The 132,911-nt window shown below is 36.0% G+C and overlaps 11 protein-coding genes, 1 long non-coding RNA gene and 1 other non-coding gene across 19 annotated transcripts; 7 read left to right on the plus strand and 6 right to left on the minus strand.

Annotated features, from left to right (window-relative positions):
• Positions 1 to 1,248: 1,248 nt before the first annotated feature.
• LOC125495008 (uncharacterized) lies at positions 1,249 to 16,686 on the plus strand. The gene is made up of 4 exons (XM_057393024.1): positions 1,249 to 4,026; positions 4,146 to 4,970; positions 13,102 to 16,529; positions 16,677 to 16,686. Exons 1-4 carry the CDS (start codon positions 1,561 to 1,563, stop codon positions 16,684 to 16,686), a joined length of 6,729 nt encoding a protein of 2,242 aa, XP_057249007.1. The 5' UTR covers positions 1,249 to 1,560.
• Positions 16,687 to 17,561: 875 nt separating this feature from the next.
• LOC104884690 (uncharacterized) lies at positions 17,562 to 20,190 on the plus strand. 2 transcript variants are annotated; one of them, XR_008968209.1, is made up of 6 exons: positions 17,562 to 17,770; positions 17,940 to 18,017; positions 18,102 to 18,173; positions 18,586 to 18,671; positions 19,272 to 19,449; positions 19,569 to 20,190. It is a non-coding gene; the product is annotated as an uncharacterized LOC104884690 (transcript). The 2 variants fall into 2 exon arrangements; XR_008968208.1 differs by having other exon boundaries at positions 17,948 to 18,017.
• A 2,975-nt stretch (positions 20,191 to 23,165) lies between these two features.
• On the plus strand, positions 23,166 to 34,142 carry LOC109134392 (putative disease resistance protein RGA3). The gene is made up of 7 exons (XM_019248116.2): positions 23,166 to 27,353; positions 30,200 to 30,277; positions 30,367 to 30,598; positions 31,104 to 31,333; positions 31,435 to 32,023; positions 32,280 to 32,383; positions 32,663 to 34,142. Exons 1-7 carry the CDS (start codon positions 24,226 to 24,228, stop codon positions 33,831 to 33,833), a joined length of 5,532 nt encoding a protein of 1,843 aa, XP_019103661.2. The 5' UTR covers positions 23,166 to 24,225; the 3' UTR covers positions 33,834 to 34,142.
• Positions 34,143 to 41,957: 7,815 nt separating this feature from the next.
• Positions 41,958 to 42,740, plus strand: LOC130590535 (uncharacterized). Its single transcript, XM_057393025.1, has one exon. The coding sequence runs from the start codon at positions 41,958 to 41,960 to the stop codon at positions 42,738 to 42,740; it is 783 nt and encodes a 260-aa protein (XP_057249008.1).
• A 50-nt stretch (positions 42,741 to 42,790) lies between these two features.
• LOC125495011 (disease resistance protein TAO1-like) lies at positions 42,791 to 43,784 on the plus strand. The gene is made up of 2 exons (XM_057392700.1): positions 42,791 to 43,221; positions 43,734 to 43,784. Exons 1-2 carry the CDS (start codon positions 42,848 to 42,850, stop codon positions 43,759 to 43,761), a joined length of 402 nt encoding a protein of 133 aa, XP_057248683.1. The 5' UTR covers positions 42,791 to 42,847; the 3' UTR covers positions 43,762 to 43,784.
• A 3,101-nt stretch (positions 43,785 to 46,885) lies between these two features.
• LOC125495010 (uncharacterized) lies at positions 46,886 to 51,824 on the minus strand. Its single transcript, XR_007271457.2, has 2 exons — positions 48,950 to 51,824; positions 46,886 to 48,838 (listed from the first exon to the last, which is right to left on the minus strand). It is a non-coding gene; the product is annotated as an uncharacterized LOC125495010 (long non-coding RNA).
• A 4,880-nt stretch (positions 51,825 to 56,704) lies between these two features.
• LOC104884622 (putative disease resistance protein RGA3) lies at positions 56,705 to 66,207 on the plus strand. 2 transcript variants are annotated; one of them, XM_048639168.2, is made up of 6 exons: positions 56,705 to 57,366; positions 57,496 to 60,917; positions 61,431 to 62,031; positions 62,174 to 62,267; positions 62,596 to 65,393; positions 65,460 to 66,207. In XM_048639168.2, the coding sequence occupies exons 1-3, from the start codon at positions 57,067 to 57,069 to the stop codon at positions 61,474 to 61,476; spliced, it is 3,768 nt and encodes a 1,255-aa protein (XP_048495125.1). In that variant the 5' UTR covers positions 56,705 to 57,066; the 3' UTR covers positions 61,477 to 62,031; positions 62,174 to 62,267; positions 62,596 to 65,393; positions 65,460 to 66,207. The 2 variants fall into 2 exon arrangements, with proteins under 2 accessions (XP_048495125.1, XP_019102626.1); XM_019247081.3 differs by having other exon boundaries at positions 56,705 to 60,917.
• A 6,358-nt stretch (positions 66,208 to 72,565) lies between these two features.
• Positions 72,566 to 80,423, plus strand: LOC104884600 (3-hydroxyisobutyryl-CoA hydrolase-like protein 2, mitochondrial). Its single transcript, XM_010669288.4, has 14 exons — positions 72,566 to 72,881; positions 72,994 to 73,074; positions 73,165 to 73,233; positions 73,330 to 73,393; positions 73,503 to 73,582; positions 73,909 to 73,992; positions 75,180 to 75,264; positions 75,735 to 75,820; positions 75,901 to 76,022; positions 77,613 to 77,673; positions 79,482 to 79,580; positions 79,671 to 79,772; positions 80,009 to 80,050; positions 80,140 to 80,423. Exons 1-14 carry the CDS (start codon positions 72,756 to 72,758, stop codon positions 80,257 to 80,259), a joined length of 1,221 nt encoding a protein of 406 aa, XP_010667590.1. The 5' UTR covers positions 72,566 to 72,755; the 3' UTR covers positions 80,260 to 80,423.
• A 1,613-nt stretch (positions 80,424 to 82,036) lies between these two features.
• On the minus strand, positions 82,037 to 85,862 carry LOC104884992 (cytokinin dehydrogenase 1). Its single transcript, XM_010669706.1, has 5 exons — positions 85,220 to 85,862; positions 83,987 to 84,114; positions 83,643 to 83,894; positions 82,724 to 82,992; positions 82,037 to 82,358 (listed from the first exon to the last, which is right to left on the minus strand). Exons 1-5 carry the CDS (start codon positions 85,860 to 85,862, stop codon positions 82,037 to 82,039), a joined length of 1,614 nt encoding a protein of 537 aa, XP_010668008.1.
• A 5,711-nt stretch (positions 85,863 to 91,573) lies between these two features.
• LOC104884581 (probable WRKY transcription factor 32) lies at positions 91,574 to 96,526 on the minus strand. 4 transcript variants are annotated; one of them, XM_010669270.4, is made up of 6 exons: positions 96,309 to 96,526; positions 96,001 to 96,075; positions 93,910 to 94,535; positions 93,218 to 93,346; positions 92,956 to 93,114; positions 91,574 to 92,162 (listed from the first exon to the last, which is right to left on the minus strand). In XM_010669270.4, exons 2-6 carry the CDS (start codon positions 96,055 to 96,057, stop codon positions 91,844 to 91,846), a joined length of 1,290 nt encoding a protein of 429 aa, XP_010667572.1. In that variant the 5' UTR covers positions 96,058 to 96,075; positions 96,309 to 96,526; the 3' UTR covers positions 91,574 to 91,843. The 4 variants fall into 4 exon arrangements, with proteins under 4 accessions (XP_010667572.1, XP_010667565.1, XP_010667576.1 ...); XM_010669263.4 differs by having other exon boundaries at positions 96,001 to 96,526; XM_010669274.3 differs by lacking the exon at positions 96,001 to 96,075 and having other exon boundaries at positions 96,309 to 96,525.
• Positions 96,527 to 101,231: 4,705 nt separating this feature from the next.
• Positions 101,232 to 106,744, minus strand: LOC104884572 (uridylate kinase PUMPKIN, chloroplastic). The gene is made up of 7 exons (XM_010669252.4): positions 106,338 to 106,744; positions 104,467 to 104,602; positions 104,331 to 104,384; positions 103,850 to 103,941; positions 103,059 to 103,285; positions 102,043 to 102,219; positions 101,232 to 101,648 (listed from the first exon to the last, which is right to left on the minus strand). Exons 1-7 carry the CDS (start codon positions 106,544 to 106,546, stop codon positions 101,536 to 101,538), a joined length of 1,008 nt encoding a protein of 335 aa, XP_010667554.1. The 5' UTR covers positions 106,547 to 106,744; the 3' UTR covers positions 101,232 to 101,535.
• A 1,146-nt stretch (positions 106,745 to 107,890) lies between these two features.
• LOC104884561 (DNA-directed RNA polymerases IV and V subunit 2) lies at positions 107,891 to 116,782 on the minus strand. Of its 2 annotated transcripts, none has more exons than XM_010669238.4 (9): positions 116,373 to 116,782; positions 115,865 to 115,953; positions 114,911 to 115,420; positions 113,855 to 114,067; positions 111,595 to 112,475; positions 110,732 to 111,035; positions 109,282 to 110,229; positions 108,833 to 109,104; positions 107,891 to 108,584 (listed from the first exon to the last, which is right to left on the minus strand). In XM_010669238.4, exons 3-9 carry the CDS (start codon positions 115,418 to 115,420, stop codon positions 108,083 to 108,085), a joined length of 3,630 nt encoding a protein of 1,209 aa, XP_010667540.1. In that variant the 5' UTR covers positions 115,865 to 115,953; positions 116,373 to 116,782; the 3' UTR covers positions 107,891 to 108,082. The 2 variants fall into 2 exon arrangements, with proteins under 2 accessions (XP_010667540.1, XP_010667543.1); XM_010669241.4 differs by having other exon boundaries at positions 116,284 to 116,782.
• An 845-nt stretch (positions 116,783 to 117,627) lies between these two features.
• On the minus strand, positions 117,628 to 127,649 carry LOC104884551 (chorismate mutase 2). The gene is made up of 6 exons (XM_019247076.2): positions 127,431 to 127,649; positions 122,829 to 123,024; positions 119,405 to 119,494; positions 119,170 to 119,313; positions 118,952 to 119,044; positions 117,628 to 118,204 (listed from the first exon to the last, which is right to left on the minus strand). The coding sequence occupies exons 1-6, from the start codon at positions 127,583 to 127,585 to the stop codon at positions 117,968 to 117,970; spliced, it is 915 nt and encodes a 304-aa protein (XP_019102621.2). The 5' UTR covers positions 127,586 to 127,649; the 3' UTR covers positions 117,628 to 117,967.
• Between the last annotated feature and the right edge of the window lie 5,262 nt (positions 127,650 to 132,911).

Below are 132,911 nucleotides of genomic sequence, written 5' to 3' on the forward strand. Positions count from 1 at the left end.
GTAAAGTTGTAAACTACTTTTGGTATTTTAGGTTTTGAAGGTGAGAATCTTGATGTCTGTTCTTTTCGACATAAAACAACTGAAGTGAATTGAACTGATTGCGAATTGAAGTTAATTGAACTGAACTAATTGCAACTGAACTGAATTAAATTATAACTAATAGAAATGATAATTGGAGCTGAACTAAAATGAACTGAACTAAACTAATTACAACTAAATCGAATTGAGCTGAAAATAAGTTGGAGAGAACTTGGGTATATAAACTTGATGTATAACAATATGATGGTAAAAGAACCAGAGTACAAAACACAATTAGTGAAGTGGAAAGACATATAAATTACTCTGTAGTAGGCCTGTTTATTGGGGCGGGTCAGGGGCGGGGCGGGTCAATGTGCTAACGGGCCGGGCTGGGGCGGGTCAATGGTGTTGATCCACGGGCTGGACCGGGTCAGACCCATTATAACCCGGTCCGATCCGGCCCGTATAATACTTGTTTAGGTCCATAGAGTAGACCATGCAATATAATTATACTATAGCATGCTAATAATATTGGGTGCTGTTGATGATGATGCTGCTGTTGTTGTTCATGATGAAGTTTTCCATAACTAATTTTAGCATTTGTTGCGAATTTGTCTCTCTCTGGAGTTACACTAATTGCACTGAATTCTGACCTCCCATTTGTTGATGATCTTCCAACTTTTCTAACCTTTGGCAGATGCTTGAGTACGAATACATATTAATGAAGAATATTGATAACCTTTTATTTTAGATGTGTAGAGGAGAGAGAAAAAAAACATTAGGAGAGAGAAAAAGATTTGGGGGAAAAATGATCCAATGGTAGGAAAGAGACAAAGAGTGGAGGCTTTATTTCAAAAAAGAAAAATCTTTTGAACCCTCTAAAGGCCCGCCCCGCCCCGTTTCAGCCCTTTTATTCACTGACCCTTTAAGGACCCGCCCCATTTATAATAAGGGTCGGGTCATATATGTTTTAAAAGGGCTTTTTGAAGGGTTTTATTGGGCCCCCGCCCCAATAAACAGGCCTACTCTGTAGCAATAAGGTGGCAGAAATTTACAAATCTCAATGACTATTTTTTAATTATCAAAATCTCACATAAGTTATTTGGATTTAGTGATTTTTGTTCTTCTCTTACATACAAAAATTTTATACCCAATTTGAGAACCATTCAAACTAGACAAGCATCATCCAAAACTTTTAAAAATAGAACCAAAACCAATTACGATCCGAATCCCAAAAGCCGTAATTTTGCTGACCTCTAATCGGCTAAATCGACACTCAATGATGGATTTTCTATACTTATACATTTCTTCTACTCATAGTGGGTTTATTTTGTATAAAGTCGTCGTTGCGAATATGCCATAGAATACGTGTTGCCCTGTTCATCACCACGCAATAAGGGAGGGATTAGAAATCATAAAAACATAATTGGGTTGACCTGTGAGCTATAACATTTCAAGAAATTATCATTGGCAACTCACAAAGAAAGAGCATTGCTTGCACCAAACAAAATAAAAACAGAGAGAGAGCACTGGTAAATTGTAATGGCAGAAGGAGTTATTTTCACGTTAGTAGCAAAGGCTCTCGAAGTCTTGGCAACATCAGCGTTTAAAGAGGCTTCATCCTGGTGGGGCGCAAGAGATGATCTGAAGAAGCTTGGGAAGAGCATGGAGATGATCCAAGCTCGAGTTCGTGATGCCGAAAAGTATCAAGAAGAGGACGGTAGTGATGCTGTCAAACTGTGGCTTCGGAGGCTGAAGCTGGTGCTTTACCAAGCTGATGACTTGTTTGATCGTATACTCACTGTTGATAGACAGAAACAGCGCAGAAAACAAAATCACGAGGTACACTTTTCCATAAGGTCAAGCTCTCCTGTTTTAAACTGGAAAATAGCTGGAGAAATCAAGTCTATCAGAGAAAAACTTGATGCCATCAACTCTGATATGGTTGGCTTAAACTTGAGGTTTTATGACCATTGGGAAGAACCCCAACCTCTGATGTCCCGTTTCATGAAGAACAGAGAAACAACCTCTTTTGTGGAAGCAGAAGATGTCATTGGTAGAGAACATGATAAAGATGTGATCATTCAGATGCTTCTTGATCCCAAATTTGACGGGGAAAAGGTTACTATTATCCCAATCATGGGGTTTGGGGGTCTAGGGAAAACTACTCTAGCTCAATTTGTTTTCAATGATCAGAGGGTGCAAAATCATTTCGATCTTATTAGATGGGCTTATGTACCCGACAAGAATGATCGCACTGCTGTAATGGGAAAAATATTCAACTGCTTCACTGGTGAAAACTATCGTGATCTCCCACTGGAAGAGCTTCAATGCGGCATTAGACAGTCAATAGAAAGCAAGAAGTATCTTCTTGTGCTGGATGACATCTGGGATGAGACTGTTCATAGATTACATGATCTTGTGAACTTGCTGAAATGTGGTAAACCTGGAAGTAAAGTAATTGTAACTACGCGCTCTGATGTTGTTGCAAGAGATCTTGGCACCATTGAAGAACCCTACAGATTGGGAACTCTAAGTGTTGATAAGTCGTGGAATCTTTTCGAAAGATTGGCACTTAAACCACGACAAGATGCGAGCAATCTCAGTTCTTTGAGTGAGATCGGGAAAGATATTGTGGAAATGTGTGGAAACGTGCCACTTGCTATCAAAGTTGCTGCAGGTTTCCTCTGTTCCAAAGACACTCCGGAAGAGTGGTTGTATGTCAGAGATGCTCAACGCGCAAAGGCACAACATACAATAGGTAGCGACATCATGCCTATTCTGAAGTTAAGCTATGATGACCTACCACCACCATTGAAACAATGCTTTGCTTATTGTTCGTTATTCCCGAAAGGCTATAAGTTTAGGCAAACTAAATTGGTTCGTCTATGGATGGCTCAAGGATATTTTGAAGCATCAAGCAGAGATATCGGAGACTGCTACTTTCTGGAATTGCTACAGAGGAATCTATTTCAAGATCCTGAAGAAGGTCTTGAAGCGAACACTAAAAGGTGCAAAATGCACGACTTAGTGCATGACTTGGCACAACATGTAGCTGGTCATGAGACCATGGTGTTGGCTGAGTCGTCTTCTTCCCAAATCACTGATGGACTTATACATGTAAATCTTGGTGGAACTGAAGCTCCATCATTGTTATTTGAGGCTAATATGTTACGCACATTGCTATATGCTACAAGAAGTGATGAATGTGACAGATTGATATCCAGATTCCAATCCTTACGGGTCTTGAGCTTGCAGAATATTAGGATTGTCCCAGGTTCTATTGGGAGGTTGGTACATTTGAGATACCTTAATCTTCATGGCACTCGCGTTACATGTCTTCCCCAAGCAATAACAAGATTAGAGAACCTGCAAACACTTAATCTTCATGGTTGTATAGAACTGAAGGAGTTGCCAATAGATTTTACTAACTTGCCCAACCTGAGGCACTTGGCAATTGCTGGCAGCGGTTTAACTACATTTCCACCAGAAATTGGTAGAATGACATGTATACAAGAGTTAGATGAATTTGTAGTTGGAGACAACAATGGAATAGACTCGGTGCCAGCCTTGAATCTTACGGGGAACCTCCACATTAAATTCTGCAAGTGGCGCAATGATGCTGTTTTGGAAGCGCAGAGGGCAAAGTTGAAGGACAGTCAGCGATTAAATAATCTAACTTTAGATTGGAGGTTAGAAAGAGCTTCTAGTGGCTGTGGAACGAATGAAATGTTAATGTACTTGCAGCTACCTCCAAATCTTATATATCTTCGAGTTGACCACTACACTGGAGATGAGATGCAATGCAGGTGGTTAGATGTGTTGTCTAAGCTGGTTTCCATTACAATTTCACTGTGTCATAATTGCAGAGTTCTCCCTCATTTGAGTCAGCTACGTCATCTCAAAAATCTTTATCTAGAAAGTCTTCATGCCTTGGAGTATATAGAAGATGAGGATGACATCCAGGTTGGTGGAGATGGTGTTTATGCAAGCCATTACTCCCAACCTTAGAGGTCTTACAGTTGGATGGATTACCACGGTTACAGGAATGGACAAGGCCGTCAAAAAATTGTGGTGAGCAACGACAAGAGTTGTTGTTTCCTCATCTTTTGCGTATAAAAATAAAGGATTGCAAAGAGTTGGAGTCAATGCCTCTAGCACCAAAGCTGGAGTCACTGGAGGTTTTTGAGGGCAATGGTAAGTTGTTTAAATCCAATCTGGCGTCACCAAACAATGAAGCATCATCATCTCTTTTCACATCATTAAAGCACCTGCGTATTAGAGGAACTATCATTGGACTAGTTTCTTTGTCAATTAGTAGTAGATTGTGCAATCTAGAATACGTAGAAATAGAATATTGCAAGAAATTAAGGAGTTTGATGATTGAATCTCCAAGTTCCATACGAGATCTTAAACTAATTGGGCTTAATAGTGGCTGGAGTAACATACTAAAAGTAGATTTTCCTTTCATTGAGAAACTGGATATCAGCGAATGTGGTGAAGAATTAGAAGAGGGGAACACTAGGATGTATTGGCAAGGCTTAAGGAGCCTCCATGTGTTGGAGTTATGGGGATTCAACAACCTGAAGAGTCTCCCTCCAGGCATTGCTTGTCTAACCAACCTTCAGCGTCTTCATATTGATCATATGAAAAACTTGAAAGCTCTTCCAAAAGAGATCGGTAACCTCTCCCTGCTTCAGAAACTTTGTATTGTGTATATGGAGAAGTTGGTAGCACTCCCAGAAGAGATTGGCAACCTCTCTCTACTTTCACACCTTGAGATTAGTTCTTGTCAAGAATTGCGGGTACTTCCAGTATCATTACAAGGCCTCACCTCTTTACAGAAACTTCGTATCTATGACTGTCCACATCTGGAAGAAAGATATAGCGTCAAATTCAATGGCCGAGATCGTCACCTCCTTCAACATATTCCCGATCTTACGATTCAGGAAGTACCTTAATTCTTATGTACCCTTATAATTAAACTTTTTTTTTTTTTTTGATTGGGAAATTAAAGCATGCAAAGCATACTAAGGAAATACCCCAACATAATGCTAGGGGTAAGGATCGAACCCTTGACCTCAAAGATCAGAGGGGAGTGCTCTACCACATGAGCTAGCTCCTCATCCTTTTATAATTAACCTTTGTTTCTCTCTACCGCACTACTACAAGTATTATCTATTTTGTACAAGTATCTTAAAAATGAACTATTAATACTATAATCTACCACCTTCATTTTTTTTAATTGTTACACTTTGACATTTTTATACTATTCATAAATTTCATTTTAACCATCGTTTGTAATTAATACATGAATAAAAACATAGTCATATAATATCTTGTGAGATTGTCTTAATATGTATTTTATTAATATATACTTTTTTCTATCAAAGAATATATGTACTATTTATAATTTCTACAAATATAAAACTTGAGATATTAATCCTTAAAATTTTGCTTTGACATGCATGAAAAATATAAATGTAACAATTATTTGTAAATTGATGGAATATTTATTTTATTTTAAAATGTATTCTGGGGGATTGGGGGAAGAAAGTTCTCTTTAGCAAATAAAAGATGCAAATTCTCTCCTCTTCCGCTGCATATTAGAGAATAATTACGATTTATCTTTTTACGAGATTTTTTTTGTCAGTACTAACTCCTTTATTTTTGTACTTCTTTAAAGAAAAAGGTAAGGAAAATTCCTTGTAAGGGAAGGAAAAAATTAGGGATCATTTTGCAAGGGGTAAGAATCGGACATCCGTCACAGGGGTGGAAGAAGGATCTAATTGCAACCAATAAGCCAATCTCGATTCTGAGCTTCATTTTTTACTTGCTCATAGCTTTTAGCTATTGAATATATCAACCTTGACTACCTGAGTGAAGGGAGCACGTTAGCACACTGTAATCAGACCTACAAGGCTACAACTGAAAGGAAGAAGGAGGTCCTTTCTAAATAAGCATGACAAACAACTTCAATGGTAAGCTATAACATCTTGTAGCTTGACTTATCACATCAATTTTTTCAATAACATTATTTCCTAAGTACAAAGTCTCTCAATGATAGGCTACAATATATTGTTGCTAGTATAGTCCCACATGTCAATTATTATTTTCAACTTTAATATTTTTATTCAACCATAAGTAGGAAAGAAGCAAAAAAAAAAAGTGTGTCTTTATTGTTGATGGAGATGCATTCACAATTATATGCAATGTCAACATCACCTTCCCCTTTTCCAATTTCAGGTTATATTGTCTTTTTGAAGTCAAACAACTAGCTTGGTAAAACAAGTCTTATTCTCAAACAAGTATCAATTATCTTGCTCCAACGGTTGAATATTACATTCAAATATTACAAGGAGGTCCAAATAACCATTGGAGTTGCTTGGAGCGGAGCCAAGTTCGATGGATGCTATTTTATGATTTTATCTATTCTTCCATTTCTTTCTATTAAGTTATATGGTCTTACCTTTAAATTTTGGACTCACATAGTTCATTAATTAATTTTTTAGGTTCTACAAGTTTTAAGGGTTAATTTTTGGGCTAATATAGTTTGTAATTATTTCTGTAGGATTTAGTAAGAATCCTTTTCTTTTCATTTTTTGGATATTTTCATTAATAACTTTGTGTTTATATTATTTATGTATGGTAACAACTAACAACACTAACTTATTCTCTCTCTCTACCATCACCTCATCCTCTTTTATTATCTTTAGTCACACTATTCCTTAGTTTGACATTCATTATTATTTAATACATTATCCTCAATCCAATCATGGTTTTTAGATTGGATTTTGTTAAAACGTAATCCCATTTTAGTTTGTATCGTTGCCATGTATACGACCAAAAATTCTTGGTTCAGTGGATTCTTTCACCCTTAATACTCAAAAGAAATTCAGCATACTTAATTGTAGCATGATTAAGTGCCAAAATTAGAAAAAAAGTGAAAGTGACATTTAATGGTACATATGATCTCAACCCTATAATACTAGCTCCGCGAGCTGATGTTACATACTCCCTCTGTTTCCTAAAGATCTTCCCTCTTTCCGTTTAAGGGTGTTTCCAAAAGATCTACCCTCTTTTGCTTTATTCCTTATTTGGCAAAACAAATTTCCTTATTTACACTCTCATGTCACTATCATATGGTCCACCATTACATTATTAATTCAATTTTACTCCCTTTCTCTCACCTACTTTAACCCCTTTTTATTTGTTTATTTATCTTAACCCCTTTCTCTCTCCTACTTTACTCACACCATGCCCCACACAACTTGATTTTCCTTGGTATATGTAGCAACAGTAAGTGGGAAGATCTTTAGGAAACGGAGGGAGTAGTTATTAACTTGTAAGCACTTACGTTTAGGTTTTAGCTTTGTACACTCCTTGAATTCTGTCGATTATCTTTTTTTATATCAGTTTGATAAAAATACAGAATAATGGTAATGATCCCCATATTATGTTATTTACACAACCAGATAGAAAATATTGACTGAATTACTTGTTTTGTGGCACAAGTAGAAAAAAAAGAAGATATCAAAGTCTCTTTATGGTTCCAGAATTGACCAATTCCTCTTCTGCAACTTCGTTGCTAGCTTTCAACAGAACAACAATGAACTCAACAATCTAAAGAAATCATAATCAAGAAAAATAAACCGAATGAGATCATGAAACCAATGAATTTCACATAGCAATATTTTTGGAAAACAAAAATGACTACAAAAAGAAATCAATTCTACCAGAAATTTACTATAGAGGCTAGGCAACAGCTCAATTCCCATTTCTCAAAAGAAAGATTAAGGCTCAATCAATTGAATGTGCATCTGGAGTCTGGACACGGCAGTCCAACTGGTTTTTATTTTGAAGACAAATAAACTGGGGTGGGAGGGGAGAAAACTAATGGTAGTTGCTGTCAACAATTGCAATAAAGAGACCAGGCAGCAAAGTCAGGAAGGTTTACATCATTTACATTATTATAGAAGTATTACACAATACAGGATTGCAGACTAGTGCTTGTGCATTTTATCTCATGGGAAACATTAAGGAAAAGAGAAGAGCGTCGAGAAATTACGTGAATCAGTAGTGATTAAAATTAAACAAACATTTATATGTTTATAAGGCAGATCAGAGTAAGGCAGATCAGAGTAAGGCAGATCAAATCACTCTGCAATTATCGGGCACTATATCAAATAGTTTGGCTCCCTTAAGATCTAGCTAATATATAGATTTACCATAGCAGTCATGAAAAGAAATGAAGAAGGTGAACTAATCAACTACTACCCAGATTGATATTCATTAATGTAAGGTCTGTCATAAAATTGTGAACTTACAAGTTACAAGCTGAATGGTGCAAATAGCATGTAACAATGTAAGTATCATAGAAGTATAGTGAAAGGTGCAAGAGCAGCAACATGATACAAAAACAAGAGCAGACAACCAGCAAGCAAGTCGCTTGTCATGTTTAACCAAGAATCAAAAAGTTGGTGCATCAAATTTCAAATTTCTTAATATCCTATGAGAGATTGGTAACTCGAAATTAGAATAATGAAATAAAAGATTGGGAGATAATAGGAGATGAATGTATTCGACAGGCAATGCAAGCAGTTAAAAAGGTACCAAAAGTTCAATGAACCAAAATATGAAAATTGTTTCACTATACTACCAATAACATTGTTGTTATTTATAACAAAGAGATTATTCTTGCGTAAAGTATATCGTATCAACACTCATATAATCAAGAAACAAATAGTAATGAAATCACAATTCAGAACCAAATTTCAAGCATTTCCACTAGTGCCACCCTCTGCATAAACCTAAATTCTAAAATTTAACCTTATTGCCAACTGAAACACGTGTATTGGGACAATATTATAGTGCTGTAACTAAATTAGAAACTTCAAAGTTTGAAATTACTCCTTCCCGTGAGATGATACTTGTGTATAACAATTAGTTTGGGTATTCATAACAATATTATTTAAGAAAACTCCACGAAGCTATACAAAACTGCCCACTTTCCAGTTGCAAATATAAAAAGAATATGACACCAAATACATCAATATAGAAAGAACATCCAATCTAAGCAAACAACATAATGAGTTCCTCATAACTCCTTTCTAATCGTGTCCTTTCTAATCCACGAGAGGTAACACATAATACCATTGACCTCTTAGGTCACTCCATAACTGCAACGTGATTTTATCTATGCCTTATGATACTACAAGTCAAGGTAAGAGTTATGTACCTTGTTATTCTCTCCAGCAAATCTGGTAAGAGCTCCTCGTTATGCATCTCCTGGTCCAGCAGCACGAAGAGGCCAGCCACAACGGCAGCAAACATGCAACAGTCAGCAGTGGCAGCAGCACACAGCAGCAAAGGCAGCACGCAGCACACAACAGTCAACTGGCATATTATTGCAATTAAAAGAAATTGAGAGGTGTGAATCAGATGGTGATATATAACATATAGCATGTAAAAGGCACAAACATCCCAAAATAAGTGCAGTGAACATATTACCTTATGTAATTCATTTCCTAATTGAACACTCTACGCTCATCGCTTAGCTAATAACCAAGCATTTAAATATTGTGGTCAAGTCTCAAGTTGGCAATACATCATGGTTATCAAAGCGAAGGAGCAAAACAGAAATGAGATATATAATCTAGATTACACTACTTGATAAGCATTGAGCACCCTATTTCACAAATGAGCATCCTATACTCATTTAAATGAGCATCCTTAACATGATAGCAGCTGCATATGCATAATTTAGTCAAACAAATTATCCTAACAACTGATAGCAGCTTTCTGTCATGAACTAGAGACAATATTAGGTCTCTTGCAAAATTTCGAACTTTCTGATCTTCTACCAAGAAAATGAAAGGGTTTTGTCCGACAGGTAACAGATACTGATCAGAAGAGATCAACCTGACATCTTCTAGTGGGCGTATCAGCTTGTAATATTCCAATGAAAGCTCCACAAGTTAAACACACTGCCTGAGTTCCACTGCTTCCGAAGTCCCAAAAATTAGGATAATGAGTAAGTAATAGAGAAAACCAAACTATCTAATAGCTCTAGCACTCTTTAGCTGTTAGACAGATCATTCCAATTAACAAATATTATTTTACATAACATATATAAGTCTTGCCTGGAGCAAAAACTAATGCGTTACGATCAACTCTAAGAACATTCAGGTCTTTGAGTAGACCAACTTCAAGAGGCAAAACTGATATAAGGTAAAACTTCTCAAGAAATGAAAGTTTTGTCACTTCCAAAGCCAATACCTGTTAGTTGTCCTACATATCTCAAAGTTAGGGCAAGTTTTAAAGTTAAAACAACGCATAACTGATCACACCTTAGCTACCACATGGCACAACAGCACAAATATCCTACCAAGTTAAAGGTTCAGAGAACACTGCAGACCCCAATGCTTCAAAGACTAAACCATTAGCATGAAATGAAAGAATTTATGCATGAACCATACAAAAAACTTCAACAACATCCTACATGTGACCCTGGATTCTTATGGGCACATGATAATATGAATTATTATTGCCTTACAAATTCAATGCACAAAATTTTACAACAACACTAATGTAAAACCAAAAGGACGATTTGCTATTATAAAAGTAAAAGTGAAGGTCAGGAAAGGTACCAAAAGTTCATACTTAACTCCAACCAAACCACCACCAACCCCCCCCCCCCCCCACAACCACCCCAAAAAAAAATCAAAAGGTTACCAAAAATCCTTAGTTACTAGCCTTGAATTCATATACCCTAAACATACTGCAACAAACTTAACACGGTACACTCATGTCGCTCTACAATTAAAAGGCTTCAAATATTCAATCCTCTTGCTCAAAATTTAAATGATTTCACCACACCCACACAGGGGTGGCGGGGGAGGGTGAAAGAGAATGATGGTATGGGAGGAATGGGGTGAATGGAATGGGTTTCAGGGGTTGAGGAGGTAGGTGGGTGGTTTTCAAGGCTAGGGTGATTTTCAGGGGGATAAGGTGGTTTTCAGGGGAGGTAAGATGGTTGGGTGATGGTGGGTGGAGGTTTAAAGTAATTAGAGATAATTAAGGTTTAGTTAGAGTTAATTAGGATCAATTAGAGTTTAATTAAGGTTAATTAGAGTTAATTTCGGTTAATATGAATGATTTGGACGGAAATCCAACGAAGTTGACGGAAACTTAATGGCAGGGGGCATTTCAGGAATTTTTACCAAACCTCAGGGGTACCTGGTGAATATTGGAAGATGTGAGGGTACCAGGTGAATATTAAGAAACCTCAAGGGGTATCTGGTGAAAAAACCGAGAATAAGAAAAGGGTTACGAGAGTATATAAGTTGGAATTTTTTCCTTGAATAATGCAAAAGTGGGTTTTAATTCCCAAAATGTGCCCAAAAATATTAAAATTCCCTGCGTACCGTCCACGTAGGACGGCACGCGAGAAAATTGTTTTTTTTTGTTTTAACCCATGGAAACCGCTACTCAAAGTAGCGGTTTAATTTTAAAATAAACCGCTACTCGGAGTAGCGGTTTATAAATATAAACCGCTACTCGGAATAGCGGTTTATAAATATAAACCGCTACTCGGAGTAGCGGTTTATAAATATAAACCGCTACTCGGAGTAGCGGTTTATCTGCGCAAAATATGGTGAGCAGAAATCAGTTTTCATAATAAACCGCTACTCGGAGTAGCGGTTTACAAAAAAAAAAAAAAAAAAAAAAAAAATTTTTTTTTTTTTTTTTTTTTTTTTTTGTAAACCGCTACTCCGAGTAGCGGTTTTGCCTAAGTTAAAAAAAAAAAAATTTCTCGGCGCTTGTAAACCGCTACTGCAAGTAGCGGTTTTACTAAAAAAAAAATTCTCGCGTGCCGTCCTACGTGGACGGTACGCAGGGAATTTTAATATTTTTGGGCATATTTTGGGAATTAAAACCCATTTTTGCATTATCCAAGGAAAAAATTCATATAAGTTGATTTGTTCAGTTATATATATATATATATATATATATATATATATATATATATATATATATGGAAGTGAGTTCATATGAGAATGCATACTTATATGAGAAATGAGAATGAATTTTACACGCTATAACTCTTGTGAATAAGTGATAAACTCTAATGAAAAAGTGATGTAGCTCCAAAAACAAAATATTTGAAAAAAAAAATAAAATTATTTTGAATTCAAAATTTTTTAGAGGGATATAACTCTAATGAATAAGTGTTGTAACTCTTATCTAATCGTGTGGTTGAGATTCATTCTCATTTCTCATGTAAGGAGCATTCTCATGTGATCTTGCCTATATATATATATATATATATATATATATATACAATCACTATGATTTTTTGTTCATTTTAGTATGACTATTTTAAATTATGCTGTACCAAAATTTTTAACCATTTCTCTCATATATATATATATATATGACCGTAATGCCACAAACTATTCTTTATTTGTTTGAAATTGCTATCTAAATTAAGGTTGGTTAGAGATCACTTTCAAGTTTTATTTTTAAACATCATAATATAGTACTTCTTCCATCTCAAAAATATAGTTTATGTTTCTTTTTACATAGTCTCCAAGACGTAAATTTGACATTTGATATTTTTTATTTCGTATTAGTAAAAAATACAAAAAGTTGATATTATGAAAGTACACATTGAGACGAATCTAAAAAGACCTCACATGAGTATGTTTTAGTCTATACATTAACGAGAAAATTTTGTCAAAGTTTGTAAATTTTGACTCCCAAAATAAAAATAGAAACTATATTTTGTAACGGAGAAAATAATTTATGTAATAATCTAATATCAATTACACTGAAATGTTCTTTCAGATTTTGAAAAGTGACAATGAAACTATTTTTTGTTTTACCAATTTCCATATCCATTTTTAATTTTTAGAACAAGTACAAGAAAAAACTCATAGTCTCCTTTACAAAAAAAAAAGTCTCCTAAGAAAAAAGAAAAGGAAAGTCTTCGTCAACGGTCAACGTTCAACGTAATAATCCTACAAATCTAAGGGGCGTTTGGCAATTGAGAAATAAATCACAATTCACAATTATTGAAAGTCAAAGAAACCAAAAAAAAAAAAGAATCAAAGGAGAGAGAGTGTAAAAAAGCAATCCCCAAACATGGCACAAGCACTGATGGCAGCTTTAGTTGCAAAAGTCCTGATATCCATGGGAGAATTCGCCTATGAAGAAACCGCATCTTGGATTGGGGCAAACGATGATCTAAAAAAGCTCAAAAAAACAATGAAAATGATCGAATATCGAGTTCGCGACGCAGAAAAGCGCCAAGAAGACGACAACAGTGAAAGCGTCAAACTCTGGCTTTACAGGCTAAGGCAGCTTCTCTACCGAGCCGATGACTTATTCGACAATATTCTCACTCTTAAACGCCAGAAAAAACGCGACGAAAAAACCACCTTCAAAAAAGTGGGCATTTTGTTGTCAATACCTAATCCAATTAATACTGTAAAATTGGCTCTTAAAATTAGGTCAATTAGAAAAGAATTGGATGCAATTATATCCGATATGAATGGTTTGAATTTGAAGATTCTTGTTTCTGAAGAGCTAGAATTGCCGATCAATCGTTTTATGAAGAAAAGAGAAACTGCTTCTTTTGTGTTGAAAGAAGATGTTATTGGTAGGAAAAATGATATTAATATGATAATTGATATGCTTTTTGATCCTGAATATGATTCTAAAAGAGTTACTGTGATTCCAATTGTTGGTTTTGGGGGTATTGGAAAGACTACTCTTGCTCAATTTGTGTTTAGTGATGAGAGTGTTCAGAATCATTTTGATGTTGTTCAATGGGCTTGTGTACCATATGTTGATAATCAGCGTATGGTAATGGAGAAGGTTTTCAAGTCATTTACCGGTGAGAAATCGAGTGAGTTGTCGTTGGATGATGTTAAGTTAGGCATTCGTGAATCGATAATCGATAAGAAGTATCTTCTTGTGTTGGATGACATGTGGGATGAAGATAGGGATAGGTGGTTGGATATGTTGAGCTTGTTGAAAAGTGGTGGTTTTGGGAGTAAGGTTATTGTAACTACACGCTCTGATGAGGTTGCCAACATTCTTGGCACGAATTCGAAGCCTTATAGATTAGGACTTTTAACGAAAGAGGAGTCCTGGATTCTTTTCAAAAGGGTAGCATTTAGGTCCGGAGTAGAGGAGAGGAATCCTAGTTTGGTTCAGATTGGGAAGGAGATTGTTGGTAGATGTGGAAATGTTCCTTTGGCTATTAGAGTTATTGGGAGTTTACTTTACTCGAAAGGAAGTGAGGAAGAGTGGCGACTTTTTAAAGATGATCAACTCTTGAAGGCGAAGTTGATTGAAGAGGGTAATATTATGCCTGTGTTGAAGTTGAGTTATGATTACTTATCATCAGCTTTAAAGCAGTGTTTTACCTATTGTTCATTGTTCCCGAAAGACTATGAATTTGTTAAGGCGGATTTGGTTCATTTATGGATGGCGCAAGGATATTTTGAGCCATCAAACACAGACATTGGGGCTCAGTATTTTTCTGTATTGTTAGGGAGAAACTTCTTTCAGGATTCTCAGGAAGATGCTAGAGGGAACGTCAGTACGTGCAAAATGCACGACTTAGTGCATGACTTGGCACAACATGTAGCTGGTGATGAGTACATGTTGTTAGGCCATCAGCCTTCAATCCAGATTACTGATGGACTTATACATGTAAATCTTGACGGAAGGGAAGATCCAGCATCGTTGCTTGCTGCTAAGAAGATGCGGTCGTTACTAGGATTTTTTGACAGAACGCTTGCTAATTCGTATGAGTTGATCTCACGGTTCAAGTCCTTGCGTGTCTTGAGCTTGGAGAACAGGGGAATTGAGACGCTGCCAAGTTCTATAGAGAAGTTGATACTTCTAAGGTATCTTAATCTTTCAGGGAATCATTTCAAATGCCTTCCTGATTTCATAGTAAGGTTAGACAATCTGCAAACACTAAACCTTGATGATTGCAAAAGCCTAAAGAAGTTGCCAAGAGATTTTACTAAATTACCAAACCTTAGACACTTGGTAATCGATTGGGATAGTTTGACAGATTTGCCACCAGGATTTGGAGAGATGACATCTCTTCATGAGCTGCATAGATTTGAAGTAAGGAAAGCAGAGAACAGTAGTATATGCTCACTGCCAGCCTTGAATCTTAGGGGAGATTTGACAATCAAGTTTCGCGAGTGGCGCGTAAATGCTGTGGTTGAAGCTCAGAGGGTAAATCTGACAGCAAATGGACATTTAACTTCTCTTTCATTAAAGTTTCAACTAGAAGGAGAACAAGTTACGCTTGCTTCTTGTGAAATAGATGACATGTTAGCGTGCTTGCATCTACCTCCATATCTCAAATATATGGAGTTTGATGGCTATATAGGACATAAGATGCCACATAGATGGTTAGATGGGTTAACTAACCTTATTTCTGTCAGTATTTCAAGGTGCAATAGTTGCAGAGTTGTTCCCCACTTGGGTATGTTGCCCCATCTCAAATTTCTTTATATTAAAGATCTTGAGGCCTTGGAGTACATAGAAGATGAGGCTGGCATCTTGGCTGATAATGACTACTTACCGTTCTTAGAAGTCTTGGAATTGGAGGACTTGCCACAACTCAAAGGGTGGACTAGACCATCAAATGATACTGGTGAACAGAAGAAGTTGTTGTTTCCTCGTCTTTTCCAAATGAAATTAAATGGCTGCCGTGAGTTGATATCAATGCCTCAAGCGCCAAAGCTCGAGTCATTGGATGTAAGGCGTATTAATGGAAATATGTTAAAATCTATACTCACATTACTCCATGATCACGAAGCACCATCATCATCATCACCACCATCATCTGCATTGAAGAGACTAAGTATTTATATGATTCATGATGAACTAGAGTCGTTGTCAATTAGTAGTAGTTTGTGTAACCTGAATACATTAGAAATATCCTATTGTTATCAACTGCAGAGTTTGATGTTCGAATCTCCAAATTCCATTCGGCATCTTGATATGAAGTTCTGCAAGAGCTTGAGAAACATATCTGAGGGATTGCAGCATCTCTCTGTCCTTGAGAAATTAGAGATACGTTGTTGTGAACAGTTGGAAGAGGAGCAAGAAGCACAAGACGAGGGGGACACCACTCAGAGTTGGGAAGCCTTAACGCGCCTCCGTTGGTTGCAATTATTAGAAATTCCTAAGATGACAAAACTCCCTCGAGGCATTACTTGTTTAATAACGCTTCAACGCCTATCAGTTTCGACTCTTGAGAACTTAACAGCACTCCCAGAAGAGATTGGCAACCTTTCCCAGCTTCGCGAGCTTTTTATTACTAGGTGTCCAAAATTGAAGTCACTTCCACCATCACTATGGGGCCTTACCTCTTTGGAGAAAATTCATATTTTAGGGTGTTCAGATCTGGCAAATAGATATAAGCTGGATGGCGAAGATTACCACCTTATTCAACATGTCCCCCATGTTAATATGTAAGTATGTTATTTCTCTTATGAAGTACTTAAACCCCTCTTATCTTTATGTTTACCACATCATACTATTACCACTTATTTCTGAAATTTTGGTCCTACTAACTTTCAACATACTCTTATTCCTCTTCTTCTTTGATAAATGAGCAGAGAAGGCTAAGAAGACTGACGAAGAAGACGAATTATATCAAATTTCTCAAGTAAGTAACCCAGAATGCTTTATTACTGTATCTGAGTTGTGTGTTCTACTATATATCAGTTTATATTTCTATTAAGTGAAACATCTTGGATCATGGAACTTGGAAAATCATTCTTGTTTAGGGATTCGATGCTTATTTGATAAAATTAGCATAAGAACATTAATAAGAGATGTGCTTATTGATCAAATTTTTCTTAGCTTAGGTACATAAATGTTTTCATTATTGAGTTTTCAAGCTACCTAGTAAATAACACAGGGGTGCCATAGTCCACATTGCTTTCACACTGATGATAAGTATTTATTTTACAAACTAAAATACAGAATTTGAGTGTAAGAACGAGTACATTTGGATTAATGATTGTAATTACCTGATGTTTTCAGGGGAAGGTTATTTTTAGATGTTTCACAATTCCGTCGTTAAATTGGAAGAACGCAAGCAGTCGAGAAAGGAGGAAATACTTTTAATTGGTCTCTTCCTATTACCTCATATCGTTGAAACCCTGATATGAGTAGGAATAATTCAGCACTTCATTTTGGACCAAAACCATGGAAAATGCACATTAAATAAGCGAGTTGAGCACTTGGACACGCACGTTTGTCTGACATGAGTACTCAAGTCCTAGTAACATAAGAGGAAATCAGTATTAGAGTTCGGAATAAGGAGGTTTTTTCTTTGAGGAGTACAAGAATTAGGCAGTGCGTAATACTGATATGTAGTATTGGGATTTCCTATAATTTCCTACCAATAACTATTAATAATCTTTGAAAAATTTATCGGCTTGGCCTGAGCTGAGCATATGATAAATGGAGATTTCCAAGAAGGGGGGGGGGGGGGGACAGCTTACACAGTGATGCTAGCTTATGTTGTGTTCTGTATATATCAATCTTCTGTGCCTATAAACAAAGTTTTTCTTGATAAGCTGAAGAGAGATAGCTAGACTCAGTTTACTTGAAACTTGGCACTGCAGAGTTTTGATGGCATTATGCTCGTTGATTCTCCTTTGCTTTGAAATATGCCCAAGCCAAAAAGTTTTATGATCTCCTGGTAATGATAATTCTTTGTGTTCAAGTTTAGACTTTAAATTTGCAGTTTATTGTTTTAACTGCAATATCAAAATATTACCTTACAACTTCTTATATTTAAGGATATAACATGATTTTACGTTATATTTATATTATAAGTTGAATATTTTCTAAATCATGTCTTTGTTAAGATATGCAGTGCTTTTAGATTGTTCCGAATGAGCTGCAACAAAGTTCGCCAGAAGAATCTTCTTTGGAAGTTTGTTGAGGTATAATATATATACTATATAGTTAGTGTAAATTATTGTGATCCTATGATCATTCTCTCATTTTCCTATTGACTTTTGTATTAGTGTCTGGCTTCTATGTCATGCGTAACATTTTCAACATGCTCTACAATTTGCGGTTCAGAGGATCTTAATCAAGTAAGTTGTGGTCACTTGTAGCCTTTCCCGTTCATTCTTATTTGTAACCTGGAGTCAGGATAAATAGTCTTTATTTTGTTTTCAAATTCATATCACATATATAATGGTTGGTTTTAGTCATTTTTTGGGGGTTCTGGAACTAAGCGGAACAGATAGGGTCATGTAATGCCATTTTAGATTGGATATGGTTATATTAGAACATTTTGGTAGTGTTTATTTTCTCTATTTTTGTATCCAAATGCATTTGGCTTAGGCCTATTCCTAATCTTAGATGGAAGATACCTTAATCTTGAAGGGAATAATATCGAATATCGAATGCCTTCCAAATGACATAACAAGCTTAGAGAAGTATCATTTTTCAAGTTGGATTATAAATTTCCCAAAATTGACAGCACTTCCACCATCATTACAGGGTCTTACTGCAGAAACTTGATATTGGAATATGTTCAAATCTGGCAACAAGATATGAGAAGCCAAATATCCTCCATCTTCATATATGTGAGTTTCTTATGTACCCCTCAAACTTATTTGTCTCCGTATTATTTACAGTTTTGGGGGGTTTACTATTGGCAAAACAAGGTTAGGGGTTTTCTCTCCTTCCAGTCATCCAGTGCATCATAGTGATTCAGTGAAGGCAAAAAAGGAGATCATAACCACTATCTATAATGAGGTGTTATAGCCTTATAGGCGTCTCACAGTGAGATGCCAAAATGACATCTCACAAAAATTTGGTACCAAACCATGATACTGAAATAGAATTTGATACTCCTATATACCTTTCAAAATACTATCTACTTATTAGAGTTTCTTCTCCTTTTACTTTTTGGTTTAATATTCTACCATATAACACCAAAATTAGATAAATGCGATTTTTTTTACAATTTCTTAAAAATAGACTCATCTAAACAAGTCTTTTATCAAAGTTGTCAACTTTAAAAACAATTTACAAGCTAGGGTTATATTGAGTTGTTCCAGAACACAATATATAAAACAATGGATTATGACGCCATGACGAATTGATGAGCAATTCTAATGACATAAATTGATGAACACCGGATCTACATGAAGATATAATCAACTATATGATTATATGTGTAGAACAATAGAAGGAGCTCTTCTACTACAATGGTGACACCAAGTCAACAAAAGAAACACAAAGCACAGCTAAGATAATGCAGGGCTGAAGAGACATCTGAAGTACCTGAGCTTTGATCTCTGACAACTTCTTCTGCCTCGGCTCCAAACAGCATATATAGCCCAGATATATGGCCCTCTGGTAACATTTCTCATGTATAACTGGTAGTCAAGATCTGCTAACATTCCCTTCTCACTCATTCACAAAATCTCTTTAATACTGCTGTCTAACTCCCAAAACTGTTGTCTCCATTTTGCCAGGCCTCTATAAATGAGTAGAGAAGGCTAAGAAGATTGACGAAGAAGACGAATTATATCAGATTTCTCAAGCAAGTAACCCAGAATGCTTTTCTACTGTCTTTTGAGTTGTGTGTTCTACTATATTATCAATTCATTTTCTATTAAGGCTCTGTTTGGTAGAGCGTAAAACATTTTCCATGAAAAGTGTTTTCCTCCCTCTTCTAATTTTACATTGTTTGGTATACAAAGGAATGTAAAATCATTTTCCATGGGAGTAAAATTTCTTTACAAAGATGGAAAAACCATTTTCCTTTCAAAAGGAAAGGAAAACTATTTTCCCTCCATGTCTTGTACACTATTCCCTTACTACCTCCTTCCACCCCCCTCCATTTTCCCATTTTCCATCCCTTTTTTTACATGCAACCAAACAATGGAAAATTGTTTCTATGAAAATAGTTTTCCATGGAAAACTATTTTCCATGAAAATCATTTTACATTGAAAATATTTTACGCCCAACCAAACGGACCCTAAGTGAAGCAGCTTGGATCATGGAACTTGGATAATCATTCTTGTTTAGGGATTCTATGCTTATTTGATAAAATTAGCATAACAACATTAGTAAAAGATGTGCTTATTGATCAATTTTTTCTTAGCTTTCGTACATACATGTTTCCATTATTGAGTTTTCAAGCTACCTAGTAAATGACACAGTTGTGCCATAGTCCATGTTGCTTTCACACTGCCCACCTACAAATCTACAATAGGTGGGTAGCTTTAAAAATTTGAGAAGTCATCCCTATCAATGTTTATCATGTTGCTTTCACACTGATGATAAGTATTTATTTTACATACTAAAATACAGAATTTGAGGGTAAGAATGAGCACATTTGGATTAATGATTGTAATTACCTGATGTTTTCAGGGGATGGTTATTATTAGATGTTTCACAATTCTGTTGTTAAATTTGAAGAACACAAGCAGTCAAGAAATGAGGCATATTACCTCAAACGTTGGAACCCTGATATGGGTAGGGTCGTAGACTCGTAGGGACAATTTTCTCATTTCTCCAATCCCAAACTTTATTGTCCTTCAGTTGTCTTTCAACAGTTTTCACATTTCTTTGCAATCTTTTGTCTTCCTCTATTTTAAGTATTTGTTTGCTTTTAGTTTATTTTATTTTATTATGATTAGTATGTAGATTGTGTGTGATATTTAAGTTAAGTTAATTATATCATCTCGGTCTCTTTTTATTCTCATTGACTCTAATTCTACCATATTAAGTACAACTTGTACTGTTCTACATCACACTTTTTTTTCCCTCTCTATCTTTTACGTAAGATTATCTATTTGCCTAACATAACTATTATATATATGTGGTCCACGGTGAGTAGAGTTTTTGCACATTTTCGTTAATCCATGAATAAACACCTAGGTCGGGTGAAAGTTGAAATTCGTTTTTTTTTCAACGAGACTACGAATCAGATATTCCATTGCCAAACATGTAGGGTCGGGTCCCCCTTGTCTCAAACCCTTCTAAACTTGGAAAGTGGATGCCTCGCCTAATAAATCGGGTTTTTATTCAAGGATTCGTTTCATTTTTTTGCGATAAAGAATTTGGATCGCCATATTTGCTTCACGTCATTTAGTCGGATTTCAAAGAAAGGGTCTTGTCCGAATCCCATAAAAGAACTAGATAAGTATGTTTCAGCTAAAAATGTTGATCCCAGAACGGAAAAGAACATATCCGGGGTTTCCCATCATTCTTGCTCGAAGTTCTCCTCCGAATTCATATAATTACTTCTTAGATGGCAAACAACTAAGGGCCCGTTCGTTATCATTTTTTATTTTCAGTTTTCAGTTTTTTTAAAAATAAAAACCAAAAACTGGTTACTAGAAGAAGTGATTTTCACTTTTTAGTTGTCAGTTTTCAGAATCATCATGTTCCCAATAAATTTGACTAATTTCTTATTCATTATATGACATATATCATATGATTTTGAAAATTAAAAAACCAAAAAATAGAAAACCGCAGTAATACCGAACGGGCCCTAAAAAAAGGAAAAGAATGCTATTACAAATGATAATTGACATTTAGATATCCACATCAAAGGAACCTTGTTTAAAACTACCTATAGGCGGTACGGGTCGAGTTATTGATGTGGCACGAGCTTGTTGTATCCAGATTCCAGAATTTTCGGATTGGTCTATTGGTGATCTGGTTCAATTTATTGGTGATCTGTATCACAATAAACGTTTTATCACTACTTGTCCGTAAGTCCTCTCTCATTCTTGACGCACTTTTATATAGTGATACACTCTCGTTTCTGGGGAATAGCCGGATAGATCATAGATTGGCGCGATACCGGTAGGATCAAACGTGGGAATCAGGAAGTCACTCAATATCCTTAACTGCACAACGCAAATATCAAGATTACTTAGTTTGTGCAAAACTAATCAACTTGCAAAAAAAAATTCTTTTTTTTGAGGTAAGAAACAGAGAGAAAGCACTAAGAGACTATCCTCACGAGTAGATAATGGTGTGTCTACAATAAGGTGGGAAAGACTGGAGTTACTATTAAGTTTGATGGACATTTCATTAGACACAAGACCCCCCCGTTAGCAATCTATTCTCTGTTCTCATAAACGCAGAGACCGTAGTGCAGGAATGCTTGTACGGAGATGAATATGGTGACTACGGGTCTGTTCGGCACAAGTTTTAGAAGTAACTTTTACTGTTTTGACTTGATAAAAAAACTAATGAAGAAAAATAGTAATGTTTGGTTAAGTAGTTAGTAGCGTTTGTAAAAAGCTACAATTTGTAGCAATTGGGTAGCGTTTAGTGATGTGTAAATTATATAGCGTTTGAGTTTTTAAGTTAGTTATTTCTAGATAGCTACTTTAAGAGCTTATTTACCGAATATCAATATTTTATACCACTATTTGGACTACTAACAGCTACACACCAACGACTAGAAGTTACTAGCATAACTAACAGTTACTCTCACAATTAAAAGCTACTATTACAAATACTTGCCGAACACGCCCTACATCATTGAAAGGCCCAACTACACAAGTAAACCCATCACCCTCTGTGTATAAACTTGCACTGTGGTGTATTAATAGCTCCCTAAAGCATGGACTCATGCAAATTTTTTTATTTTTTGTTGAAAAGAAGGATTAGATTAAACAGCCAAGTTAAGTGAAGTTACACAAGACAGATGAGCCCTAACAGGGCCATTACCAGCCGATGTACCCAATTTTTCAGCATCTAAAGCAATTAGTTTAATAAAGAGGGGGGGGGGGGTTTACTTGTGAAAGATCCCGTATGGAACTTGCACTGTGGTGTATTAATAGCTCCCTAGAGCAACTCCAATGGTGTAAAAAAAGGATTTGCTAGCAATTTTGCAAAATACTTAGCTAGTTGCTTAATCATTGGAGCACAAAATGGAGTTTTGCTTTGTTAAGCAAATTGGCTCTATAGAGCAAATTGGCTTAGCCAATATGTTGGGTCCCATACAACAAATAGTTTTTCAATAAATTATAATTTATATATATAAAAAAAGGAAAAAGTGATTGTGGGACCTACCTAAGCAACAAAATAGTTTAGCTAAACCATTGTGGGAGTTTTGGCTTGAAGTTGAGTTAGCTAGAAAAATCTATGTGGCACTCTAAGCTAACTTCCATTTTGTTCTACCATTGAAGTTGCTCTACCATTAAAGCAATTATTTTGTGAAAGATGCGGTAAGGTTAGCCTTTCTAAAAATCCAAGCATTCCGCTTAATCCAAATACCAATATCATGTAAAGTTGTAAACTACTTTTGGTATTTTAGGTTTTTGAAGGTGAGGATCTTGGGGGTTTATTCTTTTCGACATAAAATATTGTAACTTAATTGAAATGAATTGAACTGAACTGAACTGAACTGAACTGATGCAACTGAATCGAATTGAACTGAAAATAAGTTGGAGAGAACTTGGATATATGAAACTTGATGTATAACAATATCATGGTAAAATAACCGGAGTACAGAACACAATTAGTGAAGTGGAAAGACATAAAAATTACTCTCTAGCAATAAGGTGGAAGAAATTTACAAATCTCAATGACTATTTTTTAATTATCAAAATCTCACATAAGTTATTTGGATTTAGTGATTTTTGTTCTTCTCTTACATACAAAAATTTAAAAAATACATTAAACTCGGGACAAGATACTGGGATACAAAATCAAATCTATCAGATATTTTGTACCCAGTTTGAGAACCATTCAAACTAGACAAGCATCATCCAAAAGTTTTAAAAATAGAACCAAAACCAATTACGATCCGAATCCCAAAAGCCGTAATTTTGCTGACCTCTAATCGGCTAAATCGACACTCAATGATGGATTTTCTATACTTGTACATTTCTTCTACTCATAGTGATTAGTGGGTTTATTTTGTATAAAGTCGTCGTTGCGAATATGCCATAGAAAACGTGTTGCCAGCGTCATCACCACGCAATAAGGGAGGGATTAGAAATCATTAAAACATAACTGGGTTGACCATTGAGCTATAATATAGCACTTGCATATTTCCAGAAATTATCATTGTCAACTCACAAAGAAGGAGCTTTCTTTGCACCAAACAAAACAAAAACAGAGAGAGAGAGTGAGAGACAGAGGAGTACTGGTAAATTGTAATGGCAGAAGGAGTTTTGTCCAACTTAGTTGCAAAGGCTCTGGAACTGTTGGCAACATCAGCCTTTAAAGAGGCTTCATCCTGGTGGGGTGCACGAGATGATCTGAAGAAGCTTGGGAAGAGCATGGAGATGATCCAAGCTCGAGTTCGTGATGCCGAAAAGTATCAAGAAGAGGAAGGTAGCGATGCTGTCAAACTGTGGCTTCGGAGTCTGAAGCTGGTGCTTTACCAAGCTGATGACTTGTTTGATCGTATACTCACTGTTGATAGACAGAAACAGCGCAGAAAACAAAATCACGAGGTACACTTTTCCTTAAGGTCTAGCTCTCCTGTTTTAAACTGGAATATAGCTCGAGATATTAAGTCTATCAGAGAACAACTTGATGCCATCAACTCTGATATGGCTGGCTTAAACTTGAGGGTCTATGACCATGGGGAAGAGCCACAACCTCTGATGTCCCGCTTCATGAAAAAGAGAGAAACAACCTCTTTTGTGGAAGCAGAAGATGTCATTGGTAGAGAAAATGATAAAGATGTTATCATTCAGATGCTTCTTGATCCCAAATATGACGGGGAAAAGGTTACTATTATCCCAATCATGGGGTTTGGGGGTCTAGGGAAAACTACTCTAGCTCAATTTGTTTTCAATGATCAGAGGGTTCAAAAATATTTTAATCTGACTAGATGGGCTTATGTACCTGACAAGAATGATAGCACTGCTGTAATGAGAAAAATATTCAACTCCTTCACGGGTAAAAACTATCGTGATCTCCCACTGGAAGAGCTTCAATGCGGCATTAGACAGTCAATAGAAAGCAAGAAGTATCTTCTTGTGCTGGATGACATCTGGGATGAGACTGTTCATAGATTACATGATCTTGTGAACTTGCTGAAATGTGGTAAACCAGGAAGTAAAGTAATTGTAACTACACGCTCTGATGTCGTTGCAAGAGGTCTTGGCACCATTGAAGAACCCTACAAATTGGGAACTCTAAGTGTTGATCAGTCGTGGAATCTTTTCGAAAGATTGGCACTTAAACCACGACAAGAAGGGAGCAATCTCAGTTCTTTGAGTGAGATCGGGAAAGATATTGTGGATATGTGTGGAAACGTGCCACTTGCTATCAAAGTTGCTGCAGGTTTCCTCTGTTCCAGAGACACTGCAGAAGAGTGGTTGTATGTCAGAGATGCTCAACGCTCAAAGGCACAACATACAATAGGTAGCGACATCATGCCTATTCTGAAGTTAAGTTATGATGACCTACCACCATCATTGAAACAGTGCTTTGCTTATTGTTCATTATTCCCGAAAGGCTATATGTTTAGGCAAACTAAATTGGTTCATCTATGGATGGCTCAAGGATATTTTGAAGAATCAAGCAGAGATATCGGAGATCGCTACTTTATGGAATTGCTGCGGAGGAATCTATTTCAAGATCCTGAAGAAGATCTTGAAGCGAACATTACAAGCTGTAAAATGCACGACTTAGTACATGACTTGGCACAACATGTAGCTGGTCACGAGAGCATGGTGTTGGGTGATTTGTCTTCATCCCAAGTCATAGATGAACTTGTACATGTAAATCTTGGTAACTTTGAAGCTCCGCCATTGTTATTTGAGGCTAAAATGTTACGGTCGTTGTTGTTAGCTACAGTTAGTACTGAAAGTGACGCATTAATTGTTAAACATATATCCAGTTTCCAGTCCTTACGGGTCTTGAGCTTGAAAGGTTCTGGGATTAAGAGGCTCCCAGATTCTATAGGGAGGTTGATACATGTGAGATACCTTAATCTTCGTAACTCTGACATTGAATATCTTCCCCAAGCAATAACAAGATTAGAGAACCTGCAAGCACTTAACCTTCATGGTTGTATAAAACTGAAGGAATTGCCAATAGATTTTACTAACTTGCCCAACCTGAGGCACTTGGCAATTGCTGGCAGCGGTTTGACTACATTTCCACCAGGATTTGGTACAATGACATCTCTGCAAGAGTTAGATGAATTTATAGTTGGGGACAACAATGGAATAGACTCGGTGCCAGCCTTGAATCATACTGGGAACCTCCATATAAAATTCTGCAAGTGGCGCAATGATGCTGTTATGGAAGCGCAAAGGGCAAATTTGAAGGGTAGTGAGCGATTAAGTAATCTCACGTTAGATTGGAAGTTAATGAGAGAAGCTACTCCTACTTCTAGTGGAATGAATGAAATGTTAATGTACTTGCAGCTGCCTCCAAATCTCATATATCTACGAGTTGATAACTACAGTGGATATGAGATGCAATGCAGGTGGTTAGATGTTTTGTCTAAGCTAGTTTCCATTATAATTTCAGAGTGTCGCAATTGCAGAGTTCTTCCTCACTTGCGTCAGCTACCTCACCTGAAAAATCTTACACTTGAACGACTTGATACCTTGGAGTATATTGAAGATGAGTGCGACATCTGGGTTGGTGGAGATTGTGGTCATACAACCCATTATTTCCCAACCTTAGAGGTCTTAGAGTTGGATGGATTACCACGACTAAAGGAGTGGACAAGACCGTCAAAAAGTGGTGGTGAGCAGCGACGACAGTTGTTGTTTCCTCGTCTTTTGCATATAAAAGTAGAGGATTGCAAAGAGTTGGTGTTGATGCCTCTAGCACCAAAGTTGGAGTCATTGAGCGTTATTGAGGGAAATGGAAAGTTGTTTGAATCCAATCTGGCGTCACCAAATGATGAAGCATCATCATCTCTTTTCACATCACTAAAGTACCTGCTTATTAAAGGAACTAAGAATGGACTAGTTTCTTTGTCAATTAGTAGTAGATTGTGTAAACTAGAATCAGTGGAAATAAGAAATTGCGAGGAATTGAGGAGTTTGATGATTGAATCTCCAAGTTCCATACGGGATCTTAAACTAATTGGGGTTAACTGTGGCATTTGTAACATACTAACAGGAGATTTTCCTTTCATTGAGACACTGGAGATCTGGGGAAGTAGTGAAGAATTAGAAGAGGGGAACACTAGCATGTATTGGCAAGGCTTAAGAAACCTCCGTCACTTGAGGTTATGCAAATTCAAGAACTTGAAGAAGCTCCCTCCAGGCATTGCTTGCCTAACCAACCTTATCAATCTTGATATTAGACTCTGAACAACTTGACAACTTTCCCATAAGAGATCGGTAACTTGAAATTATGTATTTGAAGAACTTGACAGCTCTCCTAGAAGAGATAGGCAACCTCTCTCTGCTTTCGTACCTTGAGATTATCAATCTTCGTTTTTTGTGAGTATCTTATGAACCCTTATAGTTAGCCTTTGTTTCTCTCTACCGTGTTACTATAAGTATTATCTATTTTGTAAAATATCTTAAAATTAAACAAATACTATTATCTACCTTCATTTGTTTAATTGTTATAATTTGACATTTTACACTATTTGAAAATTTTACTTTGACCACCGTTTGTAATTTATACGTGATATATCTATTATTTATGATTTTTACAATTACAAAACTAGATATATTAGTCATTAAAGTTTTATATTGGCATACGTGAATAATGTAAGTATAACTATTATATATAAATAAATGGAATATATATTTAGTTTTTCATGTATTCTGAGGGTTTGGGGAAAAGGGTTCGTTTTAAGCAAATCAAGATTTGAAATTCTCTCCTCGCGCACTGCATCCTAGGAGATTATTACTATTTATTTTTGAGTTTTTTGTGGGGATATACCAGGATAATAGGGCATTTTGTGGAGATATACCTCACTAAATTTTTTTTGTGGGGATATTCCAACTTAAATTTGAGTTTTGTTGAAAGGTACCAAAAACACTATTTTTGGCGAAAAAGTCAAATTTTGGCCTTTGACTTGGTAGGAACTTGTGAATGAGACATAAAGTGACAGTGAGGAAGTTGGAGGAAAATGAATGTAATAGATGCAATTGAATGTCACACACTATACAAAGAGTAATTAAGCAATTCAAGGGCTGAAAATTTAACTTTCTTGCCGAAAATAGTGTTTTTGGTACCTTTTAACAAAACTTAAATTTAGGTTGGTATATCCCGACAAAAAAATTTTGGTGAGGTATATCCCCACAAAATGCCCTATTACCCTGGTATATCGCCGCAAAAAACTCTTTATTTTTTGATGGGAATTTTTTTGTCACTACTATTTCCTCCTCATTTTTGTACTAGCTCAATGCTTTTAGCCCATTTTGATATATCGACCTTGACTACTCAAGTGAGGGAAGCACGTCAGCACACTGCACACTGTAATTGGACCTACAAGGCTACAACGGTAAGGAAGAAGGAGGTCCTCTCAAAATAAGCATGACATGCAACTTCAATGGTGAGCTACAATACCTTGTAGTTTGACTTGCCACATCATTTTTTAACACTTTAAGCACACATTATTGCTAGTATGGTCCTACTAATGTCAATTAATATTTTCAACTTTAATATATTTTATTCAATTAAATTAGGAAAGAAACAAAAAAAAATTGTGCTCTTATTGTTGATGGAGATGGACTCACCAATCATATGGAGTATGAACATCACCTTCCCCTTTTCCAATTTCAGGTAATATTATATTGCCTTTTTGAAGTCAAGCAACTAGTTTGGTGTAGCAGGTCTTGCTCTCAAGCATGGATCAATTATCTTCATCCAATGGTTGCATCACTTGCATACTACTTTCAAATATTGCAAGTAGATCCAAAATTACAATCGTTGAAGTTGCTCGGAGCAGAGCCAAGTCCGTTGATGCTATTTATTTTATCTATTCTTTCATTGTTTTCTAGTAAGTTGTATGATTTTACCGTACTTTTAAAGTGACATTGGTTCCAAGTTGTAAGGGTTAACTAGTTTTTAGTCCCAGACAATGCTCCGGATTATTAACATTTTTATGTTAAAAAATATCATCTAATGTTGCATAATTTATTGGTTAGAACTTTGGTCTATTAACTTGAGGTCACGTGGTTGAATTTTATACGAAGCATGTTTCTAATTTTTTTAATGTATAATGATGACATGGAATGAAACAACTATAGGGAGAGTGCCATGTGCACATAGACTTGCTTAAGAACGCTTTTTAATGAAATACTAGTTATTAGGCCCGGGTTATGCCTGTAAGGAAAATTTTTTTTTATCAATATTGGACTTTAAAATGATAACACTAAAAACAACTCGGTCTAGTGGTTAAAACTTTAGTATATGAACTTAAGGTCACGGGTTCGAAACATATATTATGCAATTTTTTTTAGGGAAATTCTCATTGGTGACCTTGTAGTATTGAAAATTATATTTGGTAACCAATTTAAATCCTTAATTCATAAAGTGACCTTGTACTATGATTTTTGTTACTAAACGTGACATTAATGACATTTTACGTTATTTATTCTGTTAAATCTCATGTTTTTACCCATTTAGTTCTAGTTGTGGTTAGTAAGTAACGAAATTACTAATCTACCTTGAATTAAACGGGATCCTGGCCTTCTTTTCCCCACCTAACCACTATTAAACTTTCAAAAAAATGACCTTCCTTCTTCTCCAAGTTCTCTGAGAGCTCCATGTTAGTGAATCTCATGAACTCCAAAATCTGAGTTCTACAAGTGAACTCCAAAATCATTTGGTGTTAGGGTAATTGGGTTTCTTCTCCAAAATCTTCAGTGTGGTTGCGATCAACAAGGAAGACACTCACAAAACCGAGTTCGAGTTCGACAAACTTAGGGTTACTGTACCCTGTTTATTTCGGGTGAATTTTAAAGCAATTTCAGTCCACCTTCACTTCACTAGCATCATGTAAGTGAATTCTTCCCTCTTTTGAATTTTTGTCAATGATTTGTTTCATTTGTTTGTATTTCTTTATTGTGAAGTTGTGGTGCTCTATTATGAAGGAAAATGTTTTTTTGTTCAAAAATTGAGTTTTATTGTGGTTGTTGTATTCTGTTGCCATATAATTTCCTGAAAATTTTGATTTTTTTTTCAAAATTGCAGAATGTGTGATAAAGTTGTCCTTGTGTTTCAATATAAAGGGTCTGATGTGGAAGTTGTTGACGATATTGATAAGGCAATGTTTGTGGACATAATCATTGATTATTGGGACAATGCTGCTAAACTAAAAAACCAGTGCTTAAGAAACCAAAGTTTATGTATCTTTATAGAATGAAACACATTGAGATAGTAATAGATGCTGATATGGTTAAAATATTCAACAATTTGCATGATAAGAATAGGATTAATGTATGGGTTGATGATGGTGAAAATGAGACAGATGCAGTTAAGCCTGTAATTAGTTTGAGGAAAACTCAGGATAAGGGAAAATCTCCTATGAATAATCCAGAAGTTGAACTACCAATGAGGCCAACACTTAGGAGAGGCCTTAGACATTTGGAGGTTCAGTTAGTTGATAAACCCTCAGATTTCAGGTTAAACCCAAATGTTGATAGTAATATAATAGCCCTGATGTGGTATATAATGAAATGGATGGTGTAGATTTAGGAATTATGCATGCCTGTGAGGATAAGTGGGCAAACTTGGTTATTTCTCCAATTAAATCTAGTAGGGGTAAGGGCAAGGCCAAGTACAAAACAAGAGGAGGTAAGAAACCAGTTTGCAAGAGGAAATTTGAAGGGGATATCAATCAATGAACCCTGTGAGAATGAGCATCAACATTAGACCAATCATGAATCTAATAACCCAGAAGTTAAGGTTAATTAGTTCAGTACTTGAGAGGTTGTGCTCCTCTAGATCATCTAAGTCCTCACTTCTGATGACTAAAAGGGTTCCAAATACCACTGCAAAGAGGAAAGGCTTGATATTAACTTGAAGGGCTAATAAAACAATAGACAAGCTGACTAGGAAGAGGGAGTTAGCTGAGAGAATACTAGCTTATTTGTAGGTTGACATGGGAGATGATGATGACTTTGAGTCAACTGATGAGTCAGGTTATTCACCTACTGAGAGTGAATGCACTGATGTGTCTGAGAGTGTAGTGGATAGTGATGATGATGGAGAGCATGATGATCTTTCATATGGACTAATGATCCAAGACTGTTTTGATCCTTGTGAAGGACCTGTCTGGGTAAATGAGGGTGGTGATGATGTTGTTGACTTAAATTTGGCCAAGGTGTTAAAAATGGAGAGATGTACACCCAGCAAGAATCGGGGAATATATGCATAAAGCCTTGGCAATTGTTTGCTGATAAACAACATTTAAGAGATGTGGTCAGGGATTACTGCATCCAATGTGGATTTTCTGTTGTGGTTGACAATGCTAGCAACTTTAGATACACTGTTAGATGCAGTGATGATAAGTGTGAGTGGATATTACATGCTAGTAAGTTGCCTGATGGGAGCACATGGGCCATCAAATCCATTCAAAACCAAGAACATACTTGTCTAGGACTTGAGAAAAGGAATCCTATGGTCAATTCAGCTTGGACTTCAAGGGTCTTAATGGAAGATATTAGAGCAAATAATGACATATCTGCAAAGTCTATAAATAAACTTCTTTGGGACAGATTCAGGGGAGAAATGTCCATTATTACCCTATACAGGATGAGAACAATGACATTGCTTGAAATACATGGTGCACATGATATTTCTTATGGCCATCTGCTTAAGTATTATGAAGTGATGAAAAGCACAAACTCAGGTTCAACTGCATTTTGTGCATGGAAACCACCAAATGATCCCGAAAAGCCTCTGGCATTTGTATCCATTTTCATAGCTTTCATGGGTGCATTAGATAGGTTGTTTGCAGGGTGTAGAAGTTTAATTGGAGTTGATGGCACCTTCTGGAAGGGACATTATGGTGGGGTGCTACTTCTGCAGTAGCTCTTGATGGAAATAATGAGTTATTTCCATTTGCTTGGGATATTATGTCTGGTGAAGACAATGAGACATGAAAGTTCTTTGTTTGGCATCTAAAAAATGTGCTACAAGACAGTGGGAGAGGAGATGAATGGTGTATCATTTCAGATAGGCACAATGTGAGGTATTTACAATTTTTTTTAATGATAGTTTAAGTTTTTGTTCTTGCATATGGTCTTTAATGCATGTTATGTATTTACAGTCCATTGAAGCTGCATTCTTTGCTTTATGGCCTAAAGTGGGTAGAAGATATTGTTGCAAGCATTTAGCTTCCAATTGCCAGAAGGCCCATCCACGCCCTTTGATGTTCATACTAAAACACGCGGAAAAACCAACTAGAGCTGACCCTCGGCGGTGACAATGAAACCAACTTAAACGGGGGATGGGGAATAGAAAAACCGACGACTATCGCAACACTAACCCAGGGATGGGGAAGGGAAGCCCAAAATGACTACAACTAATAGTAAATAGGGGGGGGGGGCACAACTATATATCGTAACACTAAACCAGGGAGCGGAATGGGAGGCCCACAACAACCACAACTAATAAACTCCCAGATTCTATAGGGAGGTTGGTACACCTAAGATACCTTAATCTTCATAACTCTCACATTGAATGTCTTCCCCGAGCAATAACAAGGTTAGAGAACCTGCAAACACTTAACCTTCATCATTGTTTGCGACTTAAGGAATTGCCAAGAGATTTTACTAAATTACCCAACCTGAGGCACTTGACAATTGCTGGGAGCAGTTTGACTACGATGCCACCAGGATTTGGTACAATGACAACTCTGCAAGAGTTAGATGTATCTGTAGTTGGGGAAAACTCTGGTATAGACTCGGTGCCAGCCTTGAAACTTACGAGGAACCTCCATATAAAATTCTATAAGAGGCGCAATGATGCTGTTTTGGAAGCGCAGAGGGCAAATTTGAAGGGCAGTCAGCGATTAAGTAATCTCAATTTAGATTATCGGGAGTTAGAGAGAGAAGAAGCTACTCCCTCTTCTAGTGGAATGAATGAAATGTTAATGTACTTGCAGCTACCTCCAAATCTTATAAATCTTCGAGTTGGTAACTACAGTGGAGATAAGATGCAATGCAGGTGGCTAGATGTGTTGTCTAAGCTAGTTTCCATTATAATTTCAGTGTGTAATAATTGCAAAGCTCTCCCTCACTTGAGTCAGCTGCCTCATCTCAAAAATCTTTATCTTGAAAGGCTTGATGCCTTGGAGTATGTAGAAGATGAGGATGACATCTGGGGTGATGGAGATTATGGTTACACAACGCATTATTTCCCAGCCTTAGAGAACTTAAATTTAATTAAATTACCACAATTAAAAAAGTGGACAAGACCGTCAAAAAGTGATAGTGAGCAGTGGCAACAGCGACAATTGTTGTTTCCTCATCTTTTGCATATGGAAGTAAAGGATTGCAAAGAGTTGGTGTTGATGCCTCTAGCACCAAAGTTGGAGTCATTGGAGGTTACTAGGGGCAATGGGAAGCTATTTGAATCCAATCTAGCGTCACCAAATAAAGAAGCATCATCATCTCTTTTCACGTCATTAAAGCACTTGCGTATTGATGGAACTAAGGATTCTTTGTCAATTAGTAGTAGATTGTGTAAACTAGAATCAGTAAAAAGTAGATTTTGTAATATACTAAAAGTAGATTTTCCTTTCATTGAGACACTGGAGATCAGGGGAAGTAGTGAAGAATTAGAAGAGGGGAATACTAATTCATATGCAGACAAAAACTAACCATGAGAGAGAAAACTAGAGAGAGAAGGAGAGAAAAGAAAAAAAGAAAACCCAGCCACAAAGCCCCCAGAAAACCATCTCCTACATCTAGAACATTTCTACCTAACACCATTAGAATCCTATGCAGCCTAATTCTTTCGTGGAATGCATTACCAAGTTTCTCATCTTTTCCAATCAACTCAAAACAAGATCAAAGCCACAAAAATCAGAAAAAGCTGATAACCCCAAGCCCAAATTGCTCAAACAACTTCCTTTATCCAGCGGGTAAAAGAGTAAACCCTCATCACCTGATTTTCTTCAAAAAGCTGATTCAAGCAACATTAAAGAAGACCAAAAAGCTGGAATTTCAAAACATTTTTAGATGGTTCTACTGGTTCCTATTCAGATTCAATAAGGCAAATTTGCCAGATCTAGGAATGTCTGGGGCTCCCCACCTCACGCAAATCAAAAAAATTTACCCTGTGAAGATTAAGGTGAAGATGCCGAGGAGATCGACGGGCGAAAAAGTTGATTCCCCTCCCCAATTAGCGTCAACTCGTGACTCCTTCATCTATTATGGTTCGGATTTCAAGAATGAAAATATTTGTTTCAAGTCAAAGATGCAACACAATTTGAAAGCAGAAGATAGTCAATCCAAAAGCCCAAAGGTATCCCATCTCTATTTAAAGAGATTAAAGGTCAGTCTCTCTTATCCACTCTCTCCCAAGCCTAAGTCCTTTACTCACTACATTTTCAATTTCTTTAAGAAAAATTTTACGTTGTCTAATATGGCTGAAAAAAATCTTTCAAAGAAGTGGTAATTCAGGGCTCTTCTTCAGAGCCGCTTTGAACAGTGAAACCCCCTCCCAGAATTTGAACCTCCCTCTGAAACCCCCAATATGCACTCATTCCCCCTCCCCCTCTGAAAATGGCCCCATCCCCCCTCTTGAAAATGATCCTTCTCCCCAGCCCCCCTTGGATGAACTCCCTCAGGTCCAACAAGACATAGAGGAGCTTTCAAAAACCTGTCTAATTGGCAAAATGCTTGGTGAACCACTAGATATTCGCACTGTCATGTCCCGCACTAAAGCAGATTGGAAAATGGTGAGGGGTGATGTGGATTACCATGATCTGGGTAATCAGTGGATCCTCTTACGATTCGCTAATGTGGCTGACAGAAACCTGGTTTGGGACGAGCGACCCTGGCATGTGCAAGGGGAGCTCCTAGTCCTACTACCATGGAGACCCTTTTTTGATCCCTTTTCGGAGGAAATTGAAAAAGTGGATCTATGGATTCGCATCCCCCGCTTCCCCATTGAATTACTAAACTCCCAATCTGTGGCTAATCTGGTTGAAATGAATAAAATTGGAAAATTCATTAGACTTGACCAAAGGTCCCTTCTGAGAAACAAAATCCGTTTTGCTCGTGCTTGTATCACTGTTAACATTCTTGAGCCCCTAAAAAATATGCTGAAATTGTTAGACAAGGTGGTAAAAAGTTTGGTTATCTCATTTGGTTTGAGGATTTTTGAAAGGATGTGCTTTTTGTGGTGATGATTCTCACCCAATAGAATCTTGTCCCCTTCTACATGCTCCTCCGAAAGAGGTCAAAATTGTGCTGGAAAAAGCCCCGAGTTTTTCGTCTATGGCAGGTGAGAAGCCTACTCATTGTACTAGGCCAGAATCGCATCCCACCACAGCTCAGTCAGCGTATGTGGTGCATGCTAAGCCTAGACAACGAGGCAAGGCTCCACTCCATGCTGAGGGTAGTGTGAAAAACAAGAATGTCCAGGTTCCCCCTCCTCCCCCTCCCTCAGCCAGGGAGGTGGGACCTCTAAAAGACACGGTTATGCAGCAGCCAGATCATCAAGACACTGAAGTAGGGTGGATTTCAGTCCCACCTAGTGCTAAAGGTAAAAGATCACTCAGGGTGGCCTCTTCCAATGCACCCAAAACCCCTCTAATGATGAAAGTCATGCAGTCCTACCTCAAGTACTTATCCCCTCTTCTCTATGTCAACACCCAGAAGGTGTGATGTGTATGCCTGATGCAGCTCCCCCAAATCTGATTTTTTGTGGAAAGAAAGCAGTAGCAATCTTCAGTTAGCTATCCAGGTAACAGTTCAGAATTTATTGAGGATGAACTTGATCGGTTGGAGAAGGAAATGTGGAATAATGACCCTGATAAGGGCCCAATTCTCCTGGAAAATTCAAACAACAGCACTAGCCATTCCAACCTCAATGTAAGCCCGTTCCACTCTCTCATTCAGATGACTCTTTCCTCAAACAAATTGAAGGTTTGGAGGTTGAGCAGCCAGGTAATTCGAGTACATCTATCCCTTCGGATGTATCTAAGAGAAAGGGAAAGGAAAGTGATGAAGATGACTCAGCATCAACCTCCTTGAAGAGGGCAAGAAAATAGTTCTATAATCTAACGAATCATGACAATTGGCTTTTGGAATATTAGGGAGTAATGAGAAAGAATGCAATGCAAGAAGTCAGGGATTTTGCCTCGCCAACCAAATCAGTATTATGGCACTAAGTGAAATAAAATCATGTATCCCCCCCTTCTCAAGGTTTAGCACGCAAATGTGGGTTTAGTTTTTGTGATTTTATTCCATCTTTTGGCCTCTCAGGAGGATTATGGTTGTTTTGGAAAGAAAATATTGTAAACCCATATAATTTAAATGTTATATTCAAAGCCAATAGATTTATCGCTACTAAAATCAGTTTGTTGAATGAAGACAAAAGTTTTATAGCAATCTTTATTTATGCTCCCCCCAATTATTCGGAAAAAGAAGCCTTTTGGAAAGAACTCATGCTATTTGTAAACTCATTATCCACATTGTTCATAATAATTGGAGATTATAATGAAATTGGGGCACCACATGAAAAAATTGGAGGTGCTGCCCCTAACTCTTCGAGATTCAAAAGAATTAACTTGTTAAAATCTAATTGTAACATTCTTGATATTCCGTTCTCTGGCCAAGTACAATTTCACCTCTTCCGATCACTGCCAAGTACAACTATCCTTCACTAGTAATACTAGAGAGGTCAAAGCAACACCATTTCGCTTTGAAAAGCAATGGACTTTTAGAAAAGATTTCTTAGTCTTAGTGGCCAAAATCTGGAATAAAAGATTGGTGGGCTCTAACATGTATTGTTTCACCCAAAAATGCAAACTATTGAAAAACAAAGCAAAGGAGTGGAGCAAAAATAAATTCGGAAAAGTAACGGATCAAATTAGAAAAACTGATGCCCAACTAAATAATATTCAACCCAAAATAATAGACAACACTGCATCAATAGAGTTGATCTCTAAGTACAATAGACTTTTAAAGAAACGCCACAAATTAATTGATTTTTCAACTACGTATTGGCAACAAAGAAGCACTAAAATTGGATCTTGAAAAGGCTTATGATAGACTTGAATGGCCTTTCATAGAGCATTGTCTTAGGATGACCCATTTTAATGAAAATTCAATTACGATGATCATGAGTTGTGTTACATCAGCTACCATCTCCCTTCAAGTAAACGGAAATAGAACTCCCTCTTTTCGCCCATCAAGGGGAATTCGTCAGGGAAACCCCCTTTCCCCTTACATCTTTATTATTTGCCTTGAATACTTATCTAGGAAAATCCATGAAGCTTGTGCCTCTAAAGCTTGGAAGCCTTTCAGAGTTAGAGGAGGAAAAACTGACATATCACATCTGCTATTTGCGGATGACCTTCTACTTTTTGGAGTTGCAAATCAAAAAACTCTTGAAACCATGAATCACATTTTAAAGGATTTCTATCATATCTCGGGTCAAAAAGCAAATGAAACCAAAAGTATGATTTACTTTTCGCCCAACACCCCCCTAAATATAAAAGACGATTTTGAGCAAGAGCTGAATATCATGAGTAGAATTGATCTGGGTACATACCTAGGCTTTCCCTTGTGCCATAGAAAACCTTCAAAGACAAAACTAAGTTTCATCATTGATAAAATGGAGAGTAAGTTAGCGGCATGGAAGGGTCGAGTATTGTCAAAAGCCGGTAGAATAATCCTAATAAACTCTACGCTTCAAGCTATACCTAGATACTACATGCATCTCTTACATTTTCCAAAAAATATTACAAGTAAACTAGACTCAATATGTAGCAGATTCTTCTGGAATGGGAATACCGAAGCTAGTAAAATCACTTGGGTGGCTTGGCATAACCTGTGTAAGCCGAAATCGGAGGGGGGGATTGGCTGCATCTCTAACCAAAACCTGAATAAAATTAATCTTGCTCGCTTGTGCTGGAAACTGGCTAATAATACAATGTGGGCGGCAAACTTCTTATTTGAAAAGTATGTGAAAAATAAAAACCAACCCACGAATTTTAACAAAGGCTCTCATATCTGGAGAAACGTGGGGCTGGGATGGTGCGAATACAGTAAAAGCCTTGCGTGGAGGATTGGAAATGGGAAAGACATAAAATTATGGGGAGACTTGTGGTTAAATGGTCAAGCTTTAAACTCTTTTCTCATAGGGCCTCCAACCTTGAAGGAGTTAAATATGAATCTAAATGAGCTTAAAACAAATGACATTACTCATCTAATTTCCTTCCAAATGGAGGATTATTTGATAAGTAAAATAAGAGGCATTCAGTTCAATGAAAAAGATGATAGTACCTACTCAACCTGGACGGATGTGAATAAATTCAACTCAAAATTAGCCACCTCGCACATAACAAATCACAATACTACGGGGAATAGGAGCTGGGACTGGGTTTGGACGACACCGGGTCACCCTAAGCAAAAACTTTTCCTCTGGCAAGCATGGTGGGAAAGGATGCCAACAAATGCTAACTTAAATTGGAGAATAAAAAGCCTAAGCCCGTACTGCACTTTCTGCCCAGGGGTGGTAGAAGACATGGAACACATACTGCGTTTGTGCACACGTGCAAGGGAGGTTTGGAACCTCACTAAAGTGAACATCCAACCTACTATACCTTTCAAAATCTGGCTAAAGGATAACTTATCAGTTAACTCCCTAAAAATTCATACTCCTTGTAATGCAATCTTTATTTTCACAGCTTGGAACATTTGGCTAAGACGTAATGCTTGGGTTTTTTCTAAAACAAACGTGACATCTGATGTTCTCATTAAAAAATCAAATTGGGCCGCCACTGAATGGTTCTTTACTCAGAACCGTCCTAAGGTGGGAAAAGCTCCCAAAACCGGAACCGCTACTTGGAAACCACCACCCTTAAACCACTACAAAATAAACACAGATGCCTCGTTCTATGCCAACACAAAACAAGCCAATTTAAGTGGAGTTTGTCGTGACCATGCTGCCGATTGGGTTGAGGGATTTATAATGTCAACTTCTTCAAGTAATGCTTTGGAAGCGGAAATTCATGCAATCCAAATAGCTCTAAATTGGATAAAGATGAAGAACTGGAAGGAGACTATTTTGTCTTCTGATTGCCTACGTGCAGTACTAATCATTTTGCAGGAGAAAGTGCTAAATGATATTTCCTCGGATATGATTGCATCTTGCAGGGAGTTGCTCCAAGAACTCAGAGGCGTCAAGCTGGTTTTTGAAGGAAGGGGCTCAAATAAACTCGCAGATAGCGTGGCTAAGCAAGCTAAAGGATTATCGAATGGTTTTAATATTTTCTGTACTTTAAGCTCCCCCCCCCCCCTTGGTTTGTAATGAAATCTTCCTAGCTGAAAAACAAAACTTAGTTACTGGTATAGCAGAGGGGGCTTCGAATGAAGTCCAATCTGGAACTGGATTTGATGGGGCTGCTGTTTTGTAATAACTTTTGCTTTAAGTAATATTATCCTTCTTTTCAAAAAAAAAATATCTAAAACTCGGGGATCAAAATAACACGTTTTTCCATAGAGCAGCCTCCATAAGAAAAAACCGCAACATGATAAAAATCTATACAGCCCAAAATAATTCTTCTCACAAAACCCAAACATTATACGTAAGCTAGTGGAAGAAGATTTCAAGGACAGATTCAAATCAGATGAAAATAGCAACTTTGATACAAGGATAGACTTCCAATTATTAGATAAAATAATTACCCCCGAGGATAATTATGAATTATGCGCACAAGTCTCAGACCAAGAAATCCACAGCGCAGTATTTCAACTAGACCCAGATAAATCTCCAGGCCCAGATGGTTACCCCCCCTTATTCTTCCAGAAGTATTGGGGAATCATAGGTAAATCCGTAATAAGATTTGTTAAAGCATTCTTCCATTCTGAAAAACTATTAAAAGAAGTCAATCATACTTTCATAGCTCTTATCCCCAAAATAGAAAACCCTTCCTCGGCAAATCACTTTAGGCCAATAAGCTTATGCTCAACGATGTACAAGATAATTTCAAAAATTTTAGTCAACAGGCTTAAACAAGTTTTAGGGAAAATTGTCCACCCCCTCCAAGGAGCCTTTGTTCCAGATCGACTAATCCAGGATAACATACTTATGGCGCATGAAGTTTTCCATGCTTTTAGAAAAAAAACTGGAGCCTCCGGTTGGATTGCAATAAAGCTGGATATGGAAAAAGCGTATGATAGATTAGAATGGGGTTACATTTTTACTACGCTAGAAAAACTAGGTTTCTGCCAACAATGGATTGATTGGATCCGAGAGTGTGTTTCCACCGTTTCGTTTTCAGTAATAGTTAATGGAATACCTTCTGACCAATTTTTTCCTTCGAGAGGAATAAGACAGGGAGACCCTCTGTCACCCTACTTTTTTATTCTATGTGCAGAACTATTAGCTCGACAACTTCAGTATATAGGGCCAGAAAGAGTTCAAGCACTGGGGGTTAGCCCAGGTCAATCAGGAATGAGAATCCCATTTCTCACCTTTGCTGATGATACCATGATCTTTGCAAAAGCTAACGTTCAATCTTGCCATGTCATAAAAAACATACTAAATAAATATTGTTCCATGTCCAGACAATTAGTTAATTATCATAAATCGGCATTCCAATGTACAAGCAACGTGTCAGAACAACAAATCTCAGATTTCAAAACAATTCTAGCAATGGAGTATGTTACTTCCCTAGATTCTTACCTAGGATGTCCAATCATAGACAAAAGAGTGAATGCAAATACTTTCGAAAAAATCATAACAAACACAAATAATCAACTAGCCAAGTGGAAAGCAAATACTGTGTCCCAGGCAGGGAGAACAACGTTGATAAAATCTTGTCTGGCCACTAAGCCAAACCACCAAATGCAGAGCTTCACTTTGCCAAGCTCCACCCTAGTAAACATTAAAGATATGTAGAAATTTTTTCTGGAATCGTGATCCAACAGCCTCTACCCCCAATCTTATTGGATGGGATAGAATCTGCAAGCCAAAATATCTAGGTGGACTAGGACTTCGTAAAGCTGAAGTCAATAACAAAGCAATGCAAATGAAACTACTTTGGAGAATTCTAATGGATCCTAGCAACTTATGGGTTCAACTAGTCACGAAAAAATATCTGAAAAGCAAAACGCTCTTTGACTATGCACCCTCGCAGTCAAGCTCTTGGCAATGGAGAAATCTAATGAAATTAAGACCAATCTTTAGCAAAGGTCTTCAATGGAAGGTTGGAAACGGGAAAACGATTCAATTTTGGAAAGATAGTTGGATTCTTCCATATCCTTTGTTAGACATCATCCCTACCTGCACCAATCCCAACCAACGAGTGGAAGAATTCATCCTTCCCAACAAAAATTGGAACATTGACACCCTAAAAGTTTGTCTCCCAGATCACCTTGTCTAGTCAATTAGTCATACCCCTATCCCTTCTAATGATATTCAGGATGCAATGTATTGGAGACTCACTCCTAATGGTGAGTTCTCAACCAAATCTGCAGCACTTCTTATCCAGGGGATAACCCCAGAAAACATCCAAAAATGCTCCTATAGGTGGATTTGGAAGCTCAATGTCCCGCCAAAGGTAAGCAATTTCATTTGGAAAATTTGTAATGATGGACTCCCAACGAAGGAAAGATTATTTCGCAGTCATGTGTCAGTGCCCCTAGAGTGTGTCTTCTGTAGTCACCATACTGAGACAACTAACCATCTATTCCTAAATTGCCCGTTTACTTTGGACTTGTTCAAAGCAATAGCTAGATCATTTAAATGGCCAAGATGTTGGGAGATGACGTTCCAAACCGAAGAAATCGTAGAAGTCCTAAACAAGTTACGTGCTTCCATGACATCGGAAGAAATACAAAAAGTTATGATTGGATGGTGGTTCATTTGGTTTTTTAGAAACAAAGTGTGCTTCAATGAGGAAGCCATTAACATTCAAAATGCGGCTTTAATCATCATCAATTTCTGTGAGGCTTGGTCTAATTCTTTGGATGAGGATGTGGGTGGTAACCCATCCTCGAAAGGAGCTCCCACCCACCACCAGACAAATTACCCTATTTCGGTCGCCTGGACCCCCCCTCCCCGCGATTGCTTCAAACTTAACTTTGACGGATCCAAGTCAGATTCTAAGCACTGCTCTTTTGGGTTCATTATTAGAGATAGCTATGGTATACCAATCCATTTTGGGGCTAAGGCCCTGCCAGCCTCGTGGTCTATCCTTATGGCGGAAGCAATGGGCATGTATATTGGCATAAAGACAGCGATTTCCCTGGGCATTAGCAAACTTCTTGTAGAAGGAGATAACTTAGTGGTAATTAATTCTATTAGGAGGGAGTGGCGTGTTCCTTGGGAGATTACTAACATCATCGAGGATGCAGGTCATGATATCAAGAGGATGGAGTTCTTCTCGGCCCAACACTGCTATAGGGAGGCTAATCAAGCGGCGGATCTGTTAGCAAATTGGGGCAAGAATCAACACCAACTCTGGGTTTCTTCTTCGGAGTTTCCTCCGGGGCTTCCTCTTATCAGCCGCAAGGATGAGTTAGGTTTCGCTTCCACTAGAGTGTAACCTAGTTTCCTTTCCTTATCAAAAAAAAAAAAAAAAAAAAAGAAGAGGGGAATACTAGCACGTATTGGAAAGGCTTGAGAAGCCTCCGTAGCTTGGAATTAGGTTACATGAAGAACTTGAAGAATCTCCCTCGAGGCATTGCTTGCCTAACCAACCTTCAGGACCTTTATATTGGATATATGAAAAACTTGATAGCTCTCCCAGATGAGATCGGTAACCTCTCCCTACTTCAGAAACTTACAATAGCAAGTATGGAGAAGTTAATAGCACTCCCAGAAGAGATCGGCAACCTCTCTAAGCTTTCGTACCTTGAGATCAATTATTGCCCAGAATTGCGGGTACTTCCACTATCATTACAAAGCCTCACCTCTTTACAGACACTTCTTATTCATGTGTGTCCACATCTGGAAGAAAGATATAGCGTCAAATTCAATGGCCAAGATCGTCACCTCCTTCAACATATTCCCGATCTTCAGATTCGGTGAGTACCTTAATTCTTATGGAACCTTATAATTAGCATTTGTTTCTCTCTACAGAGTACTAGAAGTATTATCTATTTTGTACAAGTATCTTAAAAATAAACTATTAATACTATAATCTACCACCTTCATTTTTTTAATTGTTACACTTTGACATTTTTATACTATTCATAAATTTCATTTTGACCATCATTTGTAATTAGTACATGAATAATATAATCATGTCAGATCTTGTTAAATTAGTCGTAATATGCTAGAGATATTAATCCTTAAAATTTTGCATTGTCATTCATAAAAAATATAAATGCAACAATTATTTGTAAACGGATGGAAAATTTATTTAATTTTTGCTGTGTTTTGTGGGTTGGGGAAATTGGTTCGTTTTTGGCAAATCAAGGTTGGAAATTTTCTCCTCTCCCATTGCGTCTTAGAGAATTATTACTATTTATTTTTATGTGAATATTCTTTCCAGTACTAATCCCTCGTCATTTTTGTACTTGCTCAATGCTTTTAGCTCACTGTTCTCCGGGAACTCAATCTGAATGTGATGATCAAAGGTAGCTTGGTCTTGCCTGAAAAATGCCCGAGCTCGGAAAGATTTTCTGGCTCGGGCCTGTTATTTGATCACATCTAAGTTCATCAACCCACCGTAATCAGACATACATGGCTTCAACTGCAAAGAAGAAGGAGGTCCCTTCAAAATAAGCATGAAGGCAACTTCAATGGTGAGCAACCACACCTTGTAGCTTGACTTGCCATGTCAATTTTACAGATAAGCCTACCAGGAGTTCGCAAGCCTTAACAAGCCTCCGTATGTTGCAACTGTTGGAAATTCCCAAGCTTACGAAGCTTCCTCGAGGAATTGCTTGCTTAACCACACTTCATTGTCTATCAATCACAGATCTTAAGAACCTAACAGTGCTCCCAGAAGAACTTGGCAACCTTTCCCAACTTCACGAGCTTTTTATTACTAGGTGTCCAAAATTGAAATCACTTCCACCATCATTCTGGGGCCTTACCTCTTTGCAGAAAATTCATATTGTAGGGTGTTTAGATATGGCAAAAAAATATAAGCCGGGTGGCGAAGATTACCACCTTATTCAACATATTCCCCATGTTGATATGTAAGTATTGCTTTTGTTATGAGGTATGAACCCCTCTCACCCTTATTTTTACCACATCTTATTGTTCACCATTTATCTTTGTAACTTTCCTTGTAAATTCTTCACTTACTCTTATTTCTTGCCTTTCTTGACAAATGAGCAGAGAAGGCTAAGAAGACTGACGAAAAAGACGAATTATATCAGATGTCTCAAGCAAATAACACAGAAATCAGAAAGGTTTTTCTACCTTCTTTAAGGTGTGTGTTCCACTAAATTAGCAAATTATATTCTATTGGTATGTGAAACAGCTTAGATGATGGAATTTGGAATTGTTTAGGGATTCTATACTTATTTGATAGACTTTAACATTACAAAGTTAACAAAAGATGTGCTTAGCTGAGCAATTATTTCTTTGCAAAGGTACATAATGAGTTTTCAAGCTACCTAGTAAATGATAGAGAGGTGTCATATTCCAAATTGCTTTCAACTGATGTTAAGTTTCGATTTTTATATACTAAAATACAGAATATGAGTGCAACAGTGAGCACATTTGGATTATTGATCGTAATTACTCGGTGTTTTCAGGGGATGTTCAATATTAGATGTTTCACAGTTCTGTTGTCAATTGGAAGAAAACAAGCAGTCAAGAAAGGAGGAAACAAGTCTACTTGGACTCTTCACATTACCTCATATATCGTTTTAGATCCTCAAAACTCTGATATGGTTAGGGAAATTTCAACGCTTTATTATGGGCCAAAATCATGCAAAATTTCTTCATTAAATAAGTGACTCGAATACTTACATTACATGTACTTGCGTGACATGAGTACCCAAGTCCTAGTAACATAGGACGAAACCATAGACTTGAGAGAAAAGGAGGTTTTCTTGGAGAGTGTAAGAACTAGGCAGTCCCTAATACTGATATGTAGTATTGGGGATTTCCTATATATATTTTTTTTGAACATTGTAAATACTAAGAATTAGGCAGTCCCTAATACTAATATGTAATATCGGGGATTTCCTATAATTTCCTGAATTTGTCGGTTTGATGTGTTTAACTTAGGCTTCACTTTGTAAACTATTAATCTTTGCAAAATTTTATCAGCTTGGCCTAAGCATATGATTAATGGAGCTTTCCACGAAAGTGGGGAAAACATACACAATGATGCTAGCTTCTGTAATGATTTCTATATCATATTTCTGTGCGTATTAACAAAGTTCATAATTAGCATTAGGCTCGTTGATTCCCCTTTTGCTTTGAAGTGCTCTCCAAGCCCCAAAAAAAAAATCATGATCTCTTGGTAATTATAATACCTCTGTTCAAATTATACTTAAACCTTGCAGTAGAGAGTTTTAATGGCATCATCACAAATATTATTTTGACAATATTTACAAAATTACTGGAAAATAAAGCTAATTCCACTAGGTAAGCTAAGGAATGTACAAAGTGCTAAACCAACGAAGTTGTAATTTTTTGGACAAATTTTCGAGTTGAGATGGGAGGAAGTATTACTTAATCTATATGTACAAAACCAACAACGAAAGCAGAAAGGGGAATATAATAAATACTCGGTTTTAAACTTTAGAGCCCGTGAACTTCCAAATTTGTAATAGACTAGCCTAGAATGGTAAGGATATTTTAGTAATATACTCTAGTTAATATGTTAAGCTTGGAAAATAAGGCAAGTAGACTATAAATATATGGGATTAGGAGGAGAAGATATATGAAGACAATATTGGAGAGTTTATTTTAGTGGTTAGCTTTGGGAGTGTGTCAAGTCACTCAAAAACTTGATAATCTATCTTTATTTTCTGTTATTTCCATTATTATCAATCAAAATCATCTTCATCTTCTTTGATTTTACTGTCCCAAATATCCAGTTCATTACAAAATTTACCACGTGTTTGGTAATAGATGTGTTGGTAACAAAAATAAGAAACCATTTCCGCTACATGTTTAGTATGACGATTAGGATTATGGTTTTCACATCTTAAACTTAGCTATATCCACCCAATTATTACTCTCCCCAACCTTATATATACCCGACAAGGAATTTCGCTACCTTAGGACCGTTATAGTTATGTCCCCATTCACCCGAGCTTCTGTAGCCGGCTCCCATGTCATCAGGTCACCAACTTCCTTGACCTTCAGGCACTGGGCAAGTGTCAGCCCCCATACATGGTATTAGGGTACACTTGTCAACCCCAAACCCTGAATAGAAGCAACAATTATATTTCCTTTTCATAGGGGGACCAAACACCGAATAAATGCAACAATTATAGTTACAATTACTTCTCTCTATTTAGTTCCAATCCCTTTCCATAAGTTGAACCAAACACGCACTAAGAATCGACACATAATGAGAAACCCCTTCCTAATTTTATTCATCATTCCTCCACTCATAATATAAGGAGCTAAAATAGGTACCATAGTATAAAAAAGGGGGAAAGTAAGCGTTGCTAGTTTCAAAAAATAAATCAATCATGGTACATATATTTTTTTATTATCAGCCTGCTCCTACCAATCAACAACAAGAATCCTACCAATCAACAACAAGAATGATTTATGAGAAAGAAATATAGGGAAATCTTTTATAGTAGTTCATTAAGCAGCAAGTGCTTGTTATTTTTTGTATATACTATATAACTGTGTCAGTGTGAGAAGAAATAAGAATACATGTTCAGGCACCAAGTCAACAAGAAAAAACTCACAAACACAAACAAAAAGGCAAAGATAACTCAAGAGTTGTAGAGATCCATGAATTACCTGAGCTTTGTGATATATGTTGTTTTAACATGGGTTACAATCCACCTCCTTCTCTCAACTGCTAAGAAACTCTCAAAACCAAGAAATATTCCACCAGGTCCTTATCCATTGCCCATCTTTGGGAACCTCTTATGCCTCGGCAACAAACCGCATATCTCCTTGACTGAACTTGCCAAAAGATATGGCCCTTTGATGATGCTGAAGCTCGGCCAAGTGCCTACAGTTGTCATTTCTTCAGCAGCCGGGGCTAAAGAAGCCCATTAGAAGAATGATCAGTCCTTAGCCAATCGCTATGTTGTTGATGCTATCCGTGCACTCAACCACCATCAATATTCCATTGGTTGGTTGCCGGCTACATCATCTGAATGGCGGAATCTTCGCAAAGTATGCAATTCGTTAGTTTTCTCTCCCAGCAAACTGGATGAAACCCAAAGCCTCCGAAGAGATAAGATTAATGATCTCCTTACGTTTGTTGAGAGGAGCAGCAGCAAAGGTGGTAAAGCAGTGGATATTGGCCAAGTCACGTTCACCACTTCCCTCAATTTGTTATCAAGTGCTTTTTTTTCAATGGATTTGGGTGACCCGAGTTCTGAATATGCTTGTGAACTACGAGAGACAATAAGAAGTTCGTTGGAAGAAGTTGGTAAACCCAATTTTGCAGATCATTTTCCCATCTTGCAGAAGATTGACCCACAAGGCATCAGGCGGCGTGCCACTGTTCTCTCCAAGAAGGTGATGGACCTTCTCAAGATTATAATTGATCAACGATTGCAGGGAAAGAGGCCGTCATCTTCAATACAAGGCTATGATGTTCTAGATGCATTGCTCGGGATAAGTCATCATGACAAAAATCAGGAACTTATGGAACCTTCAAAAATCCCCCATCAACTACTGGTATAGTCTAAACTACTATTATGTTTCTTTGCCTTACTCCAAAGTAGTGATGTTTCGTTTCTGCAGGATATAATTAATGCAGGTACTGACACAACATCAACTACCATTGAATGGGCAATGACAGAACTTCTAAAGAATCCAAAAAAGCTGAAAAAGGCACAAGCAGAGCTCGAAGAAATCATTGGAAAAGGAAATCCAGTAGAAGAATCCGACTTATGCCGACTTCCATACTTGCAGGCAACTGTCAAGGAAACCTTAAGACTACATCCGCCAGCACCTCTTCTGTTGCCCAGAAAAGCTGATACTGATGTGCAGCTCTGTGGCTTTACTGTACCCAAAAACACACGAGTTTTAATCAATGTATGGGCGATCGGGAGAGATCACAACTTGTGGGACAATCCTGAATGTTTTGAGCCAGAGAGATTTCTGAAAATGGAAATTGATGTCAGAGGCCACGATTTTGAACTGATTCCATTTGGTGCTGGCCGTAGGATCTGCCCTGGACTGCCATTGGCTATTCGAATGATCCCTTTCGTACTGGGATCACTAATTCATGGATTTGATTGGGAGCCAGAAGCTGGGGTTTCACCAGAGAATATAGATATGGAGGAAAACTTTGGGATCAGCTTGGAGAAAGCTCAGCGACTTCGTGCAATTCCGCTTCACAAGAAATTCATCTAAATTGTACACTAAGGCTGTAAAAATCAGCTTTCTGTATTGCTGTGCTTCGTAAACTTGCATGGTACCCTTATCCTAACCCTGTAGACAGTAGTATGTGCTAGGCCTGAACGCTTTCAATCTATTTACTGCTGCCTGTATGTTAATCTTCCTCTGGACAAATCTACTGAAAGTTCCCTGTGTCATACAATCAGTCTACCGTCTTGTTATATATGCTCCCATGAGCACAAGTAAACATAGAGAATATAGAGAACATGCTGAAGCAAGCAACAAAAAAATGTAACACACCACTTAGAGCTTCTCCAACTTGTCAGACATCGGCAGCTTGAACAGTTCTATTCTAAGAAACAGATAAATAGATAAAGAAAGGTTGTTCAAATGGGTTGCAAGTACAATGTGGATGATAAGTTGTTAGTAGTAATCATTAAATATAAAATCTAAGTTATCAGTAGTGCAGTAGAAAAAACCTCAAGAGTCTCGCAGCCACTATGTATTTTCTTTCCCTCGTATGGTATCATCAGCTAACATAGATGTGGCACGAGACAGCTTATGGCTGTAAGAGGGTGGACAAAGACTCTGATGTTACAAAGATGTTGCTCCTTGAACGGGTTTCTTTAAGAATTCTAGATGATCGTTTACTGTAATCTTTTCTGCCAAGTCTCAAGTTACAAACTCGCGGGCCTCAGAAGTTTCAAGGAGAAAATCTTTATAGACAATTGTTGTACAATTTGTGCAATGGATTACTTTGACAGCTTGTTTGGTAGGTATTATTGATTTACATTTGTGAGTAAAGTCTCATCCAAATATTCATGGTAATGCTTGTCCATTCTCGAATAAATAATCATTACCATGGTCAATTGGTCATTGACAATTAAACTTTCAATACAAAAATTACATATGAATTCATTACTATAACCCCCATTTGTTGCCAACTACCAAACGGGCCATGAGAAGTAAGAAATATAGTTTAACATTTGATCATGTTTCTTTTGTTCTTAGTTTGCCACGGTATGACAGCACTTTGAGCGCTGCACCCCCTCTAGCAGTGTTTATGTATAGAGATGTACTAGAGGCAGCTATCGGGCAATCAGATCAATCTAGAGTTGGGTTACAGCAGATCATACAAGAATTCAGCTTAGTTTTAGACTGGACTAAGTTCAGTATGATGAGATGTGTGATTTTAATGGATTTCGAAACAACTCAATCAGAGTTAATTCAGTGTTTTGGTAATGTAGGATCAGGTCAACTCTGATTATCACCCAATCAAATGAAAAGCGATATAATCCTGCAAGTATTTGCTTCTAAGTTCTAACTTTTTTTTATTTCTGCATAGATTTTATTTTGTTGGTTAAAAAGGATAACATACAGAGCAATCAACAAAAAAAGTGTACTTCATATACATTCAAAGCAGCTTTGAGCTGTATGAAGCTGCAGAAATTAGTGAATAGTTTAACAGATTGGTTCACTTTCCACCAAAAGGAGGGAGAAGGCTATATGCCTATATCTATTAGAACCATCTCCCCGAAAGTGGAAGAAGTGACTGCAAAACAGCCACTGAGTAAATACTTGTCTAAAGTGACAACACAATATATATTCGAATGTCATGAAAAAGTACTGGGAAATGAGTTGGACAATCAGTGAAATAATAGGTAGACTGAGTTTTTTTTTCCCAAAACGACAATGATCCAATATGGTCAAAAAATATTCATGGCAAAAAGCCAGTATTATCTGCATTTCTGTGGTGAATAGGAGCCACTGAGCTAGTAGGATAAAGATTGGTGCCTTATTCAGCATATCCTCATGTTCATATGTTTCTTATGTACCCCTCAAATTATTTGTCTCCACATTATTTATAGTTTTGGGGGGTTAACTGGTGGCAAAACAAGGTTAAGGGATCTCTCTCCTTTTACTGCATCATAGTGATTTAGTGAAGGCAAAAAAAAAAAAAGGAGAATCATAAGCACTATCTATAATCGACTCCGTAATCTTGACTATTTGCAAAGTTGTCCTAGTAGTTTTTGGCATATGTCTTATTTCTTGTCCTACTTCTCTCACTTCTTTCCCTTTTTCTAGGGGGAGGGGTGATGCACAGATGGGATTATTCAGAAGACAAAAACGACAAGCTATCAGGACACCAGATTTCTGAGGCAAAATGGCCTGGAAAGGAGGGTGTGGCCAAGCAGGTGTGTATCATCAGAGGCGAACATTTTTAAAACGTACTTGGGAACATGAGTTTAATGAAAAAGAAGCTAGAAATAATGTACTTTAGGTTGGAACTTTTCTTTAAGTTCCAAGCCTAGACCCAGTTAGCTATTTTTTAGTTCTTAGTTCCAAAAGACTTCGTTCAAGTACTCCACCAAGATCTTTGTTCTCATAATTCATGAATATTGCTTAAATACGCACCTAAAGCTCTCAAGATGATATATGAATTATCTCTGGTTCACGCCGGAAGTTCTGTCATTAATCAGCAAGACCAACTCATTATGGCTGTCCACACTACATTATACTGGCCATCTGGCATCATCAAGCAGCTTAATTCATAGACTTAAAGTCGATAATGGTAACTTCCTGCCTAGCAAATAACTCGGATTTGCTATATAGTCCACACTGAATTATGTCTCTTATATTCCTATGGCCAATAACTATATAACCAGCAATTTGTGTAACAACTGACAATCTCATACAAAATGAACAATGGACTGTCTCTCTACAGATATTTGAACCTCGATTTCGCAACCTCATGAATACAACGGTTCGAGCTAAGTTCCAGGCAAGTAGCAAGAGTGTGATAAAATTACCATAATTATCATGAATTTTTCAATCTCTCACTTCAATTCCAGAGTAGCAAAAATCAATAGTGTCACACATAATTCGTTTTCAGCCACTAAATTCAAAAATTCTCACATTGAATTTTCATTCCTTGAACAATCACATGTAATGTTTTACAAAATTGTCACTCTAAGAATTAAATTATCCAGGAAATCAGATACAAACATAACATATGCCAACATTCAGAATTCAGAAACTATGATTTATACATATCATACTTCAATTTTTTTCCCATCCAGCAAAAACTCCAGCTTCAGTAACGATTTTAAAACTGAAAATTCAAAGATTATGCTACCAAAATATATACAAAGAAATTTGATAAAAAGGAGAGAAAGATAATACCTGAATTACTGCATTCTGCATACATTGATTATGTATGGTGCATTTCTTGGTTGCAGAGTTAGACCTTGTGATATTTTAGTTTTATATCTTGCGTGAAAGCTTAATTGTAACTTGTAAGAAATAAAACTCAAATAGTGCAAGATCTAGGTTTATAATAAAAACCATAATAGAAAGTAGAAACCCAAATTGTTGGAAATGGAGTCCTCTTGCTGTTTTCAATGCAAGAAAGGAAGTTTAGGGAGGTAAAAATTGTAGGGACATTAAATACTTGGCGTGGTATTTGGGAAGCGAGGTGGGTGTTGAGAAGAGGAGTTAGGTGGAGGGTTGGTGATGGTGAAAAAATCCGAGTTTGGCATGATGAATGGATTCCAGGTAGGCAGTCTCGCAAAATTATTTCTCCGCGAGGGAATTCGAATCCTAATACTATGGTGGGGGATTTAATTCATCCTATTTATAAGAATTGGAATAGAAGTTTATTATCACAACTTTTTCTACCTTTTGAGGTGGAACGAGTAATGAGTATCCCTATAAGTTCCCGTCTTCCGGAGGATGTTATGTGTTGGGACCTTGAAAAGGATGGAGTGTATTCGGTGAGATCTGCATACAAAGCTATTTGGGGGGACTCGGAGCAAGCTATTGAAGCCTCTACTTCGTCTCCTTCGATGGTTTGGAAGAAAATATGGAGTTTGCAAGTGCTGCCCCAGGTTAAAATTTTTGCGTGGAGGGCTCTCTCAAACGCCCTCCCCACAAACTTAGCTCTGAACCGTCGTGTTCCTAGCAGGGAAAAGATTTGTAGCGTGTGTGGGCAAGGCGATGAATCTGTAGTTCATGCACTATACTACTGCTCTTTCGCACAGGAGGTTTGGAGACTTAGTGATTTCGACATTAGGGAGCGAGACGTGGGCAGGTATGTGGGTGACTGGTGGGAAGGTTGTTTCGAAAAGTCGGAAGGGGAGGCGATGTGCGAGTTGGTGACTCTATCTTGGGCGATTTGGGGGGCTAGATGCAAGATGTTAATGGAAGGTGAGGGGGGCTATCCTATGGCCACATGGCAATATGCAAAGAAGATATGTAAAGAAGCCTTGGAAATTAGCCAAACTCGCCACAAGGGAGGAGCTGCTGCTGCCCCCCACGCAACTGAATGGGCCAAGCCCAGCGCTGGAACCGTAAAGCTCAATATTGATGCGGGCCAAATTGGGGTTGGTGGGTGCGGGTTAGGTGCGGTGTTCCGTGATGAGAAGGGTGATGTACTAGCTGCTGGTGCATTTCAATTCGAGGTCGCTTGGGAGCCGCGTGTAGCGGAAGCAAAGGCGATTTATCATGGTCTCAAACTGGCGAAGGAGTTAGGCTACCGTCACTTGGAGGTGGAGAGTGATAGCCTTCTAGCGATACAAGCTTTAAGAAAGGGTAGAGGGGGATCTAGTGAGTTTCATTTAATTATAGATGACATTTTAGATTTGGTTGTTTGTTTTGATTTTGTTGTTTGGTCTTTTGTGAAACGTTCCGTAATAATGTTGCTCATATGTTGGCTCATCTCCAACCTTGAGAGATTGGCAAACGTGTTTGGGTGGATGATATTCCGGTTGATGTTATGTCTTTGGCTATGAATGATATAATATGATCTCCCTCTTGGGGTTCCCCTCAAAAAAAAAAAAAAATACTTAGGCTTTGTTTGGTAGGAAGTATTTGGATGGGAAAAAAAGAAAGAAAAGGTAAAAACAAACTTTCTCATGTTTGGTAGAAGAAAATAAGAGGAGTTTGATTGGAAAGGAGAGGAAGTGGAAAGAAAAGAATACTCTTAAATTCTTGATTTTTTTTTTCCCTCTCAAAATTGGAGAAATTTGACAGGAAAGAAAGTTAAGAAGTTTTTACCTATATTTTCTTTATTCCTTTCGTTCATTTCCTTTAATTGATGACAACCAAACATCTGATTCCTCTCAAATCCACCAACAATACTAAATATTAGAAACTACAATCTACAACTACCTTCTTTCTCTTCTTTTCCTTTCTATTCCTTACTCTTCCTTTCTTTTTCCTTCCTCTATTAAAAAATGCCAAACAAGGTGTTAGTTACGGTGGGATTTCGGGTTAAAGAACAAGAATTGTACTTGGTGACTTGGTCCTTTAAGGAAAAAAAAAATTATTACATGATCTACCATTACTCTTAATATTTTAAAAAAAGCTCTTCAAATTTTTATTACCTCCGTAGTTAACTCTATTACATTATATAATTTACATCGATTACAAATTAACCTAAATTTCAAAAACAATATTGTATCATATTAGTTGTAACTTGTAAGCAATTATATGTGTGTGTTGTATGTGTAATCTCTTGAAATCGAGGGTTATATAAAATAATCCATATTATAATTTACTATGTAGAAAATCTAAATAAAAGGATTTGGAAGATCATTTTCTAAGTACATTCCAATTAATAAATGATATGGGATATCGCCCGAGCCAACAACTAATTTTCTACTATGTAAAACAAATTAGATAAATACACATGATCTTTACCTCTAAAAAATAAGCTCGTAACTCAATAACATCATCTCCAGAGCTATCAATTTTAATAACAGTTTACATGAGCGTTACTATTTGAGAAGCTTAACCTTTGGGAAAATTCTTACACCATGTGGCATCATCCACGGCCTGGACATACATTTGGTGTTTGTATGCAGATAAATGATCATCGGGATCAGTGGTTCCATCAACGGGGACTATCATAGGAAGCTTAACCTTTGGGAAAGGGGGTGCCTCCATGATTCTAGACGAAAATGGAGTCCGGCAGGTAATCTGGAGAGCTCCCGGCTGTCCCTCAGTAGGTATGTGCTCCCTACGAAATTCCTTTAGCACTGGGTTAGATGAGGTGTTTGCGAGCCCTAGTCGCTTGTACACCATAGGTTGTAACACTGTCTTTTCCTGCCTTGGCCGAACAACAGAAGGTCCCAAACTTCTTCTCTCAGTTTTGGATGGCAACCTCAACGGAGGATCCCTCAGATATGGGGTGGATCCTGTGGCCGAACGCTGCAAGGTTGCGGCCTTCTTTGCCTCCAAATACTCTTGAGCATTTGTTTCCATCCGATGCCCGCTTGGATGAACGTTATCTTGAGTTCGAACTACTAGCTTCCAGTCCATCTTCCTTCGCTGCTCACTAACTTCTGGCTGCCTTTCTTTGGCTGGCCTCTTAGATGGTTCCTAATGAACAGGCCAACTTAGACCTGGACGACCTCTCGAGAATACTCCCTAAAAGGGTTTACAGCAGCTGGATCCGAGTTTACTTGAAAAAACAGCATATAATTGCTCTTGATTTGCTCCTGGACGACCGCAACCATCTTAGTCTAAAAATCATTCAAAACATTTTCTAGATGGACAACAGTCACAGGACGTTCAAGGTTCTCTTGAATGATAGGCTCTCGACTTCGTCCAGGAATGTTGACAATATTCGGAGGCCTATCCTTCCTCGAGGTGGCCTTTCATTATCCACGTCTTCTACTAGAACCTCAAAACTTCGATTTCTTGCTATATTGGATGAGTGACACTCAGTTATCGTTGCGTCTCCCCACATACGGCGCCAAATGTTACGTAGTCCTTAAACAAGTAAACATATTGCTATTCCACAACATGTTCTTAGATGGAGACTTGTGCAATGATATTCTGGTCAAAGGATCCCGATCCTAAGCTTCGTTCCCGAACCTGCAAAAAAGGACCCACCTTAGAGGTTTGGGTGGTGGCTCCCCTTCTGAACCTTAAGTCAGATATCAGGAGTAATAAGAGAAAGTTTTATAGAGAGAGAGAAGATTATGACAGACATGCTCTGCAAAACGTACTTTTTCTCTTGATTTCAAGGACTATTTATAGTGTTTGGAGTGATGGTTGTACCTTGAGGTCACCCTAATTTAAGGGCACCTGATTGGCTAAACAATGGGAGCATGACATGTAGCAGGCAATGATTGGAAGGTACACATCATCCAATCATATGCAGATGTCTTTTTGTGGCTCTGGGCCTGAGTGCATGGGCCTGAGTGTATGTCATGCAGGCCAGGAAGATGGGCTGGTACTTTCCTTGAATATAGATTTGTACTTCAGCCACCCCCTTTTTGCCTTGCATTTCTATTGGTAGGTAGGAGACACGTGGATGTTCTAGATGAGTCAACGTGTCCCATGGAGAGCCGCTGATTTCCACGCTACAACAAAGTTCATATAATAAGTTATTTCGTTACTCTATAAGTTCACTTACATAGATATCTATTACTATATATTAAAAGAGAAAACATTATTCATATTTCCCCCAAAACTATTTAATGCTAGAAAATAAGAGATTAGAACCTAGAGACAAAACTTTTATTATTCCCTATAAAGTGATATGAATAAATATACTTCTATTAGACAAAAGAGTTATTGACACATCATAATAATTTTTTGATTGAGTATTTCCAAAAAAAAAAAACACAATTTTGATAAATCAATTTATTAAAAAAAACACAATTTTGATAATTAAGTCAAATCTGCGATGTTTACATTTCTAGGGTGATATGTATTTCTATTAGAATTTTATGTTTTTCAGAAATGACTTGTAAGTGCCGTTTGGCGAAATATTAATGAAATCCCTTTTCTTTAAAAAAAAAAATCATCTTTTCCCACACAACATTTATTTAAATAAAAAAAAAACCTTTATTATCCCAATGGGAACTATATTTTGGAACGGATGGAGTAGTACAAAACAAAAACTAGGTGGAAATATGTTATACTATGTGGAACCAAATATAGAAACAAAGATTGAAAAAAAACACATGTGACAAAATATTTGAACAACCCAAAAGCCATAATTTCTACTGTCTGGGAAGCATGATGATTGATGGATAATGAAGTTAACTGACCCCTAAGGCCCTAAAGGGGTAAATTTAAACTCCATGATAAAATAAATGTAATAATCGTACTACATTTCTTCGATCTAATGGTAGAGTGAGTGGGTTTATTTATATTTATTATACTACTATAAGGTTTTCATTGCGAATATGCCATGAAAAACGTGATGACAGCCTCATCAACGCGGAGTAAGCGGAGAGATCTGAAACTTAATGGCATATGTTTGCGTTGACCAGTGAAATACCACAAAGAACTTTATCATTGGCAATTCACAAAGAAAGAGCATTGCTTGCACCAAACAAAAACAAAAACAAAAACAAAAACAAAAACAAAAACAGAGAGAGATAGTGTACTGGTAAATTGTAATGGCAGAAGGAGTTATTTCCAACTTAGTAGCAAAGGCTTTGGAACTCTTGGCAGCATCAGCCTTTAAAGAGGCTTCATCCTGGTGGGGTGCAAGAGATGATCTGAAGAAGCTTGGGAAGAGCATGGAGATGATCCAAGCTCGAGTTCGTGATGCCGAAAAGTATCAAGAAGAGGAGGGTAGCCATGCTGTCAAACTGTGGCTTCGCAGGCTGAAGCTGGTGCTTTACCAAGCTGATGACTTATTTGATCACATCCTCACTGTTGATAGACAGAAACAGCGCAGAAAACAAAATCACGAGGTACACTTTTCCTTAAGGTCTAGCTCTCCTGTTTTAAACTGGAAAATAGCTGGAGAAATCAAGTCTATCAGAGAACAACTAGATGATATCAAATCTGATATTGCTGGTTTAAACTTGCCGTCTTATCAGCATAGAGTAGGACCATCACCTCAAATGGCTCTTTTACTGAATAACAGAGCAACAACACCGTTTGTGGAAGCGGAGGATGTCATCGGAAGGGAATGTGATAAAGACAAGATAGTTGAGATGCTTTTTGATCCTAAATATGATGCGGAGAAGGTTACCATCATCCCAATCGTGGGGTTCGGGGGTCTAGGGAAAACGACTCTAGCTCAATTTGCTTTAAGTGATCAGAGGGTCCAAAACCATTTTTTTCCTTTGAAGTGGGCTTATGTACCTGAGAAAAATGATCGCAATGCTGTAATGGGAAAAATATTCAACTCTTTCACTGGTAGGAAGTATCATAATCTTCAAATGAAGGACCTTGAAGATGGCATTAGAGAGTCGATAAAAGGCAACAGGTATCTGCTTGTCCTAGATGACATATGGGATGAGAGTGGTGATAGATTGATTGATCTTGGAAACTTGTTCAAATGTGGTGAACCAGGAAGTAAAGTAATTGTAACTACACGCTCTGATGTTGTTGCAAAAAGTCTTGGCACCATTAAACAACCCTACAGATTGGGAACTCTAACTGATGATCAGTCGTGGAATCTTTTCGAAAGATTGGCACTTAAACCACGACAAGAAGGGAGCAGTCTCAGTTCTTTGAGTGAGATCGGGAAAGATATTGTGAAAATGTGTGGAAACGTGCCACTTGCTATCAAAGTTGTTGGAGGTTCCCTTTGTTCAAGAGACACTCCGGAAGAGTGGTTGTATGTCAGAGATGCTCACCGCTCAAAGGCACAACATACAATAGGTAGCGACATCATGCCTATTCTAAAGTTAAGTTATGGTGACCTACCACCAGCATTGAAACAGTGCTTTGCCTACTGTTCGTTGTTCAAAAAAGGCTATAAGTTTAGCAAAACAGAATTGGTTCATCTATGGATGGCTCAAGGATATTTTGAAGCATCAAGCAAAGATATCGGAGACCGCTACTTTTTGGAATTGCTACGGAGGAATCTATTTCAAGATCCTAAAGAAGATCTTGAAGCGAACATTACAAGCTGTATAATGCACGACTTAGTGCATGACTTGGCACAAAATGTAGCTGGTCACGAGAGCATCGTAGCGGGTGAGTCGTCTTCATCCCAAGTCACAGATGGACTCATACATGTAAATCTTGGTAGATTTAAAGCTCCACCTTTGTTATTTGAGGCTAGAATGTTACGCTCATTGTTTTCTAGAAACGTTGAATGTGACAGATTGATATCCAACTTCAAATCCTTACGGGTCTTGAGCTTGAAAGATGCTTGGCTAGATAGGCTCCCAGATTCTATAGGGAGGTTGGTATATCTGAGATACCTTAATCTTAATGACAATTTCATTAAATATCTTCCCCAAGCAATAACAAGATTAGAGAACTTGCAAACACTTAACCTTCAAAATTGTTTGCGACTGAAGGAACTGCCAAGAGATTTTACTAAATTGCCCAACCTGAGGCACTTGGCTATTGGTGGGAGCGGTTTGACTACGATGCCACCAGGATTTGGTACAATGACAAATCTGCAAGAGTTAGATGTATTTGTAGTTGAGGAAAACTTTGGTATAGACTCAATGCCAGCCTTGAATCTTATGGGGAACCTCCATATAAAATTCTGCAAGCGGCGCAACGATGCTGTTTTGGAAGCGCAGAGGGCAAATTTGAAAGGCAGTCAGCGATTAAGTAATCTCACTTTAGATTATCGGGAGTTAGAGAGAGAAAAAGCTACTCCCTCTTTTAGTGGAATGAATGAAATGTTAATGTACTTGCAGCTACCTCCAAATCTTATATATCTTCGAGTTGGTAACTACAGTGGAGATAAAATGCAATGCAGGTGGCTAGATGTGTTGTCTAAGCTAGCTTCCATTATAATTTCAGAGTGTAATACTTGCAAAACTCTTCCTCACTTGAGTCAGCTGCCTCATCTAAAAAATCTTTATCTTGAAAGGCTTGATGCGTTGGAGTATGTAGAAGATGAGGACGACATATGGGTTGGTGAAGATTGTGGTTATGAAGCCCATTATTTTCCAGCTTTAGAGAACTTAGAGTTGGATGGATTACCACAACTAAAAAGGTGGACAAGACCATCAAAAAGTGGTGGTGAACAGCGACGACAGTTATTTCCTCGTCTTTTCCAAATGGAAGTATGCAATTGCAAAGAGTTGGTGTCATTCCCTCTAGCACCAAAGCTGGAGTCATTGAAGGTTTCTAGGGGGAATGCAAAACTGTTTGAATCTAATCTGGTGTTACACGATGATATTCCATGTAAGTGGTTAGTTGGGCTATCCAAGATAGTTTCTATTAGTATTTCAGGTTGCAATAACTGCACAGTTCTCCCTCACATGAGTCACCTGCCTCTTCTTAAAAAAGTTTATCTTGAAAGACTTGATGGCTTGGAGTATGTAGAAGATGAGGATGACATCTTGGGTGATGGAGATTGTGGTTACACATCCCATTATTTCCCAGCCTTAGAGAAGTTAAATTTAATTAGTTTACCAGAACTAAAAAAGTGGAGAAGACCGTCAAAAAATGGTGGTGAGAAGCGGCAACAGCGACAATTGTTGTTTCCTCATCTTTTGCATATGGAAGTAAAGCATTGCAAAGAGTTGGTGCTGATGCCTCTTGCACCAAAGCTGGAGTCATTGGAGGTTTTTAGGAGCAATGAAAAGCTATTTGAATCCAATCTGGCGTCACCAAATAAAGAAGCATCATCATCTCTTTTCACGTCATTAAAGCACCTGCGTATTGATGGAACTAAGGATTCTTTGTCAATTAGTAGTAGATTGTGTAAACTAGAATCAGTACATATAACAAATGGTATGGAATTGAGGAGTTTGATGATTGAATCTCCAAGTTCCATACGGGATCTTCAACTAGCTTGGGTTAATAGTGGCATTTGTAACATACTAGAAGAAGATTTTCCTTTCATTGAGACACTGGAGATCAGGGGAAGTAGTGAAGAATTAGAAGAGGGGAACACTAGCACGTATTGGCAAGGCTTGAAAAGCCTCCGTAGCTTGCAATTACATTACATGAACAACCTGAAGAAGCTCCCTCCAGGCATTGCTTGCCTAACCAACCTTCAGGACCTTTATATTGGATATATGAAAAACTTGATAGCTCTCCCAGATGAAATCGGTAACCTCTCCCTGCTTCAGAAACTTACAATTGCTCGTGTGGAGAAGTTGATAGCACTCCCGGAAGAAATCGGCAACCTCTCTCTGCTTTCACGCCTTGAGATTTTTCGTTGTCGAGAATTGCGGATACTTCCACTATCATTACAAGGCCTCACCTCTTTACAGGAACTTCTTATTTATGGCTGTCCACATCTGGAAGAAAGATATAGCGTCAAATTCAATGGCCGAGATCGTCACCTCCTTCAACATATTCCCGATCTTCAGATTCGGTGAGTACCTTAATTCTTATGGAACCTTATAATTAGCATTTGTTTCTCTCTACAGAGTACTAGAAGTATTATCTATTTTGTACAAGTACCTTAAAAATAAACTATTAATACTATAATCTACCACCTTCATTTTTTTAATTGTTACACTTTGACATTTTTATACTATTCATAAATTTTATTTTGACCATCATTTGTAATTAGTACATGAATAATATAATCATGTCAGATCTTGTTAAATTAGTCTTAATATGCTAGAGATATTAATCCTTAAAATTTTGCATTGTCATTCATAAAAAATATAAATGCAACAATTATTTGTAAACGGATGGAAAATTTATTTAATTTTTGCTGTGTTTTGTGGGTTGGGGAAATTGGTTCGTTTTTGGCAAATCAAGGTTGGAAATTTTCTCCTCTCCCACTGCCTCTTAGAGAAATATTACTATTTATTTTTTATGGGAATATTTTTTCCAGTACTAATCCCTCGTCATTTTTGTACTTGCTCAATGCTTTTAGCTCACTGTTCTCGGGAACTCAATCTGAATGTGATGATCAAAGGTAGCTCGGTCTTGCCTGAAAAATGCCCGAGCTCGGAAAGATTTTTTGGCTCGGGCCTGTTATTTGATCAACTCTCTAGTTCATCAGCCCACCGTAATCAGACATACATGGCTTCAACCGCAAGGAAGAAGGAGGTCCCTTCAAAATAAGCATGAAGACAACTTCAATGGTGAGCAACCACACCTTGTAGCTTGACTTGCCATGTCAATTTTTCAAACATGCCTACCAAGAGTTGGCAAGCCTCCGTACGTTGCAACTGTTGGAAATCCCCAAGCTTACGAAGATTCCTCGACGAATTGCTTGCTTAACCACACTTCATCGTCTATCGATTACAGATCTTAAGAACCTAACAGTGCTCCTAGAAGAACTTGGCAACCTTTCCCAACTTCGAGAGATTTTTATTACTAGGTGTCCAAAATTGAAATCACTTCCACCATCATTCTGGGGCCTTACCTCTTTGCAGAAAATTCATATTGTAGGGTGTTTGGATATGGCAAAAAAATATAAGCCGGGTGGCGAAGATTACCACCTTATTCAACATATCGCCCCATGTTGATATGTAAGTATTGCTTTTGTTATGAAGTATGAACCCCTCTCACCCTTATTTTTACCACATCTTATTGTTCACCATTTATCTTTGTAACTTTCCTTGTAAATTCTTCACTTACTCTTATTTCTTGCCTTTCTTGACAAATGAGCAGAGAAGGCTAAGAAGACTGACGAAAAAGACGAATTATATCAGATGTCTCAAGCAAATAACACAGAAATCAGAAAGGTTTTTCTACCTTCTTTAAGGTGTGTGTTCCACTAAATTAGCAAATTATATTCTATTGGTATGTGAAACAGCTTAGATGATGGAATTTGGAATTGTTTAGGGATTCTATACTTATTTGATAGACTTTAACATTACAAAGTTAACAAAAGATGTGCTTAGCTGAGCAATTATTTCTTTGCATAGGTACATAATGAGTTTTCAAGCTACCTAGTAAATGACAGAGATGTGTCATATTCCAAATTGCTTTCAACTGATGCTAAGTTTCTATTTTTATATACTAAAATACAGAATATGAGTGCAACAGTAAGCACATTTGGATTATTGATTGTAATTACTCGGTGTTTTCAGGGAATGTTCAATATTAGATGTTTCACAGTTCTGTTGTCAATTGGAAGAAAACAAGCAGTCAAGAAAGGAGGAAATAAGTCTACTTGGACGCTTCACGTTACCTCATATACCGTGTTAGATCCTCAAAACTCTGATATGGGTAGGGAAATTTCAACACTTCATTATGGGCCAAAATCATGCAAAATTTCTTCATAAAATAAGTGACTCGAATACTTACATTACATGTACTTGCGTGACATGAGTACCTAAGTCCTAGTAACATAGGACGAAACCATAGACTTGAGAGCAAAGGAGGTTTTCTTGGAGAGTGTAAGAATTAGGCAGTCCCTAATACTGATATGTAGTATTGGGAATTTCCTTTTTTTTAAAAAAAGATTGTAAATACTAAGAATTAGGCTTCCCTAATACTGATATGTAATATCGGGGATTTCCTATAATTTCCTGAATTTGTCGGTTTGATGGGCTAACTTAGGCTCCACTTTGTAAACTACTAATCTTTGCAAAATTTTATCAGCTTGGCCTAAGCATATGATTAATGGAGCATTCCTCGAAAGTGGGGAAAACACACACAATGATGCTAGCTTCTGTAATGTTTTGTATATCATATTTCTGTGCAGTTTTTAATTAGCATTAGGCTCGTTGATCCCCCTTTGCTTTGAAGTGCTCTCCAAGCCCCCAAAAAAATCATGATCTCTTGGTAATTACAATACCTCTGTTCAAATTATACTTAAACCTTGCAGTAGAGAGTTTTTTATCACAAATATTATTTTGACAATTTTACAAAATTACTGGAAGATAAAGCTATTTCCACTAGGTAAGCTAAGGAATGTACAAAGTGCTAAACCAAGCAAGTTGTAATTTTTTGGACAAATTTTCGAGTTCAGATGGGAGGAAGTATTACTTAATCTATATGTACAAAACCAACAACGAAAGCAGGAAGGGGAATATAATAAATACTCGGTTTTAAACTTTAAAGCCCGTGAAATTACAAATTTACCTTGTGTTTGGTAATAGATTTTCACGTGTTGGTAACGGAAATGAGAAACCATTTCCGCTACATGTTTAGTATGACGATTAGGATTATGATTTTCACATCTTAAACTTAGCTATATCCACCCTATTATTACTCTCCCCAACCTTATATATACCCGACAAGGAATTTCGCTACCTTAGGACCGTTATAGTTACGGCTGCCGTTCACCCGAGCTTCTGTAGCCGCGTCCCATGTCATCAGGTCACCAACTTCCTTGACCTTCAGGCACTGGGCAGGTGTCAACCTCCATACATGGTATTAGGGTACACTTGTCAACCCCAAACCCTCAATAAAAGCAACAATTATATTTCCTTCTCATAGGGGACCAATTGACCAAACACCGAATAAATGCAACAATTATAGTTACAATTACTTCTCTCTATTTAGTTCCATTCCCTTTTCATATGTTGAACCAAACACACATTAAGAATCGACACATAATGAGAAACCCCTTCCTAATTTTATTATCATTCCTCCACTCATAATATAAGGAGCGGAAATAGGTACCGTAGTATAAAAATATGGGGGAAAGTAAGAGTCTGTTTCTACCATTATTCAATTCAAGATTCCATACGCGTTGCTAGTTTTAAAAAATCAATCAATCACGGTATATATATTTTTTTATTATCAGCCTGCTCCTACCAATCAACAACAAGAATGATTTATGAGAAAGAGATATAGGGAAATCTTTTATAGTAGTTCATTAAGCAGCAAGTGCTTGTTGTTTTATATATATACTATATAACTATATAACTGTGTCTGTGTGGGAAGAAATAAGAATACATGTTCAGGCACCAAGTCAACAAGAGAAACTCACAAACACAAACAAAAAGGCAAGATAACTCAAGAGTTGTAGAGATCCATGAATTACCTGAGCTTTGTGATATATCTTGTTTTAACATGGGTTACAATCCACCTCCTACTCTCAACTGTGAAGAAACTCTCAAAACCAAGAAATTTTCCACCAGGTCCTTATCCATTGCCCATCTTTGGGAACCTCTTCTGCCTCGGCAACAAACCGCATATCTCCTTGACTGAACTTGCCAAAAGATATGGCCCTTTGATGATGCTGCAGCTCGGCCAAGTGCCAACAGTTGTCATTTCTTCAGCAGCCGTGGCTAAAGAAGCCCATCAGAAGAATGATCAGTCCTTAGCCAATCGCTATGTTGTTGATGCTATCCGTGCACTCAACCACCATCAATATTCCATTGGTTGGTTGCCGGCTACATCATCTGAATGGCGGAATCTTCGCAAAGTATGCAATTCGTTAGTTTTCTCTCCCAGCAAACTGGATGAAACCCAAAGCCTCCGAAGAGATAAGATTAATGATCTCCTTACATTTGTTGAGAGGAGCAGCAGCAAAGGTGGTAAAGCAGTGGATATTGGCCAAGTCGCGTTCACCACTTCCCTCAATTTGTTATCAAGTGCTTTTTTTTCAATGGATTTGGGTGACCCGAGTTCTGAATATGCTTGTCAACTACGAGAGACAATAAGAAGTTTGTTGGAAGAAGTTGGTAAACCCAATTTTGCAGATCATTTTCCCATCTTGCAGAAGATTGACCCACAAGGCATCAGGCGGCGAGCCACTGTTCTCTCCAAGAAGGTGATGGACCTTCTCAAGGTTATAATTGATCAACGATTGCAGGGAAAGAGGCCGTAATCTTCAATACAAGGCTATGATGTTCTAGATGCATTGCTGGGGATAAGTCATCATGACAAAAATCAGGAACTTATGGAACCTTCAAAAATCCCTCATCTACTACTGGTATAGTCTAAACTACTATTATGTTCCTTTGCCTTACTCCAAAGTAGTGATGTTTCGTTTCTGCAGGATCTAATTAATGCAGGTACAGACACAACATCAACTACCATTGAATGGGCAATGACAGAACTTCTAAAGAATCCAAAAAAGCTGAAAAAGGCACAAGCAGAGCTCGAAGAAATCATTGGAAAAGGAAATCCAGTAGAAGAACCTGACTTATGCCGACTTCCATACTTGCAGGCAACTGTCAAGGAAACCTTAAGACTACATCCGCCAGCACCTCTTCTGCTGCCCAGAAAAGCTGATACTGATGTGCAGCTCTGTGGCTTTACTGTACCCAAAAACACACGAGTTTTAATCAATGTATGGGCGATTGGAAGAGATCAAAACTTGTGGGACAATCCTGAATGTTTTGAGCCAGAGAGATTTCTGAAAATGGAAATTGATGTCAGAGGCCACAATTTTGAACTGATTCCATTTGGTGCTGGCCGTAGGATCTGCCCTGGACTGCCATTGGCAATTCAAATAATCCCTTTCGTGCTGGGATCACTAATTCATGGATTTGATTGGGAGCTAGAAGCTGGGGTTTCACCAGAGAATATAGATATGGAGGAAAACTTTGGAATCAGCTTGGAGAAAGCTCAGCGACTTCGTGCAATTCCGCTTCACAAGAAATTCATCTAAATTGTACACTAAGGCTGTGAATATCAGCTTTCTGTATTGCTGTGCTTCGTAAACTTGCATGGTACCCTTATCCTAACCCTGTAGACAGTAGTATGTGCTAGGCCTGAACGCTTTCAATCTATTTACTGCTGCCTGTATGTTTATCTTCCTCTGGACAAATCTACTGAAAGTTCCCTGTGTCATACAATCAGTCTACCGTCTTGTTATATATGCTCCCATGAGCACAAGTAAACATAGAGAATAAAGAGAGTATGCTGAAGCAAGCAACAAAAAAATGTAACACACCACTTAGAGCTTCTCCAACTTGTCAGACATCGGGAGCTTGAACAGTTCTATTCTAAGAAACAGATAAATAGAGTTAAGAAAGGCTGTTCAAATGGTGTTGCAAGTACAATGTGGATGATAAGTTGTTAGTAGTAACAATTAAATATAAAAATCTAAGTTATCAGTAGTGCAGTAGAAAAAACCTCAGAGTCTCGCAGCCACTATGAATTTTCTTTCCCTCGTATGGTATCATCAGCTAACATAGATGTGGCACGAGACAACTTATGGCTGTAAGAGGGTGGACAAAGACTCTGATGTTACAAAGATGTTGCTCCTTGAACGGGTTTCTTTAAGAATTCTAGATGATTGTTTACTGTAATCCTTTCTGCCAAGTCTCAAGTTACAAACTCTCGGGCCTCAGAAGTTCCAAGGAGAAAATCTTTATAGACAATTGTTGTACGATTTGTGCAATGGATTACTTTACAGCTTGTTTGGTAGGTATTATTGATTACATTTGTGAGTAAAGTCTCATCCAAATATTCATGGTAATGCTTGTCCATTCTCGAATACATAATCATTACCATGGTCAATTGGTCATTGACAATTAAACTTTCAATACAAAAATTGCATATAAATTCATTACTATAACCCCCATTTGTTGCCAACTACCAAACGGGCCATGAAAAGTAAGAATACAGTATTACTACATTTGATCATGTTTCTTTTGTTCTTAGTTTACCACGATACGAGAGCACTTTGAGCGCTGCACCCCCTCTAGCAGTGTTTCTGTATAGAGATGTACTAGAGGCAGCTATCGGGCAATCGGATCAATGTAGAGTTGGTTTACCGCAGATCATACAAGAATTCAGCTTAGTTTTAGACTGGACTAAGTTCAGTATGATGAGATGTGTGATTTTAATGGATTTCGAAACAACTCAATCAGAGTTAATTCGGTGTTTTGGTAATGTAGGATCAGGTCCACTCTGATTATCACCCAATCAAATGAAAAACGATATAATCCTGCAAATATTTGCTTCTAAGTTCTAAATTTTTTTTTATTTCTGCATAGATTTTATTTTGTTGGTTAAAAAAGGATAACATACAGAGCAATCAACAAAAAAAGTGTACTTCATATACATTCACATAGCAGCTTTGAGCTGTATGAAGCTGCAGAAATTAGTGAACAGTTTAACAGATTGGTTCACTTTCCACCAAAAGGAGGGAGAAGACTATATGTCTATATCTATTAGAACCATCTCCCCGAAAGTGGAAGAAGTGACTGCAAAACAGCCACTGAGCAAATACTTGTCTAGAGTGACAACACTAATATATGTTCGAATGTCATGAAAAAGTGCCGGGAAATGTGTTGGGCGATCAGTGAAATAAAATTCTTGCACTGTATGTGGGAGTGGGACTCAAACAATGTTGTGGATACTTCATGCTATGGCAAATGTAAAAGTATGGACGTTTGTATAATAACCAGGATTGCCCCTTCCCGAGTTATTGCTTGAACAATCATGCCTTGGGTTGTAATAGCTTTACTAATGCTGCTATATAATTGTGTTTTCGTTTATTCACCAAAAAGAAAAGGTCTATTGTACTTACCTAATAGGTAGACTGATTTTTTTTTCCAGAACGACAAGGACCCGATATGGTCAAAAATATTCATGGCAAAAAGCCAGTATTATCTACATTGTTAGGATAGATTTAGGATTTATGAAACCTAACATAGGTAGAACTTAGGAAAACATCTCCTGAACTAAATATAATACTAATAAATATTATCTCTAAATAAACACTTCTAGATAGATATGTTTAGGTAAACACTTCTGGATAGATAAATCCTAAATCTATCCTAACAACATTTCAGTGGTGAATAGGAGCCACAGAGCTAGTAGGACAAAGATTGGCACCTTATTCAACATATCCCCCATGTTCATATGTGAGTTTCTTATGTACCCCTCAAATTAAATGTCTCCATATTATTTATAGATTTGGGGGGGTTTAACCGTTGGCAAAACAAGGTTAAGGGATCTCTACTTCTACTGCATCATAGTGATTTAGTGAAGGCAAAAAAAAAGGAGAATCATAAGCACTATCTATAATCGACTCCATAATCTTAACTATTTGCAAAGTTGTCCTAGTAGTTTTTGGCATATGTCTTATTTCTTGTCCTACTTCTCTCACTTCTTTTCCCTTTTTCTAGGGGGGAGGGGGTGATGCACAGATGGGATTATTCAGAAGACAAAAACGACAAGCTATCAGGACACCATTTATCAGATTTCTGAGGCAAAATGGCCTGGAAAGGAGGGTGTGGCCATGCAGGTGTGTATTATCAGAGGCGAGCATTTTTAAAACGTACTTGGGAACATGTGTTTAATAAAAAAGAAGCTAGAAATAATGTACTTTAGGTTGGAACTTTTCTTTAAGTTCCAAACCTAGACCCAGTTAGCTATTGCTTAGTTCTTAGTTCCATAAGTCTTCGTTCAAGTACTCCACCAAGATCTTTGTTCTCATAATTCATGATTATTGCTTAAATATGTACCTAAAGCTCTCCAGATGATATATGAATTATCTCCTGTTCACGCCGGAAGTTCTGTCATTAATCAGCAAGACTAACTCATTATGGCTGTCCACACTACATTATACTGGCATCATCATTCATCAAGCAGCTTAATTCATAGACTTAAAGCCGATAATGGTAACTTCCTGCGTAGCAAATGACTTGGATTTGCTATAGTGCACACTGAATCATGTATCCTATATTCCTATGGCCAGAAACTATATAACCAGCAATTTGTGTAACAACTGACAATCTCATACAAAATGAACAATGGACTGTCTCTCTACAGATATTTGAACCTCGATTTCACAACCTTATGAATACAACTGCTCGAGCTAAGTTCCAGGCAAGTAGCAAGAGTGTTATAAAATTACCATAATTGTCATGATTTTTTCAATCTCTCACTTCAACTCCAGAGTAGCAAAAATCAATAATGTCACACATAATTCGTTTATAGCCACTAAATTCAAAAATTCTCAGATTAAATTTTCATTCCTTGAACAATCACATGTAATGTTTTACAAAATTGTCACTCTAAGAATTAAATTATCCAGGAAATCACATACAAACATAACATATGCGAACATTCAGAATTCAGAAACTATGAACTTATACATATCAATCGGAGTGATATCATACTTCCTCCATTTTTTTTTTCCATCCATCAAAAATTGCAGCTTCGATAAGGAATTTAAAACTGAAAATTCAAAGATTTTGCTACCAAAAATATATACACAGAAATTTGATAAAAAGGAGAGAAAGATAATACCTGAATTACTGCATTCTGCATACATTGATTATATATGGTGAAATTTCTGGGTTGCAAAGTTAAACTTTGTGATATTTGAGTTTTATATCTTGCGCGGTAAAAGCTTAATTGTAAGAAATAAAACTCAAATAGTGGAAGATCTAGGTTTATAATAAAAACCATAATAAAAACCCAATTTGTTGGAGTCCTCCTGCTGTTTTCAATGCAAGAAAGGAAGTTTAGGGAGGTAAATAATTACAAGGAGATATCCTGAATTCAACGATAAATAAAAGAGTTTTTTGCGGGGATATACCAGGGTAATAGGGCGTTTTGTGGGGATATACCTCACTAAATTTTTTTTGTCGGGATATATCAACCTAAATTTAAGTTTTGTTAAAAGGTACCAAAAACACTATTTTTGGCGAGAATGTCAAATTTCCAGTCCTTGACTTGCTTAATTATTCTTTGTATAGTGTGTGACATTCAATTGCTTCTATTACATTCATTTTCCTCCAACTTCCTCACTGTCACTTTGTGGCTCACTCGCGAGTTCCTACCAAGTCAAGAGCCGAAAATTTGACTTTTTCGCCGAAAATAGTGTTTTTGGTACCTTTTAACAAAACTTAAATTTAGGTTGGTATATCCCCACAAAAAAATTTAGTGAGGTATATCCCCACAAAATGCCCTATTACCCTGGTATATCCTCGCAAAAAACTCACTAATTATACCAAATATTAAAAACTACAACTACCTTCTTTTCCTTTCCTCTTCCTTTCTTTTTCCTTCCTTTATTAAAAAATACCAAACAAAGTGTTAGTTACGATGGTATTTTGGGTTAAAGAACAAGAATTGTACTTGGTGACTTGGTCCTTTAAGGGGAAAAAAAAAATTACATGATCTACCTTTCATTACTCTTAATATTTTAAAATAAAGCTCTTCAAATTTGTATTACCTCCGTAGTTAACTCTATTACACTATATAATTACATCGATTACATTTTTACATATTAACCTAAATTTCAAAAACAATATTGTATCATATTAATTGTAACTTGTAAGCAATTAACCTAAATTATTACTAACACATGATATCTCCGCAAAAAACTGTTTTATTTTTCATTTTTTATGATTATAGTCCTTGCATCAATATTTGGTTTTGGTTAATTTTAAGGATTTATGTCAAAATCTATTGTTTTATATGTTTTTCTCAAATAGTAATGCTCACGTAAATTGTTACTAAAATTGATAGCTCTAGAGATGATGTTATTGAGTTACGAGCTTATTTTTTAGAGGTAAAGATCATGTGTATTTATCTAAGAGTTTTTTGCGGGGATATACTAGGGTAATAGTGTATATTTTGGGGATATACCTTACTATTTTCTTTTTGTGGGGATATACCAACCTAAATTTAAGTTTTGTTAAAAGTAACCAAAAACACTAATTCTAGCGAAAAATTCAAATTTTCAGCCTTTGACTTGCTTAATTACTCTTTGTATAGTGCGTGATATTCAATTGCTTCTATTACATTCATTTTCCTCCAACTTCTTCACTATCACTTTGTGGCTCACTCGCAGGTACCGACCAAGTCAAAGGCCGAAAATTTGACTTTCTCGCCGGAAATAGTGTATTTGGTAGCTTTTAACAAAACTTAAATTTTAGGTTGGTATATCCCCACCAAAAAAATTTAGTGAGGTATATCCCCACAAAATGCACTATTACTCTGGTATATCCACGCAAAAAACTCAATAAAATAAGATATTTTTGTCCCAAATTACATTTAACTTTCAAATTTGTTACAAACTACCTTATAAAAAAATTATTGTCCTAAACTACCTTACTTTTGTTGTTGACGGCCACCTTATGTCGGTTTTCGACGTTGACTTTTTTCAGTGAAAAATATGGGAGGAAACAAAATTACCCTTGTGGAAATTGCTTGGGAATTGAGAAGACTGAAAGGTTGATTGTTTCAATTAAAGTTTGAGTAGAACAGAAATTTAATAATGAATTGGTAGTACAAAATGTCGACATTGATACGAGAGAGAGAACGCACAGGGAAATGGGAAAATTTAGGGCGGGGAAAATGAAAATAAGGTTTGAAGAGCCAAGTTAAGTGATATTACATGACATTTAAAAACTGGAAAAAAAATCGATGAAAATCGGTGTAAGCTAATTGTCAACAACAAAATGGTAAAAGTATGGTAGTTTGAGACAACAAATTTTTTATAAGGTACTCCCTCCGTGTTCGAAAGTTCTTCCTACTTTGACCAATTCCATCTCACTAGTGATGCAACTGGGGCGGGATGGGGCGAATTTTGTTCTTCACATCAGGCTATCCCATCCCCGCCCCGGAAGATATGAATATAAAACCATCCCTGCCCTACCACCCACGTGGTTATCCATACCCGCATACTACCCATTTTTCCCGCCCCATCACCCGCCAAATCTACAATATTTTTGACATTGATAAATATAAAATGCAATGCCCAAAAATACATAAATGATGAAACGACCCAATAATACATAAATGATGAAACGATTCAAAAATACATAAATGATGATATAGCCTAAAATCCTTTACTCTCTTGCCATAATGTAAGGTTCATTGACTTTTTAATATATTTTACTTTTGACTCAAACTTATTTAAAAAAGATAGGGCAGGTGGGGCGGGTATTGGTGGGGTGGGGTAGGGATGAGGCGGGTATAACTTAAAATTCATCTCCATCCCTGCCCCACTGGGGCAGGTCTCCTGTTTGGCCCTCTTTATCTGCATCCCTATATCTCACAAAAAGATTTCAAATAGGCACAATAAAAGAAAAAACAAAGGGATTATTTTCTTGCAAAAACTTAAAAATTAGAGGTAGTACACAGGACAAAAAATCCATAAAATAACATAGGTTAACGCTGCGTATAGGTATAACCACAACTTATATGCAAAACACCGTGCTGCTGTAAAATCTCAGAAACTCACTTCTAACTTTAGTTAACTGAGGGAGAGGCCGGAGGCAGTGAGAGAAGAGACTGCAATAAGCCGCAACACACACACAGCGGCTCACCTTTTAAAAAAAAGGAGCACAAAAAACAGTCGAAGTTAAAACGAATAGAGAAAATGCAGAGATTTAAGGGGGTTTTACAATCTAAATATTCACTTCAAAAACTTGGGTTTTGTTCTTCATTTAGAACCTTTCTAGCTCAACCTACTTACTTATCTCAAAATGATCTTGTTGAAAACCAGGTTTTTCTTCTAAATTAGTTTTTAATTTGTGGGTTAGTTTTATTTTAGTTGTTTTTGTGATTATTGGGAAGTTTTAGCAATACCCAATTGTAGATTATGTTTAAATTTGCAGGTTTTGGTTGAAGGAAGAGCTAATTCAAGGGCATCAATTCTTAACAGGCCTTCTTCTCTAAATGCCATTACCACTTCTATGGTTTGTTTCTTAATTTTGCAATTGTATGAAATTGAATATTATTATATGGAAGTGTATGTTAATGGGTATGCATTTTTTGTTTGTTTCTAGGCGGGTAGGCTTAAGAGATTGTATGAATCATGGGAAGAAAACTCTGATCTTGGGTTTATCATAATGAAGGTGATTGAGAATTTGTTGACTTCCTTTAAAATTTGGGTTTTAATACTTTGATGTTAAGTTGTATTGAATGCTGAATTTGGTTTTGATTTATTAAAGGGGAATGGGAAAGCTTTCTCTTCCGGTGCCGATGTTGTAAACCTTTATCAGCTAATTAATGAAGGTGGGTTTGTGTTTAGTTACTTTGTCTTAGCAACTGTAGCTTTGGTTGATTATCTAGACACTGATGCTAATGTTTGTGAAATTTCTTTGTTTGTATTCATTGTGTGCAGGAAAAGTCGAAGAATGTAAGAGCTTTTTCGATACATTGTACAGATTTGTATATCTCATGGGAACTTATGTAAAGCCCCACGTAAGTGCGTTGCTTTATCAATGTGCTTAGTTTTGGAAGATGGTTGAATTACATAGCAATTGTGTGGTCTTGAATGTGAGAATGAATGCTTTGAGATTCTTGCCTCTTTTTGCGTTGGCTAAGTTTTTTGAGTTGTGGTTGGAGGCTTTATGTTCATCTTATGCAAATGTATTGATCTTATACTACTATGACATTGTTGATTACAGTTGGATGTTGTCATGATCATTTGTTGAATACTTTCTGATGGCATAAAGTCGAAGTGAAGTAAATGCTAGAGTTTCTAACGTGCTTTAAATCAGTCTAACTAGGTTTCCTTAATATTGTAGGTGGCTATCTTGGATGGCACCACTATGGGAGCTGGTGCTGGTATTTCTTTTCCAGGAATGTTCAGATTGGCAACTGATAGAACAGTGTGTCCCCTCCTCTTGGAAATATTGCTTTATGACATCGTCACTTCTCTTTGTGTAGTATATACATATCAATATTTTTACGAGATGTCATTGCACGAGGCCCCTATAATCATGTTTGGTTTTAATGATATGTAGTGCATAGGACTAAACTCGCAACAATACAATTCACTAGGAATATCATAACATGGCTTTCAATTTTTTCAAGATAGATGTATGTTTTATGGTACTTAATAGTTTTAGTTACCATATGAATCTTCGTTGACTTTTGCCAGCTCAAATTCTTGATCTTGGTGTTTCACTTTCATCAAATGAAGGTTGTTCCGTCTGCCTTTTTTGCAATCTCCTGTAGATCATCCTTTATGCATATCTTTATAATAGTTACATCCATTGGTCATAATCCCCAAAACCAAGTTTTGCAAGATCTTCTCCCAGGCCCTGTTGTAGAGATTGCGATTCTTTTCGGTGGTGTTACCGGAGGAAATTTTCATATTCAATTATATTGCTAGTTTTTTCAGTTAGTATTTAATGGTCGCAATATTGCCAATTATTGCTTGTCCAATACTCCCTCCCTATTTTTTTACTTGCTACATTTCATTTGTGGCTACTTTACATGACAGTTTTGACTTTATTTAATTTTATATACGTAAGAAAAATATAGTCATGTTGATCTTGTTTGATTCCTCTCAATGTGTACTTTTCAAATATATAATTTATATAATTATCTCTTATACTCAACTCAAGATATTAAGGTTTGAAGTTGTGTATCGAAAGGGAAAAAAACAGAATGTAGCGAGTAAAAATGGACAGAAAGTACATGAAAAGAACAATGAGTATTAGTTTATCTAGGAAGGTACGAAGAGAACTGGAACTGGATATCAACCCATAGAGTAAATTCATGCTGCTCTAGAAAAGAAATTTCGTTTAGTTCCATAACTTCTTTGCTCCCAACTATAGTAACTTTAGCGTTCAAAATGGAACATGAGTTTTTGTTTCTTGTATGTCTTCAGCTCAATTACATCACTATCTGAAAGCGACAGTCCATGTTCATCTACTGGTTGAACATTGCAGAAGTGGGGTTAGGGTTAAAGGCATGAGTGTATTTGTGCATTTCTTATACTTCTTACTTAATCTAGGTCATGCTCCTTTTCACTTCAGGCAAAGTGATGTTGAACTTGAAAAACTTTCAGGTATATTCTCATCCAGAGACGCAACTGGGTTTCCATCCTGATGCAGGGGCCTCCTTTTTCCTTTCTCGTCTACCTGGTTACCTTGGTAGGTTCTATCTAATGTGGTACGATTTGTCTATAAGTATGTATATGAACTTGGCATATAGATACTTTCATTGTGTGTGAGTGTATGTAGAATGCCAAATGACTGAATTGACTTGAGAGTGATAGTGAAACTCGTAAAACAATATTGTTGAAGGGAATTCTCTTTTTGTTTAAAGGAAAAAAAAAAGATCATGTGAAGTGTGGACAGCCAATTGATGTAAATCGAGAAAGAGAAATGTTGGGCAGCTCCACAATCGAAATGTCTTAGTAGTATCTATAAAGCTATTGATATAGATTTGGTTGGAGCATGGATGGTTTTTTGGCTTCTCGTTTATTCACATTGTTGGTGCTCTTAGAGAAGCTATGTGCTTCATATGTAAGGGACTGGCCTTGTTGTTTGTGTTACTTCTTTTATTAGTTGGAATTTTTAGCCTTTTTGTATTCATTAGCTGATTCCTTCCATTGATGCAGGGGAATACTTGGCTCTGACAGGAGATAAGCTGAATGGTGTTGATATGGTCGCCTGTGGTCTTGCTACTCATTATTGCCTCAGTGCGGTTGGTTTTCCTACTATGCTAATTATCTAGTAGATTTTGCACTTGCTTTCTCATGTTTATTCGCCAAATTTTTCTGACAGAGACTTCCATTGATAGAAGAGCGCCTTGCTAAATTGTTCACAGATGATCCTTCTGTGGTAGAGAGCTCTCTTGCTCAATATGGCGACCTTGTCTACCCTGATAAGAGCAGCATTATTTACAAGTAATGTCAATCTTCTGTTTTCCTTTATCCTCAATATGATCACCTGCATAGATTTACCAGTTCTAACTTTGGGATTAGTCTGGTGAAATATGGTGCCAATGTCTCTACTATACTGTCTTCTGTTTAGCAATTAGAATTGCGTTTGATGGTTGATCTGGATTATGGTAAACCTTTGGTGAAAGAATAAAGCAGATGCTTTGACTAATACACATCGTTTGTGCCGCAAAATGTAAGCAGAAATTCTTAAATTTGTTTTTAACCCTTGTAAACACGAGGAGATGCAGAAAACTGAAGGGCAGAAACCAGGGACTTTATCCCGAGCTTTCAATCACTGATGATTGAATTCATGATTTAGTATTTGAAGGGATAAACTATTGTTAAGTACAAAATCATAGGTACCCAAGAAAGGTAATCCTAGGGAAGGAGATGTCTCTATCATGCATGTTTTCCTAACCATTTCCCTTGGGAAACTGCAAAAACAGTGCATGATATGCTAGCATGTCAAATGCTCGCTTTAGCAATGCCACTGATGTAAAGCAGTTATTTTGGGTATATCATTTCAATGGAAGTTAACAGTTATCAATGTCTATATCTTGTTGATCTACTCCTTCCATCCCAATTTAGTTGCCAGAAATACTTTTGGCACAACTTTTAATGATAAGTGAAAAGTAGAGGTAAAAGTGAGTGGGTGGTGTGGAGCCCAACTTTATATGAGAGGTAGAGAGAAAACAGGTGTCAAAATTGGTATGTTGCTACTAAACCTGAACATCCTAGAAAGCCAGTTGTGACAACTATATTGGGATAGAGGGATTATGTGATTGGAGGCATAATGCAGGAGAATGGCCAGTTTTTGTGGAAGAAATTGGATTCTTAAAAGGTACACCAACCGTAATGTAATACGGGGAGCCCATATTGGCAGTATATTGTGCTATAATGAATTATAATCATTGCTGTTTCTGAGATATATGTTGAGATATTAAATAAAAAATGATATCCTAAAGGTATCAAGTATTTGTTTGAATATTGAATTATGATTTCATAGTTTTCCATTGTATTTTTTAAAGTAATTAAAAGAGAGGATAGAACCTCTCGAAATGCAGATATGTTATTTATGAAACATAGGAGTATTATTGCATTACAAAAATGTTCTCAACTTTTTTTTTTACGTGTTGTCGCCTGCTCTGTTGGGCTTAGATGGTTTCCGGATGAGTTGGAAAGTGGTTACAGTGATGTATCATTGTTTGACTTATATATCTTTTGTTAAAACATATCTATGGAGATTTGTACTTTTAAGGGTTTTTTTCCTAATGGTTACAATTTCCTTTTAATGAGAATAATCAATACATACCCATTTTTAGTAACTTCAATCTACTCTTTCACATGGAATTGGGGATCTTTTCTCTGTACTTATTCCATTACCTTAGTATTCTTGCACGACCCATATGTAGTGATAATAACAGAATGGTGAAGCATACATCTAAACTGTACTTTCCAAAATTAGATCTTATTGGTGTTGTTTGGATATGTCTACTTGGAGCTCCTGGTATTCTTACTTCTCTTCTTGTACTAATGGTAGTTCGTTTTTCACAGAATTGAAGCAATCGACAAATGTTTTAGCCATGATACACTGGAGGAAATTTTTGATGCTCTAGTAAGCTTGATGTCTACTTGTTCTGTTTTATATCATTTTGCTTTTTTGCTGAGGTCTTTTTATTTTCTATTTGGTCTGGTTGGGGGGAAATGGTGATTGAAGTGTCCTGTTCTTACTCTGTGAAAGGGGATTTTGGCTGATTTACTTTTAAAGGTCAACATATTTTCTGTAAAGCAGTGAACTGTCTGTGTTTATAACTGTATCCTACAAAATAGTCCTGCAATTGCTGGGGCAAGTTATGTTTTGGTGAATCAAACTATAGCCTATAAATAGGTTTAAGCAAATCATGTCTAAGATGCAATTAACTGATAATAGTCAGTGGCATGATGTATCGAGTGTCGTGTTTTGTTGGTAGGCTTCTTTATGGTCTTTTCAGTTCATGGTTTGTGTTTGACAAGCGTTATATAGCCTTGTTTGCATGAACTCTATAAAGGGGTTAAGATGAGGTTTTCCTGAGGTTTGGGGTACACCCAAGTTAAATATCTTCTTTCTTGGAGAAAGCTGTCCCACCTTTGGGTAGGGTTTCTACCCCCCCCCCCCCCCCGGAAAGGGTATGTGAAACCTGATTCGAGTCTGTTTTTCCTTTATAGTAAAAGCTTACCTTTTCTATGGAAGAACAAAATATTGGCAAACATTTCTGAGTTTGCTGTAAATATGTCCTTGAACTAAACATGCCTCTTAACAAATTGCGAAGGCAATGCGTCACTTTTTCTTTCAATACCGTACCCTTTCTCAAACATATGAAAAAGTAATGGAGGGTCGGTCACAATACTTGAATTCCCATCTCAGCAATTTCAGTTAGATGAGTAGACATTAATTGACAACATCTGGGCTGTTCTGGGTTGCTCTGGAGTGGTGGTATGTTTTGGTATGGTATAGCACACTACATCAGTCTTCCATACATAGAGTTCTTCTGGATCTTTGGGTCATTGGGATCTTGTCTTACATTTATTGTGTCCAGGAACAGTTGCTGCCTTGTGATTGTAATAGCGGCGAACTCTTGTTGACATTAATAGATTATGATTTTCTTTTTACATTTTTGTCATCAAGATCTCTTGATGTATATTATGCTAATACTCTCCCCTAAGATATTGTTTCGTCGAACAGATCCCAATTGCAGATCAAGAGATGGGCTTCTGCTTTGCTACTAGTATGTAGACTTGCATAAATTGATCCAACCTGAGTAACCAACCTGAATGATTAAAGTTGGTTGGTTTCTAATAGTAATAATGAATTGGACAATAGACCATTATGACCCCACATGAAATTGAACAGATATATTCACCTCCAGAACATGAGCCAAACCAGAGTGACTCTTTTGCCCACTCCACTAGTATGTCCTTGTTTTTCCATAAGCATTTTTATATCTTGAGTACCAAGGTCGCTTTAACCTTAGTGGCTTTGTCTTTAATTTGGAGAAAAGTAAGCCGTGAGAGCTATTCACAAATCAACTTCTTTCCCATTATGCATATTGATTATATACCCACTGATATGCATTGCCATCTCAAAGAACCACCACTTGTCTCTACAAATTGTATTCACTTATCTTTATGAACCTCATAAGGTTATATCTCATATTTAGCCACACATATGCCTGAATTTAAACTCTAGCAGTTCTCTTGCTTATTTATAATAAAGCTAGACAGAGTCCAGGGCTTTATGCTAGATCCATCCTGCTGCTTGATTGATCGTGTGACTGTTGCTAATAGATTTGCGCTGTGTTATTGAAATTTTCAGCTAGAGGGTGCTTGAAATGGATGCAAAAGCTATCACTAATCTCCCTTGTTTTCTCGTGAAACTTTGCATAGGAAAAGGAGGCAACTAGTTCCTCTGATGATTGGTGCAAGGCGACCCTGAAGAAACTAAAAGAATCCTCTCCATTAAGTTTGAAAGTCACTCTACGATCTGTAGGTTCCTAATTACATCTCTAGCCAAGCTTCTTTTAGACTTCCAATGCTCTCTGCTAGTTAATTGGCTAATTAAATTCATAAATTCAGATCCGTGATGGGAGATTTCAACCAATTGACAAATGTCTAGCTCGGGAGTACAGAATATCTGTTAATTGCATATCCAAAAGAGTATCAAATGACTTCTGTGAGGTACATTTCTGTCATGTTGCCTGACATTACTGATCATGGCTGGGCCCTCTGAAAATCCCTGGTCATCCCTCAAATTTAGGCCAAGCCAGATCAGGTGTATAGGTCAAAAGGCCGAAAATATGCGTTGAAAACCCAAAAGCATTGGCCACTTGATCAGCTCCAGTTGCCTCTACTATCCTAGACAGGCTTTGATATACAAAAATGTCTGACATCTCTCTTTTTTTTCTTTCAATCAGGGTGTTAGGGCAAGACTAGTTGATAAAGACTTTGCTCCTAAAGTAAACCTCCTTAACTTGATGCTCCCTTGAATGTCAATGTGCTTTTATTATTTGGACATAAAATGATTTTTATGGATTAAATTTTGCAGTGGGACCCTCCTACGCTCGAAGATGTTAGCAAGGACATGGTTGATTGCTTTTTCTCACCACTCGGTGAATTCGAGCCTGAGCTTAACCTGCCTACATCATCGCGAGAACCAGATATGTGATATTTGATGTTTATCTGTATTCCAGAATTTTGTAGCATCGATATATTTTACTTAGGATATGATTGGAGTTCTCTAGTTCTTCAGTTGGTTCTTCATTTTTCTTGTATTAATAAATAATCCAATGTTTGCTCAAAATTTCTTCCTTCATGGACTTTGGATAGTGTTGTTTGAATGCCCAAATAGCTATTCAATTAGGCCCCATATAAGTGCGAGCACAAAGTATGCAGCATGGCTTACAATATTCGCATTGATTGATTGGGCCCAACAAAGATACCAGCCCACTTATAAACTCGTATAGTGGCAAAATTTGACATGTTCAATAACTGCGCATTTGCAATATCCTTGCTCCTTTTTGTATTTTACTTCCATCGTTTCCTACTTTTGACAATTTTCTATTACTGGCACTGTTTTTATTTTTGAATTTTTTGTTGGTTTTTCCCTCTCATAGCACATCAGTTTTTTATTTTTTTTATTTTTATCTTTCTCCTCTCCTTGATCCTTGTGCAAACACAAATAATGCAAGTAAAAAAAAAAGGAAGAAGTATCTAGTGATTGTTTGGTTGTATGCAGAAAGTAGACTATATTGAAAGTTCAATGCTAATGTGTTTTTTTTTTGTGTCGAAAAACTAAATAGTTTGGCGACTATCTAATGGAAAGTTTCACATTGTTTTGGGGGTAAGTTAATTCTCTTTTTCCCCATAAAAAAAAAGTAGATTCTCTTTTCACAAATTATTATAATAGACGGTCTAATTTTAATATAAAATTAGACAACCCAAACCTACATTCTTCCTCATTTTATTTCTCTAACCCAACACTTTTTTAAGTATCTTGCACCATCATAGTCATCCATTCTCTTCTCCTTCCTTTATTTCCCTTTGAAACTCGAATTACAACAAATAATTTTTTAAAATAGTTTGACAGTTTTCCATAATGGATTAAGCTAGTCACTAAATGAATTGAAAAATCTTAAAGGATAGGAGTTAGCTCAAGTGGGTAGAGCGCTTCCCCTTGGCACCTGAGGTCAGGGGTTCGATTCTTACCCCCAGCATTATGCTGGGATACTTCCTCGGCATGCTATGCATGCCTTACTAGCCAATGTGTTGGTGTTTCCTACAGGCTAGTAGCCTTGTAGGGGTTAGCCCTTGGGCTGACTTAATTTCCTAATAAAAAAAATGAATTAAAAAATCTTATTACTGAATAAGTTAAACTAGTCACTAAATAGATTAAAATGGTCACTGAATAAATTAAAGTAGTCACTATATTGAGAAAGATGGTACATTTTCTTCTTAATATTGGACTTGGGTCGCGCCTACTTTTAAATTAAAGGTAGACGGTTTCTTATAAGACCAACTGCTTTCTTTTTGTGTAAATGGAGCTTTGCAAGAGCCAAGAGGTGGTACTCCCTAGTTTATGTACTCAACCAACTTCACTGTTATCTATTTACTAGAAAATTTCACTTCCCATATTTGATGTTAACCAAACAAGTTTTCAGTTTCTCTAGTTGTTTGTGATAATAGTTTTATTATTCGCTTTCATAAACTAGCAACAGTTAAACTATGGTAATTATAAAAACTAAGCCCTAAAAAAAGCACAAATTTAAAATAAAAACATACGTTATTACATAAGATAGTCTTATTAAGATTGCTTTTACAAAATAAAGCACCTATACTTAGGAGATTATCAGGAGTCTTGTATTGTAGGTCACTTTAATAAAAATTTACGAGTTGTTGTGCTTGGATTATTGCTTCTCTTAAAGTTTTTGAGGCGATGTTTAACATTATGAAACAGGTTTTCCTTTGCGGAAGATCCGTTGCTCTGGTGTAAGAATTGGTAAAGGATCATAGCTTAATTTCCTTTGTGCAAAAACATTCCATCTATTTCCATAATGAGCTCGCCATTCATCCTGAGTTTCATAATATGGCAGATATTGCTTTGCCCCAATCTTGGCTGTCTCACAAAAATCAAGTATTCTTTTATTTATTGTTAAGAAATTTTCAAGTCCATTTGGTCCAGGTGAAGATTGAATTGCAGATGTTAAAAATGCTGCAAGGTAAATGACATCTTCTTCTGGGGTCACCATTGATGTATTGTCCTTCCATCTGTTAAGCATAATACATATACCTTAATTAGATTGGGGGGAAGAAAATTAGATTCTGATCTATATGAAGGCTGATCAATATAGTAATGTACATGAAATTCTGGTCCATGCACTAGGAGACGGAATGTAATTTATCGTATTAAACACCATAAAAACTTGTCGCAGTCTCTACAATTTGAACATAGACACTAGCTTTTTACAACTATAAAAAAGAGAAAGGATAAAAATAGAAACAACGGACAAAGTAGATAGTAAACATAATTGAATATATTAATAGTTCAAGTGTCATAGACGTGCATGGAGATTGGAGACCACGAAAAAAATAAACGATAACTCTAGAAAACAACGGAGGGAGTAGATAGATACCTTGATTGATTGAATGGATAAAGGAGAATTGGAGCATAGGTTGTGTTTGCTAGTATATGACCAAATACCTCATCTGCAAAGTTTTGTATCTTACTCTTGGGAACAAGAAGAGTTAACCAAGGATGAGTAACATTATTCTGTAAATCAGCTTTGTCTTGAAGCTTTATGTCTGATAGGTGAATTCTATCTATGAAATCCACATATGATACTTCGGATTGGGAAATTGTGTGGGAGGTATTGCTTAATGTGGACAATATATCTTTTATCTTCTGCATTTGGAGATACAAGACACAAGAGCTTCAGTTTCAATTTCTAATGAATAATTTGCATATGGATGGATCATCATATGAGACACATATATTCTAAGTCGATGCGTTATGACTTACAAACTACAAATGCACAACTTTAATCATTATTATAAAGTGGATATTTTGAAAAAAACTTTATAACCCATATCTTATAAATATTTTCATAATAATTTTTATATTAATATAATAGTAAATTATAAAATCAAAGCACAACATGTGAATAATGAAAAATAAAAGTGGAACAATCAATAAAAATGGAGTAAATATCCTCACTTATTTTTTAATGGTTATACCATACTTTATATGGTCAGAACTAGAAAATTCTGACTGCAACTTCTTACCACTAGGTATCATAAATAACGTTATAAAATTAGGATCTTGTTAGGTATGTATCAATATTATTTTTTTCCTTTAAGTATCATCTTTTTATACTTTATTCGTTCTGAAATAAGTGTTTCACTTATTTTACAATAGAGGAAGTATATATATAGAATTTATACTAATGCGTAATTAGATATAAATTAAACAGTTAAAATTATGCATTGAACATCGTGAAAAAACAATTGTAACCATAAGAGAGGGAGTGGAGGAAGGGCATGGGAGATTCTAACCTGGTTTGTAACGTTAGCATCCTCAGGATTAAAGTACATTGCCAATTCAAGGCCATAAAGAGTTTTTCCTTTAGAAGTTAATTTACTAGCCTGCAAAAGTTCTTTGGTATTAAAGGTAAATCTCCAGTTATTAGCAGGACCTGTCATGACAAAACCTTCAATATAATCAAATGTATTTTCTGCTGAGATTAATTGTTCTTGATCCTTGCTAAATGTGTTGAAATCTGAGTAAAGCATTTTAATCCATTTAACCTGCGAATGACAATAAAAGTTATGAACAACTTTTCATTTATCTATGTTAATACACTAAACACAAATGAAGTATAGCATAAATATATACTCACAGTTTTGCGAGCTGGTTCAAGAGATATTCTGGCCTTAGTGATGATCCCAAACTGTCCTAGTCCCCCGAGAACGCCGTAAAATAGGTCGGCGTTCTCTTTTTCCGAGCAGTTCATTATATCTCCCTTTCCTGCACTCAACCATGAAGTATGAATGCTTGTGATCTTAATTTATGAAGCTTCCTATATATTGGAGATTTGTGTTTGTTAGTTAGGATGCTATATGAAACACTACTTGAATTGAAATGATAGGCAAAGGATGCCTTGATTTAGCTGAATAAACTATATCTTTAAATAATGGTCGTCGTTGAGTAGACCTGGTTAATGGGCCGGGTAAGATAGCCTAATGGGTATAAGGGTTGTGTTGTTTTTGTATTTTTTTGTACATTATTTTTGATAGAATCCCTTATTTTTGATCTTCTTGTAAACCTTCTGAAAAGTTTTTTCGTTGTGAAAACCAAAGAGAATAATGACTTTGGTTGTACAAAGTAGGAAACCAAGAAGTTTTATTAGACCCGATATTAATAGAATAACTAGTTTTTAGGTAGTTAAATTTTCATTTATTAATATTTTATTTTAAAATAATAATAACAAATATGACTTGGTTTAGTGATTAACACATTAATGTATAAGTTTGAGATCCTGGAATCAAATCTTATACAATACATTACTAATTTTTTAGCATTATTTGTGAATTACATGGAGTTAAACACCTGGGAGAGCGCCACGTGACATCGTTCTTTGTTTAGGTCTACCGACCTGCCGGTCCCATGTAGGGGTGGCAATGAGATGAGACAACTCACGAGCTACTCGAGATCGACTCGGTCTGATCAAAGCTCGACTTGAGTGAGCTCTAATTGAACTCGAGTTCGACTCGAGATGTTGGTGAGTCGAGTTGAGCAACTCGATACTCGACTCGAAAACTCGTGAGAAGCTCGAATACCTAATTATTAGTAGCAAAATACCTAAATTTAATATTTTTCTACCTTATTGTTGCTTGTAACATGAGACACTTGCAAGCTACTCGAAATCTACTCGGTCAAAGCTCGACTCGGTCAAAGCTCGACTCGAGCGAGTCGAGTCGAGCTAGCTCAAACTCAAACTCGAACTCTACTCGCATCATTGCCACCTCTAGTCCCATGTGACACATTAACAAGGTGACCCACTATATTAAGTCTCCTCAATCCATTCAATAAATAGGTATATTGTGAAGTTAATTTAAAAGTTACAACTTACCAGTAACAACTTCAAGCTGATAGACATTATTAATCTGAGGTCCATGTCTAAACGCCTGTCCACTAATCCCAGCATTAGATAAGGTTCCTCCAACAGACAAACTAACAAAATCAGTCCATGATTTAGGTGTTAAACCATGTTTAACAGTCTCATGCAATATATTAATCCACAATTCACCCCCTGAAACTTCAACATAGGGAAAATCCCCTATTGTATGAACATAAATCTTTGATTCTTCTAATGATTCCATGCTAATTATAATGCCATTATGATTTTGTGATTGACCTTGAAGTGAATGACCATGACCTCTAGCAGTTAGAGCAAGTTCTGGGTAGTTTTCACCTCCCATGTTGAAAACATATTTGATTGTTGTAGAAATATCAGAAACTGTTTTTGGTAACAATATTGCTAATGGAAATAAATGGTATCTATTGCCAAAATCATTTGCAGCACGTTTGGTGTTTTCGAAATCGAAACAACCATTAAGTTTGAGATTCTTAAGTGATGATATAAGATCAGTTAAACTTGAGTTTGTGGAATATGGATTAGCATTTGAAAGGTAAGAAAAGTTGGTGATGTTTAACAAGAGAGTAATTAAGAAAACTTTTAGTAGTAGGTTTGTGCTTTGACTAAGGAATTTCATTATGTTATGTTGATTGAGATGAAGGTGAGATTGAAATTGAGAGAAAAAGAGGAGATGAAAAGTGTTGGGTTTGATTTGTGAAGAAGAGATGCAATTTGGGAGGGGATTTAAAGGAATTTGGTCATGTATGTTAAAGGTGGAAACTTTATTAAGAGATTAATTAATGATGTTTTCTACTTAATAGTGAAATTTAAGAGATTGACGTTTTTATGGGTTACTAAAATGGAGATTAATTAGTTTTTTCTTTTAGGTTAAGGTGAGAAAAAAAAAGAAGATAAACACACTACACTATCCGGATGAACTAAAAACTATAACAAAATTCTTTAAACTAATATATGAGTACTAATATACTAGGGCTCATGCATGTAATATAGATATAAAAATGCGTTTGTCTTGTAAGAGACTGCATATTTTTAAATTAAAATTAGACAATGGTAAGCCCAATATTAAAAAGAAAATTAGTCCAATAGTGATTAGGTTAATTTCTTTCAGTGACTAGTTTAATCCATTAATATTTAGTGACTAAGTCTAATTATATATTAAAATTAGATCGTCTCTTTTAATAATTTTTGTATAAAAATATAGTACGTTTTAGTGATGTTAATCACATTTCTTTGATATTCTATTAATCTGATTGAATAATGTAACATTTTTTTTAAAAAATCTTTTTTGATGTAAAAAGTAACCATTTTAATTTGAAAAAAAATGTAACCCTAGTAATACCTCTTACAAAAATTATTAAAAGAGACGGTTTAATTTTAACATAAAAGCAAACCTATATATAGTAACTAAATGGATTAAACTAGCCACCAAAATAAATTAACCTAGTTACCATTGGGTTAATTTTCTTTTTAATAAACAAACTCTATCTCTTAAAAGTAACACTTTCTTGACTTTTGTCTTCAAATGAATGATTCTTTTTTCTCAAGTACAAAGAGAAGTTGAATAAATGACTTAAAGTTAATGAGTTTATTTTAAGTTACTACCAAAATGTTTTAACTTATCTAAGTTGGGGAGTTATAGTCTTATAGATGAGTTAAATAGAACTCTTCATCAAATGCATCAGTTTCCCTCTAACAAATTGAGATTAATAGAGTTGCATTGTTGCATACAGTTAGAATTAACAGGGTTGCAGTTTTGTAAACTATAATATTTTTATTCTAATCACAGAGGTTTTTTTTTTAATTCGGTAATTTATAGGCTCAAACAGGCTCAGACGCTCAACCTCATGAGTTAGGGGTAAGAAGGGGATCCCAATCTATAAAGAAGCTTTAATTTCAGAGACTGAAAACTGGGGATTTATACCCACAAGCAAATATCTACACAAACGCCCCAAATATGGGGTTGATGAGAGTTGAACTCCCGACCATGAGGTTGGGAGGTGGGAGCTCCAACCATTGGACTTCAACATGGTAACTTATAAGTTATAACCGTATGAACAAGGTTATAGAAAATGGTAATCGTAGTAGATGACTAATCTTGGAAAAAAAAGAATTACGCACGCATATACTTCCTCTGTTTCAAAATAGTTGCACCATTTGTCATTTGGTCACTATTCATCAACCAACTTTGATAAGCTTTCTCTCACCATTATATAAGAAAAAACATAGTCAAGTGGGATCTTGTTAATCGTCTCAATACGAGGATTTCAGATATATACTTTTTATAATTTTTACTTATACGCAATTAGAAATATTAACGTTCAAAAAAACGTCTTGGCAAAAGCGAAAAAGCAAACGGTACAACTATTTTGAAATAGAGGAAATATCATATAAAGATTCATATAAAATAAGAATTAAGGGTACATCTTACAAGGGTTCAAAGCAATGAAGGGTTTCATATTCAAAGTAAAATGAAGGATCTTTTACTTTTAAGTTTTAAGTCAAGTAATTCAGGGTCGAGATCAGTTAAGTTTGGATCGACTTTGCCAGGTCTAAATACATCATGTTCCTTTATATAGTAGGATCCAAATTGGAGTAGAATGTGAAATCATACAAGTAGGCATATATGATATGAATCCAATTTTCTCAAACAGAAGATTGATCTGAAATTGATGTATGTATAACTTCATATAAAATAGCAAGGTGGTTATGGCATCCACTTTATCCTTAGATTAAGACTTAAGACCACCCTTTAATGTATACAAAAATCAAAAGAGTTTGTCTTATAAGAGATCGCCTACTTTTAAATTAAAATTAGGCAATGGTAAGCCCAATATTAAAAAGAGAATTAGCCCAATAGTAACTAGGTTAATTTCTTTAGATGACTAATTTAATTCATTTAGGCTCCGTTTGGTATGGCGTAAAACGTTTTCCCGGAAAACTGTTTTCCTCTATTTTCAGTTTTACATTGTTGGGTTGGCAAAAGAGTGTAAAACCATTTTCCCTTGGGGTAAAATTACTCTCCCAATGATGGAAAACCATTTTCCTTTCAAAATGAAGGGAAAACTATTTTCCTTATCTCTCTTGTACACTTCTCTCACTACCTCCTTACTTTCCCTTTCATTTTTCTTTCATTTCATCATTTTTCTTACATCGAACCAAACAACGGAAAACTAATTTTGGAATTATGTTTTCCATTGTAAATTGTTTTCCATGAAAATCATTTTACACTGAAAATATTTTACGCCCTACCAAACGGAGCCTTAGTGATTAAATCTACTATTAAAATTAGACCGTCTCTTTTAATAATTTATGAAACCGAAAATGAGTGCAATGAGAAAGCTTTCCAAAAGAATTTCGGATTCAAATTCTTATACTTTTAGCTAAAAGGAAAATATCCTATAATTTCTTTCTTTTAGAAAAACAATTAAAATCTTCATCAAGCTAATTAATTTTTGCTGCTACTAATTAACTAGTTTCTTGATTACAAACACTTAACCCTGGTTTTCATAACATTCAAAATATGTTAAAAGTATAAAACATATTATGCTCAAAGTAAAAAATATATTTAGGTTGAACAAAGTTTGTTATATGCAATACACCATATATATATAACTTATTAGAAATTAAAATTGCATTATATATAATTACCCTAGTTACATAACATAATATTAGTTACTGAACAATTGATAGAAAGAATCTAACATCTTTATCACACCTACAAAGTTCACAAACCACATTATTATCCTCAACATCTTCGAAATAATAATTATTACGTTCCCAATTATTAATCTTCACATCATGTTGCTGCATGGCGCATGAAATCTTTGGTTTGGCTTCGGCAATTATTTTGTTATTTAACCAGATTGAATTCGTCAAATCTCGCAATTTCTTCCTGCATTCTACAATTCCTTTCCCTCCAATTATCCTAAATATGTTCATAATCAATTCAACACCCTTCTTTTTGCACTCTTTTTCTTCACTGCAAACTAAAATAAGTCCCAACACATAAGCTGCCTCCTTATTTCTTTCTTCTGCTGCTTTTTCCAGATTCTTTAACCCTTCTTCCAACATCATGTGGCTGAAATATTGTTCCTGAAATATCAAAATAGTATATCATTGTTGATCAGTAACTTTTTATACTTCCCCCGTTCAGCGGAAACAAGTGAAACACTTCTGTCTTTTATGCGAGAATTTTAAAAACGAAAAATTTAAGATAGGAAGAATATTTTGGAACTGATGGAGTACATAGATATAAATATTATTCGATAAATAATTACCATTCCAAGACGTAGAAGAGCTTCAGGATTGTTGCTCTCCACGCACCTAGTAAAGAAGGAGCTCTTTTTGTCATCACGTCTCCATGCACGAGAAAATAAGCTCTCAATGGAAACTTGTTGAAGGACTTTCTTCTCTCCAGAAATCTCATGAAGTGCTTTACAACTATTAATATAGGATCACATGTAAATCATCATGTTAGAATTATGTTACTACTAAAAGAGAACCAAATTAATAACAAGTTGCAGATACACTTAGCTACTTAATTAAACATTCGTATGTAATAAGTGTCTAAATATCGTGACTCATCCATTTTATATGAAACAAATTCATGTTTTTATAAATCCATAAGATTAAATTAATACAAAATTACCGTATTTTAGGAAATCCTATAAAACAAAACTCAAACTCTTAAACAAGGCATACATACATAAGGCGATTTAAAAGTACCCCTTTGTTGCATGTAAAACGAAACAGAGGAAGTATTAGCGCATATATGTATATATATGAGTACGAAGGAATTGAACCTTAATTTGCAACGAAATAAATCAGCAACAGAAGAAGCGGCGACACGAGCAAGTACTTCGGTGATAATCTCAGTAGGAAGATAGTCTACCATAGATGGTTGAATCGGAGCTTCAAGCATGTTTTTGTGTCTCTTATTTGATGAATTCATGATTGTTGTTGTTGTTTTATGTAATGTTGTTGTTTTACGCTTTCGGAAATCCATGATGATTTATTTAGCAGTATAAACAAACAAATTAAACTCAGGTTGTGTTTTCTCTCTGATCTTGAAATTCTCTGCGTTGTTGTTTGCTATTTTTTCATGCACGCAGCTTAACTATTTAAAGGCCAAGAATTAACCGAATGGTAATAGGAATAGGCTTCTTTATGTCTTATACTAATTATATGATAATTACACCTGTCTTAATCCTATTTTGTTTCCAATTTTATGTAACAAATTGTAAGTTTATTGTATGTAAAGAGTACAAAGTTAAGTACAATAAGGAAACTTGTGTTTTTGCTTTACTGGAAATTTGACAGATGAAAGAATAGGAAACTTTCTATATTTCTTGCTTTTTCACGCGAAAGATTTTCTCAATTTTTTGTTTTATTTTAAGAGGTCTTATCATATGGAAAATAAAGACACAAAGAAATAGTTTCCTAATGTATCCGTCTTATGTTTACACGAATATATTCTCCCTTGATTTGAAAATATTTTTTTAAGTGAAGTTTCTCGATTATATTAAAAATCTAAATTTGAAAGCAATTAAACTATTAATATTAAAAATAAACATAATATTAGGTGACATTTTATTAAATTTACTTCAATTTATGTATTCAAAATACCTTCAACAATTTTAACGAATAGTATATTTGGAATATCAACTTTTGATAGATTAAAGATATTGAAAATTACATTGATATATGAACTTAAACCTTCCAAAAAAAATGACGAATAGTATTTTTAAGCTATAAGCATTATCTTTTTCATGAATAATATTATTGAGCTATAAACGTCGTCCTTTATTTAGAATATCGATTTATGGTATAATACTTTTCAAGAAAATCAACTTTCTACAAAGTTTGGGCATGCAATTATTTTTGGTACTATACTATTTTTTCTTATAAAAGTGCCATCCACATATATTAAAACTATGAGTTTTTTCTTATAAAAGACCGCCTACTTTTAAATTAAAATTAAGCAATGATAAGCCCAATAATAAAAAGAGAAGTAGCCTATTCTTTCGGTGACTAGTTTAATTCATTTAGCGACTAAATCTACTTTTATATTAAAATTAGACCGTTTCTTTTAATAATTTTTTGTAATTTTTTTTTGATTAGTTAGGACTTATAGGAGATAGATTGAGCTACATTTAAGGATCCCCAAACCCTACTTCAAGGCTAATTACTACTATTCAATATTAGGATATTGACATATTGCTATTGTCCTATGTATAAAAAAAAAAAAAAAAGCAAAATATTCAGATGTTCTAATTTGTTGAACATTATTTTCTAGTCTGACAACAAAAGGGGCAAAAGGACAGGGGGAGATGAAGTTGGTATCACTAGATAGATAATCCAAATTAAAATAACAGTTTCCTATTATATATCTATCTGTCCTAAGTAAAATAATTTTAGAAAACATAATAACAGTATTGTTCAATGATATATGCTCAAATCTCAAACCACCCAGATGTATAGCCAGCCCAATATAGAAGTTACCAGTAGTAGTATGTAAACCAGACTATGTACAAGGTTAACAATGGAATAAACTTTTCCAGCTGCCAAATTTCTTAGTTTGAGTTTCAGACTTAACTATCAGCAAGATTTAAGTTCAATCCCGATGCTCAACAGCGTTCGAGCAGACTCTAACACTTTATCTCCGCCTGCTTCTGAAGTCTTCTCTTCCCCGAGATCAGATACCATATCTCTGGGCTCATTTTCTGATTTGTCCAACACTGTGTTTGCACCAGAGACAGGCGAGTAATTTGGGGAGGCATGATGTTGCTTCTTGGGAGTAGGAATGTCGTGATCGTGTTTTCCTTCGTAAGTGACTATCATTGCTGTTGAATTGTCGTTTGCCCTCTCAACATGCTTGCGAACAGGACAACCGGAAGATGAGCACCTATAATAGCTCCTGACAACCAACCAGATTTGATTTATATTAGATAGATAAGTAGAGGTAATGAGTAAGATAAACAAGTTGTCACTTATTATTCTTCTTGGATGTGATACCATTTTGTTTTTAAAGGTTCAACTATTAGTCTTTTGATTGACAATCCAACACAATGAAGGTAAATTTCCAATTATATCAAGTCAAAACAATCTTCTGGCTACATGGCAATGAAATGCAGAAACAGAACTCTGAAGTTGAAAACCCAATTTATCAGCAGCTCAGAAAAGTTGAACAGACCAAAATGTTTTGAAAATGACCAAAAGAAAAAATTTAGTAATTGAAAAACTAGTTATTATAGTGCATGATCAAGTCTAGTAACAACATTGCTGCAAAAAAGAGATTGGTAGAAAGCAAAGCTAACTAATAGAAGTATTGATCTAGAGGAGCGAGGGAGGTATTATTTAAAGGTAAAAACCAGTAACCTATAAAAGAGTTTTCTCTCAAGTTTGTAGAGTTTCATCAGGAGTAATGTCTAAAAAATTGGAAAATGTGACCATGAAGGCAGCAGAGCTAACATGAACTCGATGTCCTCTTTGACAACACAATTGGACTATGAGTTACCCACTTATTGCAGGCTTTTACTTTTATGGGATCTTCTAGAGTTGTCATTTCTAAATGCACTCAGTTTCGTAGGACAGGGAAATTTTTCATCAAAGCACTTTGAGAAAAAATGGTTTCGCATGTGGTAATTTTAACTAGTTAGAGCATTCAAGTATATCCAACCGAAAAAGAAGTGTGTCAAAGATGAATATACCTAGGGTGTGGATTTCCTTTAACCATCTTTTGCCCATACTTGCGCCACCGGTACCCATCACTGGACATTGCAACATCCGCAGCTGTATGCACTACTATTTTAGGATCCTTGAAAGTTCTGTATACTGATTCAGAGCATGCCTTACCCCTTTCTTTTATCCTGCACATTACATGCAGAGTTACATCGAGAGTTTGCTTCTATAAAAAGACTGAAGGAATCGAGGATGGTTTGATATACAACTAGTGAACTATACAAGTAATACCTTCGTTTTTTCATTGGCATAACATCAGGCTCTTTCATGGGATTATTCATGGCAAGTTCGTTAGAATTATCCGATCTGGTACCACTATGCTCCTCTACTACTGGCACTGTTGCTAGCTCATTCCCAAGTCTGACCAGTTTAATAGAAAAAAGTAGAATCAATCAATAAATAAATAAAGATTATTATATAAATTTAAATCATACAACATAAATAGACACCAATTTGCACAAAAGCACCTATCTTCATGCGAACCACCACTTGATTCTCCCTGTTTAGCTGGTGTGAAACATCTATAAAGGTTTTTTTGTGAATTTAAGAGATACCAGATCTACGAAGGAGCGCCAAAAGCGAAGGTAGCTCTGTTTGACTATGACCTGGTGAATCGATTCTATTCCTTCAGGTTCAACATTCTTAGTTATGTTGAGCCGTATGAAGGGAAACTGTCATGTGAAAATTGTTTGCTTGTTTATTTTTTATTTTTTTTTGGGGGGGGGGGGGGGGGGGGGGGGGGGCCAAGGCACCCCTTCTCAGTTCTGCAGTCCTTTCTTTAGCCTAATATTGTTTCATGAGAGATCATAGGTGGGTGGTGGAAAGACAAAAGAGGTGCGTGTTTAAAAGGCATAAAGAAAGCGGCTGTTTAGACAAAGTTTTCAAAACAAAATTTAGCAACTTTATAATCAAATTAAACTTACCTTGAGGTAGTATCAACTGTCTTGGTATATTGTTCTTCAACATCTCGTGGTGGTGTTCCAGCTGCACGATTCAGATTCTCATCCTGGCCTTCAGTAGTTGAAGGTACTAATTGTTTAATTTCTTTCTCACATGTAAGAGAACGAGGAGCATCGAGATTTTGTACTGAAGAGTCACTAGAGTGGTTCAAAGCACGTGGTGTTGTATCCTTCTTCCGGCTGGAACCCTTGACATTTTGAGGAGGATCATGATTATGATCACCTTTGTAAACAACATCAATGACTTGTCCAGATACATCCAAATGCTGAACCTTCTTTTTGGCACAGCAAGAAAGAGAAGTGCATCGGTAATAGCTTCTAGAGCTTCCAGAACTTTTCACCTGCTTTTGGCCATACTTCCGCCAGCCATACACATCTGACATGGGTGTCCTTGGAACATCATCTGGAGGTTCATCCGTATGATAAGAGGAATTTCCTTTCTTTATCTGAAGCTCTCCAACTTTCTTCTTTGACAATGGTTTGATCAAAGACTTTGTAGACTCTGTTTGGGGTTGCACCTGAGGATGAGCTTGAGCTGCTTTAGCAGTAACATTCGCCAAGGCTTCTTGATGAGACATCCCGAACTGTCCCTATTACACATAACACAAACAATATTGTTAAGAACTCTTGGTGCCAATAATTGAAACTAGAATTATTTAAGAGAATAACATTATAATACGCCATTCATTACTTTAACATGACTGCCAGTCAATCAGATCACTACTTCACTAGACCTTATGAGTTGCGGGAAATCACTAATAAAAGCTCGAAAACCTAGTTGCTAACAACAGCAACGTCTTTTACTAAAGAAACCCACGTCTCCCGATCATGTTAATGTAGCAGAACCTATAGGCCTATACATACAAGGATACAATAACACCACCCCTTATCTTTCTAGTTCCAGTACTTGGCATGTGAAGATCATTTATGGTTCTATATTTTCAATTGCGATATACTACACATTAATCACCAACAAGTAAACACTTGGCCCTTTAAGCATACAATACAATTAGATTGCCAGATCCTCACATCATAATCTTATAGCTTAATGTCAACTTCAACTAGAAGTATCAATTTGAGCTCCTACGTACATTGATGCTTAAGATATACTTCTAAGTTTTTAGCCATGTTCTAAATTTTATTTTTTATCCGCTAATGTGGACTTCAGCCGCGTACTCACCTTTTGACGACTATCAAACACTCCAAACCTAGGTTGCACAGAGACGAAAAAGGGAACGGGTACGAATTCGGGTACAGGGACGAAAAACAACAAGATTTTGAAATTTTAGGAATGGGTACACATATACAGGATATGTATCGTATTGGGCACGAGTACAGGTACGAGTACGTGACCTAAAGAAGTACCCGTGCTACATAGCTCCAAACCAAACATATTGAACACCCAATCTCATATCCTCTTCCTCTTTCCTATATCTCCACATTTGCTCCAATTGCTCAAATTTTATGTACATATGATTCATTAGGGAGAAAATAAAGTGATATCATTCATAAGCTTCAAAACGGGCACGCGAAAATCGAAACAAAGCATGCCTATAACATCTGATCATGGAACGAAATTCTCACGCAATAGCTTAAGCATAGTCACCTCGCACATAAACAATAACCTAATAAGCAATACTACTTAGCATCTAATTTAAATAATGTACTTCCTATAATATATAGTTTTATATGCAGGGTTATAATGATATGTTCAAAGAGCATAATCTCTAGAATTAATATTAGACCTAAATTTCAGAAAGATAGAATCTTTTACCTATCTGTTTCAACGGAAGAAATGGGCAAACGGAAATTGTCAGGAAGAAGTTGGCACAAAATAACATTGACTACTTATCAAAAATAGATTGACTAAAAAAGTTGACCAAACATGAAAAATCAAATCTAGGCATTAATTACACATAGTACCAAAACAAAAATAATAAAAGGCACATGTAATTCATAATTAATAAAAACCCAAAATTAAGGATCAAATGAAGAAAAAATATAAAAAAAAACTATAAAATCCAAAACACCCACAAAAATAAAAATAAAAATAACCTGAAAATCAGCAGTTTTAACAGAAGGGTCAGAAGAAAGAGCAGAATTAGCCGCCATAACAACACCTTCTAGAAGCTTCGAGAAAGAAGGGTAACTAGAATTAGTGTGAGAAGATGAAGATAAAGTTTCAGACTTTAAATCAGATAAATTAGTTTCAGATGTATTTTTGTTTTGGGTATTTATTTCTGGGTTCTTTTCTATCTGGGTATTTGATTTTTCCTCCATTGAAGCCATAAAAAAAGAGCAGAGAAACAAACTAAAAGGGAAAAAAACAGAGAAAAAGTGAGAAATGGTTTTGTAATGCTTACTTTTATTTTTTGTTAAGAAATGAAGAATATGAGTTTCGTGTTAGAAATGAGAGAAATTAGTTATGGTTTCTTTTGCTTTTTGGTCAGGAAATTGAGAAATTGGAGAGTAAAAGAAAGAGAGAGGGGGTTAGAGAAGGAGTAGTGGGTTTGTATGTTTGACTAGGATTGACCAGGCGGTTGCTTTTGGCTGACTGAGCAAAGACGTAGAGTACACAACTACACATATGTGTGTGTTTAAAAAATGCGTGACTCAATTTATAAAAAATGTTCATTAGCACTCTAGCCGGTAATAGTGGAGTAGTAGAGATGGCAGTGGAACGGGTTAAGTAGAAGATTCGCCCTATTTTTGTTTAAGTGCGGAGGGAATGGGAATGAGTCTAGGTTGAACGATCGAAAAAGAATCAATAGGTAAGAAATAATTGGAATTGGTTGATTTTTTTTTTTCTTTTCTCGAAACAAATGAATGATCGGTCTCAACTCGAAAGGAAGAACTGGTAATAGACACAAAATCATCCATTTTGCTTCTATAATTGTTCGAATAAATTGCATAGCTAATTCCATGCGTCTAACCAAAAAAAATCCTTTCTTCTTCTAACTTTTCGGTCTTCCCATTCATTTACTGTAGGATCTTCCTCCCCTAACTATTTCCATTCTCTGAATGAGGATGGAAATCAAAATCAATCTTACCCGTGATGGTGGTGGAGCGGGTGTGAATTTTAGACTATATCTGCTCCATCCCGCCCGCTCGCCTTATATATTTACTATTAAAATTTTATTTATATACTTATACTATCAATAATTGTATCTTGCAAAATATAAATATATGGGTATGACGGGGTACGAAGCATATGCAGATACCCATGCGGGTAGTGGTGTGTGGATGTAGTGGGTACGACACGCGTGTGGGTACCCATGCGGGTGGTGGACGGGTATGGATTCAAATATGAACCTGCTAGGGCGAGAATGAGTCTTGAATTTCCCCACGCAATGTATGGTGGGGCGGGGAAGGGAATTTTATGCGGGTGCGGGTATGGAGGTACCATCTTGTGCACTCGCCCCGCCCTATAGTCATCATCATTTTAGATTTCAGAGATTGTGGGATAGAGTCTTATCCCTTATAAGGAATGATCCTCAATCCCCCCGCCTCTTCTTGTGAGAAACTTTTTCATCATACCTTAAAAAACATTATAAAAAGATGAACATATTAATATCAAATTATAAAATATTTTTTGAAAAATTAAGGACACTTAATATATTTTAGTTGGAAAACAAACTTCTCAAGAATTGCCTTATATTATAAAAATTTTATTAAGTGTTCTTTTTTTTAATTTTAGATATACATAAATATATATATATATATATATATATATATATATATATATATATTATATATATATATATATATATATATATGTGTGTGTGTGTGTGTATGTGTGTGTGTGTGTATGTGTGTGTACATATATATATGTATGTATATACATACATACATACATATATACATACATACATACATAGATACACACACACACATATATATATATACACACATACATACATACATACATACATACATACATACACACACACATGTGTGTGTGTATATATATATATGTGTGTGTGTGTGTATGTATGTATGTATATATGTATGTATGTATGTATGTATGTATATACATACATATTATATATGTACACACATATATACACACACACACTATATTATATATTATATTATATATATATATTTATATATATATATATATATATATATATATATATATATATATAAGGATGCAACATTTGATAATTAATTATTACTAATTCACGATTCATATACCAACCTTATTCTATATTCCCTCACAATTGTATACGAAAAAATATATATTGAGGTCTTATTTGATTTTGGCCTAATATATACTTTCATTATATCAACTTTTTATAATTTTTACTTATACACAATTAAAGATATTAAGGATCAAAATAGTGTATTGAATAGCGTGCAAAAAAATAAATGCCGCATCCTTTGAAATATCGGATGTAGTATGGTATTTAGAAAAATGTGTTTTCTAAGAGAGAAAATGTGTTATTGTTATACGTGCCAAAAGGAACCTTACAAAAACAACATTATAAAAAAAGTTGTAACCTACCTTTTATACTTCTTTCTAAATAAATTTCACATTCACTTTTTTATGTAACCTAAACTTCTTGGATCATTAATATCTTTAATTACGCATAAATAAAATGAAAAAAAACACTTTCAATATCTATTTGCTTTTCCCTCCATTATCATCCAAAATTTTCATTTTTCCTTGAAAATTAGTATTGTAGTATGCGTGTTTTGCAAAATTTAGTGAAAATGAACTAAAAAAGTTGAAAAATAAAGGCAAAAAGAAAAGGTCAATGTCGAAAAGGTGATCAACAATCGTAATCCAGTCAAAAATAGATTTTTAAAACAATTTTGATTAAGTAGTTTAATTCTTATACTTCCTCCGTTTTTTTACTTGTAATACTTTTTTTCATCAACTACAATGCAAATTTTGGGCATGAAAAGGTAGATAGGGAAAAAAAGAGGGCCCCATGTGATTTGAGAGAGATAGAGAGAAAGAAAAAATGAAAAATTAAGCAAAAGTAGAAAGTTTTGCAAATAATCAATTATTTCCATTGTAGGAAAGTGTTGCAAGAAAAAAACACGGAGGAAGTAACACGGAGAGATATACATTACGCTTATATATAAGTATCATTTTTCACTACCCAAAAATCAAAACTTGATTGACAAAATAACAATAAGATAATAATAATGAAGAATTTCATCAAGAAATTTGTGGGTGCAAAGTGCAAACACTTCATATACACTTAGAGTTACATATATAATATTCTTCACTATCCAAAGTAACAAAATATGGTCAATAATTCCAACTAAGTTCATATATAACAAGGATTAATGAAGTCTAAAAAATTCAGATATGAACAATAATAAGTTTTAAAAAATCCACTGAAATCATTTTTTCAGAAGTGCCGGTGGAGGTGGGCATGGACCGGGATAACACGCGGACGGACCTAGCCCGTTGTCTGCTACGTGGGCCTGTCACGGTCAAGAAATTTTATTTCAGGCCCGCACCGGCACGAGCCCGTCTAGATGGTCCGTGGGCCGAACACCCCTTTCCTTTATTTTTTAGCCTAAAAATGTCAAATTTCAAAAAAAACAACATAAAACACGGGCCAGACCCGCAAGAGGCACGAGCCCGACCCGCGAGCCGTGGACAAAATCTGAAAATTTCAAGGCCGACCGGTCATTTTCATTTTCCCAAGCCCGCCCATGCCCAGGTCTGCCGGTAATCCACTTCATTTTCGGATACATGATCCTTAAGCAATACCACATCAAAGTACACGTCCATGATGGCTGATGCACAATAATCATCGCCATTGCAATCATCGCAATTTAGAGCCTATGACAATTCATGTTAATCAACCCCAAATTATTTTAGGAATAAGGTTTTATTGTCGTTGATTCAAAACTCAGTACTCTTGCACTTGTTGGTACACAACCTGAGCACCAGTTTTTGAGTTTCTGAATATAAAAGTTACATGATATAAGGGGTCCATTTGGTTAGACGGGAAATAATTTTAATGGAAAATGAGAAGATAACATAATTAAGATAGATGGATGGAAAACGAGGATTTTTTTTAATCCATATGAGTCACGAAGGTGGTACAAAGAAAGGAAGGGGGATTCGAACCTGTGACATATTTGTTCATAGCACCTCAATCTTAACCACTAGGCCAAGACATCCTTGGTAAAATGAGGAGATATCTCAATTAACAAACTCGGGCTTTGCTTGTCAAGATAACATCATTCACAAAAGCTTAAAATAGTATGTATACTTCCGCCATTCTGAATGTGAACTACTTCTCTCATTTATATAAGAGGTTTTTTAGAGAAGCGTTTCACTCAATTGAGAACCAAGGAAGTATTTTTTTTTAGCATCACAAGTATACATTTACCCTGGTATGGATTGCGCGACACAATTTATATTGCTTAAATTCATTTAACCCCTATACACCCTTATTATCTTCTAGATTGCACCCTTATTATCTAGATACAACTCTTTGGATGATTTTACTTAAAGTTCAAAACTGATAATACTGTTGAATCAAATTTAAATTTGACTCATTCTGAACATGGGTAGCTTCTAGTTTAAGGCAAGCAAGATCCCCAGAAAAAATACAAATGTCTTTTGGTCAGAACCATATTTTAGATGGTGCTACTACGTTTTAGACTAGGAGGGACTTTAGCTTTTTACACCCAAAAAAGATGAATGAGCAAAGGAATTATTTGTTTCTTGGATTCTTTATTTTGCTTGCTTTAGCTGTTATCACGCAATATATTACAGCCTGCTTGGAAGCTAGAAGTCTCCTTAATAATTAATCTTAGGTTAAGAAATGTGCCATTATTAAATCAAATATTCCTTTCCTTTTTAATAAATGTGATGACTAACGAGATACTTTAGTTGTTTATTGATCTAACTGTTTAATGGTCAAATTTAATTAGTTTAACATTAGTGAAGTATAATTTATTGGTTGAGCATGAAGTGCACCATTTGACTACCATTGTTCATCAGTGACTGTCTGACTGACAATCAAATAAAGTGTATAGCATAAGCATATACTAATAAGGATGAGAATGTCCATAATATAATATCAAGCTTACCATTTGCCAAACATTTTAACACAAATATACATAAATTCCATAGGTTACACCATATATCATAGATTGCACTATGTTATGGATGTCAACTAGCTTATTCGGTGAATTCTTGTGAAAAGTACCAAAACTTGGGATCAAATCTATCACGAAAATTGTGCCTTCACAAGAATCAAGCCAAGCCATCAACAAACCTCATGCACGCCTAGGAGGCCAGGACGGACTAGCATGGAACTACATGGTGTAACTTTCTATTTGAATCTCGATAAAGAAATACTTACAAAATAGGATTAGTTCATATCTGTTTGAATCCGCTTCATGACCTTCCTAAGTCTGCAACTAAACATATTCGTTGCTACATCTAATCTTGGGTGAAAACAAAATGTTCCAAGGAACTATTTCTTCATGATTGCTAATATACATGGCCTGCAATATTAAAAGCAAAAGGTCCTATATCTCTTGCCAACTAAAGCTATTGTAGCTAGAATTCTAGAATTTTTACCAGAACACTGCACCACGCCTACAACTCTATATGATCTTTGCTGTAGCTGAATTTCGGTGCCCTCCGATAATGGTTCCTACTCTCTCTCCTTGGATTGCTTTTGAGATGTTACCTTCTTTATTTAGATTGAAGACAACAACTGCATTGCATAACATAGGTTTGTTAGATCTATGAAACTCATGTCCGTTTGGTAGCCAGAAACTAAGATTCTATGTAATTTTGTAAAGAAAGTCCCATGCTAATGCTCACGGTAATGAACTTTCATCCCCACAACATCTGGATTCCTTCACAAATTTCCATTACGAATCAATACCACATTTGAAGTGGTAACGGATAGGAACGAAAAATTAGGAAGAAATAAAGTATATGTGGGTGGACTAGCATTACCATTGACATTAGGATAAGACTTCTTCATAAATTTACCTCTAATATTCATTACTAGTACCACATTTTATTGCCACCTACAAAACGGACTTTCGAAATGTCTGATATAAGGAGACATGAAATTTTAAAGTTTTATAATTAGATGATACCAGGGATGTTGTTCTCTTGGCACAAAGTAATTGCAGTCATATCCATCACAGAAAGCTCCTTTGACGTTACATCTTGATAGCTTAAAGTATCAAGCAGCTGGGCATCCAGGTTTTGCCGAGGATCTTTATCATAAACCCCATCCACATTTGTTGCCTTCAGCACAACTTCTGCATTAACTGTACCAATATACAAACACAGAAATGGTTGAAGCAAGGACACAACTTCGACGCTGCTTGAGCAGCAAATATAACCATAAGATTGTGAAGTTAAAAGTTTTTTTCATCAGCATGGTATAGAAGTGAGCATTTATGGATGCTCAGTCACACAGAAAGCAAATTGATAGACACCCTAGCCCCCTTGGGAGTATAGGCATGTAGCTCAAATTTCAACGAGTATATTGCAAAATCAGCAAAAATAACCTTCAATAAAGCAATTCTTTTTCAAAATAACTACTATAACCATATCACCAGAATTATAGCCACATAGGTGTTTGCAGATTAGCTTCCAACAACTCCATACCCCAGAATTCTTCCAACCTCACCAACCATGCTCGTATAGATTACACAAGCATCCTTCAATATTACCAGTAACGTGCAGCAGTAAGTATCCAGAAACACCAATGCTTAGCGAAGGCCTCAAAACTCAAGCAAACCCACTTGTCAACTTCCAAAGTCCAATAATAACATTAATGGTTTTAGCAAGGATACACCCAAGAATCAAGTGAAAAAGTATCTGCCAAACAGAGAGCAATAAGGTATTGATGGCAGCAACCCTTTTCACAATGACCAAAAAAAATTTGATACGGAAAATCTTATCTTCAATAATCAAGCTTTCAAATAAAAGTCGCATCGAAAGGAGGGGGGGGGGGATGTGACAGACCTCTTATTACATGTGCTAGAAGCTAGACCTCAGGCACACAAATAATATACTAATCTTGACAGTTTGTAGAATGCTTTTGTTCAAGCTTCATGTGAGAGCTACATAATTAACCCACAAATGGCAGAGTATGACTTACTTTCTGCACAACGGAGAGCAGCAGCTGTGTCTGTGGTGAAGAATGGATTTCCAGTTCCAGCTGCAAATATTACAACCCTCCCTTTCTCCAAATGCCTGATAGCTCTTCTACGTATGTAGGGCTCAGCAACCTCAGACATGCGAAAAGCGGTCTGGACACGTGTTGGGATACCAATACTCTCCATTGTTGCTTGCAAAAATATTGCATTCATAACTGTGGCCATCATCCTTATAAGAAGTTTAAGAAATTGTGTCAAAACAAAGGCCAGAAACATGGTTACAGTATATGGTTTCTGGTCTAGTGATTCCACTTTTCATTATACCAGTGCCATCAGAATATAGAATCAACTTTTTTAATCAAACACTCATCTCCTCTCAGTAAGCAACCACCTCCTTCATCAAACACCCATAAACATATTTGCATTATTTTTCCCTCTTTAACCGAACATAATAGGGAATTGGGGATTTGGGGGTGTTGCAGTGCACTTTCCTATCCTCTACCTTTCTAGACTATACCTTTTCTTAGTAGTAAGCCAACCACCCCCTAAGTGATTACATTACTTCATAAAATAGTATGAGTTCATAGAACTAAGATGCCCAGCTGTAGATATTCCCAAAAAAAGTCAAGACATACAAACCGTCAAAGGAAGAGCAAAGATTTAATCAGAGTGAAGAGATATCAAGAGTACATATATAATCCAGAACCTAAGAAGTAGATATTATTTTTATCCCTAATCTTATTTCATGTAGGCAAGTTCAAGTGAGTACACTAATGAGATACAAGTTATATACCCAATATAATCAGCAGATGAACGATCAAGGCCACTACAGCCAGCCCAAGTAGAACCTCGAAAAATATTTCCACCACCAACAACAATAGCAACCTGAGTGATGTACAACAGATATTAGAGGACAATAGATGAAGCATTCGAGCTTGAACACATATATTAGATTATTTATTCCGTAAAAAAGAAGTTCGATTATGAAGTATAACTAGCAATTTTCTCACAAACTAAGTAGATGATTTCTAGCTTCTGCTATCCGATTACTTCCACAACAATAGATATTTGATCAATGCAATATCTTCCATATGACGGTATGAGCTCATCAGTGGTGATTTCATTTACCACTTTTCTTCTCGCAAAAGAATAAATTTCTGTTTTGTGCAAAAAATAGTTGCACCGATTTGAATAACTCAATAAATGACCACTTGAAAAATGTATACTAAGGAATGGAGAGAGCATATGCTAGGAAAATTAGTCAAAGAAAGTACCTCAATGCCAAGCCGTGTCACAGATGCAACCTCCCTTGCTATAGACATGGTGACCTATATTGAACAACAACAACTGAGAAATATATTACAAGAAAAGAGTTGACAGCCGAAAATTTGTTGCTAGCAGTCTCCATACTTTAGGATCTATGTTTTGGGCATTATCTCCTGCAAGAGCTTCTCCACTAACTTTAAGCAGCACCCTTTGCCATTTATGTGGTGGTTTGTGTGCATCTTCATTCGATGACAATCCAAACGTTGGCATATGAACTTGCCTGTCAGCATACATTTAGTAAAGATGTTTGAAACACTTAACTTCCAGAACAAAAATTATTCTTCATTATACAGCAAAATATTGAAATATTAATAACAATCAGAGACAGATTAAGGCCCCGTTCTTTTGGACTGAGAGAAACTGAACACGACAGAATATGAGAGTGTGTGAACTGAACATGAGAGAGTGTCTGAACTGAACATGAGAGAGTGTCTGAACTGAACTGAAAATAAGTCCAAAAGAACAGGGCCTAACTTCTAGGAACAACAACAGCATATAAATCAACATCTTAAAGAAAATTTTTTGGAGAAAAAAATGAAGCGCGGGTCTCAAAAGAGATAAATGGACAGCTGAATGTCCCTCAATAGGAATGCGTTCAATCAGACTAGTGTTATTAGGTGCTTGGTGGCGCACTAGATTAGTCCCAAAGACCTAACCCCTTCAAACGTACAGATTATAGCATAAACTTCCCAGTCGCCTAAAGATCAACACAATTTAAGTAGCAAAGAGATCAAGAGTTCTAGTAAATAATATGTACGAGAGGAAGTCCCCCCCCCCCTATAAATAGTAAGAACTCTGTACTTCTAAAGCCTCAGAATACTATTTACTAAGATGCATGCATCTACAAAGGCTCCTCCATTGGAAAATACCTGAAAAGTGAGGTACGGGTTGGGGTGAGGATAAAAGGTTGATTTCAAAGACTATGTACTATCGTAATTTTTATGCAATTTCTATAAAAACAACATTTCCAAAGAAAACCTTTCACAGTGGTTTGCAACAGAAGCACTCGACAAAAACTGCAATTAAACCCCTTCCCCCACCACAGCATAAATTTTCTCACGCCTGACTGTAATCAACCCAACCAAATGGAAACTCCTCAAACCATACAATTTAACAACAACAAACTTCCCTGATAACTTCAGACAGATTATAGCTGAGAACATCTATTATCTTTATCCATAGACTGTTCTCTATATGTTTCAAGGAACTTTCCCATGAACTAAACTGGAGAATTCAACAAGAAAATAGTCTCAGCTAACCAATTCCGCAAAAGCAAAATCGACATAGCTTCCAATCACATAGGTTGGCTGCAGGAACAAAAAACGCGCAACTGCCAAAACTCCAATTCAGTATGCAATGATTATCCAAAAGTAGATACAGCATGGAAATGGCTGTGCATAGCAAGTACTTGTTCTCTGTTATAGAAGCCTACTTAAACCCATCTTACTAGTACCTCTTTTCATAGATCAACCCACCAATTCTCAATAGTAATTCACTCTTGCAATTCATGAACAATACACTAAACTGAAAGAACGTGTTATTTCCTTCATAAAGGAAAATACTTCACATACATCCATCATTCCATACTAACACAATACAAACAGGTTCAAGTTCCCCATACATTCTCAAAATTTGGCAGCTGTACACTATGTTATCTACATATTGTCAATCTTAGAACTGCATCACATTGCACAACTCAATATTTAGCCCAAAATTTCAATACCCCACAAAAACATCCCTCCTAAAAATTCCGAAAGAAGGAAAAAAAAAAAAAAAAGATGACAAAATTCTTAAACCCCATAAAAACCCTTCCACAGAAACTCAATTTAAGGGGGAAAACAATGAACAAAGCAAAAGAGCACAAATCTTTTACCATTAATACTAGCAAATATTAAATTCCAACTGCAACAAGAGCAAGAACAACAACAATTGACAAAAATTGAGAGAAACAATACCTAAGACTTGTAAAATCGGAAGAAGAAGAGGAACCCACATCAGAAGAAGCAGAATTAACTACAAATTTTAGGCGGGAATTCTGGGAATTAGCCATAGAAGTCTTCCAGGGTTTGAAGAAGAGAATTGAAGGCAAACATTGTGATGGTGAAGAGAGAGAAAGCATGAAGCTTCCTGAAGAACAAGGGGTACAAGAAGTAGAAATCGCCATTATCCTTTATATTTGCAAAGATTTCATAAAGATTGTGATAACATATATAAGCAAGTTTACGTATTATTGTAAGGTCTAAGGTGGGTGTTTTGAGTTTCAAGTTCCTAGCTTTTTTCTTGGTTTTAGTTGAGGGTGAGTGAGGGCTGAGGACAGAGCAAGTGTATTATCATTATGAATTTATGGGGGGAGACTGGAGAGGGGAGATATTTGGTCAAGATTTACCTCTTAGCTATAATTGGGACTAGCAACTTTGTTGCTTATCAACATTTTTTATTTTTACTGTTGCATATGGTAATGTCCGAATTTCTTTTAACAATGTCCATAAGTAAAGACGGCACTGGACAGGGAGGGTAAAGACGGCACTGGACGGGGCGGGGACGGGGCGGGGGACGGGCCAGCCAACATCCTGGCCGGCTTTGCGTGGTTTTGCGATGGGACTAGGCAGTCAATTTCTATGTTTATGTCCGGGCTCAAGTGAGAGTATATGGGATGATCTTTACTGCCCTTCCGTCTAGTTTAACCATGTATAATATTTAAAATAGTTACAAAGTTGTAGAAGTTATAAAAGATTGTTTGTAAACCTTGTTGAGGCTTTCTCCAAATAGATGAATTTGCATAAATCTATGACGATCGATGGTTGACTCACAATATTTCTCTCTATCATCAATCTCTTTCGTCATTTAGATAAATCTGACATCGGCATCTCGATGTTTCTTAGAAGCTCAAACTACCTTTTTTAAGAGACAGAGATGAAGATGAAGGGTCTAAAATTTAAAATGTCGGTTTTTAGTGATGTTCCACAACTTGTTATAGACTTATTGATATCCATAACAAAAAGAAAATAACTTGATCAGTAATCATGAAAAAGATAACAAGAACAAAAACTAATAAAACACTATACTACTATAACGCAACCTCATAGGGATAGTGGCATTCAGTGCCATGATTGTCCCAAATCAAAGAAACATAATGATCGAGAAAAAACAACTTAATTGTAGGAGTTAGAATCCTCATGTAATAAACACCCATATGGAAGACACATTCGAAATTTCTATAGGTCTCATATCAGTGGCGCCGCAGTGGAATTATTAATATTACTACAAAATAATTCTGTACAAATGAAGGGGAACATGGCAGAATTAAGTTACTTCTAAAGAAATGGAATTACAGTTAACTAAGTTCATAAACTTATACTTCGTCAGTTGAAACCACTCACCATGTGAGTCATGTCGGAAAAAAGAGAACAAAGCCATAATCATGAATTGCACACAAGTTAAGTTTAGGTTAACAATGGACAATTGGAATTACAGTTAATAAGCTAAAAGATGTCAGAGAAGAACCATATCAGAGGAAAACATTTCCAGAGCATATTTTGCTGGAAAATTCAAGAAAATATCCACTGTTACATATCTGATACTGACAGAAGAATATCTTCAGATTTTACAGATTTATAAACAGAACAGTAAGTTGTTAGACTAAGACCGAATTATCTTAACACCAATAACATTAGTTCCTTAATCAAAGAGCATTCTAGTATCAACAAAGCTGGGTCTCAAACCTAAGAGAAATGCCCATGCTAAAGAGCTCTTGACATAACAGCTTCGCGCCGTACGGCACATTCACCTTCACGATTTCATCAACAGATTCACAGAACCTGCAGTAAGGCCCTCGAATCTTCTTGCCTCCCGGGATCGCCCTTTGGATGACATTTGCGATGTTCTTGCACTTCCTGCAAACATGCATCTGGGAGGAGTCACTCAGAGTGAAGAGCCGCTCATGAAGGTTAGCTGAAGCACCATGAGCAATCAGACAATCCCGCTCCATCTCTCCAAACTTGATACCCCCGAATCTTTTTCTGTCTGCCACCGGCTGCCTAGTTAATGGATGGACGGGACCTGTATTGCGAAACTTGACTTTGTCCTCAGACATGTGTATCAGGCGCTGATAGAAGGTGGGGCCCATGAATATGAGAGTACGGATCATCTCTCCTGTTCTACCATTATAGACCCTCTCATTCCCCCATCTTGAGAATCCAGCCCTGCAACCATATAATCTTACAAACATTATAAACTGAATTTTCCCAGTTCAAACTTGAGACCTGGTGCAAATTGATCATATGCAAGTCGTTCTACAACAAGCATAGCATCAACAACCTGCACCTTAACAAAGGCTTCAGAATTACTTAAAAAAGGGGGGAGATGAAGGGGAGAGGACCCTTATACAGACAGAATAACTGAAACAGGGAAATCAAAATAGACAAGTAAATTCTCAAAATGAAGTATTGACCTGTGAAGCTGCTCCGTTATGGCTTCGACAGAAAGAGTAGAAAATGGAGTAGCATATCTCAAAGAGCCGCCACATGCAATACCTTTCCCCAGGGCAGCCTCCAGTAGTTGCCCAGGCGTTTGTCTAGAGGGAAATGCATGAGGATTGATTACAATATCTGGCACTATCCCTTGCTTTGTAAAAGGAAAATTCTCCTGGGACTCTAGAAATCCCAGGACACCCTTCTGACCATGCATGGAGGAAAACTTGTCGCCAAGACATGGTGAACGTACCTGCATATATTTATAAATTGACATGGGAAAGTGCATGTCAGTGACTAAGTTGCAAGCAGAAAAAGGTTGGAAGAATAGATGTCACAAAAAGAACACAGATTTTATCCCTTCACAAAATATGTTTACTCTTTCTTATTCAGCCTACATAGTAGGCATAGCACTTGCACACATAATTACCTGTCTAAGCGATACAACAGCGAAATTCTTGCCATCATCATTCGCTGACAAGACGACTTTCTGCACCATACCTCTCTCTGTATGCTTCAGCTTAACACTATGATCAGCCCCTGATTCGGCACACCTGCCAATGATAATATCTCCACTTTGCAAATTAGCTCCAATGTATGGAAATCCATCATCATCAAGACTGTCAACCCGTCCTAATTTGCTCTGCATCTTCCCAAAACTAACAGTATCATCAAACTTCCGCCTCTTTTCCGATGATTCTTTGTTGTCAACTTCAGCCTTGTAGCTTCTGGTGTGCTCAGTCCTAAACATGCCTCGTTCCAGGGAAGCCCGATTCATGACTAAAGAATCTTCTTGATTGTATCCAAGATGGACATTTACAGCTACAATACCATTTTGGCCATTGAAGAACTCTGCCTTTGGAAGTATCTGACTGCGCCCTAATGGATATCCTGGCTTTCCAAGACAATCAGAAATCACAGAACGGAAAAGAGGTCTTTGAGGGTAGTACATTTGGTGGGATAAGGTATCTACTCTGATATTGGGATTTGTGCTGGAATATCCTATTGCTTGTCCAGAATGCTTCTCAGACTGGTAAAGAACCCTCCTAGCATGATCATGATTAGCAAAGGGAATGATACCACAACTTACACCCAATAAAAATGACATATCGAGCTCACAATGAGTGTATTTGACAGCGTCTTTTCCCTTATCCTCAAATAGGTATTTAATTCCCCATGCAGTGCGACAATCTTCTTCCTCTTCAACCCCAATCAATTCAATTATTCCCTTGTCCATAAGTGTTTCAAAAGAAAATTCATCCCCTTTCAATAATTTTGTCTTCTTTAAATTTTCAACAACTAAAAGGGGCCGAAGGATTCTTCCAGCATCACAGAATATTCGCACTTCGGCATTCTGAGCATCTCGTTTGATCTCAACCTGCAAATACAAATAATATGCTGTGAAATTCCACGTGGCAGAAGCAATATACAGACAGAAACAAACTCCTGATGTTGCACAAACTCCTAACATTGTCTAATTCAAATGCAGCAACTCTTATCAACTAAAACAGCATTATCAAGTGTCCCTGAGGCCAAAACTAGAGTTACATATACCTTGAACTGTAAAGAGCACGAAGAACCCTCAAATTATAGCAACACATTATAGCATTCACAGCTTAAAAAGAAACAGACTGAGGGCTCTAAAAGGAGCTCCAACCCACCCATTGTGTTCGATAGTGTCAATCATACATATAAAATTACAAACTGACCATCAAAAGCGTCGGGTTATGACCTACAAGTCGATAGAATGAGAATACCGGGACAAAAGAGCACTGAGCACTAGAATAACTATCACCCATCAATCAGAAAAAAAGATATAATTTAGCGCGTGATACACTGAGCTTTCCATTTAAAACAGAAGTAGAAGAATTGGAAAGTACCTCTCTTGAGATATGCCTCTTCCGACGTTTTCTTCTTAACTCCTCAACAAAGGAGAGGGATTCAGCACATACTCCAACCCACTCACCATCCACAAGAACTTTGTTCTTTCCACTCAGCGAAGTACAACTGTCATTTACTAATTTTTCCATTTTGCAGCCCGCCAATGTGTCAAGCAGCAAGAGACGTTCATCCTCCACAATATTGCTACTAACAAAGCCAGTAGCAGCTATATTCTTCACAAGACCACAGTTCTCACCATCCGGTGTAGACAGGAAGCATATTTTTCCCCAGTGAGAGGGGTGTCTGAAATCATATAAAGGCATTTCCACGATTCATTCACATATATATTTAGAATCACAAAGTAGTTGAAGATATGAGCTTTAGCAAGCCAAACTAACGTAAAGATATTTTACAACATCTGATATTTATTCTACATTAAAATTAAAAAGATATTGCGTATAGTGTTGTTATACTCTATAGTCTGTGGTAAAACTTCTATTTGCCTTCATTATAACTTTCACTCTCCTGGGGAGCAAGGTTCCTTATGGTGAGAGATATTGGTCCAAGATTTTTCTATGAAAAAAAAATTAAAAACTTACCATGTAAACGGTGCATAATTAACCAACACATTCAACTTGGAACTCACCACTGTCAAGATTTTAGGGAATAATGAGAAATAGATATGATTCATGTGCTTGGATGAAGTGACAATAGTAGTAGACTGGCTCAAAGCCTAAGTCAAACTAAACAACAAATAATTGAACTCTTATCGACAATAAGAAAGGAAAGAAACACACTCAAGTGTCTAATCGACATTTTTGTTCTACAAAGTCAAATTAAGGACATGCTTAGAATAACTTACGGATATCTGGCATCTCCAACCTTCCCTGTGTATGAAACTTGCTGACGAGTTTTCCTCATATCACAAATACTCTGCAATGGATTAGTTCGCCTGAGATTTGCAACTACACCAGAAACCCTGTCTGACCTCTTATAAGGATGTGCCCATGCCCCAGTGGAAAATGATCTGGTAAGACCATTGGTGACAATAGACGCATCCAAATACTGCTCAATAGCATGCAAATCCCGTTCCCCATAAAGGTCTCGCTGCATAGCCTTCACCATACGCTTCTCAGCATGTCTCATATGGACCCTAAGTTCTCTCTCTAGAAGCTCAGAAGCACACTCTATTCGCTTATTTCTAAAGTCATCCCTATTATCACACTTTCTCTTACCAGAAAAGGCTTGCAAGAGACACTTCACCATATAAGCAAGAAAACGGGCCTTCTGTTTACTCCCAGATAGACTAGGGAAAAGATTAGCTTCAATAAATTCTTTAGTGGGTTCAGCAGGAGGAAATTTGCATTCTCTTATGACTTTGTCAAGGTACTCCAAAGCTTTGCCCTTGCGAAAATCTTCACACTTCTCATCAGCATCATGAATGGATGCAAAGAGGATATTACTGATGCGGCCATCATCAGTATTGCAATCAATTAACTCCACCACCTCCTTGTCCGATTCTACACCAAGGGCAAAGAAAAGTATCCAAATAGGGACCTCCACCAACAAAAAGTACACACTGATAACTTTTTCTCCTCCTTGGATGTTTTCAGCTTTTGGATTCTCCACCAACTTAACATGCACCCTTCTCCTCTTGAACTCAGACCGGTAAGCAACCTTCCAAAATGGGTCATTAGAAACCCATAGTCTCCTCAAGCACATCTGTTCTTGTGCAATGAATGTCTGCAGTTATCATACTCAAGATTACAAGAGCTTCAACTGAAAACAGAGAAATTCGCAGATCGAGATACATGTAAACTAATGGTAACAGGGCTGCAGATAGCCATAAAACAAACTGCAGGTTTATTGTCTCTTGAAATTCACAACATGAATTTTATCAGTAGGTAGCACAATCTCTATTATATAACGCAACACATGAAGGACACCAAAAAATAGAAAAAGAAAAAAAAAAGCAAGGTTAACTACCTACTTTAATATATGAAAAAAATGAGATAACCGTATTTCTATCTCTACTTTATATGAATAATTTTATGGCCTGTTTGGTTTTAAGCATTTCATTTGAAATGCTCGATTTGGCCAAATAACATGTTTGGATAACCCAAATATTTGGATTTGGAATTAGTCCAATTCCAAGCTACTTAAAACATAAGCCCATATTTGAGAATTTGAAATCCAATATCAAAACTTGTAATTTGAAATCCAAAAAAACATGCTTTCCTACACTAGGCTTTCTCTCTCTTTCGCGCTGGGCTTTCTCTCTCCTCAAGCTTTCTTACGTCGCGACTCACAAGCTTTCTCTCTACTCAAGCTTCCTCACTCGCGAGCTTTCTCTCTCCTCAAGCTTCTCACTAACGAGCTTTTCTCTTTTCTCATCTATCACCAAATTCTTACTTTCTCTCTGCTATCTTTTTTTTTTAATTTAAAATTTTACCCTATTTTTTTTTGCCATGGATCTGCTTATTCAAGCTTTGTGTTTCTCTCTAGATCTCCAATTTCCATAACCTCGGTATTGTTTTTTAGTGTTGTACAGTTTTCGATTTCCAATTGTCAACAACTAGGCGATGAAAGTTCCATGTTCCCTCCATTGCGACCATGGATTTTGCAAAAAGTTTCAGAAATATGGGGAAAGAAAGAGGAGAGAGAAAGAAGGGAGAATCCTCAACAGTAGGGAGAAGTTTTTTAGTTGATTTTTTTTATAAAAAAAAAAAAAAATCCCCGATTTGGAAATGAAGTCACATGAATTTTAGAAACACGTAATTAGAATCATGAATTTCAAATTCTTAGCTTGGCCAAACAGATTTATTGGAATTGAATGTTGGGATTTCAATTCCCAAAATTGAAATCAAAGAATTGAAATGAATTCAAAGTTTCCAAACACTACCTTATATGCTTTCGCACGCATAGCGTGCATATAAGACTAGTCTAGCTTTACCAAAAGGGAAAGAACTATAAATTTCAACTGGAAAACATGAAAAGGCTACAGATAAAAAGGTAACTATATTTTGGGGAAGGAGAGAAACGGGAAACGAAAAGATAACTCATCTCCACAGTGTGATGCATAATATGCACAACAGATAGGATACAAGGAAAGGTTAACCTACCTTCTCTGCACCCTTGACTATGAAATAACCTCCAGTATCAAATTCACAATCACCTTTCTGAACTTCACTCATCCAGCATATATCAGACTTCACCATCACAGGGATCCTTCCAACAATGACATCTGTTGTATCATCTTTTAGTATCTTTTTGTCTACGTACTCTGACTTCCCAGTTTTAAATTTGTCACTTCTGACCTTCTCTTGAGAATATATCTAAGAAACAAAAACCACTCCCACAATAAATCACATAGAGTAGAGACAGAAAATGATAATTTAGTAAAGTGACATACACCCACAGTGCAGAAAGTTACTCACTATCACAGATACAGAAAATACTCAATTGCTATGGATTTTAAATAACTGCATACTTGTAGAGTTAGAGTTTGTCAGACAATTGAAGCTGTAGCCTAGGAGATAAAGACAAGTCATGTGCACTACATACACTTCACAATTGTAATTCTGCTAATTGTTATAAGAGTACAAAGCAAAGAGGGAACAAAGTGAAAAAAATGGATATTTCAGGTTAGCAGCATGCAGAGAATGGTGAATAATATAGGCTAGTCCCTAGAGAAAGAATCACACACTAAAAGCTCAAGAGGGGACTTGATGCATTAGTAAACTGGTGTCCAAGATATGGAACAAGACGATTCCTAAGCAGCTACCAATATAACGCTTCAACGTACAAGGGGAAAGAATACAGATGATTAAAAAACTAATTTATGAGCTTAGAAGAACTCGGCTAAACATACAAGTAATTTCCCTGATTAATATTGCAAGTCAAAATGTTACACTTAATCATCCTCTACGAGATAACTGATTTAAGTCATTTAACTTTCAGGAGAGGAATTCAGAAGTGAGAACTGCTGCCCAACAAAGACATCCTGCCATCAGCTAAACAAAGCAAGTTTGCCATTACAGTAGACAGAAGAGTAGCCTAGCAACAAGCAGTATGCAATAGTAGGCAACAGCCAGAAAGTCATGGAACCTTTTTTTTTATATTGCATCACAGCATATACCACAGCTAACTAACACTAATTTTAGTCACCGTTCACAAACCTGAAGGTGAGTCTCAACTTTCAATCTTGCAGAATAAGTCATGTTCTGAAGCCGAGCATGCCGTGGAAGCAACTTAATGAAATCATCCCCACCATCAGCGTGAAACTTCTCCCCTGTCCAAAACATAGGGCGCTCAAGCTCCACTTTCCCAAATCTCACAGAAGCATATCTCCATTCCCCGTCACCCTTCTTCGAGGGATCATAGCCTGGATTCACTGTAATCTCACCAATGGCATCAAACACTTTCTGAATACCATTACGAACAAAGTTGTTGTACGAATTGATCTGGTGGCTGATAAGACCGTGTTGCTTGAAGAAGGCTGCTGCAGCTTTCTTACAAAAGTTCATCAAAGAAGCTTCACCAAGATCATGCAAGTCCATGTCCATAATATCAGCATCATCATCTGATTCCATATCCTCATCATCCCACGACATCTCCATGTCGATGTCATCAAATGCTTCTTTACCATTGCTACTGGAACCCAGGCCACCCTTGCCCTCGATTCCCATCTACATATAATCAGCACACATCATGGAGATATATGTGAAACAATTAAATGATAATGTAACATCAGAACCATAAAGCGAAGAACCACAGTAACTGCAAGACTATAGCATAAACTGTCATCTTCTATCCTAAGAACTGACAATATCAGATGAATACAGGAACTGGAACACTTCCATTGGACAGGAAAACTAGTTTGAAGCAGAAAACACCCTAGTAATCATCTTCTGGAAATTGAAATTATAATTTCTATAAACTTTGCAACTTGTTAGAAATGGACATAAGATATACAGTAACAAATTACTATTCTTCCATTAAAAGGTTGACATTATAACCCACAACCTATGATTATAGGAAAAAAAAATCCTAGTGATTGTGGAATTTTTTCACAATAACCAAAAAATTTACAGAAAACCCATATGCATAATAGAAAGAAGATATATACACACCTTCAAAAACTTAAACTCTTAGCCTTGCACGATGAGGCAGATCACAGACCACAAATGGGAGAAAAAAAAACCACAAAATCCCAGAATTCCTGTCATGAAAAAAAACAATGTTAAACCCTAAAAACATAATCCTTCATCTCTTCTCGCACTTACCCAGATAAATATTTTCAACAACAATGATATATAATCAACACATCTCAACAAACAAATAACATGCATTTTCAAAAATAAAATCCAATTTCACAAATTTTATCATTTTACCAAAAACCCATGTCCAAACACCACCAACCAAATAAAAAGAAGGGTGAAAATTGCTTAAACTTTCACTTGCTACATAGCTCCAAAATTTCATAAAATTGATGATAAATCATTTCTACAAGACAAAGATCATACATTGTAAAAAAAAAAGTCACACCCACCTTAAAATATTTCATCAATTTCACGAAAACCCATGTAAAAACTCTATAAACCCAAAAAAAAGGAGAGAGATAGATAAAAAAAAATAGACCTTCAAGTAGTTGAACTTAAACCCAGAAATGAGAAGAGAAGAAGAAAAGGGATTATTTGGTAATTTGAGTGAAGTTGCAAAATTCTGAGTCCAAGAGAAGAGTCACAGTGGAGAGTGAAAGATGCTGATTCTGCGTGGAGGAGAGAGAGAGAAAGAGAAAAAAGGGAAAGTTTAATTTTTATTTGGAGGTGTCAAAGGAAAACATAAAACCCCATTGATTTTGATGCAGTTTCGTCGTTTGGGTTTTTGGGTATCAGGAGAAAGAGGGAATTGATATCCTGTGTTCAAGTGTATGATTGCATTTGTATTCAACGTTTCACAATCATATTTTACTTTTTATTGATTATGATTGATGATGATCACGCTTTAAATGAATTTCTTGTGATGATCTCGGATGTACCGTATGGAGTTATGGACTATGGAGTATTGGAGTGGAGTATTTGCCTACTTTCTAGTGGCGGATTCTCTCTTGAAAAGGGGAAAAAGGAAACTTAATATTATGAATTTATGATTATATTGGTGATTGGTCTATAAATTAATGTTTGTGAAATCATTCACCTACTATTATAAAAAGATAGGAGTTACCTTAAGTGGGGTAGAGCGCTCCTCTTTGGCCCTGAGCTCAGAGGCTCGATCCTTACTCTCATTATTATGTAAACGTCGTTTCAAAATTACTTAAAATCGCCCTAAATTTATTTTTATGTGTGGTGGTGGATTAGGGAAAAGAAGGAAAAGGTTAAAGATGTAATTTCAACTTTTTGGGGGCCATTTCAAGTACTTTTGGGAAGATGAATAGGAGCATTATAGTTAAGCAAACAAGAAAGATCCAAAGTTTGCTTTTTTCATCCTTTGGGACCTGTCCTTTTTATGCACCATTTGTGACCTGGATTCGGAAATCCGACAACCTAACCACACTTTAACCACGCCGGAGGTATAATAATTAAAAAAAAAAAAGCATTAAATGTTCCATAAAATCCAAAAAAATAACTATTACTTCATCAATTGCATAAATAAATGGGTTACATGTAACATAGAACAAATGAACCAATTTTCTTCATCCAAAAAAAGCAAAAACATCCTTGGTTCATTGTGTTACATTATGATTTATGAGGCAGAAGGCCAAATCTAGTATCGATGTTCTATTCTCATAGAGTAAGCAATATAAGGTTAAGAACTATTAAAAACGGTTTCATTTATTGAACAACTATCATATGGTCTATCAATTATCTCTATCCTTCCATGATATGGGCATATGTTAAAATAAAATTGTCTGAACATTTATATTTACAATCTTGTCATACAATTGTCAAATGTCAAGTAGCCATTTGCACAGTGGATAAGATAACCAAGTTCTGAGGAAGAGGTATTGCTAGAATGGTAGCACATCCCCATCGAATTCTACAACTTAAGCACAATAGATTTACAAAGTTACTATTTTTTGAACGGGTATTCACTATTCCCCTTGATAATACAACAAAATTAGTAAAATTTTACGTAGTAGTACATCATTTATAAATTTAAGAATGAAATATTGCTTTTGAGATTCATCAATTACATTTTCAATTGGATTTATGAAGCTCAAGCAAATGAATATTTCATTCTAGACGCTTAAGAAGGTAATCAACTTCGACAACTTTAGTGAGAGGAATCACCCATTCATCGTAAAGACGAGAGACCACTGAAGGTTCAACTTTGTAATTGTTGGTATTGCTACCGTTACTGTCACTAAGAGTTACTTCTGCTCCGAAAACCATGGCTTTCTTCGCAACTCTTTGCTTCACCATGGCTTCCACTTTTGTGTCTGTCAAGAGATTCATGATTGTATCTTTGTCCTGAAATAAGAAGTTACCACAAAAGTTAGAGAAGAGATTTCTATTCAACTTGGTGGATGATCAATTTAATTTGTGCATCACTACTTTCTTCTTACAGCACCCGGAACGTCGAAAATATATAGCAATGAAAAGAATGCATCTGAATAACATATGCTATAACCTAGGCCATGTTCCCTTTTAACTTAAAAGCTTCGGTAAACTTTTTAATCAAGAGAAGTGAACACGGCCTTATGTGACTACCTATTAAAGAGAGCACAATTGCCCATTTCCTTGAACCAATAGATGCTTAGCTAGGATCTTCAGGTAGTTTCATTCTAAAGGTCTGTTCTCCCCAACTTATTTTCAGTTCAATTGCAATCAATTTAGTTTAATTTAGTTGCAATCTAGTTAAGCCCCAACTATCAATTCTATACATTATAATTTAATTCATTTCAATTCAGTTCAATTCAGTTTGGTTCGGTTGCAATCAGTTCAGTTCATGTTAGATGTGTGTGTGGATAAAACAGTGAGTAACAAGATATTAGAACTTCCAAGCACGTATTAGATACATTTTTCGATAAGTTATTTACCGACCCACTAGGAACGACAGAGTATCACGGTAATACTTATGAGATACGAAGAAGAAGCAACTCATCAATAACATCAACGAACACATTTAAAATATAAATGTTCCAACAGTTCAGTTATTTTATGTCGAAGTGAACAATGCCCTAACTATAGCAAAGTGAAACCATTGAAATTACTAACCTGTGCACGAATGGCAGTAGTGTAAGCTTCAGTCTCATTTATGAACTTCACTTCAGCTACATATTTTCCATAATGTATTCTCCTTGATAAGGCCTGAAAGATAACAATCATAACTTAAAACCATCATATCCTAGTTCTTACAACAAATTTCCCTAATTAGGAATGCTCAATGTTTTTTGTTCATATATTTTCGCAACGAAATCATAACTTCCACTAACCTGTAAACACACAAGATCAGAAGCCACAGACAATACATAGTTGCCATCATCACCCTCGGTAGCCAGTTGCGGTAGAAGTTTGTTTACATAAAAGTCCCAAATGTCCTTACTTACATTGACAGATGCAGCAGCTGCTGGTAATTTCTACCATGAAACAATATAGCATTATGAGAAAAAGATGTGCTCTCAATAAATTTTACCAGAAATTTGAATGAGCTAAGAAAAGGGTGAATACCTGTGAACAGTTTTGCGAGGGGTGTACTATTGGTGGTGGTAAGTTATCAGGGAAAAATGGAACTTCTTCCGGACTTTGGTATCTGCCAAACTGAAACAAATAGGTTTTGCCTTAAAATCTTAACAAGATAGAAACAGAAAGTCAGACTAGAATAGGAAATGGAGCAAATTATTCTTGTAATTCTTGCATCATTACAGTTGAGAATTCGTAAATTTATATGCTGAGAAACTAGAGCTTATCATTTTGGGCCGACCCGCTTTTTGGACGGGTTTTGGGCAGAATTTTTGGCCCGTCGAGCCTGAGTTTTTTTCTTTGGGTGGGATTTGGGAAGCCAAAAATGACTTTGTAGTTTTTTTTTTTTTTGCCCGACTCAATTTTGGCCCGAAAAACCCGCTCATTTTGGCCCAAAACAACGGGCTTTCGGCACAAAATTTTGGCCCGACTCAACGAATGAGCAATTTTTTTAGACGCGACCCGACCCATGATCACCTGATCACCTCTATGAGAAACTAAAAAAGTAAGGACATTTGTCTCACAATAATATTGGGTACTTAGTTCACCAAAAAATATTGGGTACTTGATGTTAGAAAATTTGTTTGTTAACCCCTTTTATGTGTATGAAACTACTCCCAAAAGTGCATAATGAGAATTTTAATTTCGGGATGTTAGCTATAAGTTTTGAAAATACAAAATCAACAAAAATTGAGAGTTTACCAAGAAAAATATCAACTATGATTATGATCTTGATTACTCCCTCCGTTCCCTAATTTATGCAAGTAGAATATAAGAGGGATAATAAAAAAAATTATTTATTTAAATAAATGTTGTATGGAAAAAGATGATTTTAGGAGAGAGAGTGGAGAATAATTGGTGAAAGAGCATTAATTGTAACATTTTGGTTGAATAAAAAAGGAAAAAACAAAATTCAAGAAGCAAATAAATGATGGGATACGGTTTTTCTAGACAAATTATGAAAAAATGTGGAACTAAATATGAAAATGGGAACTATATTTTGGGATACCCAAAATGGAAATGGGAACTATATTTTGTGATGGAAGGAGTATTTGTTTAGCAGTTGGTTAATTTTGCACCTACCAGACTACCACTAGTCTACTACTAACCACTAATCTTTGTCATTACTTTTTTTATGGTCATAGTTTATAATGAAAGCCCCAGGAATATAGGAGGAGAAAGTATAGTCAATGTTCCGACAAACCAATCTCAAAAATATATCCTCAATGAAGGAAAAGCCTCATAGGTCTGATACTCTAATCACAACTTCAGTGAATCAACTTTATAATAATCCTAAAACTTAACTTTTATGGAAAAAAAACCTAGCCTCCCCTCTCCTTTTCTCTCTCTAAAACCCTAGCTTCCCTTACCCCTCCTTCATCAATTAGGGGGCTGCCATGTATGTTTTCATCCATGGTAAGCCCCTTTTTCCCTTTTATTTTCAGTTTTTAGTTCATTTTCTTGTTTTGTTCAATAAATTAGTATCACTTTATGAGATTTTCTCAAACCCTTTTATGGGGTTTTTAGTTTCTGTTTTGGAAATCCCCTTCTCCGATCTTAGATTGGTGGTATTTGGGTAGTGAAAGTGGTGGTTGTTCAATCTAATTGAACCGGTTTGTAACAAACAACTTATGTTCTCTTTCTTTGTTCTTGTTTCTTTCTTTGAATGCTCTTGTTATCTTAATCAATATGTATCAGTAAGTCTTGAGGAAAGACATCACTGTATTCATCAAGCACATGTTCAAGGTGTTTAGGAACCTTGTATGGTTGCGCCTCCCCTTCAATTTCTTTTGCCATCAAAAGATAGCCTTCATGTTCCTCCTCTAATTCCCTTTCAATCTCCTTAGCACTCACTAGTAGTGTACCCTTCTTTGGAATAGGGGAAGGGAGAGGTTTCAAAGCAGTTCTCTTACCTCCAATAGTAGCAATGCATACATTAGTTCGACCATCATACTTCACATGCCTATCAAACTGCCATGGCCGTCCCAAAAGGATGTGACAAGCATCCATATTGCATACATCATAATCCCCTATGGAAGTTGTGAGTATGGTTCTTTTGTTTTTATGTATGAGAAATTATTCTCATTGGTTGAAGTTCGAGACTCAACATGAAGGTATTGGAATCTCGGATGCGGTCAACCTGGCTCGATCAAGAATGTTCTTCCCAAACTATATCATAATGATAGACTTCCTCATCAATAGCTGCTTGATTCAGCAAATACAAGGGGGCTGTGCTGTATTGTTTGATCTGGTTCATTGTAGTTTCTTCGAAGACGAATTTGATTTAGTCTTGTTTAATTGTATCTTATTTTACTTTAATACCTATTGTAAATGTCGTTTGGCCTTCAATTAATGAAATTTCTCTTTCAAAAAAAAAAAAAAAAACTTATAATAATCCTAACTATGCATTATTTCGAAATAATAACAATCCTAATTTGCATCAATTAAATACTATGGTCTCAATTCCAACATATCTTCTCAAAATAATTCAAAGCTGACGATGTTAGAACTTAAATTTAGTGGTTATTTGGTATATAAAAATTACGTATTATGTGATATTATATGTTTTATCAAATTTACCTCTTATCACGATTAATTAACTTATAGTAGTCAAAACACAAACAAGTATTCTATAGAAATCTTCTTTAATTGAGATTATACGTAGACCAACCGATCAACTATAAGCAATTCGACATATTTTTGTACTAACGGTAATCAAATTTGAATTCTAACACAATAAACTTCATTATAGAATGCACGGGAATAATGTGACACCGTACCCGTTTTTTTCATGGAGTTCATGACAATAAAATGACAAAGATATTGGCCCGTCTCTTAAACCAAATTATTAAAGTATTAAACCGTTGCTTTATTTACTTATACAAGTTTTGAAATAACAAGTACCCTTCTCAATCAAGTATGTCCCACTATTCCACTTATCACTTTCATCCTAATAAAAAAAAAAATCCACCATATAGCTGCAAGCAAGGCAGGTCAGCTCAAAAGTAGAATATAAACTAAACAGCTCAAAAGTTGAATACAAAATTAAACAGCTCAGAATTAAATATCCGACATATTATTGGGATAAGATTTAAACCCTGGACAATTTTTTAAAATTCGAGATGGTACTATATTGAACTACCATCTCTCTCAATAAATAAATATCTTTGTTTAACAAGCAAATTTTCGATTTTTAACAATTCTCCATTACTTATGTAATATCGACAATATATTCTCTCTTTCTCCCTATTTGCACATGAATTTTCATTGTCACCTCTGTCCTTGTGTAAAGAAAAACGTTGCGAGTAATTAAAAACGAGTATTACTTACAACCTATTTTTACAAACAAAATTAACAAAAACAAGATAACACCCAACAAAAAAAATGCTCTTAACCAATAAAAAAAACTGACCTGAGCTTGAACAGCTTCAGTACCCTTGACAAGGAGTTGCATCAAAGAACCATGAAAACCAGGAAAAGGAGAAGATTTATAAGCAGGAGAATTCAAGGGTAATTTAGACCTTTCAATCAAACTGTAAATGATTGTATCTTCAAGCCCAATTAATGTCTTCCTTATTGAATCCAATGATAAATTATCTGTTCCATCACTGCCCATTATAGTAAAACCTTAAGATTATTAATACCAAATTAGGATATAAATAGTAGCAAATTATGAGGTTCAAAAAAAAAACACAGGATTTTAATTTTATGAAGGAATGATAAAGTTGTTAACAACAAAAGAAGAGGAGAGAGAATATATAGAAGTAGAAAGAAAAAGGGTTGTGGTGATTGATGAATGAGGAAGGTGCATACTTTAATTAAGGGGCGTTAAATTTGTTTGGTTGTGACTTGCAAACGAATCAAATTTTAAGCGTAGTGGACACGAACTAACTTATCTTATCTTGGCTTTATTTGTACATGTGATATGATTATGGGGGGTTCCACTTTTGCTTAATTTCTTCTAATCTTGCCTTCTAAACCAATGCTTGCCATATTATGAATCGCATGTTTTCAAAATCACGCGTCAATCGATAATCGATATAAATATGAATGCGGATATTTTGGTTTATGTTATAAATTTTTGGAGGATTTTATTAGTAATTAATTAGTTCCACGTACACTCTCAACTCTCAAGCCGAAAATTTCTCTAATATTATTCCCTCCGTTTCAAAATATAAGACAAGCACGATGTTCGAGGTCGAATTTTGTCCGCTAATTACTCTCAATTTATGTTGATAGAAAATTAAAAAATAATGTCATTATAGTATTTTACAAGACGAATCCAAGGGTATAAGTTTTATAATTTTTATTTATCGTATTTAAGAGATATTTGTGATCAAAGCAAATTTTCGTAAAACGTGAATGCCTTATATTTTGAAACAGAGAGAATACTTTTAAACATTTAATGTGCTCATAAATAAACATTTAATTTTCTCACAAAGTTGTGGAGATGGTTAGCAAGGCATCGGATCATTAAAGTTTGATGATTGTTGGTCATTGCTTGGATGACTAGTTGAAAACTTGATGAACTTGTGTTCAATATTGTAGCTCTTGAAGTGAAGAATGCATAAGCTGCTAGTGGTGACTCTGACCCGCTATGGTGCAACTATTCACGAGTGATGTTTTTCAAGCTTATTTAGGACTCCTTTATTTCTTATTTCATTAGGTTTTTCTTCCAATCCTAGTATAAATATGTTTGAGACCGTTGATTCATTGTATGTCATAAGTGAGATACATATTTTTAGACCTAGATAGACTCCCGAAGAGAGATTAGAAAGTTTAAAGAGATTAAGGATTCTCTTTGTATCATCATCACATATTCGAAGTCATAGTTTAGTTCATCGTTTTTTCTTTGATTTGGAGTTTCCACATTAAATTTTGTGCTTTATTTATTGTTTATTTTTTTTAATTCTATCGGTTGATTTTTATTTATTATACTTTAATTGTCCGATATGTTAGGGCATGTAATACTTTTTTCTAACAAATTGTTCCATAATACTACATTACTATTGTAGGTTACACAAAAGAGCCAATAATTAAAGGGACTTGAACAAGAAAACTAATGTTTATCTCCCTCAAAAAAAAACAAAAAAAAAAAGAAGAAAAAGAACACTAACATACTACCTCCAATTTTTATTAGTTTACCCGTATTCTTTTTTAGGATATTCCTTATTAGTTTACTCATTTCTTTTATTTCTATTTTTGGAATGGAACTACTAATTTTCCATCATAAATACATCCAATTTTAATATAAAATAATATTTTCTCTTTTCTTTTATGTCCCATAATATTGTTTTTCCTAAAATTTTATAAAAAAAAAAGTAAATTAATAAAAATCGAAGGTAGTATTTCTTAGTAGCTAAGGGTGACGAGCAAGCACGAAGTGGGCCAAACGCGGCAATTTAATCTAGACGCGGACTGGGCCTCATCGTAACACAAGATATTTCTTAGCTACTTTATTTTTTTTTGGAAATTTCTTGGCTATTTGTTTTGTTCAAATCCATTTATTATTTATCAACGGCTAAAAGATGAGATGTGGGCCAAAAGACTAGAGCAATAGGGCTAAGGCTAACAACTCCTTTGAATCGACCTTTGTCTCAACTCATTCATTGTTGGACAACAAGGACCTTTTCGTGGAGCATCATGTTTAATATTCCAACGTTCTCCAAAGAGAAATCATCCAGATGAGATTTACTCCATCTCAAAACCCTATTTTTTTTTTATTGAATTAATGAAAATTTAGTTTAGACAAATTCATTATGTTTAGTTCAATTTGGATAATTTAGTTTGATTTAGTTTAGTTTAGACAATCTCATAGTTTCATTTCAGTTTAATTCAAACTAATTAAGTTCATTTCTGTTCAGTTTAATTAAGACGAATCAAATTCAATTCGATCTAAAAGAACAAAGCATGTGCATTGAATCACCCTCCAAATCTTCTATCAAATTAAATACAACATTCTATTTTGACCATTCTACAACAATTGATAAGGGAGTTGGACCCAAAAGAACATAACTTCATGGTAAGACCAATCCTTTTTATAGGTCATTGAAAGTTGAAATTATGAAAGTAAATTTTTCTAATGGGCATGAAGTCATTATCTTGTTTAAACAAACGAAGAGTTATATATAACAAATTATTGCTTGTAGTGTTTGAAAAGTACAAAAAAATATGAAAGTACAATTATTAAAGTTTACTAAGGTATACAACATTATAATCATATACTCCCTCTGTATTTTTTTATCTTTCTCACTTAGAATCTTGACACTATTCACAATTAGAGAGAATCTTTTAGATTTTTCCCAATATATAAGAAAAAATATGGTCATGTGGGGTCTTGTTTGATTCGTCTCAATGAGTACTTTATTAATATTCAATTATTATAATTTTTACTAATATGTAATGAAAGATATTTAACGTGAAATAAGTGCATTGGCAAACGTGCAAAGTCAAAGTAGGAAAGATAAAAAAATACAGAGGGAGTACTTCTATGTTGGAAATAAACCGAAAGTTTATTTCACACAGATGAACGAAGTTGAGGCATTACATGCTCAATTATTTGGCCAAACCATGAGGTTAGCGTACTAACTCATACCACCATTAATCATACTTATTGGATTGAACGACCCCACCCCCTTTAGGGTTTTCTTACCCTTTTTACGTAAAGAGTTTTTTTACAACGGACATACAGAGTCTTGTTCATTTATTTCGAAGATAACCAAGAAGGGACATCATTATTCATCAGCAAATAATTCTTTTATTTACCAAAAGTCGTATATTTTAATTCACACTTCCTCTCTTTCTATATTTTTTTAACATTTTTTGCCTACACGTTATCCAATAATACACTGCTTTGTTGCTTAATAGTTTTAACTAAATATAAGTGAAAATTATCAAAGTTAATATATTTAAATATATTAATCTTTGATAGTTTTAACTACATATAAGTATGTAATAAGACTAATTAAATAACATTACACTTGACTGTAATCACTTTGTATATTTTTCTTATATATTTATGAGAGAATATGAGACAAAATTGGTAGATGAATAATGATTACTATATATATATATATAAATATTACATATATTTAGAAACGGAAAAATATATATCTTATCTAATCTAACCACTAAATTAAATGCAAGACCCAATGAGGTGGTCATTTTACAACCAAGTAGCAAACTAGCAAACATATACTCCACATATAATATATGATAAGATGCTCAATATAGTATAAGTTAGTAAGTCCACAATGCTAAAATTAGTTTAACTTACCCTGTTAAATTATCCCAAAGAGAAGTTAAGTACTGTTTCGAATAATGCGATGATGCATGCATCGATTATGCAACATTATATGGTAAGAATTTAAGAAAGCTATATTTTCCACATATTGGCCGGGGATTTAGGGTATAATAGCTCTAGGTGTAATGTAAGTATGTAACGTCTCATGATCAACTATAACTTTTTTTTATTTTATAAATATATTTCATGACAAAACATAAGTGAGCCCAGCCATTCTCCTTTCTTCCCGGCCAAATTTACTTGTCTCATCACTCATTTATAGTATACCATCAACGTGAGAGTTAAAAACAAATAGGAGAGTAATCATAAAATTATCGATCAAAAGGTCTTGTGTGAATCTATTTCAATTCAAGACATGACTTAGACGAGTATCAGTTGAGTCTGACGTCCATTAGTTTAAGGTTTTAAGTCATTCATCTATTAAAACTTAATGAGACCTCTATTTATTTAATATAATCTAGATTATCTTAATTTTATTAACTCAAACATCTATCAGTTTAACCCGAAAAATCTATTAGTTAAAAAGTCTTTAAGCTAATAGTATTATTCCCTAAACTAATAATGGTTTATACCCATAAACTGACAGGTGATCATAATTACATAATAGGATCTCGTCTCAGTCATTCACACAAAACGCTCTCTAAGATTATATATTATAAGAAAACGAAAGTTAATTAGTAGAATAATGCATAATTTAATAAAGAAACTTACTTAGGACAATGGAAGAAGGCGCCATTTTTATCGTTAGAAACCATTGAAGCTTCTTGGGAAGGAAGGTGACGAGCATATCCTGATCTCAATACAACTAACGCCATTAATAAGAAAACAAGTGCTCCTTTTTCAACGTTACTCCATGCCATCATCATTAAATTTATCTTTCTATGGCATGTGTGAGTTGAAATTAAGAGAGAGAAGCAGAAGATGGGAGATTGATTGTATTATCGAGCTACGGTGCTTTTTATATGATCTGATGATGTTCTTATAAAGAACAATGTAAGGTCAACTTTATCTCACTAATAAAAAAGTCAAATATCTAAAAGTCAATGTTCAAACATCCGATTATTAACTTTTTTTTTGGTTGCAAAATACGGCTAATAAATTTGATAATGTATATATAATATATAGTATGTGATGTGAGTATGGACACATGAGAGATCCGATATTGTAGTTATAATATGTCTACTTTAATAGTTTAATATCTTGTCGAAACGTGAGTTAGTATATCTTAAAAGTTTAAATTGAAGTGTCAAATAATCAAGATGAGTTGTACATATACACCCTTATTTTTTTTATTAATTGTTACACTTCTTTATATATGAGGAAAATTTGTGAAATTCGATCATAGTCTTTTAATAATATATGTGTAAAAAAATATTATTATATGAAAAAATATTTAAATTTTCTGATATTATTAATTATTATACAATTTTGAAATTAAAATATTTTGGAAATTGCTTTAATTTATATGGTCAAAAGTGTTGAGGGTAGACTATATATGAAGACAAGCAAATGAAACAATTAAAAAGTAATAACAAAGTGTGCATCATATATATTTATTAATCATGAAAAACAATATTTCAATTCATTGATTCATATAGAACTATATACTATGAGAAATAGTAAATTGTGTGACAAAATTGTATTTCATAGTGATATTAGTTTGATGTATACCAATTATAGCTATCTACTTCTAATCCGAGTTATTATAGTATTCGCGGTCGAAATATGCCTTGAATGTTAACAACCAATAATGCGTGGTATCAAACCGAACAAACTATTTTTAACATTGATAATATACCGAACAAACTATTTTTAACATTGATAATATGCCTATTATTAATAAACATGAAATCAGGCAATTTATTTATTTATTTTCTATTTCTAGCTAGTGAGTAAATCACAATTATGTAGCATTCTCCATATATATCAAACTTATTATTCTAGGCAAAAAAAATTCACCCATGTTTTAAAAGACCTTACTATTTTTGTTTTGAAGGACTTTCTTTGGGCTACATAAAGAAGACCAAGCTAGTTTCAACTTGTAAATAATAGACCACATTTGGCTAAAATTTGGTTGACTAATATTTTTTATCCTATGAATATAGTGGGACATCTTGGTGTTGCAACTTCACAACCTCTTTTTAGGGCTTTTACCATTCATGTTTCTTATTAACTACATATAACCAATAAGGTTTAATATATTAGGGTTTGTTTTTTAAGAGGCAGCCTACTTTTAAATCAAAATTAGGTAATGTTAAGTTTAATATTATTAAAAAACAAAATTAGTTCAATAATAATTAAATTAATTTCTTTCGATAATTAATTTAATCTATTTAGTAACTATATTTACTTTATATTAAAATTAGATCGTCTCTTTTAGTAATTTTTGAATATTTTATTATAGTACATGGAAAAGGGAAAAAAGGCAGAAATCTCATTATATACAGTTGAGAATTCAGATAACGAATTAACAATAGATAAAGTAGTCATATCGGACCAATGAGCCAACTGCAACCCTTAAAAATTGTAGTTGGCGGGCACCAATAGTCACAAATTAAAAGTGGCAAATCCCACCAGGTCACAAGCATGTTGATTGTTGATTACAATTTACAACCCCCCATCTAGAATCTTTGACATAACTACCATATCATAAACTTTGTAGCCTCCTGTTAGTCTTCATTAATTGTTATTATTTGTGCTTAAGAAGTGATATCATTCTTTGAAATTCAATCATTAAGTCTGTTAACACCCTAACACATAACGTTAATGTGCTTGGTCAGTTATATTTTGTTAATTACTCCAATATAAATATACTAGTTACTCCATCTGTTTCAAAATATAAGACATTCACGCATTACGAAAATTTGCTTTGACCACAAATATCTCTCAAATATGGTAAATAAAAATTATAAAAATTATATCGTTAGATTCGTCTTGAAAAATACTATAATAATATTATTTTTTAGAATTTTTTATCAACATAAATTGAGAGTAATTAACGGTCAAAGTTCGACCTCGAACATCGTGCATGCCTTATATTGTGAAATGGAGGGAGTATAGTTTTATAAAACTTATTAGGCATGTTCTCTCCATCTTATTTTCAGTTCAGTTCAAATTCAGTCCAGTTCAATTCAGCCCAGTTCGGTTCGGTTCAATTCAATTCATCTCTGAACAATACTTTTACTCTCACATATCACTATTCATTTCAATTCACTTCAATTCGATTCAGTTCAATTCAGTTCAGTTCAGTTGTTTTATGCCGAAGAGAACATGTCCGTATTCTATTCACTTTATTTTCAATCTTTATCAGAAAAAATAAGCTTAATTAGATAAGCAAGATAAGGTCTGATAAGTTCAATTTAGCGAAAATAAGCATATATAAGGTTCAACACTAGGGATGGCAACGGGTCGGATCTGGACCGGGCCCAGGTGGACTCGGATCCAGATTCGTTTTTTGGCACTGGATCCAGATCTGACCCGGATCCACCAGGTCTAAGAAAGTTGGACCCAGATCCAGATCTGGGTCCAAAGCGGATCTAAAACGGATCCGACTCATTTCATGCAATTTCACCTACTTTGTGATATTAAAATGATTTCCAAAGCTATCATACAAACGCGCAGGAACGTGCTAGTTTTCCCTTTTTGTGTTTTGTGTTTTGTGTTTTAGCCCTAGTAGGAGAGGGGGTACGATGTCTCCCAGAAATTATTTTAAGCTCTTCAGCTCATAACTGTTAACTATCATAGGATTTTACCCCTTATTCGGGTCGGACAAAGGGAAGACATGATGAAACTGTTTCTTAGCCAATCTCTTGAAATTACAACCAAATCAATGTATTATATATTTACTGGTTCACTGCTTTGATGGTATACTTTGATACCTAAAACACCATCCCTCCCTAAATTACACACATATTTTATTACAGAACATAACATAATAATAGGCTACTTTCTGTGCCCAATACTCTCCACCAAATCTCTACAGTAAGATTGTATTGGTATAGTTAACAACAAACAATACAAAGCCTTCGAGAAAGAGAGAGAAAGACCTAGAATCGTTGGCGAAACGCGCAGCAACTGACCGCCGGAACTGGTGGAGAACGCGCAGAAAACCAGTCGCCGGAAATGGTTCAGATTCGCGCCGGAACTGGTGCAGAAACGCGCTGGAACTTGGTGGAGAACACGCAGGGATGAGGGAACTGGTTGGTCGCAGGAGGGACTACGGAGTTAGGGTTTTACGTGTTTAGGCAGAAGTTTATTAACTTAGGATATTAAAATGGACCAACCAGCCCAATGTGGACATTTTTTTAAAAAAATGGATCTGCGGATCCGGATCTATTGTACAGACCCGAATCCGTGATATGACAAGTGGACCCGAATCCGACCCGGATCCAACGGGTCCATAATTTTAGGCTCCAGACCCGGGAAAACGGGTCCGGGTCCAGGATCCGCTGCCATCTCTATTCAACACTCTTACAAAATAACATAAGTTCAAATTAGATCTAATAAGAACTAATAAAGTTCAAAAACTTCAGATAAGCATATCCTAACCAAGTCTTGTGACTTTGAGTGGGGCCCCAGACCGTTTCGATTTCAAGATGTATGGCTCACAAATCCGGGCTGCTTGGAAACGATAAAAACATCATGGGCAAAGTCTAAAGACTTGCCGCTCATGGAGACGTTAAAAAAGGTGAAAGTAGACTTGACGGAATGGAACAAGAGTGACTTTGGCAACATCGACACCAACATCTCCCACTTAGAGGCTGATATTCAAAGGTGGGATAATTTAACCAATACTCGAACCTTAACCATTGAAGAAGCCAAGCAACGATCCTCCTCGCAATTAAAGCTATGGAGTTGGCTCAGAAAAAAGGAAATTTATTGGGCTTAAAACTCACGGATACAATGGTTAAAATTGGGGGACAAAAACTCGATATTCTTCCACACTCTTGCTTCATTGAGAAGAAGCAGGAACATGATATCATCACTGAACATTGATGGAACAAAAATTGCTGAGCCTGAGACAATTAAAAAAGAGGCTGTGAAATTCTATTTAGCACTACTTTTCTCAGAAGAATCACATATCAGACCTAGGGATGGCAGTGGGTAATGGACCCTACCCGGATCCGTGGATCCAGATCCGTTTTTAGCGGATCTGGATCCTCAAAATTTGGATCCGACGGATCCGGGTAGGATCTGGATCCTCGTGTTTGAAAACGGATCTGGACCGGGTAATAAAAAATTACCCGGATCCGGATCCGTTTACCCGTTTTTTTAAAGTTAAAATAAAAATATTAAATAAAAATATAAAATATAAAACTAAACCCTAAATTCACTTAAGCGTTTCTTTCACTGATTCACTCTCTCACTCCTCTTCACGGCTGAACAGCAACCCCTCAGTCCCTCACCACGCTCACGCAGCTCTGAGCCGCTCACCACGCTGACGCCTCACTCCGGCACCAGACCACCACGCCAGAGTCAGTCGGACCCTCGAGCAGCCGGAGCACCGCGCCAGAACAGAAACCACCGCGCCAGAGCAGCGAATTTCGCCAGGTTAACCCTCGTTTTGGGGTGATTTTCATCGGAAGTTCGGAACCCTAGTTTTTTTTTTCGTTTTCGAAAGTGACTAGAATTATTTTCGTTGGTTTTTGTTGTTAATTTCCGTCATTTTATCAATGTATATCATTTTGCTCGTGAATTTCAGGATCATTGCGGTTTTATATTTGAGCATAATTGAGTATTTATAATTAAGCATCGTTGAGTTTTTATATTTCAGCATTATTGTTATTGTTATTGCAAATCTTGTTGATTTTTTGGTGTATTTATTGAGTTTGTTGAAATTACTCTTTCAATTGTTTAGTTTTGATGAAGTTTGTTGTTGTTGCTACTTTGTATCATTGTTTGTAGTCATATTCTTGTGTTTATTTTGTGAAAATGTAGTTTGTATGCTGAATTTTGTTCAAGTTTGCATGCTGAATTTTTTTTTTGTGTTTTTCAGAGTAGTATTGTTTGTAAATTGTAATTATAGATGAAAATTAGGTTAGTTTTAAGAAAAATAAGTTAGGATCCATTTTGGATCCGTTTTGGACCCTGATCCGTAGGATCTGGATCTTCAAATTTATTACCCATCGGATCCGGGTAGGATCTGGATCCTTAGTTTAAAAACGGATCTGGATCTGGATCCTAGAGGATCCT

Source organism: Beta vulgaris, chromosome 2 (assembly GCF_026745355.1).
Source record: "Beta vulgaris subsp. vulgaris cultivar EL10 chromosome 2, EL10.2, whole genome shotgun sequence".
Taxonomy (NCBI): domain Eukaryota; kingdom Viridiplantae; phylum Streptophyta; class Magnoliopsida; order Caryophyllales; family Amaranthaceae; genus Beta; species Beta vulgaris.

Excerpts from the sequence above, each read along its gene's own strand:
- LOC125495008 (XM_057393024.1), top strand. The coding sequence starts at position 1,561 with ATGGCAGAAGGAGTTATTTTCACGTTAGTAGCAAAGGCTCTCGAAGTC. Across the intron at positions 4,027-4,145 it reads CAAGCCATTACTCCCAACCT|GATTGCAAAGAGTTGGAGTC; the intron begins TAGAGGTCTTAC and ends ATAAAAATAAAG. Across the intron at positions 4,971-13,101 it reads CCGATCTTACGATTCAGGAA|TCAAAGAAACCAAAAAAAAA; the intron begins GTACCTTAATTC and ends AATTATTGAAAG.
- LOC109134392 (XM_019248116.2), top strand. The coding sequence starts at position 24,226 with ATGGCAGAAGGAGTTTTGTCCAACTTAGTTGCAAAGGCTCTGGAACTG. Across the intron at positions 27,354-30,199 it reads ATCAATCTTGATATTAGACT|AATGTGTGATAAAGTTGTCC; the intron begins CTGAACAACTTG and ends TCAAAATTGCAG. Across the intron at positions 31,334-31,434 it reads GACTTAAATTTGGCCAAGGT|GGATTACTGCATCCAATGTG; the intron begins GTTAAAAATGGA and ends AGATGTGGTCAG.
- LOC130590535 (XM_057393025.1), top strand. The coding sequence starts at position 41,958 with ATGACGTTCCAAACCGAAGAAATCGTAGAAGTCCTAAACAAGTTACGT.
- LOC125495011 (XM_057392700.1), top strand. The coding sequence starts at position 42,848 with ATGAAGAACTTGAAGAATCTCCCTCGAGGCATTGCTTGCCTAACCAAC. Across the intron at positions 43,222-43,733 it reads ATTCCCGATCTTCAGATTCG|CTCACTGTTCTCCGGGAACT; the intron begins GTGAGTACCTTA and ends CAATGCTTTTAG.
- LOC104884622 (XM_019247081.3), top strand. The coding sequence starts at position 57,067 with ATGGCAGAAGGAGTTATTTCCAACTTAGTAGCAAAGGCTTTGGAACTC. Across the intron at positions 60,918-61,430 it reads ATTCCCGATCTTCAGATTCG|CTCACTGTTCTCGGGAACTC; the intron begins GTGAGTACCTTA and ends CAATGCTTTTAG.
- LOC104884600 (XM_010669288.4), top strand. The coding sequence starts at position 72,756 with ATGCAGAGATTTAAGGGGGTTTTACAATCTAAATATTCACTTCAAAAA. Across the intron at positions 77,674-79,481 it reads AGGAAATTTTTGATGCTCTA|GAAAAGGAGGCAACTAGTTC; the intron begins GTAAGCTTGATG and ends AACTTTGCATAG. Across the intron at positions 79,581-79,670 it reads TGAAAGTCACTCTACGATCT|ATCCGTGATGGGAGATTTCA; the intron begins GTAGGTTCCTAA and ends TCATAAATTCAG.
- LOC104884992 (XM_010669706.1), bottom strand. The coding sequence starts at position 85,862 with ATGAAATTCCTTAGTCAAAGCACAAACCTACTACTAAAAGTTTTCTTA. Across the intron at positions 82,993-83,642 it reads ATGCTAACGTTACAAACCAG|AAGATAAAAGATATATTGTC; the intron begins GTTAGAATCTCC and ends CTCCAAATGCAG. Across the intron at positions 82,359-82,723 it reads TATCCATTCAATCAATCAAG|ATGGAAGGACAATACATCAA; the intron begins GTATCTATCTAC and ends TATGCTTAACAG.
- LOC104884581 (XM_010669263.4), bottom strand. The coding sequence starts at position 96,234 with ATGGCTTCAATGGAGGAAAAATCAAATACCCAGATAGAAAAGAACCCA. Across the intron at positions 93,347-93,909 it reads ACAGTTGATACTACCTCAAG|ACTTGGGAATGAGCTAGCAA; the intron begins GTAAGTTTAATT and ends TAAACTGGTCAG. Across the intron at positions 92,163-92,955 it reads AAAGGAAATCCACACCCTAG|GAGCTATTATAGGTGCTCAT; the intron begins GTATATTCATCT and ends GTTGGTTGTCAG.
- LOC104884572 (XM_010669252.4), bottom strand. The coding sequence starts at position 106,546 with ATGGCGATTTCTACTTCTTGTACCCCTTGTTCTTCAGGAAGCTTCATG. Across the intron at positions 104,603-106,337 it reads TCCGATTTTACAAGTCTTAG|GCAAGTTCATATGCCAACGT; the intron begins GTATTGTTTCTC and ends GTATGCTGACAG. Across the intron at positions 102,220-103,058 it reads TGCTCTCCGTTGTGCAGAAA|TTAATGCAGAAGTTGTGCTG; the intron begins GTAAGTCATACT and ends ATATTGGTACAG.
- LOC104884561 (XM_010669238.4), bottom strand. The coding sequence starts at position 115,420 with ATGGGAATCGAGGGCAAGGGTGGCCTGGGTTCCAGTAGCAATGGTAAA. Across the intron at positions 110,230-110,731 it reads AGAGGCATATCTCAAGAGAG|GTTGAGATCAAACGAGATGC; the intron begins GTACTTTCCAAT and ends TTGTATTTGCAG. Across the intron at positions 108,585-108,832 it reads ATAACGGAGCAGCTTCACAG|GGCTGGATTCTCAAGATGGG; the intron begins GTCAATACTTCA and ends ATATGGTTGCAG.
- LOC104884551 (XM_019247076.2), bottom strand. The coding sequence starts at position 127,585 with ATGATGATGGCATGGAGTAACGTTGAAAAAGGAGCACTTGTTTTCTTA. Across the intron at positions 123,025-127,430 it reads GCCTTCTTCCATTGTCCTAA|TGATGGAACAGATAATTTAT; the intron begins GTAAGTTTCTTT and ends TATAATGGGCAG. Across the intron at positions 119,495-122,828 it reads CTGAAGCTGTTCAAGCTCAG|TTTGGCAGATACCAAAGTCC; the intron begins GTCAGTTTTTTT and ends TATTTGTTTCAG.